The sequence below is a fragment of the Sander lucioperca genome, chromosome 18 (assembly GCF_008315115.2).
Source record: "Sander lucioperca isolate FBNREF2018 chromosome 18, SLUC_FBN_1.2, whole genome shotgun sequence".
NCBI lineage: Eukaryota > Metazoa > Chordata > Actinopteri > Perciformes > Percidae > Sander > Sander lucioperca.
The window spans coordinates 20,063,699-20,173,881 of record NC_050190.1 but is presented as its reverse complement, the minus strand read 5'-3'; the positions used below and the strand labels follow the sequence as shown (position 1 = coordinate 20,173,881).

Here is a 110,183-nt window from a genome sequence, read left to right as displayed (position 1 = left end):
ATTGACTTTCTTTCACTTAATGTTGGCTTGAAGCTCTGCGTATGCATTATGACTATATAATAATAAAAATATAAACCCGCTAGGAGATTAAAAAAAAAAAAAAAAAAATACTGAATTGTCTTTCATCGTGAATCTTTGGGGTCTGATGTAATTCCTCGTGCTGCAGCAGTCTTAGCTGTGTGCATTTAAAGCATTTCCCCACAGTTTCACATGAAGATTTTAAAATCTGGTTCTGGTTGGTTTGGGGGGCGGTCTATCATGGTGAGGCTGCTTAATGAAAAAAAAAAACAGAAATTGTTAATGGCCGAGTCTGTGTGTCAGCCCAAGTCCTTCCTCCGGATTATTTTCTACTTTGCGTGCTATCACACAGACGCTTCCCTCTTGTATCAATGCGTGATTGAAGGGAAACTTATTTTGGGAAGTGCGGGGACTACTTTAGGTCAACTTTGGAAAGAAACACTCCTAATTCACTGCATAAGGCTACACGGGGACGCTGTTTAGTACTATATACGTTAACCTTTAATGATATACGATAAATAGTGTGCTGTTTGGGCGTATTTTACCGCAAGAGTGTTATGGTTTTACTACGTCGCGGAAGGATCTAATTTTCTCAAGCGAGGGTCGACACATCCGCCCAGTTTTCCGATGTTTCATTCCCCCCGAGTTGAAAATGGAGTTCGATTAAAGCAGATGTCCACCAACTTCTCAAGGAAATTCCAAATCTAAATGATTTTACTTTACGCATCAGTATTCATATTGAAAACAGCTGAACCTTTTTTTTTGGGCTTTGGATGCCTTTACTGCAAATTACTCGGACACGTTGACGGAGCAACGCTCCACAACGCTTTTTCAAGTGTTGTCCTGGACCTGAAGTTGGCGAATGGATGCTCGACAGTCAGCCATAAATAACCTGCCAAACGTTACAGACTACAACATTTTATACATTTTTTGAGGATCTATTGTCATTTTTGCAAAGCGGGGATCTGTGGTTGTTGAAGAGGATGATGCCGATGGCCCATTTGTTGTGGTCGGATTTTACTTCCAGGGAGGATAAAATGAATCAACGATTGTCATTCCTCCTCGCGATTTAACGTTAGTTCCAGGCAGCAAAGCTAACGTTAAACTATCTCCGCTTGGTTTTCACAGGGACGCTTAGTTAGGCATGCCCCGGTGTACATCATTTACTTACTATCCAAAATAGGGGTAATTTCTATATGTGAAGAAAAATGGTGATATTTGTGGTATTTTATCCCGCCGTCACTGCGTCGTCGATGCTATTGCTAGGATTTGGATCCCCGTGAGGAAAAAATGAGTGAAGATTCAACAAATCCAAACAACGAGTGAGTACTGTTTATACATATTCTCCATTTACATACAGCATACAGCTGGAATAATAAGTACTGGCATATCTTTAGATATTAACACACGCTTTACTCGATGAGCTGATCACTAACGTTACCTTTTCCCAATGACATTTCAAGCCAAGCGACGCTGGAATGTCATCACCTTAACGTTACTTTACTAATATCAACAACAAAGAAGCACAATCTTTTTGTTTGGATAGTTTTGCAGGCTAATAGAAAACTACACTATGTATTAGCTACATTATGAGTTTAACAAAAACAGTGTATGACAAGCAGTGGCATAGGCCCATAGTAAAATAAAATCCATATCATTCTTAATAATTTTGGTCTATTATATATATATATATATATATATATTAAGGTATAATAATGGTTGCCTGCACATAATTTATTTAACAGAAGAATGTTATGCCCAGGATATGTATTACTGCTTTATAGATCGGCAGTTATAAGATGAGTTAAGGGATCGCTCGTTATAGATGTAACGTTACACAGCAATAATTCGGTCTAAATATGATTTTATATACATGTCTAACCAGTACATTATGAGATCAGAAAGCGTTATATTGACAATAGGTCTGTATAACTGTTGTCCGCCATGATTACGGAACATAATCATCGATTACAATCCTGCAGATCATGTTTTGTATTTCAGTCCAGCCTTTCTTCAATGAAAACCCTTCGAGTCGATTGCGGCAATGTCAACGTTGAAGAGCTGAAGATGCCATTTTTTTTTTCTCAATCACACTCATTTACATATCACAATCTCCATTCATAAAAAAACGGTTAAAAAAGGCGTCACATTCACATCCAAACCCCCACAACAATGTAATCTTGTAACATGATGTGTTTTTGTACACGTCGCGCCCATTTCAAGTCGCATTTCGGTATTGTTTTAATGGGCTGATCCCTTGTGTGCGCTTGTTGACAGTCAGTGAGAATCTGCTCCGGGAGGTGCTGCGGTCACATGATCCCCTCCATTCATAAAGTACCTGCCTGCCCATTCACAGCACTGTACACTGTTTCGCATTGCACCGACGATCACACAATGATCACATTTCCTGCATTTACTGTACAATGCATAACAAATAAACACCCGTGCTTGTCTACTAGCCGTTTATTTTACATACGTGTTTTATTTAACCTTTTTTTTCTTCACTAACTCAGAGGATTATCTTTGATAATGTATTTTGTCACAGAGGAAGTCATATGCCCCTTTCCAGCCATTCACAGTGCCATGGTTTAATGTTCGAAACACACCCATGTTTTTCCCCATTCCATCTATCTGGCCTAAATGAGTTTGATTGATTTCATGCGTGGACGCTGTGTCCTTGAACTACACTTCTGTCTTTTATGTAACATATGTCATGGAGTTCTTTTTCCTCATATCAAGCCACACACATATCGATTACAATTAAACCACCCACTCTCAGTTAACTAGGCTACATATTGTTTTAGGGCAATGTATCAGATTTGTGCAATTAGTCATGATTAAGCCTAAATTGTGTAATAACCTAGCATGTTTCATGCTAGTGTGAAGGGTGAAAGCTCTGATTTGAGTAGTCATCTGAATGCATTTTTTTCTCATGGTGTTAACCTCCAGTGAGAGAAATTACAGTAAAATTAAACCAATCCTGAATTTGCTGGGACTCCCTGCAATAACCTCAGGGACTCCTCGGGGCCCCAGGAGCTACTGCCATTGGCTACAGATCCTCAGTGGTGTGCTAGATACAGTATATGCTGGGTTTGTTCCACACTGCATGATGACCGCAGCTAAGATGGCGAAGTGATCCAAACATTGTTGCTATGATTCCACCACCTTTCAGGCTGTTGTATGATGCATAGTATTGGAGTAAACAGAATACAGCGTTGACTGAGCCGTTTATTTTTGCTGAAGAGAGTCTCCTTAATATGCTCTTTCTAATGACAAAACAATTTACAAACAAAATCTGATATTTTTTGTTTACATTTTTTTTAGCATCAAGGTTAATAGTCTCTTGTGTTGCGCGTCCCTTTTTACATTGTGACATTGTGTTCTCTTCCATTGATAAGATAAATTCAAGATCTTTGATGAGTCACTTGCTAAACCCTAAAAGAAATCTGCCTTTTGTTTGTATGGTTATATTTTAGACCTCATGCTGCCGTGTACAACCGTAATAAAGGAACTATGTGTTTGTTCTCCTCTAGCTTGCATTGTGAACATCTAATTAATAACTAAATGTGTGACTAGACAGTCCTGAAGTGGTTTTGTCTGAATGATGGGTGGTAAGCCGAGCTGGTGTACACACAGCACACCCTTTGCTGAGAACATGTTACTTGGCCTTGGTGCAACTATGTTCACAAGGCTGAAATGACAAGAAGGCACATAACAGCCTCGTCAGATTTTGGTTTGGTCAGGACTATCATGTTCATGCTGGGAGAAGTGGGAGCTTTATGAAAGTATTTGCAAGCAGCCTCTCTGCTGAATGTCACGCTTATCTAAAATATTTATCTCAACCGAGGCAGTAGTCTGTTGAGGTTCACTGGGCTGGTACCTTTTATCTGTGTACTGTAGATATTTTTTTTACATAGTCATTGTATACATGTGAATAGCTTGTTTTTACACATTGCATCCAATGCCCTGCTAAGCTAAAATTCCACATTTCTGGCTTCTAAGCTAGAGTTTTTTTTTAAATATTTTTTTTTAAACATGAAATAGGTTACAGTTACATTAATCCGTACCATAAGAAAATAAAAAATCACGCAGGTGATCATTTTAGTTCGTTTGGGCCTACAGACTCCTTTTGCCAAAATTAATCAAATGAAGCCCTCATCCATTTTCATCAGTGAAGTTGCCTCCATATTCCACTGAACATCTATAGGGTATGGCCTCATTGTTTTAGATTCCTGCAGTTCTCTTGTCTGTTGGCAGTCAGGTGATTCCTCTCTCTGTGTCCTCTTCCTATCTGTGTGATTGATTTGACAGCTCAGCATTTATCTGCCAATGTGGGTGTCGTGATCTTATCACCTGAGGGCTGTTTTGCACTCCCATTCCTGTTGCAGAGCTTTCTAAACACATTCCTCCTAAACAACCCCCATCATGTCCTGAAACGACAAAGGGAGACAGCTACTTCAGCTGTTAGGGCTAGTGCTTTATGGCCTGGGTAATTGCCTATATCCTGTGGCCCTTATGTTAAGCTAAATAATTTCCTGGAGCTTTTTTATAGATAGTGTTATTTGGGGTTATTGCCAGCAAGGGTTTTTCCTGGCTCAGAATGGGCCTTTGGGGGGACACCTTAAGCAGGGTTCTAGGTGTCCTCCCCCAGGAAAATTTGAGCGTCAAAGACTTAATTTCCTGCATTCTGATACATTTTTAGGCACCAATTTATGGTGAAAACGTCTTAATTTATCTCAAGGAAAACACAGAATTCTGGTGACAGGTAACAATTAAAAAAAAAAAAATATATGGAATATAAGGCAGAAAGGGGGCTTTCACATCTGGGACCTCATGGGCCCAGATCTGACCACACTTGACCCAAAAGTCCAGTTTGTTTCATTAATATGAATAGCTGGCTTTATGGTAACTTTTTCCTAAGGAGCACATTTTGCTCCTAAATTGAAAAATGTAGGAGTGACTTACATAAGGTAAGTGCTATTACTGTTGTAGCTATTTTGTACAATAATACAATCGTGTTATGAATACAAAACGTTAAGTGTATGTTTTCTATTTTGAAATACTACAAATGCTACATTCTGATGTTGAATATACAGTGTAACGGGCCACCACGGTTCGGCATGCATCTGAACTGCAGAATAATTGCAGAGTTTAACCTTCAGAGTGTCAAATGTGACACTACGTGAATGGGGCGCAGCAGAAAGACTGAGCGGGACGAAGCCGCTTGTTGAGGGCAATGGTTTTCATGCGTAGGCCCTACTCATCGTATGGTTCGCATCAGGCGTTAAAACCAACGGTACCAAAACACGGAATTGGACTGCTATTTAATGCGACTATGATACAGTTTCAACCGGTTATGAAAATGGCTTAATTTAATACTGATGCCATGATCAGACGGCAGCGAAGCGGCGCTGCATTTGAAAAAATGCTGCACGTCCAAAAAGCTGGCCGATGCCCATCTTTATGCAAATATATCCGTTGAACGCGACGCAACTATCCAATAGAAATAGAAAAAAAAAAAAAACGTACAGATCCATTTTGGCGACACGACTGAAGCGTGGTGTCGCGACGTCATACATCTATGGTTGATGCTCCACGCTCGATCCATCGTTCAAAACGACCATCATTGCTGCTTATTGAGAATACGATCTCGTATTTTACGGAAAAAGTTCACCGAAACGTGTTTTTGAAAACATTTTAAGCGAGAAATAGGCCATACAAAGGTCACTTTGAAAGATTTTCGTCTACTTCTATTGGATAGTCGCGTCGCGTTCAACGGATTCATTTGCACATAGATGGGCATCGGCCAGCTTTTTGGACGCGCAGGATTTTTTCAAATGCAGCTCTGCCTTCCCGGGATGCTTTGCGGGCGCGTTAAAGTCGTTTGACGTCACCCGTAGGAATAAAGTGGAGCGCAGCGCGACAGAAGCGTCTGGATCCACACCGCCAGCCAGAGCCAAAGGAAAATCACGAGCGCCAAAGCATCTGATTTTCAGCAGCCAGCCTCCCTCTCATCCACAGCCGCTATATAGCTAAGCTGCATTGTTTTGACTAGACCTGAACGCTCCCCTGTGAAACTAGGGCTACGGGATCTCGTGTTATTTGTGTTATTTGACAAATATACATTAGCGCACTAGTAACAGCATTTTACTTAACTGGTTGCTTGGCATGTTCTCATATTTTATAAGATTTAAGTGTAGGCTATGTCTAAGACACTTTCATTTCATTGTAGAAATGAAATCTCTCTGTTTTTATTATTTACTTAAGCTGAAAAGTTGCACGATCCTAAAAGTTATTAGTATTGCTTGTTCTAGTAGAAGCCGTCGTATTGTTTGTGTGATTATTAATGACAATATTCCTCTGTATAACCAGAATGCTTGGACTGTCTAAAACTGAGACAAGCCAGCAAACTGAACAGGCCTTGTATAGTGGTGGACTGTTCCATTCCCATGGCCAGATTTAGGCCTGGATTCTGTGTATTTTAAACCTGAGCCACTTCCCTCTTATAATTTTCATTTCCTCTTCAAGTATTTTAGGAGCATGCATAATCTGGCGTAAATGTCAGCAGTGTATTTAGAGCATATTTCAAACCAAATTTCTTTATTTTTAAGACAAAGACCTGGTGTGGACATATGCTGTCTTTGTAGGCCTACACTAAAAAACTTGCTGATTGGTTTGTGTCTCCATCACAGCATCCTGATAGCAGGGCTTGTCTTTATTCCTTTGTCAAGCAGGGCCTCTGATGTTCACAGACCATATCTCAATGCCTCTAAGAAGTGCTTTTAGCACTAAGTGTCTGAATTGTGGATATTGTTTTCAGTTGTGCTGCATGCGGGAGCATGAAGGCTGGGCCTTGTTGTGAGCTCTTTGCTGCAGCTGGGCTGAGATGGTTCTTTCCTGCGAGGCCACAGACATAAAAGGGCACAGATGTAAATCCTAAACCTTGTGTCTTTGATTGAGTTTCCAAACACTTTGAAAACAGGAAGGGGTTTCTGTGTGTGCGTCTGTGCACACACACACTTGTGTGTTCATTTCTCTGGGAACATTTGGCATGTGTATGCGTTTCTGGGAGAGATAGGCCTGGATCCTAGAAGAGTAAATGTAAGCAATCGTAGCTTTATTTGATCAAATAAATCAATTATTGAGTGAAGTTTTCAAATACAATTTAAAATTGGAGGAACGTAAGAACATATATTTTTATCTGCTCAGTAACATTTGATCAGATTTTGTCCTGTCTAGTGGCTATATTTAGAATTTGGAACAGACTGTAATTGCTTGGTAAAAGTGTTTCTTGATTCCTCCAAATCTTAGAGGCAGAGGTTGTATGGAAAGCCGATTGAATGGGAATCTAATTGATTTTCAAGATGAACTAATAAGTTGGTTTCTGATATGATGATAATGTTATGTTAGTCCCAACAACAGAGCATGCTGTGATGGTCATAGCAGTTTCTCTTTACATCCATAGCATGGGCCATCATCAAGGTTTGGTGGTTTATGCTCCCAAGTTGTGCCTCAGATGTATTGATGGTTCCCCCCCCACCCCCCAGTTTCAGAGTAACTATGACGAGAAGACGCACGGGTCCCTGGGGACTACTCTTACATCAAAGAAGACCAGAGACGCAGCAGTCGAAATTTGCGGTTCCTCTTTTTTCTTTTTGGTAATGGCAAGCGCAAGGTTTTAATTTTCCAAATGCTTGCGGTTCAAATTAAGATCATCTCAATATGTGGCTTTGATTGATGTTTGAGAATAGTTTTTTGGCATTTGATACACATATGGGATCGTTGTGATTTATAGTGCCACTGCGCAGCGGCACCTAGAACATTGTTGTTGGGGTTGCAGGCCCAATCCAGTAATAGAGGGGTTGGTTAGAAAATCAATGTTAGAAACGCTGTCTGAGTGAGCGGTTTTGACATTCATTTGCTGTTTTAGGTTTGGGCTACAGGCTCATTTGACCCACTAACTGCTGTCTGTGACGAATCCTACCAGAAGCGACTATGATCCGTTCATTTGCCGTCATATTAGGTGGTATTTCTGTAAAGGGTTGGTGGTAAATTTGAAGTGTAGATTCGCTGTGTGGTGCAGCAGCAGAGTAGGCTTGTTCTGTTTTTTTTTTTTCTTTCCTGAGTCAGTTGGTAGCTGGGCTGAATGTTCTTGTGAGGGAGATGACTCACCAGCAGCCTGAGGTGTTGAGAAGAGATAGGGCAAATTTCTCTTTCACTTCTCTTTCTATAGCCAACGTATTAGTTTTCACTGCAGCTAATATAGCAGGCTTGTGATGCTGGCTGCCTGTTGGTGCTTCTGTAGGCATTGTCCCATTATTTGTTCTGTTTTATTAATGGCTAACAGACAGCCCCTTCAAAAGTGTCTTGTTCTGGCCTTATGTCATAATTTGCACAGCATCCATGTTGGGTCATGTTGGTGTTTGTTTTGAGTATGTCCGTGCCCTTGAGTTTGCCACTGGTTATTTAGGGGTATTGAACCGTGGCTAATTGGCCAGCAAGTTTGCACCGTTCAGATTAGATGCACTGCTGGAATCGACGGTCGAGTCCCAGATTGCATGTTATTTATTTCTTCAATGAGGCGTGATCACAGTGAAGGAAACTGCACCACTTTATCCTCCTACAACTTAAGCTTCAAGTTGCCATTTGTTACTCTAGATTTTTGTTTGTGATGGATTACATTTTTATAAATTCTTGACTGCATTCAAATATTACATATTTTTCTGCTACATTATATCTGCAAGCGTTGGACATGTGTAGATCTTTGGGGAAGTTGATCTACACTGAATACATAAAGACTTCCTGTATTTTAGGCTAAAGCTGTTAAGTAAAAGTAAAAGTAGCATCTTTTCTCGAAGATAACAGCTATTGAAGATAGCCACACAGTCAAGTAAATATAGATAATGAGTCACACCCAGAGTAGCTTTTTACGCCATCTTTCGTTCCTGCCTCTACTTTCCTAGTGATTGCTTTCCTTTTGGAGGATAATCTATAGAATCGGATTGGGATAAGAAGCTTGTGTTTATTTTCCCAATGATATTTTAATGACCCCCCCCCCTCAAAAGTCCTACAAACCAAAGTGGTCTAGTGGAGCTTGACCGAACTTGACAGTGTTCCTCCGGTTTTGATACAGGGGAGAGATGGGGAGGAAAAGGGGCAATGGAAAAAAAGAGGTGGAGGGGGCTTTTCTCCTCTTTTCTGATGCTAATGAAAGGAGGAATGGTTTTCCAGCTTTTAGCTTGCAGAGTGTGTCTCCCCTGCAGCATGCTCCGCTGCCTGGACATTGTGGGAGGACAAAACTCCAGGCCCGGGATCCAATAACGTGAAATTTCAGCAGAGAAGCGGCCATTGTGTAGAGAGAGGCAGCCGGGGAGGGGTTGGGTAGAAGGGGGAGACGGAGCGGAGGAAAGGGAGGGTGACTTGGCGAGCACCCAGGGCTCAGGCCACATCCTTTCTCTCTCTCCTCTCCTCCTCTACTCCTCCTCTTCCTTCTCCTCCTTTGCTTCTTCTCCCCCTCCTGTCTTTCTTTCAATACCCCCCTCATCCCCCTGCCCTCCCCCTCCCCTCCACCACTCCCCTCTGGGGTGGGAAGCCCAAGGCTGAGACAGGAGCAAAGCATGATGGCATGCTGGAGCCCAGTGAGCCTGGGCCGGAGCAGCAGACAAACGGCCACTTTGTCAACTTAGGAAATGGTTGTCCCAGGATCCCCCTTCTCCAACACACACTGGAGCAGCCGGCCGCGAGGCCCAGGCCTGCCTGGTCTGCACGTGCTCCACCATCACGCCTTCTCTTCTCTTCTCTTTTCTTCTCTTCTCTTCTCACATTGAATGTCAAGTGGAAGCTGAATTCTAATTTACCGGTCATGGTGTTTTGTTTGCTCTTTGCTCCCCCTTTAAATTACTTTTGAAACAGTAAGATACAGTTAATTGTCTTACTGCATATATATTATATTATTTAGATGCCATAAAAGTCTATGCACATCCTATTTGTGAATAGAAATAGTCGATTCAAATGCGGGTGGGAGCTGTTGACTGTCACCTTGGTCTCCACCCTGTTCCCATCCACAGCCACCTCCTCCTCCTCCTCCTCTTCCTACAGTCCTCTGTTACCCTCTCACCCCTCCCTCTGTTTTTCTCTCCTGCTTTTGGTCGGAAATGAAGTCAGTCATCCAGCAGAATAACTTGGAATAATTTGGAATGGGGGGCTCCTTTCTCTCTATCCCCCCCTCTCCCCAGGCCAGCTGATCTGCTTCCGCTCTCAATTGTGTGTCCAGTCGACTGTGTGCTCCCAGCAAGGGGCGTGGAGGCCAGCCTTTGTGTCCCCCATCCCACTCTGAACTGTGTGTGTGTGTGTGTGTGTGTGTGTGTGTGTGTTGCAGCAGGTTGCACTCAAATATACTTTTGGACCACTTACTGTTTTTACCATAAGAAAGAAAAGATTTTTTTATATGAGGGAGAAAAAAAGGAAGCGGATGGAACCTTTTCATTTCCCTGTTTTAAAGATTTTGTTAAATGGATCTAGCTGGTTTGTTGTCGGTTGAGTTGAGTTGGTGGTCTGCATGTTTCAGAAGTCTACTTTAGAGATTCCATTTGAAGTATTGACCATTTAACTTCAGTATTAGTTAGTTTTAGGTATTTCTCTTATTCCTAAAATGAGGTTGACACTGGGTTTTTTTTTTTTGAAGCTAGATGCAAAAATGTGCGTATACACAGTCCACTCCACTTCCTCTCTGGGCCCAGCCCCCCTCCCTGTGAGTGTCATGGTTGCTGGCATGTGTGTGATGGTAGGTCTGAAGGGTCAGGCCCTGGTCATTGTGCCCTGGTCATGGCTGAGCGACACCACCGCCTGCCTTCTGTTCACCCCAGGGACCCCCTGCCTGACTGACTGCCCCTCCTGCACCCATCATCCTTTATTGGGGGCCATAGAGGGGTGTAACAGCGGCAGTATTTCCCTCATTTACTGCCTGTTATACTGCTCAAAAATGCATTTTTCCCGTCTCGTGTAAGGTTAAGCACTACTTCTGTGGTGCTGTTATGAGGTGTAACCAGAAAGGCTGTTGCTGGAAGGTTGCAAGAGGAAGTTAGTCGTGTTTGTGTTTTTCTGTCAGTCTCCCACGACCAGTTACTGTTTAAGCTTGAGGGCAGCATGTGAGAGAGAAAACAGACAGTTGTGATATGAGTGCATTTAGGTTGATAAGCGATTCATAATGTTGGTTATTCGAAACATTCTGTCTGTCTGTTGTTGTCCAGCCCTACTCTGCGTTATTATTTGCTCATGTTTGATTGGCAGAATAGTTTGAATTATGAAGATTATAATAACAAGTAAAAGACTTCCAGTGTTGTCCCCTGCGGTTTACACCATGACTGACGAAGCTTGGATTTGGCAAGGCATCAACTTAGTAGTAGTATGCACAGCTCTACCAAATTTAATATAATTGAAGGATTTGATAGCCATTCAGTCCGAAGAATTGTTTGGATGTATTGATTTGTGAGGACTTATGGGAAGGTCAAAATGAGGAAATATAATCAAGGATAATATAAAGAGTATTAATAAATTAGAAGTATACCATGATATATACAGTCAGCTGCTTGCGATTAGATATATTTGTCATTTTACAAACGTGTATTTCTCTAACGACAGATGCATGCCAAGCCACCTTGCTTGGATTTGAAGCAGTACTTAGCATTAGCAGAAGCACTCCTTACCTCTTTTCTATCTTTTTAAAATAAATCAATGTGCTTGCAGCTTGGTACATAAAAATGTACCAGCAAGTCAGCTAAGCTTTGGTCACTACTTACCAACAAACTAAAATGTCATTCTTCTTGACCCATGTTCCAAATATTTAATATCAAATTTGATAGATTCAGTTCCCAAAAGAAGTGATTGAAAATGAAGGTTCGACTAAACTTTAAACCTGAAATAACAATTGTTTTTGGCCATGGTGGGACAGCGGAAACAAGCTTTTAACACAACATTGACATATCGTCACCTTTTAATTTGGTATGGCGAACTTGTTAGCAGACAGCTGCTTATTTACACATCCAGCAGTTACGGAGCAACACTATCATTCATTTGGAGTCATGTTTCTGGCCACCTGATGAATGTAAGTCCAATATTCACTCTCTTTTAGCTCTATTTCCTGGTCTCTCCTGAGGGAAATATCTGCCTCTTCAGCTGCTAAATGCTTCACTACGTTCACCGGCTAGCCACTAACTGTATCTGTCTGGCGTTTGGTGCTGAGCAAGTAGTATATAGTGGGTTTATCAGAGCTTTTTTGCTAAAAAAAACAAAAAAAAAAAAAAACAGCTACGTGCTGTGGCTAAACAGGACACCATGAGAGCTAAAGAATGAGCTGAAACTCACTATAAAGCCGAGGGTGGCTGCAGTTTGGGTGATAATTCTGTCTAGGTTTATCACTACCAGGGACCTTTTCACATTGTCATGATATACATTGCTAATAGTTATTAGTCTAGAAAAGACTAAGAGATTTGAACAGTGTGTTTGTGTTGTGACTATTGTGTCTGAGTAGACCAGAATTGGCCAGAATGAAGTGTGTGGTTTTTCTGTTTTGTCGGTTGGTTTATTTTTGAGTTATCCATAGTTATCATACTCATCAATCCTTTGAAAGAACTTTGGTCAACTATTACCAGGTGCCAGGATATCAACGCTTTCACATGAAGAAAAAAAAAATAGCTTCAGATTTAATGCTCACTGGCTCTTGCATTAATTACTAACCAATAACCTGGGCACTGAGGTTTTCCAAGGGTGTGGAAGGCAGGAGGGCAAAGGTTAGCACTATGGAGTAGGCCATGATTTAGAGAGAAGAGGCAGTAAGGGGGAGGACACAGCCGTTCTTCTTTTAGAGCAGTAGCTACTAGGTAACTGTGTTGTCAGTTAGTGACATTTCTCTCCCTTAATCACTGTTTCATATTTGGCCACTATCAGAAGAAATTCTTCAGGAAATGTTTCAGACCCCATGACGACATCTTCATTGGTCAACCCGGACGTCGGCCAGAGAGCAATGTGTCACAGGAAGACATCCGGCAGTCACATTCTTCCCTCTCTTAGCAGGTTTCTGTCAGCTCTTAGATCTTCCCCAGCCTTTAATATGTTACCAGGAGTTTCTGCAAAATGCTGCCCTCAGCACACCCTGACCTTTGTCATTTCCGGTGGCCCAATGCAGTCCGTGTTATCTAATCATGGAAACATCTGACTCTAAGTGAAGGGACAGAGAGGCAAAGGAGGTTGGGAGGGAGAGAAAATGGAATTAGGGAAAAATAGATGTAGAATTGATAAATTAATTGGCAGAATTAAAGTATGGCGTGACACATTCTGCTGATATGTTGGGACCAATATGGCGATACATTCGGTTGTGATATTTTGGCAGAGGTCCTTTCTTTACTGCATACTTTTTATATTAGGATTATTATACTAGATGGCAGTTCAGCCTTTTTTCCAGTTTGTGGCTGTTTGATAATGCATGGGTTTATGTTGCTGTATGTCTGAAAAAACCTGAAACTTTATGCATTTCTGTACACCCCACCTCATGTTACCTGTGTACTAACCTCTGAAACTAAAAGCCTTTTATAATACAGTGAATAACCTCCCCTCATGTTTCATTCCTGCATCTAAAAAAACACATTTGGGCTTTTTATTAGTATGTCTTCCTTCAGTTACGTAGTTATTTATTATACATGACTAACGTGATTCAAAGCCTTTGTAGGTGACATGAGAAAGTTAAGTGAGACAACAGCAGCATCATCGGAAATATGAAAGGAAAGAGGTTCATGTGAGTTGGAGCCCCTGTCATGTGTTGTCTAGTTTGATACCACCTGCTTTTGGGGGAAAGGTTGGAAATCAGCTGCAGCCAAAGCCTGAACTTGGCCACATGGTCAGTCACCCTCCTGCCAGGGTTAAACATACACTGACAGCTTCAGACTTTAGAAATCTAAGCCTTTAGTCGGTTATGTAATGCACTAAACCTAAAATATACATTTAATCCAAAAGTTGAATCCTTGCCTTTGCGCCTTCTCATTCTATTTTTAGTTTTGTTGCAGATTTTAGGCTAGCTTGTTGCTAGTAAAAGCCTCTGACACCACCAAGATTTCCCCGTAATTTCATTTTGTTTTATGTAATCTCAGTATCAGAGTAGTCGTGTGTGATGTGGCATGTGGGGAACTCTTTAAACCCTCAAATTGTTGGACAAATGTGATGTAGACATGTTATGCTCATCTCCTCGCTTTATCTTATCTGTGTGTTTATGGTGTGTTCCTCGCTACACGTTCACTCACCATTTTGTGTAGGCTATGTGTACTGTAATACGACTTGTTTATGCAGCGGTTGAACTGAATTATGTGGGCTGATATTTCATGCTGTGTACTTTTGATGATGTTTTGAAATAAAATGGTCACCAAAAGAAGGCCCTCAAGGAAAAAGCCCCCGGAAATGTTTGAATGCTGATTAGTACTGATGATGTTCACTAAAAGCATTGTTTTTCCTTCCGCTCTTGCCCTCTCTTCTTATTCCTTCCACCCTCCTCGTCATCCTCCCTTTCCTCTCCTTCACAGTGACAGTTATGCGCGTGTGAGAGCAGTGGTCATGACTCGGGATGACTCCAGTGGTGGGTGGCTTCCCCTGGGGGGCGGAGGCCTTAGCTGTGTCACCGTCTATAAGGTCAGCCGGGCGGAGGACAGCGGCAGCACCCACAGCGGAGGCAGCGAAGGAAGCAGCAGCAACCTCAGCCCCTGTAGCTCCAGTCCTAGTCCTAGTCCCAGTCCCAGCCCCAGCCCCAGTCCCAGCCCCAGCCCCAGCCCCACCGCTGTGGAATTTCACATCAAGGGCGAGAGGCTCAAAGACAAATTGGTAAGGGAACCTCAAGCTCATAATGTGACAATGTATTAGGTTATGCTATGCTGCATACATTCATATTAATAGGATACGGGTAACTAGCTAGTTGATGTGTTCACATTTGGTTATTTAGTCATTTCCTCTCTTTCACGCACATTCAGGTGCACCAGCCAGAGACAGTGCATTCTCTTGGATGAGATCTCCCTGTGCCCCCCTTTCCCAGACTCCCCTCTCTCTGTCTAACTCATTCACACACTCACACACTCACACACAGGAAGTGGTTATTTGGCTGTCCTCCATGGCGCAGGTATCTGAAAATAGGAGCGAACTGCGTGATGCTGTGATGCATGATGATATCATCAGGGAGAAGGGCAGATTACTCAGGAGAAGAAAATGTGGGATGAGGGATGTGGGAACGCACAAAGAGCTTGGAAGGGACTTAAATGATGGAATAGGGGCTGGAAATTCACACTCACACCGGTTTTGCATGAGTACACAAGTATTTGCCTACCTTTTTATGAGCATTTCCTTTTTCCCTTATTTTTTATGTAAAGACTGTATGTGTCAGTAGATTAGGCCAGGAAAATATGTTCTGGTTATTCTCACAGTAAAAAAAACAAACCCCAAATGTCCAGGTGTGTAAAGCACTATAGATAATATTGTTAAACTATGAGGAAGGAAGGCTTTTAGACATGCCATGTGGCCTGACATACTGACTATGTTTTATAAACAGTCAAAAAAAATAAAGCCATTTCAAAATGTATGTAGAAAGATTCTGGTTACATTCAAAAAGCAGGGACTTTGTGGTATTGCTGCAATTAACAATTATTTTCATTTTCTAGTCAGAAAATGCTAAAGAAAAATGCCCCAACCCGTTGCTTGTTTGATATTGATATTTACTTAATTATCATATAAGACAAAAAAAAAAAAAAAAACACATCCTCACATCTGAGAAGCTGAAACCAGCAAACGTTTGGAATTTTGTCAAAGAGCGAACTATTAACCGACTACTCATTTCAGCTGGAAAGTCTTTAAAAGTCTACAAAGTAAGCATTACCAATGCAATGCATTGCAGGATTTCCTTCCAAACTCTTTGCAGTCACTGTATTTGTATATGGACGCAGCAGGGTCTGTAGCAACACAATATAATAGGCCGATTTTAATTCAACAAAATAACAAATAAAAATCAATATAAGATTATATTTCTGCCTCAACAACATTTACGGAATAAAACTAATAATTAACTTTTGCATGCACAATGTCAGTAGTTGCAGTTAAACCAGCAGTACAGGGCTTCATTCACAGAATGTGAAATGTCCTACAGCAGTGAAGCATGTGGAGCTTACTCATTACTAATGTCTACTCACTAACATCAGGGTTTTCCCTGCCATTATAAGGTTTAGGTGCAGCACCCGAGCCGTTTTGGGCAGCACCTAAGCCGAATGAATGTAACTAAGACTTTTTTTTCAGATTTAATGACTGTAGTTGGACTTCTTTAGCAAGTTTTGTCTTTAAGCATTTTGAATGTTATTTATATATGATCTGCCCTAGCTTTTCCAACATTTTAGACACAGATATGGTAATAATAATGGTCCAAAATGATGTGGAAAAAGAGACACAAAACTACCACAAAGGGAAGCAAACTGACTACAAAGAGACGCCAAATGACCAGAGACCCAAAACAACCCCGGAGAAAACAAAAATGACCAAAAAGAGACACAAAATGTATAGGAAAATTGCATTTTTTTTTTTTTATTATTGAAAAATGTAAAAGAAATTTGGAGGAAGGACGCCTAAACCCCTTGCCAAATACGGGCACCTAAGTCTTCCACAAACTGAAGGAAAACACTGAACATGTTAAATAATTTGATTTTTCAACACATCTTTTTGGCACCATGTATAACACGTGCACATACAAGCACATAACCTGCAAAGTGCATGGTCATTCTGGATCCTCACAAGTAACAATGAGGCTCGAAAAGATCAAGTTGTACGTTGTAGTTCTAATCCTTATGGCGTTTGCTGTAAAGCTCATGATCTTCTTGTCACTGACTCATTCTGTGTTGTAGATCTAAAACAGATCCAGTAGATCTGGGATAATCCTGGTCTGTGGTAATGAGAGTGTAAATTGATGTGTGTGTGTGTGTGAGTGTGAGTGTGAGTGTGAGAGAGAGAGAGAGAGAGAGAGAGAGAGAGAGAGAGAGAGAGAGAGAAAACAAACTGTCAGGAGCCTGACGAGGCCACCATGATGCTCAGAGTCTGGTGGCTCCTGGCGATCTGACATAAGAGGCTTGTTACAGCAGGGCATCTAAATCACCTTTTTTATCTTCTTTGACTGAACACATTTATGTGTGTTTTGTGTTTAGGGCATGCTTGTGTTTTGTGCGTTGCTATCCAAGTGTGTGGAAAGGAAAGGGTGTGACGGGAATGCTGTTGTTCAGACAGCGAATAGACATGGCTCAGAGACCCCGGCAACTGTTCTCTGATGTGGGAAAAACACCCCTATCACCGCCAGAGTCTACCTCCAGCCACCACAAGAAACACCCAGCCATATGTAGGTCTGTCGGGATGCCACCCAGTGATATGGTGTTGGCGTCAACCACAGCGCTACCGACAGTCTGAGGGCATCACAAGAGGAGAGGCAGAGTGATGAGTCCATGAAAAAAACAACAGCAACAGAAAAAACCACATAAGAATATGTTAGCCATTGTCGAAAAAAAATGCAGGGCAATATCAGTACTTGTTACCACAGTATTGTCTAAAACAGTAACGTCAGTGTTTTGATTTCAGAGGTAAATGAAAGACCGTAATTATATTGTATGAGTGATGTTGAAAACAGGAAAAAAAGGGGAAGGAACAGCCTCTGATGTTTGAAAGGCTGTTTGAGTTGTTATGTCTAAAACACAGAAAAGGAAATTGCTTCTTTTCAATGTATTTTTGTTGTTGTCTTAAGGGATATCATTTCAGTGTTTTAATTCAGCCAGAAATGGACAGAATCAAAAAAAAGCACACTGACATCTCCCATCCCTGATAGGAACTTGAGCTACAGTAGATAGAGGAATACACAGAATCTGAGATGCAGTTATTTTAAAATCACAAAGGCACGATTCTGGCTGGTTGAAATGAGGTGATTGGGCTGCATAAGATATGAGAGGAATCAGGGAAAGAGATGTGTGTAGTCAAAGAGCAGGAAACAGAGGTGGAGCCAGATAGACGGGAGACGGAGGAGGTAGAGGGGATCTGTCTATAAGCGCAGTGATGCGGCACAGAGTGTACTGGTGATGACTCAGCTGGCTCTCCATATAGCTACCAATCACTCTCCGCCCTGCCCCCCCCTCTCTCTCTCCCTCTCTCTCTCTCTCTCTCTCTCTCTCTCTCTCTCTCTCTCTCTCTCTCTCTCTCTCTCTCTCTCTCTCTCTCTCTCTCTCTCTCTCTCTCTCTCTCTCTCTCTCTCTCTCTCTCTCTCTCTCTCTCTCTCTCTCTCTCTCTCTCTCTCTCTCTCTCTCAAAAACTACAGATCTAATTGGTTGATGATTACTTACCATACTGGCTCTCGCATTATGACAAATCTCTGGCAAAGCTCTCACCTCGCTTCCAGCGTCTGACTCCCTCTGATTGATACAGCTGTGGATGTGGTGTAGTCCAGGCTTACTCTAAAAAGCTTTGCCTTCGGGCAAGGCCCCACTCCATACAGTTGTTAACCTTGCCATTTGATTGTTTTGACTTATCTTTGTTAGCAAAAGAGGCTTTTCTTTGGTCAATGGGAAAATGTGTATCAATTTCAACCAAAGGCTCTTACTAAGCATTCAAAACTTAGTTGCATGCCATCTTTCATACTTTTATATCAATATTTCTGATACACCACAGCAAATTGTTTTTATATGCTCAAAACATAACACTTTTATTCCAAGACAGTTACGATTCTTATTTTCAAGCATTGTTATTGAGACATCTTGAAATGATTATTACAATTCTGATGGTGGTATTCGTACATTGAAGCCTGATTTCTCCCACTTGGTTTCTTATATGCATGTAAACGTTAGTCTCTCTCCCCTATTTCCGCTCTCACGCTATCTCTTCACTACTCTCTGCACGTCTCACCTCCATCTGTCTCTGTCTCCGTCCCTCTCCTCCTCTGTTCCGTTTCTGTCCGGATGGCTCCTCCTCCTCTCTTTTCTCTGAGCACAGTGTGGAATGCGGTGTTAAGTATCCTGTCCTTCCATGCAACTGCGATACTTCCTCCTCTGTCGAACTTGCTGTGCGCTCACCTTACCCGCTCCGGCTCCATTCAGTCTCGCCTCCACAATCAGCCCCAGAGGCCAACCCCTACTGCCCCCCCACCCGATCCTCCTCACTTCCATCCCTCTCTTCTTTCTTCCCTTCATCCACTGGCTCTGGGTAAACACACAGGCTTAACCTTTGCCCCTGCTTTTTTTGGGGTAGGAATGTAGGCAACAGTGACATGAGGACAGATTTTGTGAGACGCATCTTCCACATGTAGAAAAATTACGTTGCGGTACACTTGCATCGAGTTTAAAAAGCATCTCTCGCTCAGACATTCACAATGAAATGTAGACTTGTGTGCACCCACTCACACACACATATCACTAACCTCTCGTACAGCTGCCACGTATATCAGCCTCTTAAAGCGTGCATGTTGACTGTTGTCCAGATCGACGGGGAACGGTGCCATCTGCTTTCACTAGACGACTATTGGTTTGTGACCGTTATCCTCTGACAAGGCATTTGCACTGCGAAGATGCACAGTGTAGCACTTGGGTCATTGAGCTTTTCATCACACCAGCTCCTGTGCTCACGCATTCTCTCACGCAGATCACCATGCGCACGCTTACACATTCACACCCCATTAAGCCATCTCTCGTGCACGTCGGTAAAAAACCTCAAAGACTGTAATGGCCGTCTCTCATTTCATTTAATCTGCCTAGAGGAAGGCCGGGAGGCAGCCCAGTAGCCCTGATTAATAATAGGCTTTGGAAACACAGTCTCTCTCTGCCACACATTTGGGCTGCCTGGCTCCAAAACATACTCCCACCCCACTGCCACCACCGCTGCTCTTCAACTTTATCATCATCTGTAATGAAAAACCCACCATTTAGTATGTGTTTTACAAATTATCCAAAGAGGTATTTGAAATTATTGGGTTTAGGATGATATATCTTTTTTTCGTTTTCTATTTTAAAAACTCTGGAGTAATGTGTAGTTCCAGATGCAGGCCTCTACTCTCAATCTCTTTCGCTCTATTCCCTTACTCAAGTTGCTGTGGAATGATTGAATGTGGCACATTTAAAAAACTTAGGGTGAGGAGTAAGATGAAGGACTTACATGTGTGTTCCCCAGTGAGTTTCATCATTTTTTTACTTTTTTAAATGATGCAGCTGCTAGTCTGCGTACTAACTTTAGCTTGACCAAATGTAGCTACAATGCCACTGAGCGCAAACTGTGTTTGTGTGTTTTCAGGTGGTGCTGGAGTGCGTCCTGCAGAAAGACGTAATATACAACAAGGTCAACCCCATCTTCCACCACTGGAGGATCAATGACAAGAAGTTCGGACTGACTTTCCAGAGCCCTGCTGACGCCCGTGCCTTTGACCGGGGCATACGTCGGGCCATTGAGGACATCAACCAAGGTGTGTGTGTGTGTGTGTGTGTGTGTGTGTGTGTGTGTGTGTGTGTGTGTGTGTTTTAGCGGGTTGTTAATGGTGCATGCATGTGTGTCTTTGGAGTTTAAAAACAAAATACCAGTTTGAATTAATTCCCTTTGTGAGGTTGCACTATACTATGCGTGTTGACAGCCATCCAATACGTGTAAAATGATACGGGTGTATGTGTATGAACATGGCATGCTTTCTGTTAGTGGGTGTCTACAGCCTGTAATCCTGCCTGTTTGTCATTGGCTTGTAATGGCTGACCTAGCATCTGTTCTAAGAGAGATGCATAGCGTTGATTAGCGTTGATGACTTCCTCCCCCCCCCCCCCCACTGCTACCTGCTCACTCACCCAAGCATGACCCCTCCTGCGTTATCTTATCAGTGCCAGCTGCCCAGATAAACTCCCCATTTCCTGTAGAGACTGGCAAGGCAACACAGTGGGTGATATGTGGGGCTGGTGGTGGGGGGTGGGGGGGTACATGGAAAGGAATGGGTGGCAACTTGAGATAGGGGCAGAGCTTTAGTCAGAAGAAATTTGACCAGGTTGGGCTTTTGTGCTGCTAAAGTTTGAGGACTGGCTAGTCTAGTCTAAAAAAGGTAGGGGTTGGTCTGTCTGTGTTCAGGATGGCATTTATACATCTTTTTCTTTCAAGCTAAGCTAGATATTACACTTGGGTGGAGCTGGGTCTCTGAGATTAGTTAGCAGCTTTGGGTCCTGATAAGCAATATTTTTCAGTACAGTGCCAGAGGTTGCAAAGTCATCCAATCAGCAGGAGAATCGCCAGCTCAGCAATCTGCCACCCAGCCCAATGTTACACAAGAGGCTGGCTGGCTGGCTGGCTGGCGAGCTATAATCTCCTTTACTCTCTAGACCTGGGAACCCTGGGGAGCATAGAGGAGGTACAGCAGAACATATCGTAAAGGCTTATCACTACGAGGCATCAGTCGCCTCTTGCCCACAAGCGCTTATCTGAGATTTGTACTTCCTGGGCACAAGTCCACACATAGTCTAGGTAAAAGGTAAGCATGGGCAACAACTGTAGGGCTTGCTTTGCAAATAGCTCTGCCTGGGAATTTTTAATTGAAGATGATGATCAATCCAAAGAATTGTGGATAGTTTTAAACATACCGCTATATTATTGAAAGAATGACAATGTTATATCGGAGGTCAGGGCTGCTTGGTTGGTGTGAGAGCTCAGTTAGCTGACTGTTTTTACTGAATTTAATAAATTACTAGTTGGACAACAAGCACCATGAATGTTTTTCATTATTTTATTTTCATACACCAAATGATTCATTGAGAAAATAATCTGAATGAAAATAGTTGAAACCCTAGTTCAGTTCACATAACAGGATGAGGGGAGGAAGGTTGAACATCGCTTACAACTGGTCAGTGTGCTTAAACACATTCCCCTCACCTCACCCAGAGGCTGTACAGTGTCTGTCTGCTAGTAAATGCTTCAGCTAGTTCCTGTGAATGTCAGCTACAGCAGGTGATGGTGAGTTTTGGCTCCCCAGTGCCTCTCTCTCTCTCTCTCTCTGCATCTTCTGTATTCTGCCAGTGTTGTGTAATGCCGCTCTTTAGCAGGCAGGTTCTTCTGTATTCCTGTTGCATCGTTCTGCTGCTGGACTGCTGCGTGAATGTGTGTGTGGGAGAGAGAGAGAGAGAGAGAGAATATGTTTTGCCTGTGTGCACCCCGTTCTCCCAATACATCCATGGTGTGCACACGTGTGTGTATCAGTCTTGCAGCCCTCTGTTGCCATGGCAACGCCGGGCACATGGCTCAGGCTGCTTCGCGGCCCAGCACTGCCAGAGTCGTGCTGCAGGAAGCCTCTTTCTCTGTGTAGTGAACACACACACACACACACACACACACACACACACACACACACACACACACACACACACACACACACACACACACACACACACACACACACACACACACACACACACACACACACACACACACACCCACACCATCTGTCCTCTGTATAGCTGTATTCCATCCCTAAATGCAGACAGACTGACTGATGCATCAGTGCTTTAAATGAGGCCTCAGTGATCCTAATTAAGTAAACCTAAGTTGAACAAAGAATCTCTTGATGCCCTAGGTACAAACTGTTTCCCCTTCATCCCAGTGGAAATGTTTTTTTAACAGTGTTCTCTTCCATCATGAAAATCAAGAGCTAGGTTTGCTTTTTTTTTAGACATGTAGTAGTGTTGTGTGTTTACTAAGGCTGGGAAAAATGACAATACTTGTCTGACTAGTAATAATTACAGTAAATGCTTACTTACTTACTTTCTTAACTTAACCATGCAACTGGAATGCATAACATCATACTGACCTAAACCAATATCATTCACACTACTAATCATGCTAAAATGCTATCTATTTTTCAGATTATTCACTTAAAATGTCATTTTACAGTTGAGTTGCTCTTAAACTTGCAACATATGTCGAAACAGATTTGGAGCCAGACCTGTGGCTAACATGTTGCATGTATACATTTTTGTTATTATATTATCATCTACATTTTTCTTCACTTTTGTTGGTGGAATTCATTCATTACATCTCCAGCCATGCATGGCAGAGAAAACCAGAAAACCTTTAACTAAGGATGCAGCATTGAGACAAATGACAGCAACTCCTAAGTTACACAAATAGATAGTTAGGCATCGTTGTTGTTGTCAACACGTATGAACACAAAGAAAATCAGTACTTTGTTAAAATCACTTCAAATTCATCATTTTTAAAATCTGATGCCGTATTTAATCAGTACTTCTAGGTAGTTTCATTAATGTGCCTTCGATGTGAAACATATCACCACGCTTTATTAGTAGAAAAAGGTTTTACAAAACAGCATTTTGTGTAAAAAATATCCTCAGGTTACACCATCCACACAGTTTTATTCTCTGTGGTAATGAAAAGCTGTAACATGGTCAGCCTGAAACACAAGCTCTGACTCCAGCATCGGCAGACGAGGTGTTTTGGATGCGGAAATGGCACTTGGCGTTTCAGCCGAGGTTGGGGTTACATTATTCTAGACATGCATATTTCATTAACTTCTGTGTGCCCCACTGACACAAAGCAGCTTTCATTTCTCCATAAGGCTACAGTCAGAGCAAAGCAGAAGTCTTCTGGCCTGACACGAAACAGCGATGTAAATCTGTTAGTTTAAATGTGCTTTGGAGAGGAAATGTCATCCATTGAGTGTGGAGTGGTTTCAATACATACAATATAAATTACACATATTCTTAGAACTGTAGCTGAGGTTTGAAAATAGTACAAGGAAGTGGAACACGATTTCACTGGTGTTCTGTGGGGTTTTGCCCCCTAGTGGTTAAGTTCCAAAAACAAGTCTTTCCTTGTATTTGTCAACGAAATGTAGGTACTGTATCTAAGACACTAAAAAGTGCTATATGTGTACGTGCTATTATGCAGGCTTTGTAATGTACAAAAACCTGATGCTAGTCAATAATTCCATTGGTGACTGTGTGAGGTTTTAATTATGGTATATACAGTATGCCACAGGCAATGCTGATAAATAGATAGTGTGCTGTTAGTACTGTTGTAAGCCTTTAGTTGCTTATTTAACTGTAACAGTGCCTGTAAGCCTGTGGTTTACGGGTATAACGTGATCAAGTCAGCCCTCTCATCTTTTTCCTCTGGGTTCTTTCTTCTCTCTTCTAGGTTGTCGGCCATTTGGGGAAGGGGATACTCCCGAGGATGGACTACCGGTGAGTGAGAGGTTCTGGCTTAGAGGTTTAGTTATGAAGAATATATAATAATATTTAATATACATTTTATCTTGCTGATTTTGAGGAGCCTAGGTACCTATCGCACATTCACAAACGAAAAAAGAAACATGATTCTTTTTTTTTTTTTTAAGTATCTTTGTGTTAGTTTTATTACTCAACCCTCCCTCACTATTAAATAGGAGGCAGGTCATAGCTTGAGCCTGAGCCATATGTTTGAGTCCTGACGCGTCCCACCCAGGCGCTGACACCTGCCTTTGTTTTCTAACAGTTGTTCTTGGAGATTTACAGGTGTTTAACCAGTGCCAGCCAGACCCTGAGGTGGAGCTGGGTGTTGGCCAACGAATGTGCTAGGGCAGGCTTAGCTGTCTCTATCAATCTAACTTGGTAGCTGTCACTCATGTTACAATTGATGCAGATAGAATAACTATTGCCTCAGGAGCTGGTTGTTCAAATGCAGCTCAGTGAAAATGCTCTGTGATTTCACTGTTCTTCAAACTGAATCTTCGTTGACAGGTTGAGAACTGTTAAGGGGCATTATGTTTAAGAGTTGTATACATTTGCCCTATTCCTGGCATGTGGCACTCTATTGACCGTCGACATGTGTGGTTAGGAATGCCGTGTTCTCGTTAGCAGGAGAAAGGCAGCAGGTATATAGTTCAAGTCTACACACCCATGTTCATTTGTTTAAGATACCGGGCCTGTTACAGGAATGTCAGTCACCTGTTCTACTGATTGCAAAGTAGGTGAAAAGACATATCCGTGGGAGACAGGGCAATTCTTGTAATGCACACTTACAGCGAGTGACAAGAAGCCATCCAATGCATACAACAGTCCTGCAATAGGTGCTGCTACCTTTGTGAAATATAAAATGAATTACTTTTGCCACTGTTTTAGAGAGGTGTTGATTCAGGTTTTTTTTTTTACACTGTAGTTTGTGGTGTACACAAAAGGTACAGCTTTCAAAACGTACTAAATAATTGAGTCAAAACACAAATAACCAGTAATAGTAGCCTCAACAAGTATTTATGCAGGGCTGTTGTATTGCATTGCATGGTGTTTCTAGTTTTTGCTGACTGTTTATTGAAAATGCCCCTCCAGTTCAACAAGCTTGAACTGGAGCTTTGACATCACACTGTACCTCCCATGACTTTTTTCATGACGTTTTTAGCACTTGTCAGAGGCTTGTTATCACCTTTGACCTGCCTAGTATCTTACATCCTGTATGATGTGGACTCAAGGGAGGAGGGAGAGCTGCGTTCCCATTCCTGTGGCGAAGTTCCTCTTTAAGGAATCAGCCTGAACATACAGGAAATCCAATGGCACCACTGTTGCTAGGCAGCAGGGGGGTGGGGTGCAGCGGAAGGGGGGTAGAAGGGGGTGTTCACAAGGTTCAGTGAGTGAGCCACCGAGGGTGTCACCATGGTGATTTGGCATCCGAATGTTGCGGTCGGAGACCTGGGCTACACAGAAAGAGAAGTGAACCAGTGGCAAGTGCCGCAGCCAGAGAACTAGCAAATACCAGCACACAAAAAAGGTGTGTTGCTTTATACTCCATCATAAAGTCAAATCACTGTTCGTACAGATAACCTGATAAAACATGGTCTCAGCTGACACAGGCTCTGAGAGGAATATGGTGTATGGTATAGAATATATATATATATATATATATATATATATATATAGATAGATAGATAGATAGATAGATAGATAGATAGATAGATAGATAGATAGATAGATAGATAGATAGAGAGAGAGAGAGAGAGAGAGAGAGAGAGAGAACATTCTAGGCCAGAACGCTTTTGCGGCCACTTCAGGCGTATTTGTTTCGCAACGTGCGCGTAAAAGCATGGCGAGGTATGTACAAACAGGCCGCACTGAGGTAAAAGCGCAGACTGCCTGTCGCGGGAACTGAAAATGGCAAATTGCGCTTTTCCGTGTCATGCATATGCATTTGTGGGTGAATGGGAAAGTGGGAGTTTCCCATAAAGAGATGGGAGGAGAAGCGTAAAATGCGCCTAATTATGTATTCCACGGTATGTACAAAAACCGCCCGTGAAAGCGCGCCTCTATTTTGCGGTGAAAATTGTCCGCCTCTTAAAAGCAGCTGTAAACCAGCCGCGAGCGGTTTTCCTTGCATATGCCTACTGGTGAAATGGCTGCAGTAATCCGAGCAAGACGAAGATAGGCCAAGGAGACGAGCTGAAAAGATTTTTGCCACAAGCATCACTCTTTTTCAGTTTAGTGAACACAAAATCATTAAGCGTTACAGATTAAGCAGCCATGCAATATTACAGTTGCTGGAAGAAATCAAAGATGACATTGAATCTCCGACTCAGCGTTCACATTCCATTCCAGCAGTTGTTAAACTCCTCGCTATATTACAAATATTGGCATCAGGATCATTTCAAACAGTCATAGCATCAGCAGTGGGAATATCGCAGTCTGCACTCAGCCATATCATAGCACGAGTACTTAACGCTTTGCTACAGCGCACTAGTCAATACACCACTAATGCCGAAATAACACGCATCAAGCAGGATTTCTTTGCCATCGCCCATTCAATTGCGCTTTTAAATGCGCGCAATTTACGGTATAGTGGGCTGATTACCCAATGAACTGCAGGTTTGGTAAATACGACGTAAGCTGATGTATCACAGCGTGCGCTTTCTGCTGGTTGGCCATGGTGCTGATAATGCTACTTTCACAAATGTACGTACATCTGGCCCTCTATGTTTTGGCCTGTGGTTTGTATTATTGACGGGCCCTCTTTAGATGGGTCCTGGGGTGACTTTAAGAAAACAGACACCAGTGTCTCATCAGCATGGGAGGTCACCATCAAGCCTTGTTAATTCCTTGATTAGATTCAGACATCTCTAAAAAAAAATCTTGTTAAAATTTACTGGAATTCATGATAGCCTTGCATTGTTAAAAGCGTTTGACTTGTGCATGTGTGAGGAGGCTTGTCCGTGTGTGTGTGTGTGTGTGTGTGTGTGTGTGTGTATGCGTTCAAGACAGTCTCCTCCACCCACATCCTGCCCACTGAGGCTCAGCGCCCACTTGTATGCCCTTCACAAGCTTACCACATTCTTCCTCTCACTCAGAAGCACACTCTATATGCACATGCAACTTATTTTACCCATAAAAAAAAAAAAGTGGTTGCACAACACCCTTCTCAGCTGTGATGACCCACTGCCAGGAATTATGCAGTACCACCACAGTCCTTCCGCTACTACAAAGAAAAATGTGGGGTTTTTTTGTATCCCGAATGCCACAGGAAAACATCCGCATCTAATTTAGCGCTGGCAGGAAGTTTTCTCTTATCAGTTTAGTACACAGAGGTTTTGTTGGCCAGTTGACTTTTATAACCTCACACAGACACTTTCAGATAGGTTTGGTGTGTTTCAATAGTGCTCCATAAAGTACCTTGGAGCCAGGAAGAAGAGTGTTAAAACAAATAGTTTGACAGTTTTGGAAGTATGCTCATTAGCTTTGTTGCTCAGAATTAGATGAGAAGATTGATATCAATCTCATATGGGTCTGTTAAATATGAAGCTCTACAGCCAGCAGCCTGTTAGCTTAGCTTAGCATAAAGGGCTTTGTTCTAAGGTAACAAAATTCACCTACCTATTCAAATATTAGATCACTTTGTTTTAATTAGTACAAAACCCAAAGCATAAAAAAACGACACATTGTGGTTTTATTTAGCGGGTTAGAGGCAAAGCAGCCACAACTAACAATTTGTTTTTTGTACAAATTAAGTAAACAAGATATAACATGTTTTAGTGAGCTTTAGAGGTGCTGGTGGGGAGGTTTTTTTTTGTACCTTTAGATAGAACAAGGCTAGCTGTTTCCCCTCGTTTCCGGTCTTTATGCTAAGCTAAGATAGCCAGCTGCTGGCTGTAGCTTCATATTTAGCCTACAGACATGAGAGTGGCATCGATCTTTCTCATCTAACCCTCTGCAACAAACCTAATGAGCATATAAATGTTGAACCATTTGTTAAAGAGATACATGGGGAGTAGCCCAGAACTTGGATGTATTTGTTTTTTTTTTTAAGTTAACAAGACACAGAGATGAGCACCACTCATGGCTTGCCTCATATATATATATATATATATATATATATATATATATATATATATATATATATATACATATAACCATTTAGTGTGATCAAACGTCCGAGCATGCACATCATGTTTTCTTCTCCATTCTTTTCTCAGTCTGATGCAGAGGTCTAGCATGTTCTGTAGGCCGACCCCAGCCTTCCCTGTCCTGAGCCCCTGGGATCACATCTCACCTCTCCTCTCCTCTCCTCTCCTATCCTCCAGATTGGCCCCCACGCATGCCTTTGAATGGTGGGGCTTAGGCAAGCGCTTAAAAAGGAAGCCCAAGTCTGTTCCCCCCAGCCCTCGCTCCTTTCTTTCTTTCTCTCACATACACACACAGCTGTCATCTGGCTTTTTAAGTTCTGTGCTGCATTTCTCCAGCTGGAGCTGGTTTATGACATTCCCTCGGCAGACTCTTTGGCCTCTCGCTCTCTTTCTCACACACAGTCATTTTTTCCTGTTCTGCTCTTTCTCTTCTCCCTCTCCCTCCACTGTCTCCTATTCCTCACATTCCCCTGCAGACGCTGTGGATGTGCGTTACACCACTTGGTATGTTTGGAGGCAAAGAGGGAGCAAAGTCACACACATACACACACCATGTGTTAGCAGTCTAGAGGGGAGGAGGGGGGCAAAGCAAGCAGAGGAGAGAGAGAGAGAGAGAGAGAGAGAGAGAGAGAGAGAGAGAGAGAGAGAGAGAGAGAGAGAGAGAGAGAGGAAAAAAAGAAGAGAAAGAGGGAAAAAAAAGAAGTCAAAGGAAGCATCTCTTAGCAACCACAGGACAGTAATTACTGTAGCAGCAACTGGGAGCAAACCAGATTTCCGCTGTGCGTTAAAGCACTGGCGTGGGCTCCTTTACACACAGCACTGACTAACCAGAGCCAGCAGCCTCCTCCACATGCAGAGTAGAGAGAGGGAGAGAGAGAGAGGGTGGGAGAAGGAGACGAGAGGAGGACTAACCCTGCCTTGATGAGGTCGGGGTGTGTGTGTGGGAAAAGAAGGACAGCTAGCCAGTGTGTACAGGGCCTGAATATGGTGCGATCGAACTCGTACGTGTGAAGATACCTCGGCGTGCGTCCATGTTTGTGTATCACTGTGTGTGGGACTTGAAGAGAGCTATAACTTTAAGACCGTTTATTTTGCAGTTGATTTGGATAATTTTCCGACAGTTTATCTATAAAGACTGTAATGAGAAAGTTTTTAATCATCCCCAATTCTGCCTTTTTTTCCATGTAATTTGCATATGTTAGCTGGGAGATATACAGATGGTTGTGCTGAAATAATGCTGGACATGAAATATCACACAGCTCTTGATGTAATAACTGACAATCCTCCCCCATCTCTCATCACCTCTGCAGGCATGAATTATGAATAGCCATCCCTTTTGATGTTGTTGCCATGAGTACTGAAGTATTGGGCCACTTCTGTTGGATCTATAACTATTTATTTTATTTCTAGAAATATGTTTTTGCTGTGTTTATATATTTTTTTAAATGTGTTTGATACAGACTGTGGCATTACAAGATGTTATTTATAAACATATCCTTCTGATTGTCAACAGTGAGCTTCCCTCTTGTAATTATGAGATTGTTTGGCGTGAGGTGGAAGGAATGTTCGCTCTGCCTCACACCGTTTCCAACATTTCTCTCTCTCTTTTTTTTTTTTTGTTCGCTACTTCAAGTGCCTCTTATTTAAAAGGCCCGTGTTTGGAGATTTTTCATCATCGTTTAAATGTTCGTAGGAGCACATGCAAGGCTGATGGGAACTCTGAGTTCTTAACAGAAGGGCCTTGAGTCATCACCACACAGCACACTCATTTGGCCGAGCGTGGGCACAGGCTGCCCCCTGGTGGTTACAAGTGGAACACACACAGCCTACACACCGCTCAAAACAGTTGTCAAGAAAACTGAATTGATCAACCATCAGTGCTTTTGACAGTTTGATTGTAACATAGAATGTGAGAACGACAAGATGTTAAGGGATTCAATCAATACTTATTTTGTCATTGTTCAGTTAAGTAACCTTAATTGATTGATTAATAATGTCAGATGTTTCTTTGATGTGCGTCCTTCTGAGGGGACACACAAGATGTATTGAGTTATTCTTCAAATTCATTTCTACAAACCATCTATCAAACTTAAATAGATTTGTTTCTGCATTTCCCCAGGTGTGTGACGAGCCTCCCTCCATCTGTACCCCAATGAAAGAGCCCTTCTCTCCCCTGAACAACGTCGTCTCCACCGAGCCATTCAGGGGCTGCTACGTCCGCGCCCAACCCTTCGACGAATTCCCTTCCAGAAACCGCCGCTACCTGCCTCCACAGGTCTGCCTCTCATCCACACAACCAATCACATCTCAACATCATTTCATTCACGTTGAGCAATCCAGCTAATTCTCAATTTCTCTGCTTGTCAAGGTCTCCTTCAAGTCAACTCGTCATGTCAGTTTTCACATGGACGAAGAGGAGATTGTTCGCATCAACCCACGCAAAGACGTGCTCATCCGCGGCTATGAGGACTACCGCCACCCTGTCATGTGGAAACAGGAGGCCGACCGCGAGGACCTGGACTTCCCCACCGCCTTCCACAAACTGGACAGCAAGAAGTGCGAGTACCTCTTCCCTGATGGCCCCTGTGGGGACTCCCACTCTGGCCCTGGTATGGGCATTGGAACAGGTATGGGGCTGGGGATGGGCAAGGACACAGCCATCAAGACTCAGCCCTCGCCCCTGCTCAAGTCCAAGAAGGGCCGGCGGCGGCGAGAGGATGGCGAGCGTTCGCGCTGCATCTACTGTCGGGAGATGTTCAACCACGAAGACAACTGGCGGGGGCAGTGCCAAGATGCCCCCGACCCGATCAAGCAGTGCATCTACAAAGTCAGCTGCATGCTGTGCGCCGAGAGCATGCTGTACCACTGCATGTCCGACTCCGAGGGCGACTTCTCAGACCCCTGCTCATGTGACACATCTGACGAGCAGTTCTGCCTGCGCTGGCTGGCCCTGGTGGCACTCTCCTTCATCGCGCCCTGCATGTGCTGCTACCTGCCTCTGCGCGCCTGCCACCACTGTGGCGAGGCCTGTCGCTGCTGCGGGGGCAAGCACAAGGCCGCGGGGTGACCTAACGGCGGACTCTGGGACACCCTCAAAGCTAGCTAACACAGGAAGTGGATAAAAGCGGAAAATTAAAAGCCGGCATCCTTTTTTCATTCCCCTCTCAGACGGGGTGATATGTTGTTGATCCCCAGCTCTGAGGGCTTTTGGAGATTTCAGTTTGTGTTTGTCGCCGACAAGCAGCAGTGGAGGACAAACCATATGCTTTGTGGGAGCTCTGAGCACCAAGCTAAGTTCAGGAGCTTAATCTAAGGAGAAGAGGTGTAGGCAGCGTCAAGCTTAATAGACTTGGAGAGGTTACTAAACACACCTGTACACACACACACACACACACACACACTCACACTCACACTCACACTCACACATTGACAAAAACCAGGCCATAAATGTCAGAACTCTACTGCAAGAAATGTGTAACTTTATGAAGGAAAATTGTCTTTTGTACAGAGAGCGACAACTTAATGACAAAAAAAGAAAACAAAACTATTCTGCGTTCAGAAAAAAATACTTGCTGTTTGAGTATGCTAAAAGGGATATGTTCTTGCTTTTTTGTGAATTTACAGTTGGGTAACAGTGGCCTTTCCTTCATGGCTTAAGCATTTGCTGACAATGTAATTACTAGACAGAGAAAAGTGCACTAGAAATGGTATATCTCCCCTCAAGAGTAAAGGTAACCCTCTCAAATTCTTGTGGTACATTAACCACCACATGTAGTGTAATTTTAACCTTTGAGAGATATTGATGTGGTGGTTGTATGGCCAATTCCTTGTTTTCCTTTCCATCGAATGTTGGAAAAAAAGGAAACTCAAAAGTTAGCTTGCTTTTAAAAAAGGTACAGCTTTTTTGACATTCAACAAGAAGATGTTGAAATGATTACTTTGCTTTCCCGAGGTGGTTTAGATCATTTGATTGCATTCCAAAATAAAGGGATTGACTCCATGATTAGAAGGGAAGAATGGTAATGACTTTACCATGCCGGGTTCCCCAAAATAGTTTTTTTCCACATCATGAAAATAGCATTAGAACCTCTTGAAACCATTTAAATTGAAACCAATGACATGTCAATTTCATTTACTCCAGTGAATTTCAGTTTTAGTCCAGTTATTTACTGCTGTAGTGAAATTGGTGTTTTTGTGTCTCATTTGTTATTTTCCTGCTCATTTTATAATTATTTGTGAAACAACAAAAGGCTGAAATGTTGCTCAACCAGCAAGTTTTGTTTCGGTGAGTAAAGGGGTGACGGTGCTCCTTGGTTAAATGATGAGGCACTTAAATTAGTTTTTTTTTTTTATTAGTTTTTATCTAGAATCCCTCAGATTTTATAATTACTCTGTACATACATTTGACTAATTTAACATTTGATTTAGCATGGGGGGGAAACCCCTCCTGAAAGCACTGCTCTCCAAGCTTTGGTTGCAGCACCCTCTCTAAATTTCCATGTTTGTCCCATGAATTTTTTTTTTTGTTTTCTTTTATTTCCCCCTCAGAAATGTAGTATTTCTTTGTTCCTTAAAAGTCCACTCCTTCCGTATGTCTTCATTTTAACAGGCCCTGGATGAATGAATGCTTTGTTTCAGGAATGTTGAGTATCTTAGCTATTTAAAAACATACAGGTTTTATGTATGTGTACGTGTGTGTGTGTGTGTACGTGTACGTGTGTGTGTGTGTGTGTGTGTGTGTGTAGGTCTTTATATGCACATGTTGATTTGGTGTCTTGTAACGTCACCACTGACTATGTGACTAGGGCTTTGACTTGTAACAGCGTCCTTTTTCCCGAAGCACCTTTGTCTATTGAACAAAGAGACGATCAAACTGTTAAAGGAATACTTCGACATTTTGGGGAAATTCACTTAATTGCTTTCTTTCTGAACGTTAGACGAGAAGATCGATTCCACTGTTGTATCTGTCTGTTGTTAAGCCAATTTGTGGTCTTATTGTGGGACTATTTCTTGGATGGGCACAGTGACTTCCTGGAGTCCTGTTGTCAACATGAGGTTGCCATGCAAAAACTCTAGCAAGTTACTGTGCCTGGCCAAGAAATAGTCCCACACATAACCCACCTGTAAAACCACAACTTGTCATGTTTACATTTTTTTTTCTTCTTTTTTCTCCAGATTAAATAAACACGGTATAAATATGTTAATTAGTGAGCTTTTGCGATGGCGGTAGAACGACTCGGTAACCTTTGAACAGGGCCAGGTTTCCCCATGTTTCCAGTCTTTATGCTAAGCTAAGCTAACGGGCTGCTGGCTCTAGCTTCATATGTAACTGCTCGATATGAGAGAGGTATCAATCTTCTCATCAACTCTCAGCAAGAAAGCAAATGAGCATCATTTCCAAAATGTCAAACTACTCCTTTAAGATCCTTCGGGAAACAGGGAGTCTAGTTGTGTTTGAATCCCATTTCCCACCCAAAAGTGTAGAACATTTTCACATCATGTCTTGCTCACAAAACCATTGGTGACTCAAACTAGTCTGAACAACAACAAACTCCCAACAGTAATAACAGTTCAGTTTGGACGTCTGGCTGCAATAACCAATGAAATTATCCCTAACTAAGGCATTGGCATATTTGAAATTAGTGCTAATTGGGATTTACCTCAGTATTTAACAGCAGATTTGGTACAGCATCAATGTGCTGTTGCTAACAGATATGCATCTCCTCGCACCTCCTGTCACTCCTGGTATTGGCACCTCGGTCTCGACATAACTGGATTACAGGAGGAACATTTATTTTCCTAATTCCACCCCGACCTTTACTTTCTATGCAAACTTTCTAACGTGGGAAACACACTGACCTCTCTGCAGACTGAGTAAGTGACGGGACAGGACACTTTAACGCTACATAGGCAGACGACCAACCCCTGGTACCAAACTCCAAACGACATGTAAATACTTAACACTATATTTAAGTTCTGATAATAATCCCAGCTTTTTTGTCTTTGAAATTTTAAAGATAGAGCTGTATTTATCGTTGCTGTCAGCATATATACTGTAGCTTCAATTGACAGCATTATGTACATAGGTCACCTTTTAGTATTATTTCACATTGAAAAGTAGAGGGCGTTTGTGATGGTAATGACTATTGAGCTTCTAATAGAGTTTCTCTCTAGTTTTGTACGGTAGAAGGAAGGATAGTGCTAACACGGTACAGCAGTGGCAGTCCACTTGTTTCAAAAGTTTGTTATATAAATATATATATACATACATATAAAGCTGCTAGATACAATCACTAATTTTATTATGTTGACAGAGAAAATCAGCTATGAACGACTGTTAAACCCTAAATCTCCAACAGCATATAACCATGACGGTGAGTTTTTAGATGTTTGATTGCTCTGTGTGATGAAGTGGACACTTGTGCATGTGTGTGGGTGCGCGACTGTTACTATACATGTGCGTTCTTGTGTGCCCACAAGTGTGTGTGTGTATGTGTGTTATTTTCTAGTTTGCTGGCTGTGTGCGTGCGGGGTTGGTGTGTAACCAAATGTTTGGTTGGTTGTCATATTCTCCCATTGTAATTGGATTGCCCTGCATTATTGCAAGCTGAACCAAGGTTTGATGAACCTGATTAAAACTTGCTGGCTGAGAAGCAAAATGTAGGACGTGCATTTATACAAAGTGTAGAGAATGCTGAAATAACACTTCTCATTCTGCATTAACCAGCACAGTGCAACTTCCTGTCATGTACTGTATTATATATGCAACATGTGTCTGTCTGCTTTAATATATATATATATATATATTTTTTTTTTTTTTACCTGCATTATACAAGACTTCAGTTTTAACCACTTTGCTGCTAGTCTTTTATCCTCTTTCAATCTTGGAAATTGTGCATATCTTTGGGAATGCATACAAGTGTACATTCTTGACATTGTGTAGATTAAAAAAGAAAAAGCTATATAAACCTGTTTCTCTTCAGTGTATTGTTTTTAAAAGTTACTTTTCACAGCAGTTGGGTGGTTATGTTTCAATTCTCCGATGCTTTGGTGCACTGATGATACTATATGTAAGCTTTTTTTCATCTTACAGCGCTTGATGTAACATTTATGTGATTAGTTCTAAATAGTGGAAGACATTTGTGTTTTGAAACTTGCAGTATAAATGGTACTACTCTTAACTATTCTGTAAACACTGCCTGTTTTCTTTCCCTTTTTTTTTCCTTTCTTTCACTCTCTGTGCATATTTCTTTCCTGTGCATCTATTTTTTTTTTTTTATCTTGAAGTTTCTTAGTGCCATCGGCTTTCACATCCTGACAACCTCAAAAAAGTGCCTCACGTCCATCCTAGTTTCCATTTTATAATTTAACATCTCTCGTTCTGGTTCTATTGGTTTCTACACGTCTAGGTATTTATCATGGTTCGAGAATACCAAGTATATGATGTAAAATTTATAGTCCCAATAACTCATGTCATAGTTGTATTTTCTTTATACAGATGTAGCTTGTTACTTTTCATAAATATATAATGTAAATATGCATACATATGTTTGTAACTGTTTTTATGTTACATCATACACTTGTAATTTGACATATCAAATAACATTATCATAATAAAATGGTGAGTTTTAATCCTTTGCTGTGTAAAATTCATTGTGTTTCTTTTGATCAAACAAACTTCCAAACTTGAAGTCTGACTGAAATCTCCAGGACATTCTACTTCTGCATTTCAAAGTCATACCAGTACTAATGTGTGTAAAATCCAGAGGGCTTTACCCAGAAATATCAAGGATTTGTTCTATCAACAGAAAATTGATCTGCAACAACTCTGATAATGAATTAATATGGGTTTAAGTCGATAGATTGACTAATAATGAAAATAATTGTAAGTGAGAGATCTACTCCAAAGGCTTCAAGGAGGTGACAAGACACTGTATTAAAATGGTGATTATGTTTAAGGAAAATGTGATTTATACTGGCATAAGATTCTTATTTGTATAATTTATCATGATTTATGCAGTATTATGTATTCTACATTTACATTTTTTCTGACCTTCTGCTTTTACGGCGCTACATTTAACAGGGCACATGAACATGTAGTTGCAAGCTGTACTAGTTACTTTGCAGATTTTATTAAAATGCAACATGAGATGGGATCATAAAATACTGCTTCTGTATTGTAAAAAAATCTCAAAAATGTCAATTTTTCAGGAAAGCTGAAAAAGCGCCTTGTTTTAGCTCGACGACAAAAGGCATTTAAGACAAAGTGTTAAAGATTTGAGAGAATCCTATTAATTTATGTTTAATCCTTTAACTGCTTTGAAAGCATACAATGCACACATTTTAAGATACACATAATTTTCCTGTTACCAATTTATGGAATATTTTTTATTATTCCATAAACAATTTAACACTGACAAAAGCCATTCTTCGCAGTAAATTATTTTGAAAATGTATCACGTTGTAGTGTTAAAATCTGGGTCAAATTCGGACTTTTAAATGGCAGTTTTCTATGATGTAGCTATTTCCCTAGTCCTGGAGCGGAAACATTGCAGCGGAACCAGAGATTGAAATTCGCACGTTTCACTCCGGCTCACTTACGTGACCGGAACTGCGAGAAGGCATGAGAGCGCAGCAGAAATGAATGGGTGCGAAAACCTGTTTATGTTGACACTGTTGTACCCGTAAGTAACGTCGTCATGGTTAGAGTAAACTAACACATGAACAAAAACCAACTCACGGATTCAGCGATGGAGTGCGACATTTTGGACTCGTTAGAGCAGCTTGGGTAAGCTAATTGCTGTTAGCATGGCGCGGTTACGTTACTTGTTAAGCTTTGCTTATAGCTTCACAGTCCCCGTTCGGTTCTCAGCCTGTGTGTTTATAAAAGACAGAGGGAATGCAATAGCTAGTCCTAAAGTAGCAGGTTGAAACAGTACCTCTTTTTAACATATGGACGTTTCGATGCTAATTTGTCTGTCCTCGCTTACCTTACGTAGCTATGACGGTCCTCTGCTGGAGGAGAAGGCGCTGCTTGGAGCCGCAGAGAGTGGCCTGTCCTCTCCCGAGTACGTGGACCTGTGCAGGTGGCTAACGTCCACGTTAAAGCCGCTGTGTGATCTGGAGGAGAGCATTACTTCCGGTCCAGGTGAGCCACATCCATTCACACCGGATGATGATGCAAAAAAAACCTGTCTATTTATCACATTCAACCTGTTTCCTCTCTGTCCTGCTTCCAGACGACATGGACAGCCTTCAGGTGGAGATGAGTGGCTTGCTTAAAGAGCTGCACTGTCCTTACGACGAACTGGTTTCAGGGGTCATCAAGGGCAGTGTGCGGAATACAAAAGATCACCTCAAGTTTGTCTGTATGTAATCAAATCGTGCTCCTTATTCCAATCATTGTGCTACAAGCTCTGTGTGGTCACTGAGTAATTCGAGAATATGATTTTGTGTTTCTTATTAAGTGTTTCTAAGCTCTGAGCTCCAGGCAGCACAGATTGTGAGGAGCAGAGGAGTTTCTAAAAAACACAAAAAGAATCCGGTGTGTCATGAGCTCCTGGCAATCTGTCAAACACTGAACCTACCAGAGCCCAGAGGACAGGACGCAGCAGCAGTTTTCTCTCAAGTACGAGACAAGGTGGGACTGTTTGATACCGGTTAAGTGCATTTATAACAGGGCCACTAAAATTACACTGCGAGAGTCTTTGTTGTCACCCTGCCAGGATGTGACTCAAGGCCAACAACAAGTGTGTGTTGTTGTTGTGCATACTTTGAACAAATTCATTTCAACATTGTAATATTGCAAAAACATATTCCAGACCATGGCTAGCCCCCTTGCATTGACTTCCTGTTACATTTCATATTGATTTTAAAATTTTTATTAGCAATGTTTAAGGCGTTACATTGCTTTTAAATGGCTCCATAATTAGCTGTTTCCTGGCCACGTTCCTATGTGTCCTGTCTGCTCTGCAATGATCTCTACCATTCAAATGAAAAGGATTTGTTTTTGGGGCAGGAACTGTTAAGCTATATTCCTTTAACTATGGGGACCTTCCTTTAATTCCGTCCCTACTTAAAAAATTGTCAATCAATTGGCCAATACACTTGACTTGTTAGGCATACATTGTGTTGCACCTGTTCATGTGTTGTATTGTGCTATCTCAGATATGACAGCTTCATTGTTTTTTCCTTCTTTTGTATTGTGCTAATGCATTAAACCCTGTGTGTCACTGTAGGTTGGTAACGTACTTAAAGATCTTCCAAATGAAGCCATTGAAAACCCAGTGCTGAAGAAATCTCTATGCAGTGAACAATGGGTGAGTAGATAAACTGAAATGAACCACGTCACATTAACTTTTGTGTCTAGATTAGTTTCTGGGTGTGGTTTGAATGAACTCATTGTGTTTTTTCTTTGCAGGAGAAGTTGCACAGCATAAACGCAGCTCTGTGTTCAGAGTATGAGTGTCGGCGCAGGATGCTGATCAAACGGCTGGATGTCACAGTTCAGTCATTTGGGTGGTCAGACAGAGCCAAGGCACGTTTATATAATAATCAGGTTTTTTTTTTTTTTGCCCTCTTTCTCCATCACAGGGGAGTCTAAACCGATGACCATTATGGGAGTAGAAGCTGATTTAATGTTATTTGTGCCTGTGGTTTGTTAGGTAAGGGTGGACAGCATGGCGAGGGCCTACCAGCCTCTGAGACACTCTCTGAGGCCACAGTCCACAGTGGACATGGCCAAGCTGCTGGCTGCCAGAGAAGACCTCTGCAACGTGGTGAAGACCAGCAGCGGCTCCAGCAGGGAGAATACAGCATGTGCTGTCAACAAGGTATAAAATAACTTTTTCTCTTTTCCCAATAAATGACTTAAATCTGATGTTTGGTTCTGACACATCTCTTGTCTTGTCTCTTATCTCCAGATCCTGATGGGGAGAGTCCCAGACAGAGGAGGACGTCCCTCCGAGATAGAAGCCCCACCTCCTGAGATGCCACCCTGGCAAAAAAGACAAGATGGAGGAGGAGGAGGTGGCTGGGGAGGCCGTGGTGGTGGTGGTGGAGGAGGAGGTTGGAGAGGAGGGGGATGGAACCAAGGAAGACATGGTGGACATGGAGGAAAAAGAGGGCGGTACCAGTATTAATTTTTAATGACATTCTCTTGTGTTGGTGTTTTTTTTTTTTAAGTGATCTGGATGTCATGTTTGACATGAACTTTGTTTTCTATGGAGGGAGGAAACACTTTTTATCTGATGGCAGTGAAAAATCTTCATTTAGATTATTTATAATGCCCCTATTTTTTACTTATCAGTGTTTCATTTTGCGTTTTTAATATTCTCATCAGTGTTAAGTGAAAATACCATTAAAGGTCCTATGACATGCTGCTTTTTGGATGCTTTCATATAGGCCTTAGTGGTCCCCTAATACTGTATCTGAAATTCAGCCTTGGTGCAGAATTACAGCCACTAGAGCCAGTCCCACAATGAGCTTTCCTTAGGATGTGCCATTTCTGTGTCTGTAGCTTTAAATGCTATTGAAGAGGAGAGGGGGGGCAAGGTGGAGGGTGGGGCTGTGGCCTTGACCAGCTTGCCATGGGCAAAGCAGAGAAAGGGGAGGTAACCTTTCCCCTTATGACGACATATAGGGAAGATTCCAGATTGGCCCATCTGACTCCGGATTTCCACTGAATGCAGAACGTCTGCGGACCAGCTCCGCTGCGTGCTCCGCCGTCCGTCAATACCCACCAGGTCCGGATTTGTTGCGGCGCGGCTGCGGCCATGACTGACAGCTGTAGTCACAAGGACCCGCAAGATCTCGCGAATTCAGGTAGAATAGAACCACAAAACCAGCAACAGTTTGTTTCCATCCAGAGGAGTAGAGGGGAAACAACTCTGTGCTGTGTTGTAGTGTAGGGAAATGTGATCCACCGTGAGCACGGTGTGTTTCATTTTGAAAATTAACCGGATGTTTATTTTGTTTCTGTGCTCGACTTCCTGTCCTGCACTATCTGCCCTGTGCTGAATTGCTGCGGCGCTCTCCGGCATCCGGCAAAAAGAGAAGCTCTGCGTATCTGCTCCGGAGGGCTGCGGATTGCCGGAGCTGTGCCGGAGTCGGAACGCAGCCGTTCTGCAGTCAGTGGTAATACGCACATTGACTTTAATGGAAACCTATTGACTCCGCCGCCGTTCCGGAGCGGATACGCAGCCGGTGGAAATTGGGGGTGAGCTTACTTTTTCTCAAAGGCAGAGCAGGATACCCAGGGCTCGGTTTACACCTATCACCATTTTTAGCCACTGGGGGACCATAGGCAGGCTGGGGGAACTCATATTAATGTTAAAAAAAAACCTCAAAGTGAAATTTTCATGCCATGGGACCTTTTAATACTAGAACATCATTACATGAAATTTTTTTGCACAAGTGATCTAACGTCTGCATTAGGCCATAATACTGTACCTGTGTCCATACTGATTCTAAAGAGGTTTTGAGTATGTGTTGTGTTCACACGGTAAAAGTGACTAAATTAAGCATACTTAAAACTGTCAGTATGGCTACTAAAAAACCCTTGATTTGAGTGTGTTTTTGAAAGACCTTATTCTCCCACAATGCAATGCACAATAGAAATGGAGGGGGCTGAGTACAACTAGAAAACAATACAACAAAATAAAAAACTAAAAACAAAATCACCAATAACATTTTGGAAAATGTGTAGATTTCCTTTATATTAACTGCAAAAAACTGGAGACTATACAGATAAGCATACTGTATACAATTGGTAAAATGGAATTGAGACAGCTTGCATTTGAGGGAGACGGGGAAAAAAACACTACGTTTTCAGCATAAAATATTTTGGTTTTTAGGATGATGTAATATAAGTGTTAGATGGAGTGAGGTATGTTGCCAAGCGATCTTTCCCTGACTGAAGAGGTGTCTGTGTGCACCTTGACGACTGAAACCACTGCTATCTTTTAGCGAGCAAGCTGAGGACACTAAGAAGATCAGACTAAGGATCCGAGACTCACCCTTTAAATCCGTACTTTACATTTCAGACTAAAAAATATCCGCTATCTTGCCTCATTTCCTTGAAGATTCTGTACCAGCTGTGATCCTTTTCACCTCTGAATTTATTTAATAAAGAGCTCTTCCAATAATGTAAATGCCGTATGTTGATTCAACAGATACAGAACAAGTGCAACCAGAGAGATGGAGAGCCACTGGCTAAGTCCTACCACAAGGTGGCACCATAGATTGATGTAAACTGAGAAACACAGTAGGTGATCTACGACTGAATAGAGACGATACAATTTATTTCCAAATATTTATTCTTGGCTGAAAAGATTTTCTACACTTTCTTTTACCAATGGCATATCATTTGTGTTCAATAGATACAGTTTATACATAGTTTGTACAATAACCAATATTCATAAAAGCAGAATTTTAAATTGTGTACATTATGAACATACCTGTACATGGACAACATCGTTACGCATTGGCCACAAAAATAATTCTGTTCAGTCTCCACACAGACTTAATCAGTATCTTAAAACAAAAAACTGAACCAAATTGATCCGGGCCTTTAAAAAGATCCAGTTAAAATCTCAACATCAGTTAAGATGTATTTTTCTCCAGTTAAGTTAGATCATTGCCCACTTGTCTGCCACCAACACCAAAAACATCAGGGTAAGACAAAAGAGAGATTAACAATCACTTCAGCCAAATTAAACAAAATTAAGTTGGTGCCTTGAATTGATCGTGTAGTCAAAATATTTCAAATTAACATTGTTAAAAAGATATTTGACTTCATGTTAACTTTGCCATGCCTGTAAGCATCATTTCTGTACAGGTGAACTACATAACTGGACTCTGAATACTCCTATACTATAGCTGCAGCAGGAAATATAAAAGTGTTCATAATTATTAATTAGTCAAAGGCCATTTGTAACAGTAGGATGTCTGCACACTGTGCACAGGGACATTTGTCAATGCAGTGAAAACGGGCGGGATGGGCACAATACTGAGATAGAGATGGCCTGGCCCTCAGACCTTCACTGAGCACCACAGCCAACACGCTGCACAGCACCGTTACTGACATCTCAATACTGTCAAATGGCCTCACTTCCCAATTTGTATTCAATTAACAATGAATCCCAGGCCCAACAGTCACAACTTAAAGGATTTTTGCCAAATTCAAAAATTATGATCAATAGTTTGCAATACTTGTGCTTCATGCAGGCATGTTTCTCAAATGTATTGATTGGCATTAATAAACACATACATATCGCTGCATTAAATAACACTGAATGAAAACGTCTATTATGCAAAAATACAGTCCTTTCAACTTTTACAAGGCAGCTATTTAGGCACTTTGTCTTGACAAAATATGTTAAAGTATATTGACCTTGCTTAAATACAGCACTCAAGAGTTCTCGTTATAAAAAAGGATGAAAAATTTGTATAAAATACATTTTCCAGTTTTACTCGACTCAAAAACCTGCTCGGTCATTCTTTTTCTTTGCTCATTAACTATACATTTCTGGAATCTGTGCAATGCATTTCTACTTTGCATCAATCCAGTGTTTAACAAAGACCAATCCATCTCCCACCCCTCTTTGTGCACAGAGAATATACATTTGTTTTTAGCAGGTGCTTTGTTGTAGATAGATGTTCGGTGGGTTCTAGGGCTTTTTTTAAACATGAAAACTGCTCATACCAAGTAACGCAGCCAAATCACGAGGTATACGGTATACATTAGCATCATTCTGTTGAATGTAAATCTATATTCTTAAGTTAAATGCAGGGACAAACCCCTGTCTGTACCACCACAGGCCACATGATAAAATAATGAAACTTCACATTAGACAATCTGCTATTTTCAGAGCCTTATCCTTAGTCTTCATCACTACAGAAATGTCCTTCATTATCAGAACCAATAGTTACCAAACAGCAATCCAAAACGTGACCTTTGTCAAATGAAAATACAGTTTTTGATACATATCTATAATAAAAGTTTTTTTTTTTTTTTTTTTTTTAATGCAGCTTAACATTGGTTCATTATGTACAGCAAAGTACTGTAAAAGTGCTGGGCTTCATTAAGCAATAATGTATGTAAAAAATAATATATAATACTGTTTAGAGGCAAGTCATAAGTCTTTATGCTCCATTTGGTATCACTTCATTCTTGTATATCCACACATCATTCCTTCAGCTTTGCCCGATTTAATACTTGACCAAACGGGCTCCACCAAATACTGACCGCTACAGTGAACAGATTCATACCGCTGCGTCCTCACAGTGCAGTTTGGCATAAACCTGGAGCAGACTCCATGCTACAATCACCTGTGATGGTCGTGTGTGCTGGGGGGGGTTGAAGTTGGGCCGGACAGACACGTGCTCATATGAGCCTGGAGTTGCGGAGGTGCTGGATGATGACCTTGTAGATGAAGGTGTACTGAGACAAGGTCTGAACCATCATCATTCTCTGACTACGCAGCTTAGACAGGAACTTTGGGACATCCAGCATCTGAAACAAGTCCGACTTTTAGTATGAGAGAGACAGCAGTGTTTCATCTAGAAACGCAAACGGCAAAGCAACCAAGAAAGAGAAAACACCAGCTGAGGTCATAACTTGGGGAAAAAAAACCCACAAGTACGCAGGTTTTATTTTAAGTGAGGAAGTTACCTCATTGTGCTCCAGACAGGCTATCATGATCTCAGACAGGATGACCACACCAGTCCGTCCCACTCCAGCACTGCAGTGGACCAGCACAGGTAGGTTGGTGTTCTTTGGGTCACTGATGCTGTTTGTGTGTCTCCTCACAGACTGGATCTCCTCCAGGTAGGCTGGACAAAGACGAGAACACTCACTTGAGACTGAATTAGGTACACAATAAATGAATACAGCAGTTTTGATACAGAGCTTTGGAACATTTACATTCTCTTTTCAAGACTTTGAGATCATCTTCACTAGTTATCTTAATTTCCTTCAAAAACGGATCTAGTATCGTGGAACTAATGTTGCTATCAATGTAACACACGACAGTCACATTTTCAGTCTTCCAGGTAGACATCTAATCATAAAAGCATGATGACCGTAAAAGGACAAACTGATACAGCTCCCACTCACTGAGGAAGCCTTTGAATTCCTCAGGACACCCGTGGTCAGGCCAGTCTGTGTACTGCAGGTGCCAGACAGTCCTCTCTTGGCCCGTCAGCAGGTGTTTGATCTTTAGCCCCGTGGTGGCGTAGCAGCCGGACTCTGTGCGGAACCGCGTTGTGATCTTGAAGCGACCGTACGTCACCGTGTTGTGCCGTGAGCCGAGTCTGGGCCAATACCGGAAGCTCTTTTCTCGGCCGCTCTCCTGAAGGAATCAGATGACGTACAAAAAGGTAAGTCCAGGGAATGAGGAATTAAAAAAAAAAAAAAAAAAAATGTGGAGCTGTAAATATGAAATCAACGCACCTCTTCAGCAGTGACCATGGCGATGATGGAGACGCCCTGTTCCCACACCATCTGCCAGAAGTCCAGGCATGTGTTCGACAGGGGACCCTGCGTGGCAATGTAGCTCCACTCCTGTCCACCTACTGTTATCTAATGAGACAGGAGACGAGGAGATTATTTTTTTTTAAAGTCACCAGTCACAGGAGCTAATCAGTGATTCTTCTAAAATCTGAGCTAGAGAAGCAGAAATAGTAGCAGTAGAGTATTTATATTGTGGCAGAGATGTGATAATGAAGGAGTGAATGTGATTAAGTAGCAGTCATTGAAACACCCCTGCATGAGTAACATGCCCTTTACTGCTGTAATATGTTGTAAACTGTGGCTGTAATCCACAGAAGAGTTTCTGGTTATCCGGGCTGGGCGATAGGCTCGGTGCAGTAGATGGGTGGAATCATTTGCTAATGTTTTATTGAATGTGTTTCATTCTGGTTATTCAGAATTCAGTTTACTCATCATGAGGAGCAATACTTTGCCTGTGTAAACAGTTGTATGATGTCTTCTGAGGAGTTTGTCAAGTCTGAGAAAATAGTCTAAGTGATGTCATCTAAGCTATCTCAGCTTGTGCTTGGATGGAGACTACACATTTATAACAGATCCCTGCCTTTCAAACTGAGGGTTTGTAACCCAGACATGGGAATTTACTAGGCAGTGAGAGTCAAGTGTAAACAAAAAACACTACTACCCGTAATGCACAACTTTAGTTGCATTGCATAGTTAGTTACGTCCTTGGAACTCCTGACTAATTTGTCCAGACCATTTTGCTTTGATCTGTCGCTCACAAGTCTGCCATCTTAATAAAAGTGCAAGACTAAATCACAAGAGTACCCCTTCAAAAAAGTACTACAATTTTAAGCAGGCCATTCTTATTTCCAAGTGCTTCCATTGTTTTGATATGTCAGTCATGCACTAACTGTCAAACTCGGTGTTAACGCAAAAATATTTAGATTTTCTGAAGTGTTCGAGAAGCAGCCAGACATGGAACAGCTGTTCCATCCAAACAAATTCAACCAGACTTGATCTCAAATCCAGAAGACCATTGAGAAGCAGTTCTGTATATACATTTTCCTTCCTCTAGGATAAAAAAAATAAATAAATTCCCTGAGTCTAAATGAAAAGTACAGTATATGGTGATAAAAAGAAAAGCCATAACACCTGGTTTTTCACTAAGGGAACTTTTCCATTAGTGCATTCAGTAGGCTGTAACATGGTTTTAAAATGTAGGCCTTTACTTAGTGGTGCATATTGGATTTTGCCATTATTACTCTAAATTCACAGAAACAACATGAGAGAGAGAGAGAAAAAAAACTGAGCCCTGGCTTAATTGATGACTACTTCTGGGTGTGTAAGTGCTTTGTTATCTTGATTATGTAACAAAATCATGTACAAGTGATTTACAAAGAGTTAATTATGATACATCGCTGCACAACTTACTCTAATATGTGATGCATTGATGTATCCTGTGTTGTTCTCTTTAGTGGGAACCAGCTCCACTCGGGTGTCATCATAAGGCAGGACGTCCTGGAAGCGGTTTTTGTCTCCGCTTTCTGGCAGCTGGGCGATGGTGCATTCCCCTGCTGGACGACGCTTTGGGATACTCTCATACTCTTTCAACAGCTCTCCCCTCTCCATATGCTGCTCCAGCACTTTACACTAACACAAACAAGGAGACAGTAAATAGATCAATGCCATTGTTAATGCAGCCCTGACACACAAACAAAGTGTAACTCATTTTGGCTTCCTTTGCCCAAATAAATTACATTTTTTTTTATAGATACTTAAAATAATGTGGTGAGATGTACACTATAATTTCACAATCTGGTCAAAATTGAATCAGCAGTGATACTTTGCATGAGAAATTAAATTATGTGAAAATCCCTGTAAATAGTGGACAACAATACATTTGCAGCATAGAAGCACTTTTATGAGGGACTCTGATTCACAATCTCCAGCTCATTTAAGCTTTACTTTCTATTACAGTAGTTTTACTTTCTATTACTGTAGACATACTCTGAGATGTGCTTGCCCTAAGAGGACAGTTTTCAGTGGTGGATGGTGGATACACCAAATTTGGATGATGAGGACTTAAAATATGTGTGAAAATCTGTTTAAATTGATCCGCTCCTTTTAAAAAAGAATCAGTTTTTTTAACAAATCTGTAAAAGTTGCAAATATGTAGCAGCACTCAGTTATTTTTGAAACATGCATTATTATCTTTAAGACCAAATTTTGTCTACAGTATTTTACACAGTACATTTTGTGCATGATGAATAGGCGGATGACATAGGGAGATGGAGTTATACGATAAATAAAGAAGCAAACTACTATGTGTAGAAGTAAGCACTCAATGAACTACAAGTTTGTAATATGTACTGTAATAACCTACGTCTTTTCTTGTGTCTGAGACATTTGGGAATGTACAGTATGCTTACAGATGACAACTTGATTATCTGAAGTGCTAATTATTTTCCATTGTGTCTGGAATTTACCTCCAATGTCAAAGCAAAAAGCATCAAGATTAACAAGAACAATAACACTGACTAAGACTTTCTCCTTTGTGTATTCTACATAACAAGGCCTCACCTACAAGGAGGTTATTACTACCAACACAGCCAGCAGCTGCTGATTATGAGATTTTTTTGGCCATAGACAAGTCATTAAGAACATAAGCAATATGTAACAAATCTCACATATCTCTTAAGTTCAACTGCATAAACTACACATTTACATTGGTTTCTCGATCTGTCAGGGAGCAAATCACTGACAAAATCAAAGAGTGTCCTACCCTTTCGTCATTAGAGGCTCTTTCAGGCTCATCCTTGACCTCTTCGTACATTGGCTGCCTGGACACTGACAGGCCATTTAGATGGGCTACCTTCAGAGGGCCCATCTTCTTCACATCTGACCTAGCTCCTTTCTTCATGCCCTGGTGTGACATCCGAGTAGAGACAAAGAAAAGTGTGAGCCTCGCAGTGAGGAAGTAAGTAACAAGAGGGGACAGAGAGCACAGCCTCGCTGGGTGTTTACTGAGTGAATGTCACCTGTCCGGTTTTACGAGGTTAGTCCAACAACATTCTTTCAATATGTGTTGTCTGCCTCATTCAAAGCTGGCCACTGAAACTACCTCTGTTGCTGTGTATGCATACTCTTGATCTTTATATGAGGCATAGACATGTGTTACTAAGAACAAAACAAGTGCCAAGTGGAAAGCTGAAGTGCGATTGAATGATGTGATATGTTAGCAATAAATTTGAGTAAAACTGCTCAACATGCTGAAAACATTACCAAGCTGCTAAATCATCAATATTGTTTTCATGCATATTTAAAGCTATGGTGCGTAGTTTCTGTCTCCCCCATGAGGAATTCTAAGTAATGACAACAAAACTGTCGGCGCATCCAGCAGATACAAGCCTTCTGTGATGGCGCACCACCCCCACCCCTCCTCTACGCAGTTGCTTGTAACCAAGGAGGATTAAAACAACATGATGGACTCTTCAGAAGAGGTAACAACACCGGTTTCTAAACACAGCCATACTGAGAAATACAGAGAGAGTTGTGTGGAGCTGATAGTCTTAATTAGCTTTGTAGCAACTCATTTGGCAATGGCTTGAATGTAACGGACGTTCATTAATATCAAAAAGTTAAGCACTAAAATGGAGAAATATCTTTATTTCTCAATTTCAAAATGTTTATTAACTATTGCACTATTCAAATAATGTAATGTAATTGGGAACAGGACTCACCGGAGGGGGCAAACCTTCTACTGTTTTCTTCCCAGGAGGCACATCAGACACAGGCCTCTTCTTGAAGTCTTTCTTAGTCTTCTGCTTGGCCTGGCCACTCAGGTCTCCCTCAGAGACTGAGGGCATAATCCTGGGCTGTCGTAAATCTGACAGCAAGTACAAAGGCTCACCCTCCTGGATCAGGGGGTGAACCTTGTAAGCCAAGGAGCTGGTTATAGAGGGGTCAAGAGAAGAGCCTATGGGATATGCGGGAGGCGGCTCTATGGGAGTCTGTTGCTGAGGCGTCAGAGAGGAGAGAGATGTCAAGCTGTGGTGCTTTTGTGACGGATGGTCAGGAACAGTCGCTACTATTGCATCCTGAGAAAGTGGAGTGTGGCGTCCGCTATCGTCCTCAAACTCCTCTTCTTCACCACTACTGTGAACTAGCATGGTGGCATCTGAAAGGGACTTTTTGTGTCCATACTGCGCGTCCTCACCCCTGTCCTCTGTCTTTGTACGTTCCAAAAACACGTTGAGCTGAGAGCCCTGAGAGCGGCCGCCACGCAGGGCCGGAGGGGGCGTGGCAGTTTCAGCTGCTGAAGAAGACACAGTCCGCTCTTTGACCCGCATCCCCTCGAGACTATGTGCTAATCCAGCAACCTCAATAGAGTTCCGCTTCTGAGCATGGTATGGGTGTCTCTGTGGGGGTCCGCTGAAAAGAGGCTCCGACACCTCTTGTAAAGAGTGGGCAACTGGCAGGCTATCCTCTTGGAAAGTCTGGACTGAGTGATGCACACGCCTCGTGATGATCAGGTCTGGGTTGCTACTGCTGACATACAGGTGACGCGACAGGTCAGGTGTGCTGTTAGCAGGCCGAGGGTGGGCGTATGGGTATGGTGGAGGTGGTCGGTACACATGTGTTCTCATGATGTTAGGGGCTGGATACTCCTGTGCCTGTTGTAATTGGACATTAGTGAGCTCCGGGACACTAACCGCCCCCACTACGGGCCTCCTCTCTGTAGGGTAGGGGTATGGAGAGGGGCTGTGGAAGCTGGAGCCCAGATGGAAGGGATAGTGATAATGTTGGGCTGCTCCGCCATGCTCCCCTCTGATCTCTGGCTGGCTGTAAACTAGAGGGTCTGGTCTGCTGTAGGCGTACGAGTTTCCAATGTTCAGGTTCCTCATGGAGTGGCTCTGCCGATGCTCTTGAGACAAAAGCATCCCTCCTCCTGCTCCCCGGTTCTTCTGACGCATCACTGACTCATAATCAGGAGTTGCACGGTAGGAAGGTGGGATGAGAGCGCTGTGGCGATGCGAGGGAACATAGTCCGGCCTTGTGATATCGCTAGTGATAGAGGGGTTGGAGGACATGGGTGAGGGCTGATGATAGTGCTGGGGATTGGTTAGAGAGCTGGTACTGTGGGCGCTGTACACACTGCCGTTACGTAAACGCCCTCCGCTGCTGTATTCCAGAGGAGAGCAGTCCAGGCTGGTCTGGGAGTGGTAGTAATAACCGTTCTGACTGTTCATGTACAAGTTGTCTGTGAGAGAGCAAATTAACAAGACATCCAACAATGGGCAATGGATTATAATTACAAAACAATGCTATATTAAAATTTAGCTGAAGACAGTGCAGGCAATCAAAGTGCCAAAAAAAACTATTTGCATAGTTTAGTAACTTGAAATGTTATCCATGCACTCATTTTTAGGTTCCCAGTTGCAAGCCACCCTCTATACAGTAGTTTACCTTGTGATGATGTGTAAGGCTCTGTGAAATGACCATTGTAGTGCATTTGTGGAGGGGGCATCATGTAGGCCTGAGGCTTTGGCTGTAAATCAACAAGAGAGGGATTCAGTTACGGCTCATATGATCGGAATACTGCCCAAGAGCAAAGAATGAAATATAACTTTGTGGTGACACACCCTTAGAAAATGATTTAAATGTACATCATGTGCTGCAATGCAAGCCAGACAATCATCAGGGAACTATGCAAGCACGCGACATGTGAAAAGTGAGCATGAACATTACCAGAGATATTCTAGTAGAGGATCTCCGTCTGACTGGGTTGACAACTGTAGGCTGGGTTTGTCTGGTGGGAAAACAAATGTCGGTCAAAAAAGATGACCTGACCCAATAGCACTACTGCTTCCAATACCTTACTTTGTCCTTTTGTCATTTAACTTTGAAAACGCAAACACAGCAAGGTACAGAACAGGTCCATCAAACTTAAAAATGACGCTTAAATCTTCTCCAGTACACCAGCAAGCATGGCGTAATGGAGAAGAGTTGTGCGATGTATTTTAATTTTGACTGACTTGCATCTAACAAAACACGGCAAACTTCTGTGTTTAATGTCGTCTTAACACATGAAGCCAAACAAAAACTAAATGAAATACAGTCTAAGCATAGAACATTTTGATTTGGAAATATCTGATCAATGCAGATACTGAACAACAGATTGTAGTTCTAAGATTTAAAATGACCTTAAATTAAAAAAAATTTAAAAACAGTTCTGTTCATCTTCATTGAGAGCCGGTTTGCTGTGGCATGATTGGCTAGGTAATCAGAAAGGAATGGGTGTTGGCACCTGCTGGATAGCCATACTGTAGGTGGTGGCTGATAGTGTTGCTCACCCCTTATTAAAAGGCAGAGAGGGACGAGAGAGCATTGGAAAGCGAGGAAAGGATAGAGTGAGAAGGGACTTCTGGGAGCCCTCAGAAGGCAGGGGGTCACACTCCTCTCTGAAGAGAGGAGGATAGAGTGAGGCTACACCAAAGAGAAGATACATGCACGAGACGACAGGGAACACGCACACACACGCGCGCACACACACTTACTTACAGGCTACTCTTGTTAATCTTATAAAACTTGAGTCTGGCCAGACACATCCGGCACACATATTTGGAGGTTTCCATGTCTTCCTACACAAAAAACGAGAAGGAAAATCATTACATTGTGAAACAATTAGTAGAGGTGATGTTTTCAAAGCAAAGCGGTTCATGTGAATGCCCTCAAATACTTTTTTTTGACACACATATGCGTAATGTACCCCAGCTACAGCCACACCCACACACAAACATAGGTGCATTGTTCAAACTAGCTGATGGTAAGCTCCACGACGACAGCAACTAAATCCAATAAGAGACTGAAATGTCCCAGGGGATGGGTAGAGAAGAGAAGGTGCAAGGGCAGCAGAGACTTACGGTCTGGAACTGGACACTCTCCTCTCTGTTGGCCAGCTCCAGGACAAAGAAGGACCTGTTGTGACTCATGTTGTTAATTTCATTCCACCTACACAGCCAAATAAAGCATGGTGGCAGAGAGAAAGGGGAAAAAAAACACATGATGTCATGGCAGTTATGAAACCTTGCATTTTTAAAAAGACTGTGGCACTGATTTAACAATGCAAAATAAAAACCATACATATGTGGGAGTCGATCAAAAAGGTATCTAGTACTCATTATGGTATGTAGATAGATAGTTTAGCCAAGGTCAAGAATGTACATTTACTCACTTGACTGACAATAATGATAATGCTCCCACAATCCTTATCAGTTTAAATCACAGTCTACCTGACCTCATTTCCTCTTGGGCCACACTCAGGTCTAGAGAGCATTAAGGAACATTACAGGAGACAACCTCACTTAAGAATAAATGTGAGCTGTGCCAGAAAACTCAATCTAAACTGACAGAATCGTCTGATTCAATACAATTACTGCTACAAGTCACAATTTACCAGACAAAGCTTTTATTCTTCATATTTAGAAGTAGATCATATTTCCGGACTTTTAGGAATTACTGTAATAGTCAAACAAACATAAACATTAATTTGTTTCCCGATAGGGATGTAACGATTACCGGTGTAACGGTAAACCACGGTAAAAATGTTGACGATAACAATTACCGTTTTCATTTAAAATATCATTATTATCGCGGTGGATTACCACGGTGTGGAAACCCTGTGTTTAATCCTTCCCAGCTTCATCCAAGTCTCCTGAAGTTTCTGCGCAGGCGCACTGTTAAAAGTTAAAACTATTCTGTAGCTTGCTAAACTGTCATGGGTTTTACTGCCTCATTATCTGTGTAAACGTTAAAGCTACGTTTATTCATATTTCAGTAAGTTTACTGCTACGATGTGGATAAGTTTAACCCGTGTTACGACGTGACATTAATTTGGAGAGAGAGAGAGAGAGCGCGAGAGAGAGAGAGAGAGAGAGAGAGAGAGAGAGAGAGAGAGAGAGCGAGAGAGAGAGAGAGAGATATTATCGCCTTGATAATATTGCTGTTGCGGTGTTTCTTATTGCATAGCTGATAGATGTGCAGATTGTTTAATATTACTTGTGCAGCCACGTGTTGATATTTAGGTTGTGTTAGGGCAATTTGCTAGCAACATGCAACAGCAACAACAGACTAGCGCTGTGGAGCCACGTGCTTAGCTATTAAAGGTGTATTACACTGTTTGCTCCATTATGGATATGTGTGCTGTAATAATAATGTGGCTTATTCTCAGTTTGTGTTACTGAGCAATATGTTACATTTATGTTAATTATTACAGAGAAATGAATGTAATTCTTAGTATTGTTTCTTGTTATATGCTGGTGGCTATAACATTTAGTTTTGTTAAATAATGTTCATAGGAAGTCAGATGCTTATTAATGTGCATTATTATTTGCTTATATTTCAGAACCACATCCAACTTCACATGTTACGTCAAATACAACTTCATAGTTAACTTCATGTTCGAGTTGTAAATAAATCTTCCTGGATCTCAAAGTCAGACATCTCTGGTTCAAGTTCTTTACCGGACACCCTACAGCGGGCCAGTGTTTCAGTAGCCAGTTTTCAATAGTTTTTACAAGCCTATTGCCTATGTTTTTTGTAATATAATAAACACTGTTACACTTTTTGAAACTATTTCAGCTTGCGTAGGCCCATCAGTGCTTTCTGAACATATTGAACACACTTTTAAAAACACCGCGATAATACTGAAAACCGTGATAATTTTGGTCACTATAACTGTGAGGTTAAATTTTCATACCGTTACATCCCTATTTCCCGACTTACCTAAATAAAAGAAGCGGCCTGCCATTTTTGTGCTTGACAAAGATGCCATCGAGACAGGATCCCATGGAAACATCTGTGCCTGTATTATCCTGTTTAGATGAAAGGAGAGGATAAAGACATTCAGAACAGTCTTTCAGGTGAAAGAATCCAGACAGACAATATGAGTTCAGATTCTAGTTAGCTAATGTCATACTTCGTCAACTTTTGGGCTGTTGGGGATTGCAGGCTGGACCTTGTAAACCTACCTTGGCTTGATGGCTTTCCTGGCCATAGCCTTCCATTTTCTCCACCTCTTGCATGTACAACATCTCTGCCTCTGGGGCTGATAAACCCCTGAACAAGACAAAAATATGACAAAAAAAACAAACAAAAACAAAAAAAAACATCAAAACCCACTGAACCTACATAAAACACCAAGGCTGGAACACTAACAAGCAAAGCAATGCATAAACTTATGTAATGTTGATTCATGTCTGTGCAGTATGCAAGGCTGTTTGTCTGTTGATCCACACAGAACAGGCAGGCTGATGCTGAGAACACCTGCTCACCTGAAGGACTGATAATGAAGAGCCACTTTCTGGGTGGCCTCTTCCAGGACTCGCTCATCCTGGATCCAGTCCTGCAAAGACAGAGTCAGGTTTGAAACAATGCTGGTATTTAAATACAAATAAGGATAGCTGCAACATTTTTCATGTAACATGTTGATAAAAAATAAAAATCCTTACAATAGGGAACAGTGCAAACTTCTGCAGGAACTCCTGGGAATCATATCGATTGAAGTCTCCAAAGTCAGCTGTGGACAAAAAAAAAGACACGTAATGATTAAATACAGCAAGTCATAGGCCTTCTCTGCATGATACTGCTCTCTGAATAAACTCTATTACATGTCCATTTCTGCATTTAGTACAAGGCCAAATAGACATTTAAGAATTGCAGAATGGTGTAATGCCTTTTGGAAAGCTGCAGTGCATGATGACAAGATTAACTAATTTTAGGAGAGGGGCCTGTTTGTTAAGAAAGGGAATTGCTTCAGCGTCTGACAACGTGGAGGTCCAAAACTGTTATCAGCCTCAGGCTGCCTGCTGGCAACATTCACAACTATGTTGGGTATCCAGGCATCAGCACTGCTCAAAAGCTACAACTGCCCTACATTCCAAAATACCCTAGCCAGGGGCAGAAAATAGAAACTAAACACATTTACAGCCCAAACACAAGTTTGCATGACAACTTAAGCAGTGACTAAATCTAAAGGGAACCTTCTTAGTTTTTTTTTTTCTTCTTCAAATGCACATATTGCATGCTGGTCAGTCATTTGAACATGGCTGCAGCAGTAAGTGATCTCAGCGGCTCTGCTATGCCAACACCCAGGCCAGTTAGTTGCAGAGCCTGATATAACTTTGCCAGCAGCATTTGAGATTCTTCTGGCTGGGGGACATGTAAGGGCTAAAGCTAATGCAAGCAGCAGACACAATTTATGAAATTCCAAATTAAAGTCCCATTTTTCTAGCTATCTTTTTTTTTTCTCCGACACTGACTGAGATTAAAATGCAACTGTTTGAGAATCAATAGGCTTATTGGAGTTACACCCTAACCCTAGTAAACCTGCAGTTCAGATAAACTCATAAACTCAATGGACTGACACAAGCCTCCTATCCAGAAGTCATTGGAAATAACTAGGGCCGGGACTTTAACGTGTTAATTAAGATTAATTAATTACGGGACTTTAATGCGTTAATTAAGATTAATTACGCAAAAAATAAATAACATAATTTTAACCACACTTATTTTTGCACCGCGGAACGTTTTTCAATGAATGAGTTTCGACGGACCGATTATACTGGAGCACCAACTAGCATTCTTGACTTCCGACAACAACAAACCACAGTGAACATGAACGAAGAAGCTGACGAGACCGCTTTGCTTGGCCCCGTGGATGGGAATTTTTTTTTAAAAAAACGAAAGGATGGAAGCGTCGACAAGAGCATGGTTGTGTGCAAGCTATGCAACAAGGAATTTGCATATCACCGCAGCACATCGAGCCTCAAATATCACCTCAACGCAAAACACATAGGAGTTAGCGTGGACGTTAGCCCGACTCACACGTTAACCCTAAGGACCCACACCCAACCCACACTCCACCAGATGACTGGTTTCAGGACCAGGGTAACTAAGTCCACGTCTGAAAAAATAACCAACGGCCTGGCTCACTGGATTGCACTCGACTGTAGACCACTTGGAGTGGTAGAAGATAAGGGCCTGCAAAATGTACTACAGATTGCGTCATCTGACCCAACATACGAGCTGCCATGCAGAAAGACAGTGACAAAAAGAGTACAGCAGCTTTATGACAATGAAAAGGAAGATAAAGAGAATTTATTGGAGAAAGCTGATTGTGTTGCCCTGACTGGGGATCATGGGACCTCGGTAAGCAATTCAAATTACTTCGGTGTGACGGCACACTTTATTGACGTCAAGTGGCGTCTTCACTCATTTGCCTTAACTATCCAGAAGACCACCACTAGGCACTTTGCTGAAAACGTGGCAGGAGATTTTGAGTCTGTGGCAGAGGCCTGGGAAATCACACAAAAAGTCACCACAATCGGAACAGACAGTGCCCGAACCATGATCGCTGCAATGAGACAGCTCACATTCCAGCACTTGCCGTGTGTTGCTCATGTGTTGCAGAGGACCATCACAGTTTGCCTTGCTGACAGCGGGTTCACAGCCACATTGGCAAGATGCCGTAAAATAGTGGGGCATTTTAAACATAGCCCCTCAAACACAGAGGAACTGCACAAGGAGCAAACACAACTAGAACAAGACCAAGAGCCACTGATACAGGATGTTTCCACAAGGTGGAATTCAACACTGTTCATGATCTCTCGTCTGCTGAAGAACCAAGAGGCTGTGAAGGTTACTCTAGCCAATCAGAAGCACAAGCTCACCATGTTAACTACAGCAGATTGGGACAGACTGCAGAGGCTCGAGACCCTCCTTAAACCATGCAGGTAAACACCCACCAACTGTTTTTAAATTTATTGTACTGAATATCAATATCACTATGACTATTATAAAGTTGCTAATGTTTTTAATCTACTATTAACTGGCACAATAATTAATCACTTTCCTAAACTATCCTCTGCAGATATGTGACTGAGCTCCTTGGGGGTGAGACTTATGTCTCGTGCTCTGTGGTGTTACCTGCTCTCCGCCACCTGACCCACACCATGGAGGTCTCAGATGACGACCCAGCCTATGTGGTGAGGTTCAAGGGTGACTTTATAAAGGACCTGTCTCAACGCCAAGATACACTCAACCATGGATGGCTCAGGGTGGCTACAGCACTCGACCCACGCTTTAAGGTAACGTGTAATGGTCTTCTTTGTTTTTCTTTTCTCTTTCTTTTTGACCCCCTTTCCCCTGCCCTCCCCCCTCTTTCTTTCTATGGAACCATGTATGAACATTAATTTCACCCATCTTTTTACTCTGTAAATCTGTGATGTGACAATAAACCTGATTCTGATTCTAAGGACCTAAAGTGTCTACCAAGAGGAGAGCGAGGAGGGGTGTGGACCAGCATTGAGGCACTGCTGCGAATAGAACCAAACAGAGCCACTCCAGAACCCACAGAGGAGCCAGCAAGGAAGAGGAGCCTCCTGCTGTTTAATTCAGACTCTGAATTAGAGGATGAAGAGGGGCCCAACGGGGCTCTGGCCCGCTACAGGGCAGAGCCCACCATCAGTGAAACAGACTGCCCACTGCAGTGGTGGTCCACTCATGAGGGAGCCCATCCACAGCTTTCTGTCCTGGCCCGCAAGTATCTGGGCACCCCTGCCACTTCTGTCCCTTGCGAGAGACTTTTCTCACTGGCAGGTAACATAGTTCAAAAGAAAAGGGCAGCCTTGAGCTCTGAAAATGTGAACAGGCTAGTTTGTCTCAGCAACTGGCTGAAAGAGAAGTATAAGAAATAGTCATAGAGGTATCCTGAGGCCAATGAGGTTGTTGTTACTGAAATGTTGATCAAACAGTGGCCTAAGCAACAGAGAGATTTATTTTTCATATTGGAAGAATAGGGACTGAGGTCAATCACTGGCACTTTCTTTTATTTTATATGGTACACTTTATGTTGAACTATGTATTATGTTGTTGATGCAACTGGCACTTTGTTGAATTTATTGTTTTGGCCAAGGTTATTGAGAGTTTGACTTAGTCTGTTATGGCCTCTGAAGCAACAGAGAGATGTTTTCTAATAGTCAGGGTTTCCAATGTTCTGAATGTACTTGAAAGTATTGTGTTTTACTTAGAAAAACATAGTTTACAGAAGGTCTACCTATCTATAGGCTACCTGAATTTCTGAAATGTACTGTATTTCTAAATATGCTATTGCTACACTTAATGGCAAACATTGCACTGGTCTGCTGGACTGAAACAAATAAACAATATTTTGTTGATTAAGCTTATGTATTCAGTCATTATTCAATGGTATACTAAAAATCCATGTGAAAAAAATTACTTCTCACTGTTCTCAGGTCAAATATTTATATGCAATTAAAATGCAATTAATTTCGATTAATTAATTATAAAGCCTCTAATTTATTAGATTAATTTTTTTAATCGAGTCCCGGCCCTAGAAATAACTATTGTTTCCAGTACAATTTTGAAGATGTGAGGAAAAGTTTGGTGTTTCAGCAGCCGGTATCATGATTTAAGAACAACTGATGTGTAATTGCACCAGTAATTACTATGCATGGGACTTAAAGCTGTCACTACCGAAGGATTTATGCCAAGAAACACCAAGCTTGTCAAACTGAACTTTCTGTTGCACGGCTAGTATCATACATTCATATTACCTTGAACTGCCAGGCTAGCTAAACGAATAGCTTGTTCTAGTGAGCATGAGATCCTGCCCTCCAGAACATCCTTCTTCAGTTGTAGGTAATACTGATATCTATGGAGACAGAGAGGGTTACTCATGAGTAAAGAATCGACAAGCAGCAACCAAATATGACAACTTCGTTCAGGTTTGCAGAAACAGCTGAAAAGTCATTATTTAGCAAACCTTGTCAAATGCACCAGTATTAAAATAGCTTCTGACATATTCATAATATTAATACTTGATACTTCTCTGATTGGATTTAAGTATTATAAGAGATGGATGGGGAGAGGTAAGAAGACATCAGTATAAAGTGGCATCTCATTCAGGGGGTACAACTGTGCATCTAAGCTGCTTCATCAACTTCCACTGTAGGCCACCTTAACCTGGCCAAAGCTTATTTACAGAAAAAAACTAAAATGTATAACTTTTTGACTGCTTATTGTGAAGATAAATTGTCCCTAAGCTAATAAGCTTATAAAAGTGATGGAACATCACCTTGTGATCTCCTGTTGCAGTTGGGTGACACTGGGTATGTAAAACACGACTCCAAAGTAAACGGTGGGCTCCAGCCCATACTTGTCCAGCTGCTTTTTCAGCGGCTTCTCCAAGTCAATCCATCTCTGCTGGTTCTGCTTGTTGAAGTACCACAGGCTGAAGTATGTTATCTAACAAGCAAAAAAAGCAAGCACAAGCATTACACCTGAACCACGCTGTGATCAAGGACATTTTTAGACAACTTGTATATATTGCACAATAATTTAGGTTCTACGGTCTGTAGTCAACTAAAAGGAACGCACACTTACTTAAAACATATATTACGCATTAATCTTTAGTACAATATTGTGTGATTGCTTGAGATTAATATCATACGTCTCCTGTTTGGTCACTTAGTGCACACTTCTCCTAATTATCTACATAACATTCAAAACATATGTAGACCTGAAAACTTCACTACAAACTTCTCTAGATGTATAGGCTGTTGTCAGTCCCCGTTCAGTCTTGGGGCCTAATGAACATCACACAATGAACTGTTAAGCAAAGTAACCCCAGTAAGCTTGCTGTTTACCAGAGACAATTCAGCTGAAAGAGACCTACTATGATTTGCAGCCACTCTTAAACCACAACTACAAAATAACATGCCAAAATAACTGATTTACACTAGATAGCATTTGTTAGCAACTATGAATACCCTTTCTACCAAAGACTGACTTGAGAACCGAAATGCACAAACAAACCCTGTGACAGCAAAAACAAACAGTACGGTTATTACTCTACAAGAATACCTCTAAATGAGGGTGGAGGCCTGTCAGTAGCAATGCAAATGAAGCCTTGCGACGTTATGCAGCAAAAATAAACAGAAACTGTCATATAGTGCAAGTTCCTAGGCCAGATCGCCTGCATATTCAGCAGTCTCTACTGTTGATTTGAGGTGCAACTGGAAATGACAGCATCTCTTTCAGCTCATGACTAACAGGTGGTTTTCACTGTGTGACCATAATGACCAAATGCAGACATGAAGCTTAGTACATTATTCAATACTGACTCAGAACTACTTTTCTTGACCATTATTGTCAATGCTCTGTGAGAGCTGCCACTTCTGTTAGAATGAAAATTTCAAAAACATGCATATGTTTGCTAATCTGTGTGATGAGTTGTTACATACATGTAATTACATATTAATGTAGTGTATGTAATTGAACAATTCCTAAATCATGTTATAAGCAGGACAAAGACTATGAGATTATATTATATGAATAAACAATGTCAAACAGGTTATCTCAGTTTCTGTGTCCTGCTTACCAGTTCCTAGTAAGAATGTGGCCAAAAGACAACCTTGTCCTTGTGGTGAGTCTCAAAAAAAGTATATAGAGAACAATCAGCAATTGTATTGCATGAAAACATACATACCTCTCTTAATTCAAGTCTCTGAGCAACTGCCTCCAAACATTCCTGTCCAGTGCTCTCCACTGAAAGTGTAAACTCAACAAACTCTCCATTGAGCAGCTGAATCCGAGTGACAAGACAGCTCTTGCTTGAAACTGTATACCTTCGAGTCCTTTTGAGTTTTAAGCCAAATGGCAAGGGCATGTTTCAAACTTCTTCAAGAGGGAGGTCTTCACTTAGTCCAGAGAAATTACTCCCCTTGCTGTCCCCTCGAAAAATGTTTGAATGTTACAAGTCATGAGGTTCATCATCAGACAGACAGATCTGAAAAGTGAGACAAGAAACATCTCAATACATCCCCAAAACACACGATTCACAAGAAAAAAGAAGACAAGGGGAAATTACATTTTTTTAACTCTGTTTTCCCCCCCCCACAAATTACACACAGGTCCGGAATACACACATATGCACAAATATGACCTTTACATGTATTTATGGAGAGATATCAGAGCGAGGGGGTCTGCCAATAAACAGGCTCCAAAACACTACAATTCACAAGAAAGGCTAGCGTCAAGTCGCAAACTTGGAAAGGGGGGATGCATCATACACACGCACCATACTTTAGTGGCCATAATCATCACTAATGAATAATGTTACGATAAATAAACTTCACACCTGGTCAGTCACACTGAAACACACGCTGGACCAGACAAACCCAGACTTATCGTAAAGTAATCCTCTTAAATGCGGCATTTTGTTTTAAATACCCTGACTTGGCTATCTCGGATTTGCTACCAAAGCGTTAACGTTACCGTTTCTCCAAAAGTCTTTTAAGTTAAGCAACACTCTGGGAAAAAAAACAACTAAAAGCAAATCTATGGACAGCAATTTGTAGTAGGCTACCTGACCTGTGTAACGTTAACTGACGTTGTTTATAATACGGGTTGCAAGCCATTTTCCAAGATTGTGGTTAACGTTAGATTAATCCCCTTTCAGTTAATAGTCTGATCCAAACACTGACAAGAACGACCTGATTTAATACGCAGCAAGCTAACGTTATTGCAAAATCCCTGCTGCTATCCACCTCAAACATGCATCCATTTTATTACAATTTATCGACATTATAACTTAATGTTTACTAACTTGGTATTACTTAAATTCAAATAACTGACATTGTGCGGACTAACTAACGTTAGCTACTTTCATTGGTAACATAGCTAGCTAGTTTAAATATCTTTAACCGTTAACTACTGTCGTTAAATTAGCTTTAACGCTAGCATGCTAACTTATGTTCCAGCAAATAGACGACACCCTTGGGAAGCTGACGTTGCCGGTAGATATTTTGGGCAAAAACGTTTACATTACCGTTAGCCACTGGATGCAATTTAGAAGTCCAACTAGAATTAGGTCCTGAAAAATTCCGCCATCAAGGTCGATGGATTACGCTACTTTTTAAATATTTATCGGAATTAGAGACAGCCAATTAGTCCGTAGTTTGTTTGTGGATCAAAATTAACGTAGCACCCATGCCTCTTGGTCCAACAGTTCACTCAAGTTCCAAGCGTGTTTCGCTTCCTGGGATTGGAAGAGCAACAAGCGTTTTCAGTCTACATCCGCGGCTCTAGCTCTAACAACTGTGCTTCAGCAATTGATAAATCAACAAATTACATTGGAATATACTCTGACTTTTCAATAACTCCATACACAATATATGGTTTAGCGTACTTCTTTGGTCAGACGCTTATAAATGCATTGTAGTGCCTCTGTGGCGGAGCAATACAGGGAGGTTTTCAGAGCCATGACATCAGACAGCTGGAATGCAGAGCGGTGAGAATGCCAGAAACTGGACAGCTGCCTGGAACTGCTGGTCGCTGACCTGTCTGTTTACCTTTTTACATCGACTGGCAGCTGTAATCGCAAACACAGAATATTGTGCAGTGATTATAGAGTTCCCCTCTATAAATGTTTGCAAAAAGTCACTATCATCAAATTTGGTAATAATGGCGCACTTGTTTTGATGATGGAATAATTACCAGTTTGTAATAATAGTCTTAATAATCAGAAGAATAGAAAATGTATTGCAATTGTAAAGACACTTTCTGGTGACAGTCAACTCCTAGTAGCTACATCTCAGAGGCATATGTCAAGTCAAACACACTGGAAAATGTACAAGTTTCTTTACAACAAAAGTATGTAAACTACAGCTTCACCATAGTTAAGACTGCCTGGGCACACTGCAATCCACTCAAACTAAAAGGATACCACTTATTCCACACATCTGACATCGGTGTAGTGCTATGGACTATCCTATAAAAATGTGCTAATCATACTAGTTACCATGGGCAATAATTTAGAAAAGAAATTTGAGCATTATTCTGGAGCTGTGTGTGCCAACTTTACAATATCCCAAATGAGACATCGCAAAACCCTGTTTGCTTGTGTGAAAATGTCATTGTGCTTTTGTAAAAAGATAAACTGAATAGAACTACAACACCATATTGGTGGGGCTGTTAAAAACATGGAAAACATAACCAGTGTAAAATCACATTTACAAAACTATACCTTCAGAAATTTTAAATGTTCTGTTTCTCTCTGGAAAAACACTCACTTGGTAACAAAGGACATTCAATCCCTGAATACAAGAAAAACTCAGAACTCATCATCACTGACAGAGGCGACGATATTTGTATGTTGCTCAGTGGCAGTCACCACATTGTTGTAGCGTATATTGCTGGATACATGAAGCGACTCTGACAATCTTCTCCCCAGATCCTCAACCTCTTTAGATTGTCCATCATAACTGACTGCAGCTTGGTCTTGATGAACTCCTTCATCACTGGTTATAGTGGTGTATTCATGGGTTTCATGGCTGACTTCTTTGTTTATCTCAGTTGTGCCTATTTGATTTTGATTTTGATCGTCCTCTTCAGTGATTCCTGTATTATCAAAAACATGCTCACTGTGCCAAGGAGAGCTAATGGCCGTTTCCTCATTGTCATCTTCTCCATTCTTTTCATTTGTTTTGGTTTGTGAGGCAGCATTCGTTTCAGGAGAGCATAAGGGTGTAGACCCCAATAGGGGATCAGAATAATCTGGCGTATCACAGTATTTAATTAGTGATGCATAAGATAACAGGTTATTGTCCTTTTTGGTCTTTGCTTGTTTCCCCCCTGATTCCAGATGTGGTAGGAATGAATCAAGCAGAGCATTCTCATTTTTTTCAAGCTTTGTACTGGAGGTAGATGTAACGATTGGCTCTTCAAAATCTTTACGCAGCACTTCCAGAAGGTGGCGCATTTTACCCTAAAAACAAACAATGCACAATCAGATGCATGAAGGAAACTGAAGAGTCCTTTGTGACAACCTTTTAAGTTAAGTTTTCTAATATTTATTTAAAACTGTGATCCTAACACTGAAACATGACTTGCTTAACATATTTGGTGTTCTACACAAAGTTATATACTCACCACATCAAGCTGATGCCGATTCATGTCAATATGGCGCTTTATCACCCGGTCTAGGAACCTTGCAGAGGACACAGACAATGACTCTGGAGGTAGTAACAGACACTAGCCACTGTTTAACTCTATATATATACTCAATTATGAGACACATGCTATAGCTATTAAGGAAGTGCTATCCAGGCTACACATGTGCTGTAAATATCTTCAAGCTAACAAAGCATAGGCCGTAGTCTTGTAGTTCATAGAAATAGAAAAAATGACAAACCTGTCAGAGATGTGCCCCCTGGACAATATATCCTCTGTTACAGCAGAAATGAATTCAAGGTACATTAATTCTTCTTCCCTGTTGAACAGATGATAATTATTCACTTCACAGAGACATTATTTTAGATGGTTCTTAAGATTCACAGAAGCATCACACTGTCAAATCCTTATACATCTGACAATAGTTGTCTACTATATAAATTAAAAGCTGTATAAGGATTAGACATTATCAAAGAGAACTTACTCTGCAGATACACTCTTCATAATGGGAGATGTCCCACCTTCTGATGAGACCCTAAAAGATGATGATGAAATGATTTCATTTTACACAGAAAATACACAAGGTGTAACATTCTGCTGAACATGCAACATAGTATTTCCACTTCATGATTTCACCTGGATGAGGAGTCAAAGAAATCATGGTCTCTGCTCTTGTTTGCTCGACTCTGTTGTCTAGATGCTGAGAAATATGTGCCATTGAACTCATCTTCTGACCAATCATGCTCTGTATTAAATCCCTGTACAACAAAAAGGAGAGTAAAATGAGAAGGGATGTTTAATATTGTCAAGGCTGTCTCATGATCAAATGTTTCATGTGGCTGTAAACACTCCAGCTCTTTATGGTTTAAAAGGGACGATGAACCACACACGGATTACTGACATTGAGCAACAAATAATTATAACCCACTATTTTTCATAGTCTTTATTTGGATACTGTACCACAGTATGTCATCCAGTTCAGTCAGTGTGGGTAATACTAAACTTGTTGCATTCAACTTTACTGAACTAATTATGGGACACCAATTAAAGGCATGGATATGTTTTTAGGCCTGGCATTAGATCAAATCATATACACTATAAATTAAGTGATTTCTTACATCACCAATGATGTAAGAAAAAACTGTTGAAAAAGAATCCAACCACATATGATTTAAAAAAAGGTCAGTCAATAAATTGATTAATTGATTAACAAGAAAAGTGTTGACACTGTATTGTTAGACACATTAGAAAATATATCTGAATAATCAAATTAAATCCTCAAAATTACCTGAGATGGCTCATTACATTCCTGTGTGTATTCCTTGTTTTTTGTGCTGCATAAAAAAAAAAAAAAAAATTATTTTTAACACATTAGAATACATGTAGCACATTAAGATAATGGTTTTAAAGACACATATCTATTGCTTTCCTTTGAGACTCACTGAGATGTTTGGTAAGTACCTTCCATGATATGTCTCATGTCGCATCAATCTTGAGTCGGTGCAATCTTGAGTAGGTTTCCTCCATGGTGCTCTGTAGTAGCGATACTGTGACAGGTATGAACTCTTTTCTGATTTCAGGGTCTTAGGTGTGAAAGGTTTATCTTGTGTAAAGTGCTGTGAATGTTTCTGGAGCAAGTCTCCGCTGTACGTCTTCTGAACAGGGTCCTGGAAAGTCTTGTAGCAACTCTGATCTCCTGAAGCTCCCAGTGAATACGCTGACTGTTTTCTGTGTGAAGTTGCCTCTAGGCTAGGGTATTTTATTTCTGATGCTGGGCGAATGTGATGAGAATGGTTCTGAGAACCGACTTTATACGATGGATAAACTATCTCCTTGGCATGGAAGGAGGAGCTGAACCTTGGGCTGGAGACTGTGGAACTCCTTGAGCAGAGGTAGGGGCTGTCATCATACTGCACAGATAATCTACTCTGAAAAGCAAACATGTTGTATTGAAACAATGAAGACTTTGCATTTATTAAAGCCTTTGAACGCTCGTGATCACCAAGTTTTCTAGTCAGGCAAAGCCATGGCTTCTGCATAAGATACGTTAGCATCATATGAAGCAATGGGAATCACATCAGTAACATTATTTCTTACCTGGGTCGAGGAGCAGGAGGCTCTGCTAAGAGAGTGGGCTGACTGAGGACGACCCCCTTTCCTCAGCCGCTCCTTTCTGATCTGGTCATTGTCTGTAAATAGGCAATGAAAAAAACTGTATACAGGAAATAGTCTATAAAAGGCAAAGACTGACTACAATTAATTGTGAGTTATGGGAGGGTCAAGAGAGCAATTGTGATAGCAACGACATACGAAGAGAGCATTACTTTTACCATTAAAGATGAGGATGAGTTGCACCCTGTCCTCAAACGTGATGAGTCGCTATATTGTATTATTGGTTATTGAGGCTACTGTCAGTGCAGCTATTGGACTCTGCCTGTGCTATGATTCATGTCTTCCTGAACTACTGAACGATGGTGCAAAGTGGTGATTTCAAAGAGAAAGGTCTTTGATTTGGATTACCACTGAGACACCAACACCAGACTGTTAGGGGTTACATTTAAACATCATTTAAACTAATTATTATGCTATTAAAATCATTGTGACTGCGTTAATATGAGAAATATATCAGAAAATGTGCCCAGAAATGTAAGGTACATCCTCATCTCAACAGTGAAATAGTTTTTTGAGTTGAATTAATCATTTAATATCTGATACTTGTGAACTTACATTTTACACTATGTATCAAGCTTTTGGGTACTGATGCATCAATGGCAGCTGTGGAACAGATGATCAATTATCAATCTAAATATTATGCAAGAGAGATACATGTTTTAACCACTTCAACATATAAGCACTTGTCAATGTAAGGATCACAATGTACTCCTGCCATGTAGCTCACCTTTAGCTGAGTAAACCTTTTTGTAATGAGACACCATGTGGTCTTTAACAATGGACTGTGTTAACTTGCTGGAGGAGCGAGGGCAGAAAGCTAAAAACACAAGACGGAGAACAACATACAGTAAACTGTAAAATTAAGCTTTTATCTTACAAATGGCCAATACTCAGTTGACTTATTTGTCATTTTATTAGCACATATTTATACTCACGGCTACTTTTTAAAGTCTGTCCTCTCACACCAGGGCTGCTGCACCCCACTCCAGATGAAGAATTCCCTAAAATGATCATAGAAGGATATGGACAGGTTGACTCCCATAGTCAACTAATAGGAACAACAAGTATGTGATGCAAACAATATATAAATCACTTTCAAAAGTGTATGCTTTTAATCAGCAAAAATAAATATATACAATTGGTCCATTTGACTTAGATCTGAGTCTATTCGTTTTTTTTGTTGTTGTTGGTTTTTACCGTTAATATAGCTAGCTAGTTCTCGTAAACTAGCTAGCTAGTACCTTTGTGAAAATAGTAACGTACGAACACGGCAAAATGTCGTCTTTATCTTAATCTACCAAAATAAAGTAAGCTAACAATTTAACCTTAAAACGTCGTGTTACAAGCTACAGTATGTTACTAACGTTACTTATGGATTTTAAGTTCAAGTCTTGAGAACAAGCAATCAATGTAAGTAAAAGGCTGACCATTCTCTACATAAACTTGAAGCCACATTAGTGATACACACTCAGGATGAGTTTATCTTTAGATAGCTGCCTAAGCACAATTTGCTTCCTGCTGCTGATTAACTAGCAGCTAACTTACAGCTAGCTAATGCTAATAGTATTTGCATACCTATTCTCGAGTCCATGGTAATGTAATACTTAGCGTATCCCATTTTCCTCAGAAATATTATGGTGTAGCGACGGCAGAGGTTGGATACATCCAACAACAACTACAAGGTACTTAACTGTAAACATTTTACCGCTGAAAGATAATCAACTAACGTAAAGGTAGCAGCCTAATATGAGCTTATAAGCAGATGAGCGGCGAAGCAAAGCTTCCCCGTCGCCATGCTGGTTGCTATGATTGCCTTCGTCATCACGCTCATGCGTAAGGAAAGTCACCCGGTCACCCCTCATACATACCACCCACATGCGTATGTATGTCTATGCGCTAATACATCTATGGTCTATGCATGCAAGCCCATACGCATAGACAGACCATGAGACAAATCCACACCTAGGAAAAGTGAACTGAAATAACAGCATGGCAAAAAATTTTGTCTCAGAATTCAATAAAATCCAACACATGAAAAACGATTTGTCAAGCTTTATTTTAATATTACAGCACATATGCCAAAGACAGCAGAAAAAAAAGTAAACTAAATGACTAACATCCCCCATAAGCATTTGTTTCAACACATGACATTTCTGGGTGTGGATGTGATATTTTTGGAGCCACTGTTTAAACATTCGACAAACAGATGGAGCAAGTGGAGCCAGTACGAAGCCCATAAACTGCAGGAAAAGCCAGCCTATATTATCCTCGCTGGTCATAAAACCAGTGGTGGAATGTAACAAGGTACATTTACTCAAGTAGTGATACCTGTATACTTTACTTGAGTATTTCCATTTTATGATACTTTATACTTTACTATACTTTATACTACTCTACTGCATCTCAGAGGCAAATATACGTTCTACCCCACTACATTTATTTGATAGCTTTAGTTATTGGTTACTTTGCAGATTTAGATTATTGATACAAAATATTAAACTCATGTTTACATAAATCAATAATTATAATCCAGTAATATAATATAGGCTATGATTCTGAAATGGGCCATTCTGCATAATGAGTAGCTTACTTCTACCTTTGGTGCTTTAAGTATATTTTGATGCTGATACTTTTGCATTTTTATTAAAGTTCAAATGCAGGACTTTTTCCTTGTAACAGAGTATTTCTACACTGTGGTATTACTACTTTTACTTTAAAAAGTCTACTGACTGGTAGACTATCTTTATTACTTGTGTGCTGCTTTTAAGGACAGTTTGAGGTTAACATTATCTGGCCAGCTGAATTCCAAAATCAGCAAAGTGGCCTCAAAAGATAAAGATTTTTTTTAACACATTAGAACACATAGCACATTAAGATAATTGTTTTAAAGACACATCTTTATTGCTTTCCTTTGAGACTCATTGAGATGTTTTGTATACCTTCCATGATATGTCTACTGTCCTTTCTCCTGTCCTGGTAACAGAGTATTTCTACACTGTAGTACTACTTTTACTTATATAAAAGTCTACTGACTGGTAGCCTATCTTAATACTGGTGTGCTGTTTTTAAGGACAGTTTGAGGTTAACATCATCTGGCCAGCTGAAAACCAAAATCAGCATAGTGGCCTCATTTATGTGGCAGTGTGAGAATCTGACCAATGTGGGAAAACAATTGGAGAGTGCAACCAATATAAATTCTGATTCAGTTGGGTGCATGCCGATAATGGGATAATTCTGTCAGCAGCATATTGTTAATTCTGCCATGTTCCTTGTATTGTTTAATAGACCTTTTAACCCCTCACGTCATTTACCAACAAAGGATTGTGAATTACTTAGTGTGAAACAGACTCCTTGAACAACGTAGTTGTTACTTACTTACTTACTTTTTTTTCAGTGTTTAACAGTTTGATTATATTGCAACATTAAAGGGCACACATACATGTAAAATAATCTTTTAATACCCCATGATGCATTCTCAAATTGAATGACATCACTACAACAACTTAATTCCTAACGTTTTCTCATACTGTTAAAGACATTATCCTTTTATACACAGGAGTAAAACAGGACTATATTTTCAATTATGAGCTGAGAAAATCTTTATTTGACACATAATTACAGTTTGAGCGGCTCCTAAACCTTTTCTGCTCCAAAACAATTGTCATGTCATTTTGCTGTCTACATGTTGCTACCCTGAATTTTGATCTTGTTTCTTTATCGTATATGAATCAGATTCAAAGAGCATGCTCACAGCTTGTCCTAGCAGAAAAAGAACAGGTGGAACTATTAATGATGGCTCCATTGCAGCAATTATTGCAATGCAATGCTGTAAATAATGTTATCAGTATGTATTTGAAAGTGTCTGTTATGAAAAAGGCCTATTCAAGTTTAGTTTTAAAAGTTCAGTTTTCTGCACAGGAACAGTTCTTGTCTTCCATTTTTTTTTGTAGGAAACGTGGAAGCAACCCTTCTCTCTGTTTTGGATTATGGAAAAAAATATTTATAGGCATGCCCCCATCTATAACCTTAAATTTCTAGATTTTGTTTACCATTCAGCTCTTAGATTTAAAACTGGGGACCCATATGGCACTCATCACTGTGTTTTATATCAGAAGGTAGGATGGCCCTCCCTCTCCGTCAGACGAGATCAGCACTTTCACATATGTATCTATAAGGGAGTGTTAGAAAAATTGCCCCCCCTACCTGTCTTCACTCCTGAGCCAAAGACACCATACTCAAAACACTCGTTCTCAGGATTGGTTTACACTTTCTGTCCCTGCAGTAAAAAGTAATCTTGGAAGGACAGCCTTTAGATATTTTGCCCCATTTCTCTAGAATAATTTACAGAGTAATCTAAAATTGACTGCACTAATACCAATGGGCTGATTTGCCGATACTGCTGTCTACTGGTCTTGATTTTTAAATCTTTCTTATTTTCATTTGATTGTATTTTTGTTTGATATTTCACTTTGTACTCAGGTCTCACTTGTAAATGAGATCTTGATCTCAATGTAATTTCCTGATTAAATAAAGTATATTTATTGTAATTTTACTCCACATTCTTTCCCTTGGATACATGTGTCCTCCATGGTTCTGTATACTGAGTGTCACATACAGTATGTTACATTACTGCTAACCCTTATTCAAAAAATTCCTAATCGTTATGGATTTCTTAAAGTGGTTTTACTCTCTAGGCAGTAATGGGTTTCATTGCTGGCCCAGAATCATCTGACATATCCCTTCTAAAAAACTTTTTATCATTTATTTTATTTAATCAATTTTAAGTTACTTGAGTTTTTTTTATTTTGCTTGTTTTTCTCCGTTTGAGTATGTTGTAGGAAAATGCTGTATTACAGTTACATAATAACTGACAAAAATAAAAGACGGTTCTTAGGCATGTTTCAGTCCAATGCAGGCATACTTTCACACAGTCAATGGGATGTGAGTACAAAATATTAAATACTGCTTGAATTAGTGGACAAAACATACAAAAATAATGTGGTCCTTTAAATAAAAACTTACAACACCTGTAGGACGTTTTGGCAACAAAATCAAAAGAAAAAGTGCAATGTTTTTGGTTACACGTAGGCCAAAGCCGACAGACTTCTTGTGAACTCTACCTGATATTTCCTGAAAACAAGTCAGCCTAAATTGCTCACTAAAATGGCGAGCCTCATCATCTTAGGCTACACAGTTAGGGGGTCTGACGGGATAGAAGAGGTAACTTGTCTTTTGCTATCGAATTTCATACATAATGCACTGTTTCCCATAGGCCACATGTGAATGATGTAATGGTTTAAGTCTGCTGCTGATTTGGCGTACATCTCTGACTTGCCGCCCTGCGCCATGTGCTCCGTCACCACCATTGCCAAACCATGAGAGGATAATCGTGTTTTGGGGGATAAAGAAAAGAGTGAGTATTCAAAAACGGATTACGCCTATAAAAAGGAATGAATATGGAGCTGATGCAAACCTGGAGGCACATCTCCTCCAGCTAGTTACAGTAGCCTAAAATGCAGGTGGAGTAGAGCGCTTTGGGAATGAAAGGGAGGAGAGCATCCTTGCCCGTTGTTCTTGATGCCGGCGTAACGCGTGTGCAAAGTTGCTGTTTTTTGGACACACTGGCTGTGTTTGTGGACCGGACCACTGATGTGTGTGTGTGTGTTTGAGTGTGAGACGTGATGTGGTTCATTGAAAGGTCTAAGTACCTATCTCTCTTGTCAGACAAACACCGCGCGTCCAAGCGAGGTGGAGAAAAAAGGAGGGGGGACAGCAGGGGCAGACAATGCGGTTTTGCGATGCGTTTATTCCTCCGTACAATTTACACCCAGATACACGAAAACACGATGTCCTAAAGATGTGGGAAAATTCCTCGTTATTTCTTTTTCTGTATTTTTTAATCGAATTGAACAAAATTCCCTTACGTTTCGATTGAGAACAAAAATAGAGATGAAATTTCCAATAGAAACCCCGAGGAAACAAGTTAACTGGGACCCCGAACAACAAGGTTGGTGTACTGCTTTCTTATGGTCTGATAACTTTAGATATGTTAATTAATATTTGGCTACTCCTAATCTCAACAACATCTCATAGCGATATAGCCTACCTGAGACGCAACACATTACACCAGGCTGCATTTTTCACAGGCTTGAACAATTTAGCACAATTTCTTATTAATTTCTTTTATTTTACTTTGTGTTTTCTCTAAGGCTATTTGTAGTCTATGTTTCTATCCTGCAAAAAGGACCCTTAACACGAGAAAAAGCGGTTGGGCGTATTTCTTTATTCTCCATCATCCGTGTGCTCTGTTGTGCAAGGAAACGCTGCTGGGAGCAGAGATTCAACTGCTTCAAGCAGGCAGGAATAACCAGCGTGAAACCGGAAAAAGATGTCAAAATAAAAGCATGTATAGATGTTGCCTAAAAAATAGTCTATCTATATCCTTGACGTTCCACTTCCGGAATTGCTCCGGTGCCGCAGGAAATTCCCCCGGATGTATGTCTTTTCCGTTTCCGTCCGCTTTCTTCTTGTTGGAATTTTAAATTCGGTGGATTTATGAGGGCTATTGTTGACTGCTCCTCCAATCTCTGCAGGGTAAACTGAGACAGCTAGCTAGACTATCTGTCCAATCTGAGCTTTCTCTCTCACGACTATTTTGCGGCGGCTCCGTCCAGCACTTAGCGCTGCCCATGGCGATCATGATTGGTTTAAAGAAATGCCAATAAACCAGAGCATGTTTTCCTCCCGTCCCCAAACAAACAAATCACTTACTGATTCTACCAAATAATTAATCTCATGAGATTAATTATTTGGTAGAATCAGTAAGTGATTTGTTCATTTTTAATAGGGGGATAGACCTAGTTCGTTTCGTATAGATGATTACTCCTCATCTGTGCCCCCTAATGTGAATAAAATTTTACATATGGTTACTTAAATATGGGGATTTATGGGTTAGGGTTAGGGGATTATTTTGCTTGGTCTTACATTGGTAGTGGGCCTGGACCTTGGACTACTTGTAACGTCCTCAGTAAAGGTTTTATTTCGTTTTTGTCAGAAGTCCTTAAGTTCCTTAACAATTCAGGCTGACTTGACGCTTGATTGTGAGTCTCAGCTGGTGAGTTTAACGCCTAAAACCTGTCTAGTACCATAGGGAATAATAGGGCCAAGAGCCGACCTGAGCCAGCCCAAAATGTGCCCTCATGTTTACTATCACTACTAGTTTTGTATTTTGTTCATCAGTTCATGCAGCTGACATGCTGAAATGTTGACGAACTGAATGTATTCAGTGTCCCAAAACAACTGTGCCCACAATGTGGTAAATGGTTGATGCAACATTTCATTGCCATCATCAAAATCCTCATCAGCATCCATGTATTTTTTCCATTCTTTTATGGACCTGAGTCTCCAGTGAACATTTCCTCTGTTTTGGCTCTGCTCTGGAAACAGATAGTGAGGACTGAGAGAGAGAGAGAGAGAGAGAGAGAGAGAGTGTATCAGATACTATCAGATAAAAACCTGCTTTCCACTCAGGCATTATCTAATTTGCAAAAATCAATATGAAGCAATTTAAGTGGTTTGAAAGGTTTTTAGATGAATGCCACACAGCCTCAAGTTTGGGTTTTGGCTTTATGGTTTTAAAACTTAGATATAGACATATATTTGTTTACATATGATTTTATATTATATGTAGTATTTTTTTTATCACTAAACTAATAAAGTTAATGAGATCCAGTTTTCTTTCAAAGAGCTGATTTATTTAATTTCACTCACTCATAAGATGAGATCAAAAGCAATTAATGTCTCAGTAAGACTAGTTATGGATTTGGTCCAATTTGCAATTCATTTGCCAGTGTTCAACTGCATCCATCATCATGACTGCACCAAATACAGCAGAACATATTAATGTAGAGTTACATTCTTTCTGCTGCTTTACCTCTCAGTCCTAATTTTCTAATTCATCTCATGTTCTAAAAATAGCCAGCCACCGCCCTTAAAGTACTATGAATTGAAAGTGGCAGTGTTGCACCTTCCTAAGCTTTTGACATCACTTTGCGGTTATTGATTCACTCATGATACAGGCTCCTGGATTAGAGAATAAATCACTTCCTGGATGCCCTTGACTCATCATGGGATGTGTGCCTGAGTGCATACATTGTACTTAGCATATCCCATAAGTGATCCTATCCCATGAAAGAGTGCCTCTCTCAACAAATCCATCTCGTATTCCAACCTACGAGAGTTGCATCATTGTAGACAACAGGCGCCACCATGGCTCTTTGGGACGCCATGCTCTCCAATCTGAGAGAGATGGGGGCGTCAGGGGTGAAGGCCTGAGCTCTAAATAGCTTATCCAATGCTTTATACACATTATAGAAATCTAAATTTGGCTACCTCCAGGTGCTGCTTGCCACTTGGTTGACCTGCTCCAGCACCCATGCATTTAATTTAAACCCATCCAGAAGCCAATGACTCAAAGTGGCACTTATCCCTCCCTCTCTTACAGTCTATTAGAAAAATTGAATCCTGCTTCTCAGCAAAGAGGGTAATTCCATTTTCACCTCCGCCTATACTGTAGGGGTTTACTTGCAAAGGGTGTGTGTTTTATTATTTGTTTGTAAATGTTTGTTCTTATTTTTCCTTATCATTTATGTACATGAATGTAATATCCATACAATCATTTGATTGTTGCCCCTAATTCACGTTCCTACAGGTGTTCCATTCATTACAACTTGATGATAAGGTTTTCCGCATTAGTGATTGAGGCGGAGGCAGCTGTGGACTTCTGAGGCTCTATTTCACAGGATCGATGGCTTAACAAGTTCTCAGAATGTTATGATGTTGTCATGACCGCTTTGATGCAGCTGTAGACTGGAAACAGGCCTTTTTTGCTGAAAGCTTTGAGTGTTGGCTTTGTAAAGATAAAGAGCCCTTAATTAGCTCAGAGTAATAGAAGGAAATCACTTTGTAATGCTTCATGCAGAAGGCTATATAGATTTCCAATGGCTGTAATGAGCTTGTGTCCACATAAAGTAGAGTTCAGTGTGCAAAACAGACGCATGTCTTTCTTGTCCAGGTGCTGAGTCCAAACCTGTGCAGTGATTTCTGATTTCTCAACGCTCAATCTTTCTTTACATTTTTTTTCATAATTGTAACAGATTCAGGGCCTTTAGCCAAGAACAGTCTGTTCATTTTCATTTCCCTAAAACAATCATCAGAATTACTTTCAGAAGATACAGAATTGTTTCTGTCTTGGTATGCTCCAACACAACGCTAAACAAAACATGAATTAATCTAGCCTTCTCTTCCCTCTCACTCTTTCCTAGTGGCGGTCCAGACCAACTTGGTCCCTCCCAAAAAGGTCCAGCCTGGCATGGCTAAGTCGAGTCTAGTCCAGGCCAGTGTGGCCACCATGCAGAACCCCATGGGCTGTGACCCTAGGACCAATGGTCACTGTCCACTGCCACGTCTGTCCATCTCCTCCCGCTCTGCCAGCGTGGTGGCCAGCATGGATGCCAGCTATGACGGCACGGTCGCAGCGCTCCACTCAGTGATGAAGTGGAAGACGGTGGTGGCGGTGTTCATTGTGGTCGTTCTCTACCTGGTTTGTGGAGGTCTGGCATTCAGGGCACTGGAGCAGCCGTTTGAGAGCAACCAGAAAACCAGTATCACGCTGGAGAAAGCTTCGTTCCTGGAGAGACACCCCTGTGTGACTTCAGAGGAGCTGGAGGCGCTCATCAAGGTGAGGTATTGAAACTGGAGATGAGCTTTTGGAGTTTTACATTAAGTGAGACATGGTATTCATCATTTGTTGAATCTTTTCCTCACCGAACAGATTAGCTTGTAAGAGGATAAGAAGGTAAGCTATTTAATAAAAATTATCTGCTTAATAATTCTGAGTGTCATTCAATTTGATTGATAAGAGGAAGAAAGTCAGAGGACTGTCCTTTATAGCAGCAGTTTTATAGATGGTTATTTCCATCAGGGGTAATTAGAGGATCTTGGGTTATTTAATTAATCTTGAAAAGCTTGGATGCTACTTCCTGTGATCCAGATTGCCCTTTAGCAAATCAAGCCTTCAATTTCGCTGTCCATGGACTGCTGCAGAATTTGACAGAATAGCTCACGTCCACATACAACTTTTAATTTCTTTTTATGGCAAACTAGCCTTAATTTAAAACTGCGTTAATCAATATTTTCATAATAACAATGTGTGAAAATAATTCATTGAGTCCAAATGAATGATAACATTGCTGCTATACTGCTATACTGACAAGAAGCGGTCATTGTATGGATATTTATATGACACCTGTTCCTGTTCCATTCATTAATGAAGATGACATGTAGTTAAAAGCTCAGAAAAAGCTTGTAAGTGGACGTTTGAGTTGAGACCAATGTCCCAAGGTGAAGAATGGACTTCCATGTTCAATCTTTTGCTGGTTACTATATTATATTATTAGAGATTGTGAAAATAATCACTAGGAGCAGTTAAGTCCACTACTCAGCCACTCTACACTCCACAGAGGAGTGGCTGTACCTTTTGCTTTAATTTTTCCAGTCTAGTATCTGTTGCAAATTTTTGAAATGATTGTCAGCCCCCAGTACAAGGGATTGTTGTTATTGTACTTCTCTATTTAGGTGCACTTAGCCCCTAAGTATGTATATGCAAGTAGTTGGTTTGGATTCGTCCACTTATTAAATAAAAGTTGGGATTTACGAGGTTTTAAAGATTACATTGAATTTAGCCCCAACATTTTACACATTACACATATAACATTATATATATATACTGACTAAAGCACCATCATAAAGATACGCCCTCTATTCGCTTCCTTCTGGTTGATGACAGTAAATGAGTAAATGTCATGAGCACACTTAGAGGCAGGTCCATCCTTCAGCAGGAAGCACATTAATATCTTCAGGGTAAACACAGAGATGCCCATGATGCTCAGCTCATCTGTTGGCAAACACACTGTAGCTATACAGTACATGCTAGCATGCGCAGTTCAAGGTTACATAATAGTACATAAAAGTAAACTTAGAGAAACAACCACCTAGATGTTTAAAATTAGGTCAGTCAGAGTGACCTTTATGATGTTTCACAGCTGCAATTGAGAATTGTAATTGCAGGTATTGCACTCTAATCATTTTGTTGTGTCTTCAATTCATGTGCAAACAAATATACTAGTTAGCCTGACATCGCGAGACCAAATCCCTAATGCAAGTTAGTTTGGAGCATCTCAGTTCATTTTTGATTCCCAGTCGGCGTTATCAACGATTACGACACAATTGGGTAGACCTACAACCAATCAGAGCAACAAAACATGTGACGTAGCGCTGAGCGATGGACAAATGTAAACAGACTACAGCGTGCAGAGGTGAGCTGTGGTTGTGTAGCATCAATATGTCTGTGAACGAGTGTTGCCGTTTTTGCCATTAGAATTTGAAAATAGTACTTTAACAGAAAGTTCCACATCAGTTGCAGACATCTTGGTTGTTTTGGAAAAATGTCCAAGCTAGGTTCATGCTCACTGTAGTGCCCCTGGCACGAGAGTGCACAAGCCAAAAATGATATCATCACATACTTTGTGTAAAGCCAAAGGCTTCGCAAATGGTCAGTCATCGTATCAAACTGATCATGCCATATGAGATACATTGTTGTGATTGGCCCAGCCAGCAATCTGTCTGAATGGGTGGATCAGACATCAGCAGACGCATCTGCCAGAGCAAATAAAAAACTCAGATTCATCTGGTTCCGAGGGCTAAGTAGTAAACAGCCTACATTTTTATTACAATAGAATAGTGGTATGTTTTGAGACATGTATCTGAATGCCTTGTACCTTTAATAATAATTGTATTGGTACAGTATGAAATCCCAGTGAGGCTTTAACAACACCCACATGTTTTAAATAAGGAAACTAGCTCACGGCCACAAGAGCAGTGCTGTCTTGTAAGAAATGTTCCAAGACAAATGGTATATGATATATAATATATCTTTTAACAAGGACTTTAGTAACATGTTTGGAGTTTGTAAGATGTAAGGAGCTGAGTGACCCTCTGATAGTTAACACTCACACTACACACTACATTAAAGTCTGTCTGATCATAGAATGAAATGTGGCATCTATAAGAATTATTCATTTTGTGGCAGATCACTCACATGTGAACCTGGATAAAACAGCTGGTTGTTAAAAATATGACTGCCACCCCTTAAACTGTGACGCAGTAAATTGATTCAAGCTGACCTGAAGCATGCTGTTTCGGCAATGTTCCACATGTTGCCAGCATGGCATGTAATGCTTTTATTCTCAACCAATATCTGTGTGAACTGGACCAAATAAAAAGAAGATTGAAAAAAAAAATTCCCATCACATCCTGACTTAACAGTGCGTGTCTTCCTATGGTGTCACCACTCACACCCAGAATTATAGTTTGAGGTTTAAGGTCAATACATCAAGCTGACGTGCAACTGGAAGCGGACTTCGACAATAATGTGATATGTGTCGGCGTGCAGTTTGCCGAGTGGAAGGTTTGATGTGTGAGGGAGTGCCATGATAGAAAAATGCAGGACTGAGAACACACACTCAAACACTCCTTTGCAGAGAATGTTCTTAAAAAAAAGGGATATTTTCTTTAGAGAGAACTGTTTGTGACACAAACACAAGGACCAAATGGCAAATGCCCTTTGACCAACAGGAGTACCTTATTAGCAGTATTCTGCAGAACACGTACAGAAATACAGTATATCTTGCAGAAGAGAAGAGATTAAAAAAAACCTTTTTGAATACTGTATATGCTTTCCATGTTTTTCTTAAGTAGTCTGAGAAAAAATACAAGATTCACATTGGCACCACATTGGACCCCTCTGATTCTCATAAGCTTGAAATAACCCCAAAGAGACAACCCTCCACATGGCATTTGGTGTGCTCCACTTTCCGCTAGAATGGCTCCATTTGATGGTAGCTTCTTCAACACTGCTCCAGTGAATATTGGACTGCCTAACTGTCTCTCTCTCTTCCTTCTTCACACCCACATATTTTCTGTTATTCTTTCTCAGCGAAGCATCCTTTCTTCTTCTTCCCTTGCAGCGCACAACCTTTAAGCCACAAAAGTGCAGTCATAATTTCAATGACAAAAATGAAAAAAATCAATGACAGTATTTCCTAAGGATACCATGGAAATAAAAAACCTTTAGCATGGTGTGCCTGTAGTCTGGAGGGAATCAATTATTTATTACACAGGCCAGCAGTCACCAACCTCCTGCTGCATGAAGCAGCAGCAGTAGTAATGGCAGCTGAATCATAAAGACTGTCTCCTGGACAAATGCTCAGATTCAGACACATGACATAATGTATGATAGCATGTCTCACCAGTTATTTGCCACCATGAACTTTCCCAGAACTCATTTACAATATTAGCTACATCTGACAAATTTTATGTATGAAAAGAATAGTTTGACATTTTTGTTTGAGATATTTGCTTTTCTTCAGAGTCAGATGAGAAGGTCAATACCATGTCTCATGTCTATAGGGTATACAATGCTACCACCAACAGCCAGTTAGCTTAACTTAGCATAAAGACTGGAAACATGGGAAATAGCTAGCCTAGCTCTGTCCAAACGTCAATGAATCTTCAATTGTCAATTATAAAACTCCCAAATTAACATAAGCCTATGTATATCTTAATTGTTTAATTCATACAAAAACCATTGTGTAAAATGACAAGGTATGGTTTATGTGCCAGGCTATTTTTAGGTGGGAGCAGTGACTTAACCCCCTGGTACCACAACTTGTTTTTATTTTGTGTATTTTTGTGTGCAGATGAGAATTTAATTCACAGTTTAATTAGCTTTATGTACCAGCTTGAGAGTGGTATCAGTCTTCTCAACTGTCTGCAAGAATGTGAACATGTCAAACCTTTTCTTTAAATCAGAAGAAATAATATTGATCGATCACTCAGCTATGATGGTACTTCAACTCAAAAAGTTGAAAAAGTAATGAATATCATGCCATGTAAAAAACTCAAACTGACAAATAACACATTTTATTTCTTTGCTGTCTCAAGAAAAGGCCTTAGGGACATGCTTCTTCACACTCCATCAAAGAGGCTGTCTGGTCCTCTAACAGGTTCTGTTATCGGTCTGTTCGTGTTGTGTCAAGCCTGTCACTCAGACAAAGATCCTCTGTGGCGACACAGCTGTGGTGACTCACTGTGGTCGAACTGTTTGGCGGAGAAGTTGACAGAAAAATGGCGACCTTGGGAGGCATGTGTGTGTATTTTCACAGCGTGTGTGTGCGAGAGACGACAGAAGGGGATGCACTTGCAAAGCTTTGCTCCACAGCATGTGTGTGTCCATGCATGTCTTTTGACCTTCTCATGTCTGCCTTAGTATTCGTGCTGTCTACCTTCCCAGTGTGCGCCCACAAAGGCAGCAGACCTAATTGGCTTTTTCAGTGCCGTCGGGATGACTCACTTTGGCACACTGTGAAGCCATGCTGTTATTGACACCAGTCAAGCCTCATTTATTGATGAGTCACTTATCTACAAATACACTTTCATAAACACTGAGCTATACTTGCAGTGAATCTACAACAGGACACGCAACCAACAGTCACAATGTGATTTTTGAAATTTTCAGTTGATGATATGGCTTTATGGTGGTTTATGGCGACTATCACAGTTAGATGCTTTATTATTTTATATCTAATATGCCACAGTAATGAGGAAATTGGCTCCTCAGGGTCATCACAATGTGCATAAAAAAACAAGATGTGTACATGACATCAAATGTCTCAACACAAGATGCTGTGTTTACAGTGGAATGTAACTTAGTGCATTTACTCAATTAAGAACAAATTCAAATTAGCCCGCTTGATTTCCATTTTATGCTAATTTACACTCCTTCACTACACAGGGAAATATTGAACTTTTTTCACAATTTTTTGGCCATTTTAGGCCTTTATTTTGACAGGACAGCTGAAGACATGAAAGGGAAGAGAGAGGGGAGAGACATGCAGCAAAGGGCCACAGGTCAGAGTCGAACCCTGGCCCGCTGCGTCGAGGAGTAAACCTCTCTCTTCGCTCTCTCTCTCTCTCTCTCTCTCTCTCTCTCTCTCTCTCTATATATATATATATATATATATATATATATATATATATATTGGCGCCTGCTCTACCAACTGATGTAGCTGGTGTACCTAATGAATTGGCCAATGGAGTGTAATATGTCTGTGTATCAAAGTCTGATTTTGTTTTTTTTCCACTCACTTCACAAACAGTTCTGATAAATCACTATTATCTGTGATGGACCAGAGTCTTCCTGTTTGGCAGTCATGTGTGCAGCTTAAATGCTTCAAGGTGTTAGATATAGTAAGCTATAGATATTTGTGAAGCTGAGAGTGCTGCAGAGGAGAGTGCTTGGCACCGCTTCACAGAGAGTGAGGCACCATGTTGGCTGGATCACTGCCATCACCTGCTGTGTGCCCCCACAAATCTTATATAGTGGTGGCCAGATGGAGCCACTGGAAATCTTGGGGTGACAAACCAAAACCAAAAGCCATAACTGAATTTCAGGAATTTTATTATGCTGTTGTAGTAAGCTAGTTGAAAACTATGTCAATATGAGATTTAAGGAATCACATACTGATATACTTTGGTTTCTTATTTTACAGTTATTGTTTTACCTGACATACATGGACTAATACCCGTACAGTTACCATTTTGAGTTTCACAAGAATCCTGTTTTAATGCGTTACGTATCATATACACAAGTTTGGCGATTCATTGTTCTTCAGGCTAGTTATTTCCTTAACCACCCTGTTGTCCTCGGGTCAAATGTGACCCATTTCCAAAGTTTCTATATCAGAAATCTGGGTTTCTTTCAACCAAATTTCCCAAAAATAACTGAATGAAGTTGGCAAGAAGCCTAGATGTAACACAGAATTGGGTAATAATTTATACTTTATGCTTTACAAACAGACAAACCAACTTTAATTTGCACAATGTCATAAAAAGTGGAGCACTTAAACCTAACACAGGAGATTGCAGGCAGCAGTAAGTTGAAAAAAATAACTCAATAGTTCATGCAGCCAAGGCTAAACTGATCACAAGAGCAGAAAGCCAAGGCTCAATCAAAGGCTAAATTGAAAACCAGAGGACTTAAATACAAACTACTCTGACGAGGGGATGACGTGCAGGTGGAGAGATGAGGCGAGAAGCTCAGGTGAGAGGAATGAGGTAATTAGGCAGGAAAACAGGCAGGGAGCTGATTGGCTGGAAACAACTCTGGGAGCATGAGGGCTAACGAGGCTGATTGAGAGCAGGTGTGTAGATGGGCAAAGGAGGGAAACGCAGGACAGAAACACAGGAGGAAAAACACAGCAAACAGAAAACCCAGCACTCAGTCCAGTCTTCATAAGAAGTCTGAGGGCATCTGGACACAGATATGCTTATGCAACTCGCAAGGGGGTCCCAGTGATTGTATAAGGTTGGCTGCCCACCCCACCTGGCCACCTCCTGGAGGTGCTACTGGTGGGGTAGAAAGACACACTGAGAAGATGAAGATCTGCAGTGAATTCACTTGCTTTCAGTGTAGAATATGAAAACATTAGCGAAGAGCCTATTATAAACATTTGGTGGCGACTGTGTGTCTGCGAGAATGTCTGTGTGCAGATTCTTCTGTGCAATCAAAATGGAGGAGAACCCGTGTTGTCCTAATTAACACTCTGCAACACAAATCAGCATCTGCGTGCCTCAAAACTGCCTGTGGAGAAGGACGATTTTCCACATTTCTAATGCAGTGTGAACTTGGCGTGAAAAGGGCGAAAGACAAAAATAGACCTACTCATAAAGTATTCAGATCTATGAGGCTTTTTTTAGATGTCCCTTGACTCCAGAATTAGGCTTTTTGGGGTTTATTATATAATTACCACTTTGATATTGTCTTGGATAAGTAGCTGTGTCTGCTAAAACCCATGAAATAGCATTACTGTAATTGGCTAATTGTAGATACCTTAATCTGTCTCATAAGGGGAGCTGCACTGATGGAGCTGATTTAATCACATGCAAGATTATTTAAAGGCATGTGCAGTGATGTGTGTGAAAGTGGTCCTCCGCTCTGTCTGGTTTGAAATGTATGTCACGAGAGTTGATATATATTTTATTAGATGGACGTGCATCTCACTAACAGCTTGCATGGATACATTGGGGGTTGCTGTAAATGAAGAAGCTGTATTTTATATCTACCCAGGAATGTTGGTAAATACAGCTATTTCTTACCAAAGGCATTTCCCACAATGACTTTCATGTCAGCAGAAGTGATGTTTATTTGGAGCCAAGAGGCAACATTCAAACTATTATTTTCCATGGAGATAAGAAAATAAATGCTTTCTAATAAACTGCCAATAAACAGGGAATTCATAAAGAACGCAAGATAGTAGATTAACTTTTCATGGCTACATAATGGAACCCAGAAGGAAATCAATGAGTATAATGATGCTTTTCCTAAGCCAAGCTGGGGATAAAGAAAAGCTGAGGGACTAAAGAAAAAGGCTGACACAGAAGAAAAGAGAGATAAAGTCTGTGTAGATTTATTTAGCATAAAATGTAAAAGTGTAAAGCATGCCGAGTGGGTAAGAATGCAGAGTGGAGAAACAGCTCCAGGTGAAGAGCCAGACTCTGAATAATGTGAACAGATCTCGTGCTAGATGTTTGTGCATATACTGTAACAACTGTAAGTCCACAGGCAGAGTGTTTTCATATATTGACATTATAACAGTTGATTTTTTCATGCGCATAATACAATTGTGACAGTGTGTTGCATAATACTAAAATTACCTGCATAGACTTTTTATCAGATGGAGGGTATTTTTTTATATAAAAAAAGACCATGCTTGAGGACAGTGCTTGCGAATTGTTGGATTCTTTTTCCTGTTTAAGACTTAAATAAAGCAAGGAAAACCACTTTATAGTTCAACTGGTCACAACCAGCAGACATATGTATCTACGAACTGTATGCAAAATGTTAAAATTATGAAATAATCAGAGGTATGTTTAATGCAAGGTATGTTTAATGCAGTGCTTATTGTGTCTGCTTAGTGTGTTTTTAATTAAATGCATTTTGTAACACAATAACATGATCATATTATCATGATGTGATTCCACTGCAAATAAAATAATATTGAACACATTCAATTAATTGTAACTGCATCCACTTAGCTCTTCTTGTTATCATAGCTTTTATGGATCTAGGATTAATTCCTCTCCCCTGGTCACAAAATCATTCATATTCACATCATTCTCTTTCCAGCATTCCATAGATGCTGTAAGTGCGGGAGTGAGTCCTATTGGAGACACATACAATTCCAGTTACTGGGACCTGGGTAGTGCCTTCTTCTTTGCTGGAACTGTCATCACAACCATAGGTAAGGTTTTAACCAATTCACTCTTTAATAATAATAATAATAATAATTTTATTTGATTTAACACCTTTTACAGACAGAGTCACAAAGTGCTTCACACAAAAGACATTTGTTAAAATACAGTAGGATCCAAAACCAAAAATAAACAAGCAAAAACAAATACAATACCAATGAAGGTAAAAGACTAAAAACCCCAAATTACAAACATGAGACAAAAGTGAGTTGAAACTAGTGTCTCTTCAGCTGCTTTCTAAAAGCGTCAACTGAGACTGCAGAACGTAAGGTAATAGGAAGGGCGTTCCACAGAGTCGGAGCTACCACTTCAAAGGAACGGTCACCTCTAGTTTTCAAACGAGTGCGTGGGACCACCAGTAATCCCTGGTTAGAAGACCTGAGGGACCTGTTAGTAGTGTACGGATGGAGCAGGTCAGAGATATAAACAGGCGCCTGACCATGCAATGCTTTATATGTAAGAACAAGAACTTTAAATTTGATCCTGAACTTGATCGGAAGCCAATGTAACAAGGATAAAACAGGAATGATGTGCAACATCCTGCTTGACCTGGTCAACAGCCTTGCAGCATAGTTCTGGACCAGTTGTAGACGGGCCTGGGAAGATTTGCTGAGACAGGTGAAAACGGAGTTGCAGTAATCAAGCCGGGATGATATAAAACCATGAATGATCATCTCAAGTTCATATTGCGAAACCACGGCTCTAAGTTTAGCAGTGTTTCTCAGTTGAAAGAAACGTGCAGGTTAGTGATTTGATATGTTGGTCAAGAAACATATTATGATCAAATATAACACCAAGATTAATATAATAATCTTATAATAATGCTCTAATACCAGTTAAATCCGCTATTGTTATGAAACACTTTTTACCTAATTAAATAAAAAGTTACCCAGAGTATGGTCAGAAACTACGGAAGGCCAAAGTGTTAAATATTAAATAAATAAAGAAGACATTATGATTAAAAACAAACCAACTGGCATTTGCTAATATACTGCTAAACATTGGCTTTCAGTGGATTCATTTATCTCTCTGTCTATATATATTAATTTTGAAATATCAGCAGTTAGAATAGAACTAATACCTCCAGCTTCAATTTACATAAATTACAATTACATAATTACTCTGCTCAAGTTGGTTTAATCCAGACTCTGGTTTAAATAAAATTGTATTTAAAATATTCATGATAAAACTGTCCTTGATGTGTCTCATTGTCTTCTTCGGTGTATCTTTGTCACTGTAGGGCCATAATGCAATTTTCTCTGAGAAGAACCTAATTATTGTCTCTCTAGAAGCTTATTTACCACGGACCCCTGCAGCAAGTATTACATATGGGCTTCAATTGATTATGTTGCATAAGAAAATCTTGATTGTATTATTCTGCTTCCCATCTTACTCTTAACACTCCACCTCCTCCGCCTCCCCCTGACAACGTCTTCTCGGCCATGTATGATCACCATTTATTTTCCTTCTTTCCTCTTCCTCCTGTTTTCATTGTTTGTGACAGGTTATGGAAACATAGCTCCAAGCACGGAGGGCGGGAAAATCTTTTGCATTCTTTATGCCATATTTGGCATACCTCTCTTTGGCTTCTTGTTGGCGGGGATTGGAGACCAGCTGGGGACCATCTTTGTGAAAAGCATCTTGAGAGTTGAGAAGATATTCAGGGTGAGTTGCAAGTTTGTTAGTTTTAGTTATTTTTATTTCATATTTGTTCCTTTGGGCCTTTGTTGATCATCATTAGATCTTTTTAAATTGGTGTATTGTTCTCATAGCATCTCTCCTGTTTGGTTTTCTCAGCAAAAACACAAACAGATCAGCCAGACTAAGATCAGAGTGATGTCCACCATCCTGTTCATCCTGGCTGGCTGCATTGTTTTCGTCACCATCCCTGCTCTCATCTTTAAACGCATCGAGGACTGGACCACACTAGAAGCTATCTACTTTGTTGTGATCACACTCACTACAGTGGGAATAGGAGACTATGTGGCAGGTAGATCTATGCGGCGGATGGTTGTTTCTGTCATGATGTAGATTACAGTCTTGTCAAACTATCATGACTTATTTTTGGTACCCCCCCCCTCCAGGTGGTAACCGTAACATTGACTATGTGAAGTGGTATAAGCCTTTGGTGTGGTTCTGGATCTTGGTTGGTTTGGCGTACTTTGCGGCTGTCCTCAGCATGATCGGAGACTGGCTCAGAGTACTGTCTAAAAAGACCAAAGAGGAGGTGAGGTTCATTCCAATTGTGATACAACAACTAGTTTGGCATTGTTTCTTAATTAGAAGAAACATGTACGGGTCAATGATTTGATATGTTGATGAAACTACATAGCATAATCAAATGTAACAGCAAGATTTCTGAGATTAGACTATACAGCTGAAGAAAGAGACCCAGAACACCACTTTGGAAGCTGTGTTATCTGAAGAAACGATAAGGACCTCAGTCTTATCTGTATTGACCTGTAAAAGTTGTTTGTGCAATTGTGCAAAATGCCAATTTGTCAGTATCATCAGGTTTAAAAGAAACATACAACATTGAAATGAGATACCTTTTAAATTGGTTAATAATAAGACCGAGGGGAAGCATATACAATGCAAACAATATAGGACCCAACACAGAACCCTGAGGCACACCGCAGGGAAGGGCAGAAGTTTCAGACATGTAGGACCATGTGAGACAGAAAAACTTTTATCTGAGAGATGGGAGGAGAACCAGTCCAGATACCCAAAAAATAACCAAAACTTTTCCATCTTTGTCAGAAGAGTTTGTTATCATTCAAGACCCCATCACTCACACTGACTGAGAAATTTGTTTTCAGGGCCTTTAGAAAGAATAATGTACCACAATGATAATGTCTTGCTGCTGCAGATTATACCCCATGTGTTTTCCAAATATTTTCTGGATCCTTTCCTTACTGCACTGTCGTCACAGGTTGGGGAGATTAAAGCTCATGCAGCTGAATGGAAGGCAAATGTTCGAGCAGAGTTCCGTGAAACGCGGCGCCGCCTGAGTGTTGAGATCCATGACAAGCTCCAGCGGGCCGCCACCATCCGCAGCATGGAGCGCCGTCAACTTGGCCTGGAGCAGCGAGCTCACTCCCTGGACATGCTGTCTCCAGAGAAGCGAGCCTTGTTCGCCAGCCTGGATGCCGGTCGCTTCAAGACTTCCTCTCAGGAGAGCATCGACACCAAGCTCAACAATCTGAGGCTGAAGGGGGCCTGTGGGCCGTACGACCATCAGGAGAGTGAGCAAACGCAACAGACGGCGTCTTCCTCGGAGGAGAATCTCTTCAACCTGCGCTTTGGATCCCTCACCAAGCTGGCCAGACGTAACAAGAACCGCGAGCTGCGGAGGAATATTGATGAAGTTGAGCGACGGGCAAGTGTAGGCATAAGCAATGGCAGTGCCATGCTGGGTGAGGAGAAGACGGAAGTAGAAGAAGACGGGGAGCTAGATGAGGAAAACGAAGAAAGAAAAGAAGGAAACACCAGTCTGACAAACCTGGCACAGTGCGCAATTGAGCGCAGCAGGTTGAATGGGTTCACACCAGGGGATGCCAAAGACAGAGGGAACGACTAGGCATTGAATGGAAGAGTGCTTCAGAGACAGAGAGAGAAACAGAGTGAAAGATACAGAGACAGAGACAGAGAACAAGAGTGCATGATCCTTTGAGATGTCAATAAATGTGCCTTTCTGTTTCCTATGCTTATATTTGAACTGCTCCCAGGAAATGTAGTCATCGTGCCATAGCCATGGGAGGAAAATATGTTGCCAAAAAATTGAAAAGACAGAAGAGGCTGTACTTAAAATACCTCATATCGGATGTTACTGTAGAATGGGCTTCTTAAGAACTTTTATTTCCATAGGAGCTATGTTTCCAGCTTTGTTGTCTTTCAGCCTTGACGACTCTTAAGAGACACTTGGGCAACAGCGGTCTGTTAATGTTGAATCGTATTTTTTAATAATGTGGGCAGGACATCCAGAAAGCTAGATTCATGGTATCCATCTTCAGAAACATTATCGATTTCAACTTTGTCATCATACTGTGGAGGCTATTTTTAGCTCAGCTACTAAAGGACTACAACGTTAAATGAATGGAGGTTGGGAGGTTGTATTTACGCTGGATCAATAGACAATATTAGCTGATCTGCCTAGCTGACATGTACAATTATTCCTACATGGTATGTGACTTTGAAAATGCAACAGTAAAACTACTACATACTAAAAGCTCATATCTATTCACCTTGATTGTGCATGGATATTAAAACACAATCATTGCAGTTGATGGACTAACTTTAAAGCTTGAAATGACAGCTATAATAATGTTTCTTTTTGTTTTAGTTAGATGAAATGTAGTGCTTTCTTTCATATTTTGTGAAAAAAACGTATTTCAGTAATGATTGCCACCATTGTGGATCAACACTGAGCTGGAATTCAACTGACAGACACATTTAATCACCTTTGGCCATGGGATTGTCAGCCATGTTGAAAACTTTTTTGTATATGACATTCACTTTTATCACAAATGTCTTCAGACTTCAGTCTTCTTTCTTAAATTACTTTTTAATGAATGAATGTGATGCTGTTGATTTTGTATTCATCAAGCATGTTAGAATCTGTGTTTACTCCTTTTTATATCAGTCAAGCACTTGAGTTGAATTTTCCATTGAACTGTAAAATATGAACCTTATATATCATGTTTCTTTTTTTGTATTTCTTTTCTGAAACGGTCAAACATTGTGGCTTCAATCATCTTCACACTGAAATGTGTTTTCCTGTAGTTCCTAGAGGTGTACTCACTAAAATGTTTGACACATGAGCTTTAACTTTATTCACATTTTACAAACAGGCACTGACACTACTACCCAACGCCTTCTTTACATTTTACAGAATTATTAAATGTATCACTAGCGTGCATTGCATACATTTCTAAAGGCGAAATACACACACACACACACACACACACTGGTTGTACTTGTAACCTGTTTATCTGATATCATTAACATTTTCATGACCATGACCTGTGACAAGTTTGTTGTAAACAGTTTATTTTATGAACAGATCACATTAAATGTAGTGAGTGCCTTTTTCCAGATAATAAACATGAGAATAAATTTGAAAGCTGATAACTGTTATAACAGTATAAACATATGGGACAGCATGCACAATACCAGGACCCTGGAAACTGGAACAGCTAAATTGGATTTGGCCATTATTCATTTGATTAATCACGCATGTGCTTTTGTGACATGTCAAAATGTCTCTCCTGAAAAAGGCTTATTGTTGGTTAAACATATACATACATGTCTAATCATTAAAGCTAGCCCCAGATGCTCTTGGCTACACAATACAGGGAAAGAATCTTGTAATTTTGCCTAGCTACGCACCTAGAACAACAAATGTATTTTGCTGGCTTGGTGGAACAAATGACACTGGCATGAATGTTGCCAGCATGCAACCTGCTCTTATTGGGTACGGGTTACAGACTGTTTACTTTTACTGGTGTTTTGGCCATCATCCTCACAAAATATTTTGGCACACAGTTTTGAGATGAATGTGTATTTAGAAGATTGTTGTTCAACTTTCTTGGCCTAATACATCTTCCCTGGTCCATTTAACAGCACTGAATAGAAAATGGTTGCTGGTTAATGGTACCTCTAGCATAATTTATTGCATTTATTTCTAGTGACATACTTTACTGTAAAACAATGTAGACAAATTTGAAAATATTCTTTAGCACTTTATGTAGGCTAGTTTAATTTCATTATTCAAACATCTCTACAGTTATTTAAAAAAATGCTGCTATGTACTCTCCTAGTACTATTACTATATTATGAACTATTTAATAATCTCAAATTGAGCATCTATTTAGTGTATTATTCACCTTTTTATCCTTAACAAATCAAGGTAATGAAGACAAAGACACACTGCAAATGCTCTCAATTTACGGAGTTTATTCAAAGCATCGCTTCTCTGCACACTTAAATTCATTTTTATCCTTTTCCTTTTTTCAATTAGCTCCAAATTTTAGCCTAACCATTTTTTGTTTAACTATAGCCTACATTATATGAATTTCCTTGTTGCAGCTTTTGTGTGACTCCATGGGTGTTGCAGGGTGCTGGAGCCCAAGGTCTTCACATGTTTATGTTTATAGCTGGGAGCCACTGTCACGTGTGTCAAAGTGTGCATGGCACCCAGGAAAAAAGACCCAGCTGACAGCGCCACAAAAGAAATTAATCAGGGAGACAGGTCAGTAAAGGCAGAGCTATAAATTGCATGTAATAGAAAGGGTGTGAGTGTATGTGTGTGCGTGTGTGTGTGTATGTGTGTGTGGAGTTTTTCCTTCAAGGTGGAAGTGACATCCTCCTCTCTCTCTCTCTCTTGTGTGTCTCTCATTATCTTTCTGTCCCTGTTCCTCCCGCACACATAATGAATCAAACACGTTTTTTATTAATTATCATTTTTTTTTCTATTTGTGAGTTGTTGTTCATTAGTCTATTTACTCATGTCCTTAGATAGTCAATCAGAGTCATCGATATGGAAGAGGATGGTAGAGTAGGTTTTACTACAGGAAACAGAAAAACATCTCTTGACAAACATGTCTATCAAGCATCAAGCGGAGAATCAAAATGCCATGAAAAGTATTTTTCACCACATAAATTACAGTAACAACATTCACAACTGAATAATTATACCTAGATGAAAATTAAGATCTTTTTTTTTCAAAAACAATTTGTCATTTAAAGTATCTGCCCCCATGTGCAGTGTTTATAGTAAATGTGATGTAATGAATAAAATTACCTATTTAATCCCATACAACACTCCACTAAATACAGATTCAGATATACCAACACCTTACAGTGTCAATGAAAAAAAGGCTGTCGCATTGCTCACAGAACTAATTAACTAGTACAGCATATCATTGCTCTGAGGCAACAAAACGCCTTTTTTGACCCTCACACCCTCCTAGTTAAAAATATCGAATTTTTTTTACACATTGTATCATATGATGGCATGTTTTTGATGAATCAAATGAGAAGCTGAAGTCGGTACTTTAAACCCAGATTTAGTTGTAATTAAACTTCAACTTATTCTTTCATGTTTTGTTAAAAACCATAGTCATTACTAAATCACATGAGTTGTTTCTAATAATCATCTTAAGGATGCAGTGCACAGATCATATTAAGTAGAGATAACTAAGAATGTTAAGTTTCTGTATGGCAGGGGCGGGGTCATTTGACTGCAAAGCCTCATGGGAAAAAATATATGTTCTGAACGGTTTCTGTCCTAGTTAAAGTGTGTTCTAATAATGTTCTGTTAATGTTTTGCGTGTGCATTTATGTTACCTTGATTTTAGTTTAGTATGGTTGATTTAGTGTTCATGTTTATCTACATTTATTGTTGAACCATGACCGAGACCCGGGGGAGAGACTGATGGGGTCTGGGCAGTAAGAAAGTATTTTGGCTAACAGAATTGTGCAGAGTACGTTACAAATTACAATCTATGCACTGTCATTCTTTATGTTTTACTAGAACAAATGTGTTGAATATGTTGTTCTTAAAACTGTACTGTTACAAAAAAAAAAAACATATTTATAAGTTTGATATCTTTCTATAGTAAGTAAATAAGTAGAGCCTGTTTTGTATTTATTATATTTAAAAAAAAAAAAAAGTCTAACTAATGATTTTTAGCAATGACTACTTATATGAACTTAATTTGTCTACTGCATCAAACTATCAGTCTGTGCTAATACAACTTGACCTGTTAAGTTTCACCTTGTCTAAAAACTTAAACGGTTTAAGGCAATGGGTTTCCACGCAAATTTCTAGTAAAGTCAACTAATTTGGGATAACAGTGTGACGCTGCATTTTGGGGTAGGAGTACACTTTCAGAACCTCATGCGGCACAGTGCCAGAAAAGGGATTTGATTATTTAACACCATCGACTTAAATACATAACTTAGACAGATACAAGAATGTGCATGAATATCTAAAGATGGTTAAAGACATATTTTTAATATATTCATAAACTCTGATTTTACATTTGCAACCTCAAGTGAGTGGGTGGGTTGACTCATTATCATTATTGCAGTACATATTGGGACGCACACAGCAATGTACTAAGGGACATGTAAACAGTTAAAAAATATACATCTGTTGCTCTCTGCTTAATTATCTCCTGCTCGACGGACACGACTGCAGTGTTTAACTGTCTTAGTGCCTTACTTCTTGTGTACTTTCATGTCTTCTTACTTCCTTCGCTTCCTTGCCCCCTTTTAAACAAATCAAAACTATTTAATAATCTGCATGAAACGTTCATCTTCCTTTACAGCTCTTTGCTCCGTTCCTTTATGCAACAGAAACATGTATTCATGTGATACTTGGCAAAGTATTTTCATCCATCTGGCCTTCGTAAATCATGACACTTAGCTAGAGCGAGAAAAACACTGAACATTCCTGGTCTTACAACTTCTCTGATGCCAAAAAGCATCTTTTATGGCTTCTGATTTCTTCTGGCATACTGACAGTTAAAGAAACATTAACTGATGTCAACTATCAGAGTGTTGTAGCTTTACAGCTCTTAGAGATCCATTAGATAGCTGTGCAATTTACCCAGAGGGCTGCTGCAGAATTACAATTTCATCTATCAGGAAATATATGTGTATGAATGACAGAAAAAGCTTTTGTGTCTCACCCACAGAGGTTGGCACTGCATCCTAAGCTTACCAAGTCTAACAAGTGCAATTTCAGTGAGGGCAGCCACAGCTACAACAGAAAAAATCACTCCTATTTATATTTAATCTGAGTGATGAAAGACACAAAACAAATTCACTTCCTGTTGCAAATAGATCAAGTACAGCGATTGTAATCGTGAATCCTGCCTACTTTTACTTGTTGTTTTAAACACGTTCAAAATGGCCATGAATCACCCACAAGGAAGGTCTCTGCAGGGGCCAAATCATTTCCTATGTTTGTGCATCTTTAGTCATGCATTAACCTTTCAAGTAACAGGCAATTATGCACTCAAAACTACAGCTTTTTTTCAGACAGAAATTGGACTTGGCTCCCTCTTATAACTAGGATTCTAAAGCATTCTTGTTATACAGAGTTCTACTGTGCTGAACCTGCAAAGTAGTGTGACTCACCAAGGCTGTGGGTGGGATTCAACTTGTGTTTTCTCCAAAATTTTAAATGGAGGAAGTATTGTTGCTGTTTTAGGTAATCACTGAAATGCATGATAGAAATATGTTAACACATTTTTCAGTTTACTGGGGCTAATTTTAACTAGCTAGACTAAGCACACCACAGCAACCCTATAATTTCAGCAACGCTATCAGTCCCACCACGATTTTACTCTGTTATTCGAGATCTGAATAAGATGTAGGAGAACAAACCCCCGATCCTGCCATGTGAAATTATTGTAAAAAGCAGAATTAGCAAGTCATAAAAAGGTTCTTGATTTAAATTTAAAAAAAGCCATATATTCATTACAATGGGAGACACATGAGCATCAAATGTGCATGTTCAGTTACCTGCACTTTTGTCATGGCTCATGGAGCATTAACAAAACTACATTGGAAAAAAGGCAGTTACAATTTCATTCATTCAGATTTCTATTGGAGAAGTGGGTTTGTAAACTGACTTTTAAATATAGAAGGCATTCAAAAAGGCAACAAAATGTCCTTTTCCTATTTTCAACACCAGCTGCCAGGTTAATTGGATACATAATCAGTCAAATTGATTACCCCGGATCTGCACTACTGCAGTCTTTTAAAGCCTGCCTCTTCCTAACATTTCTGGTTTGTCTTTGTTGGTTGCTTCAGCTGTGCCCCTGTTTGATTTCTTACTTTTTTATACATTTTGCAACTTTATTAACACACTACAACTTTCAAATGCATTTTTTAGTCTGTATTTTGTTTAAATGAATTAAGATAGAGCCAGTTTGTAAGAATGATTTCAGCTAAATAAAATTGCAAAGAAAGAATAAGAAACATTATAAACCATGATTTTCAAGTTACCTATAGAAAATAGAGACAGAATTGCATTTTATGCCATCCAATTTCCCTTTAGGGTAATAACAATGATTAAAAAAAAAAAAACTCTTTAGAATTACTCTGAGATAAAACTGCTTCAAGGAACGGAATTGTTGATGACTTTAACTTTTGTTCCCTGAACAAGAGGAACGAGATACAGCACATATAGTTTGGGGATATCACGCCCCGCATGACCTAACTGAAGACACCTCTATTCACTCCTTTTAAGGCAGATGACCTGTAGTGACCTACGTGGGGCCCCGCCTGCACATAAATACATCCATCACCATGGTCCTCCCTCAGTCAATAAAAATGGCATACAGACTCCCACAGTACATCAGCACCCATTACATCCACAGATTGTCCGGGCTCAAACCCATCCAAGAAAGGAACATCGCCCTCACAAAAAACTACATTCAGAGAGCCATCCACAACTCAGCAATGACGCAGCTAATCCAGGAAGCACGATGGGCCACCGGAACCCCCCTGTCCTTAATCCTGCAAAACAAACCACCATAATCCCAATTCATAACCCACGATTACATTTTCACATTTAACATCATTCCCTTGACCCCATTTACACTCTACATACCTCATATATCGCTCTTTTTCACTGTTCCCTTCTATTTATCAAGTTCATTTAAAACTTTTTAACCTTCCTTTTTCTTTTTGTAGTAAGCTACTTTAATTTCCACGACTGACAGGCAACCCCCCCCCCACCAATACATGAACAAATGTAGGTTTCTGTTTGCTCAGTTCTGTTGGCTTTATCTTTTATTTGATCCTTCATTCTATTTGTGCCCATTTGTGTTTTGTTTTTTCAATATTTATGTATTTATCTATTTCTTTGATTTATTCTTAAAAGAATATGTATATGTATGTGTATGTGTGTATATATATATATATATATATATATATATATATATATGTATATGTGTGTGTATATATATATGTGTATGTATCTATATATATATAATAATAATTTTGGTCACATGCTGCCTTCATTCCTCCCGAGTGGGCTCCTCCTCTAGCTCCTCCCCTCACATCATGTCTTCATGGATAGAAAAGGGCACAAGCCCTGAACTATCCCCCATGCACAAGACAAACTAACTAACTCCTCCCTCAGTTCGATAGCCCCTGGTCCAACTGGTCACACAAACACATACTCTTGAGTGTGGTCTGTGCAGGTGCGTGGCACATACACAAGACACAGGAGATGCAACCTTGTCTGCTCCTCAGAAGCAAAAGCAGGGAGACAAAAGCTCACAAGCTCAAAAGCCATAGAGCTAAAGGCTGCAGGGATAGTCTTAGGCAAATATGCCCCATCCGTAATGTAACCTTGGAGTCATCTGAGGTGAACTGGGTACAAGAGGGATGCACAGACAAAGCATAAAGCTTTGCGGACGTCAAAGCTGAGTGCAGTCTTGTATGAAAGAAATGTCATATCTGCAGACTCAATGGGCTGAAATGGGGGACTACAAAGTACCAAGTAAAAATCCCATGAGGGGATGCTGGATTCAACCGGCATCCGCTTTTGTTTAGCGCATGGGGGGATAACCACTATCTCACCATGTTGCCATGTTCGAATCCGACCAGTGGCCAATTGCTGTGTCATCCCCTCTCTCTTCCCCATTTCCTGTCACTCTTCAGCTGCTAAAAAAAGGTAAGATGGAATCACTACATTTAAGACAACATGACAGCCAGATATACCCGCCAAATTGACCTTAATCATGGAAAAGGAGAGACCCTTGTCTAGCAGCTGCTGAAGGCATGTCAAAACATCCACAAGAGCCATTTATAGCCATATACAGTAGGCTTATAGTGGATGATGCCCTAGCACCTTGAATCGTTGCCACCACACTTGGGGGCAGGGGCTTTAGCTTATAAATTGGACCTCTCTCACCAGGTAGGCATTTAGCACACCCAAACTGGGTTGTGCTTGGGAGACTGTTATGGGAGTGCAATGACTTCTGGGACTGGACCCCTTCTTCACTCAGTCCCAGAGCTAAGAGGAGTTTAGTTTCTTCCTCCTAGGTGCTGAATCCCTCTGGTGGCCTGGTGTCAGGCTCTTGCTCCAAGCCGAGTGGAGTGAAGGCTTTACTTTATTTACATTGTTACCTATAGTAGATTTACATATATGAATAATCATGGCAAGTTTGAGTCAAGTTTTTACTTCATGGCTTAGACTTGAATATCATGCCCTTGTAGAAAAATAAAATACTCACAATTGCAGCATTTTTTCACACTGATAATCCATTACACATTCAGATGCTTGGAAAAGAGTCACAGTGATACAAAGAGCTCTCCCTACTCTGCGCCCTAACGACTAAGGGACTGTTTGTCATTTATATAAAGTGCCACAAGAGGACTTTTGGGATGTTTAGTAACATTAGACTTGACCCTCCCTTTGCCAGTTAAAATATCTCTATGATCCTCCAACATGATTGTGAAAAGATGAATGAACCTCCCCATCAATTATTTATAATACTGTACTGGTTAGCACTTGGCAAAGCTGTACAAATGCCTTTTATTTTTTACAACCATGACTTACGTGATTTAACCTCTGCCTTCTCATCTTATACATCACACTCCTCTGTTATAGTGTGGTGGCCATTTCAGTAGATTTACTCACTAACATTGTTGTGGAAACACAATAAGCATGGAAACTAAATGCACACTTCCTGCATTACTTCGAATACTAAGTTACTCCTCTAATTAACTAGTATTCACCTGAAATAAAACAATAAAACATTGAGACCATTCAGCAAAGCACACTGGGTAATTAATTCAACACACAAACTGGTTGCTATGGACTCGTCATAGGCTTCCGCAGTCATTGTATTTAGCTATAAAGGTAAAGCTGCCGAAGCTGAACATTATCCAAAACATTATCCAAAACATATATGTTTATTTTTAAAGCAGATTTTAAATTACATTGTAACAATTTAACAATTCGCCCTTATGAAATCCAATCGCGGCACGGCTGTCTTGGAACGCAATAGACAGATGGTGGCGGAATGCCCCGACACTTAAATTCAACTAAAATGTAACAGTGAACAATCAGTGTTCGATAGGGATGGGCGATACCACACTTTTAGGATTCGATACGATACTGATACTTTTTCTTGCATTTTCATCGATATCGATACCGTTAATTTCTTATTGGCAATTTTTGTCAGTAAAAATATTATTACATTCAAGACAAATCACAAGACAAATACAGACCATTTATACAAAATATATTATGGTCAAAAATAATAATAAATAATAAAATAAATAACATAAATATGAATGAAATAAATTAAATATGAACAAAAACATACACATTTTCCGGCCCTTGGCTGTGTCGCTGTCGGCTGTCCTGTCACGTGACATGGGCCAGCTTAATACGCCGCCAGGTACAGGGGTGTCCCGGTACATAGTAATTTAAGTAAGTAATCTAAAACAGCTGAAAGTGATGCATACACCCGCAATTATTATTGTTTAGTTTATATTGATTTTTTTTAAGGAAATCAATGCCAAATGAGTAGCGTGAGTATATCGATCTATCGATACCACAGGATCGATAACCCCATCCCTAGTGTTCGACCTACAGTCTGTTGAGATGTCTATCCAAACGCAGAAACGAAGCGCAGTCACACCATAAAACGTTAAGACACGTTAAGAAAAAAGATCCGTATTTTGCCGTAATCTAATGACATGAAAAAAAAGTAATCCACAGCGATCAGTACATCCACAAAAAGGGTAACGGTGTATCCAGCAAGGCCTATACGAGCGTCACATTCACCAGCCAGCTCCAAACAGGTGAACAAGGCGAACTTCGCCGTTTAAACAAAGTGGAATAAACGTATAAAAGTCCAAATCTACACAAAACCCGCAATCATTTAGTAAGCTGACATCAAATGTATATACATGGAATTTAGGAAACCTTTATTGCAAAGTTGGCACGGCAAGATGTCCAGACTAGTGCAACAGTAACTTTCGTTTTTTGCGTCCTGCTGCTCCCATCGTCAGCCAGGTAATATTTTTTTTTACTAAAGCAGTAGCCTATATGAAATCAGATGTACCTCCCACCATTTAGTTGTTTTGTGTTATTTAAAATATTTATAAAATGTCTGGTCATGCCAAATATAATTATTCCACTCATTTTTAAACAATGCAATTACCCCTTTCAGCCACCAGGGGAGCAGTGCTCCCTCTGCCCCCCAGCAAACTCATGGGTCAGACCCATCTGGTAGCGGGCGAGACTGAGAGCTACGTGGAAAAATATGCACCAAACAAGCCACTTTGAAATTTTGCTGTTTCATGAATACAAAAGTTGTGTAACCCCCCCCCTCCTAGACTAAAAAATGTTGGGTGACCCTCCCCTCAACAAAGAATAAAAAGACATGACCCTCCCCTATTTTCCTCCGGTGGTCCATTCCATAAATACCGAACGGTCCCTAAGATAACAGTTGTTATGACTGAGTTTGACTGTGCATGTCTGGCAAGTAGGAAAGAAACAAGCGAGGGACGGTGAGAAAGTTTGGATTATAGATAGGGAGATAGCTGGGAAGAGATGTGCCAGTCTATCAGTCATGGTGTTAGATTGGAATAATAAATCATAAATGGACATGAAATTTCAAACAGCATGAACATTTTTGGCAACATTAATGAAAGGAAAATATTTAAGGATAAGAGTCAATGATGAAAGAAATGTTACGGTTATATTTTTACTGCAGCAAATCCAGTTTATAGTTGCATAAACTACAGTAAAACATCTGTCGTAAATACAGTAAAACCTATTAATCTCTTAGTTTACATTACAAATGGCTTATGTAATTGTGTTACCACACAACTCTACACTGCTATATTTGTCCATCTGTTTCCTTCATTAGCACATCTGCGGTTCAGATTTTCTCTGCGGCATGTATATCATACACGTGTATATGTACGTTGCCCTGACTTTTCCCATAGCTTGCCTGCCAACAACCAGTGCGGGTCACATCTGCCAGGGCATGGGATTCGACAAAATGTGTCTGATAATCCTGATTCAAGATCTGTTTTATTCTTTCAACCAACTTTCCAACACCAACACTTTTACTATGATACAAAATCAACTACAGCACTGCAGCTGACTTTGCACTCTACCCTTTTATTCCAACGAGGATCATGTTTTTATGACATGTGTGCACATACAATCAGATCACTAGTGTAGATTACTATTCATTGATCATGCCTGAGATGGAGCAGGCTGTCACATGTGCCGCCGCTGAAACTTTGCCAACATCCAGATGAGGCTAGGATTCACTGACAAAACCCATTGATCCTTAGTTATCTCCATCTCTACATACACCTGAATATTACATATAAAGAAGGCTGTTGCAGAGTCAAGGACAGTGGGAGATGAGAGGTGAGAAGATGGGTGTTCAGATGGGCTAGCTTCTGCTGATGCAGGTTATTTAGTGTTAGGTGAAGCATATTATCTGGCATTGATGAGTGGATGGAAGAGGCAGGACAAGGACTCACATGGAAGAGCAGGTGTCCTTGCCAGCCTTTGTTGTTATGAAGGCAGGATGACAAAATGTTACTTTTGAAACACCTGAGAATAAAACGTTGCAAACTCTTGCAATTTGTTACAATATATATTAAAATATATAAATAAAAAGAATGCATTTTTAGAGTGCATTATGTGGGTTCACCTCACATCTGGGGACATAAAGCTGCTCCCTGGTTGTTTTTTAATGGTCAAAGCCTGTGTGTGCATGTGTGTGTTTCTATGTTCGTACATGTATTTGTGTATGAGCTGCAGGATTGATACAAGAGGACAATGCTTATGGCATACATCTATTTCTGTGTTAGGTTTAATTGCTGTAATAAAACACTACAGGTTATGTAATAAAACATGTAAAACGTTGTGCAAGGGCACCACAGAAGATATATATCTGAAATGATCAACTATACAAGTGTAAACTGTGTAGAGACAGTTTGCTGCACTTCTTTAACTGTCCACTAGAGAGCTTCAGATATCCACTTTTACTCTGCCACACCTCAGACCAGCACTTGTACAATTCACTGTCATTACTGAAAAGGTTCTTGAGCCATTTATTTCCAAAATCACAGCATACTGTGTTGGTATTGAGTGATGAACTTTTCTATGAATCTGTCCTTCCAATGTAGAGTTGTTAGAGTTGGTAGAGTTTTTAATGGGATGATGGCACTCAAGGAAAGGAGGGAATGGGAATGGTGGGTGGTTATGGCGCAGTGGATGTAACACATGCCTTTGGTGTGGGAGACCCAGGTTCAATTCCCACTGTGATACATCAACCAATGTGTCCCTGAGCAAGATACTTAACCCCTAGTTGCTCCATCTGACATATATAGCAATTGTAGGTTGCTTTGGATAAAAGCGTCAGGTAAATGACATGTGATGTAAAAGGGAATAATGTTTGGCTGTTAAATTCAAATACACCCTTCCCATGACCTCTGGGTCCTGTTTCACAAAACCAGGATAAGGGATTAAGCTGGGATATTCAAGTTATACTGGATGAAGTTAGCTTTGATTTGCACAAAAGCAGGTTGAATTAAACCCAGCCAAGTAACCATGGAGATTTATTCTTTGCAGCTAGCCTGCTCCAGAGCAGGCTAACAGCCAGGCTAAGATTAATCCTGGAGTCTTATGTGTTAAATCTACGACGGAGCATTAGGGCCACATCAAGGGAAAAAAATGAAGGAGGAAGATGTGTTATTTATTTTGCATTTTGAGAATAAAGTCGAAATGTCGAGAATAAAGTCAACATGACGAGAATAAAGTTGAAATACTTTTTCGAGAATAAAGTCAACATAACGAGAATAAAGTTGAAATACTTTTTCGAGAATAAAGTCGAAATGTCGAGAATAAAGTCGACATGTCGAGAAAAAACTTGATATTTCAAGAATCAAGTCGGACTTTTGAGAATAAACCAAACTACTAGCTCTATTACCTATCACGGACCCTATAGTATTCTACAAAATGCATGAACTCTTTCTCTTTTAGCACATAAACACAGTATGATGATAAGTATTAGGAATTTGAAGAGATTGTGCCGAAAATTGCGTCTGTTCAGAAGGAGAAACCACACAAACTTGGAAGAGGTGGCCAACTGAAATAGCTTGTAATGGACAGATGCGAGGGTATCGATGGTTACACCTACGCATATGTTGTATCACAAGACACAATAAGACAATTGATTTGTCTGATCCTGATGGAGTGGAGCTCAGGCGAGCGCGGCACTCCAAGGACGTAACCCATAATTATGATGTTTCCTACATGGCAGCTGGCATGGCGGACAGTCGCTCTATTAAGTGATAAAGGAGTTGAATTTATTCTCGACATTTCAACATTATTCTCGAAATGGTATAGTTCAACTTCATTCTCGTCATGTTGACTTTATTCTCGACATTTCGACTTTATTCTCGAAAAAGTATTTCAACTTTATTATCGTCATGTTGACTTCATTCTCGACATTTCGACTTTATTCTCGAAATGCAAAATAAATAAAAAAAATATCTTCCTCCTTATTTTTTTTTCTTTGATGTGGCCCTAATGCTCCGTCGTATAAATCAGCTGCCGCTCTGATCCGAAATAAACGTGTTTAACAGTTATTCCGTTGTCTTCTGAATGTGTTCGGCTTTATTTTTTATTAACATGCATTACTTGTCACTACTGCTGTCACAAGTTTGATTTAAATCCTACTATTGCAGTTGTTTGGATGGTAAGAAATGGTTGCACTGGCACCGGAGATAAAGTGGGACAATGCGGAGGAAATGGGCTTTTCCTCCGCTGCTCTCCCCGTGAATTTGCCCCGTGCAACGTGGAGAGGCGGGGGGAGGCAGGGTGATCCTCCCACACTGTGCAGCAGACTCTAAAGGAGACTTTTAGCGTCAATAACGACGACAATGGCACCTGACCAAACGTCCGTATTTTACGAGATGGGAGTGAGAATGTGTTGGAATGCCACAAAGCTTCTTAATCTTTTTATTTTGGTGCTGTCACGCATCTTGGAGCTTGGGAGTGAGAAAAAAACATGAATAATAATAGGCTATATTGTTTTACAGATATGCTTACAGTGTGTATTGTGTATTGTATTGAAGTCACTTAACTTATTTTTCTAGTTTTTGTCCAGTCATGTTTGTTCTGTATGAACATTAATTGTACAAAGATATTTAGAATTAGACATAGCTTATAGAGATTTGTGCATATGGTTGTAAAACATATTCTCACATGAATAAGGGTTTGAAATTAAGCCTAGTCCTTAGGGTAAATTGCCTGAGGAACATGAATTCCCTCTGCTCACTTTTGAGGCAAAGTAGGCTAAATAATAAACCATTTTATTGATATAGTGCTTTACAGGCTACTCAAATACACTTTACAGTAAAACCAGCACATTTAGCACAGAAAAACAGATACAGCAATAAAACCAACACATAAAACAAGCATATTAAAAGCAATTAAAACAGAGTGTACAACTTAGTAAAAATGTGGAGTGACTAGTAGGCCCTAAGTAGATCTTTTTAAATCCTTACGCATTCAGTCAGTCCAATTGTCTGTTGGGCTTTTTTTCTCTGTCTGATAACAGCCGTATTTCCCTTTTTGCATATTATATGTTTCACCTCCTCGTAATTTTCCATTAAAAGCTGCTGCTCAAAGGGTTAAAGATATGCCACACGTGTCTTCTCCATTTCTGCATCAGTAAATCTGTGATTGATACCGTGGTCTATTTAAAAAAGCCGTGAACGTGCACTTATCCCAGCTATCTACACCTGGCGTGACATAGCTTCACCTACACTGAAAAAAATGGTACTTTGGATCAACTTAAAAAAATTACTCTAATTTGTTACAGCTAATTTTTTTAGTTTTGCTCAAATTATATTTCTGATTTAGTCTAAATATTAATTTTGATTTATTATAAATTAAAATATTTATTTATCCGAATTTAAAGATTTACATTCACAAAGTAAAAATATGATTTGTTATAAAGTCCATAAACTATTATTTTACATTGTTCCAAATTAAGTTTTCAATTTGGAGAAACCTAATATTACTATTACATCCAAGTATAATTTTTAGTTTAGAATAAACTAATTAAAACACTAATTTTGTTACAGGTAATTTTTTTAGTTTTGCTCAAATTATATTTCTGATTTAGTCTAAATATACATTTTTATTTATTATGAATTAAAATATTTATTTATCCGAAGTTAAAGCTTTACATTCACACAATGTAAAAATATTATTTGTTATAAAGACCATAAACCATTATTTTACATTGTTCAAAATTAACTTTTCAATTTAGAAAAACCTAATATTACTATTACATCCAAGTATAATTTTTAGTTTAGAATAAACTAATTAAAACACTAATTTTGTTACAGGTAATTTTTTTAGCTCTTCTCAAGTTAAAGGTTTGATTCAGTTCAAACTATAACTTTTACATATACCTTAATATCATTTCTTTAGTCACAAGCAAAAACATTACTTAATGTAGATCAATATAGTAACATCTTATGCATTGTTACAACTTCAATTTTACCATGAACAAAACTAACTGCTATAATATAAAACTAGAACTTTGACTTCAGCTAAAACATGTTACACTCAATGCTTAAATGACTTTAAATAAAGACAAGAATATTCTCATGAAAAGACCTTTGTTTAATGGGATGTCTTTTAAATGTGCATCACCTTTTGTAAAATAAAAAATAAACCTGCAATGCATTTTTCAGCATGTTAAGCTAGCTGTTTCACACAATCACTTTAGGGAAAAAAAACCTGTATAGAATTAACCCTTGTGTTGTCTTCCGGTCGACCATGCACTTGTTGTCCTTCTGGGTCAAAGTTAACGTTAACGTCTTTGTCCCTTTTGTAAAGCACTTTTTTTCTATGTTTTTCTCACTTTTTGACATTTTCGATGCTATTTTTCACTAACTTATTGCCACTAGTTTTACACTTATTTTTGGAATACATGGTCAATACATGTCATTTACAGGAAATTATACCTAACTTTGAAATGATGAATTATTTTGACTAATATTAGAGGAACCTATGTTGATGGATAATCACAGATGTGGATCTTAAAGTTTAGTCAACTTTTAAATCCATTTAAATTTTTTTTCAAAATGCTATAAAATTGTTTTGGGTAATTTGGTTAAAAAAGAAACCCATATTTCTGATAAAGTTTTGAGAATGGGTCAAATTTGACCCGAGGACAACACAAGGGTTAAGTGAAATATGGTCTTTGAGAGTTTTTTTTTACAACCATATGCAACCTTAATCACCTTTACAAAATCATGTAATGTAAACATGTAAAACTGGTTTGTTTATCTCATTTTAAACTTGAGATGTATTGTGTAACAATACTTTCTAACCGTGCTAAAACGTGGCAATCCATCGAGAAAAGGACTATAATGTATGAATGTCACATTATTTTGAACTATTACAAATAACAGGAGTTTTATAAGTAACAAGAGACCAAAACAAATTGAGAAAATACAGTTCAACTGCTGGTGGTGCAAACTATGAACAGCAGCAGTCATGTTCTCATAATTGCTGTGTAGTACCACGGTCCACATTAGCTTTTACTATTCTCTAAAACCCCACTAGGCTTCTGACACTTGAAAACAGATTGCAATCCTTTTGTCTTTTGTACCAGAAGACATTTTAGAAATTAACATTCACCACACAAAGTGATGTTTTCCATGCAAGTCTACTTTTTCCTTCACCGTTTACAGAACAAATTCTTAATTTCTCAATTTGTTGAACTTCTATTCTTTTTTTTTTTAACTTGACAACTCCACCAGAACCACACTGACAGCGTTATGTTACCAGACATAGGTAACATAAATTCTGTAAATGAAGTATGTGTCTCTTATTTACATTTAACAATGACCCCTTTTATTCTCCTGCAAGGTTTGTGAATACAAGCTAGAACACAGAACAAAAACATGCTGTATCCAAATGTCTGTTTCTTTGAATAATCCATTCTTTAGAGCTTGACACTCAGACTGCACACTCTGCGTCTCATTGTCTTTGGTTCAATCTCCATGAAGATTTTCTGCAGCGCATCAAAAGTGTATTTGAGCTCACCTGGATAGCTCAAGTTTAGAGTGTAGATGAGGCCAAATAGCATGGCACATGCATGCGTAACTGATGGCAGCTTGTTAAGGACTTCCACACCTTCTATTACAACCCCAACATCCTGTGGTGGCTGGAGAGGATCCTCCTCCTCCCTTATAACAAACACTGCCATTGTACACCTCTCGAGCTCCGTTTCAGCTTGGTCCTTCTGAGCAACCTTATATAAAGACAAGAGATTTATTTTAAAAGTTATTCTGATTAAACCTTTGTGTGGTGCAACAATATAAAGAAATACCCATGCAAACGTTTTTTTTTTTTTTTTAAATCAAATTTGTAAATACAAATTAATTAAATTAATTGGGGGTCTTTTGAAAATGTAATGACTTGCAAATTCCAGCAGATAGTAAATGGCAACTCCAAGTATTTTTCTCATAGCAAACATTTGACTTCATCACAAGTAAAGCATTAGTAGAAGTATTACTATTGTCTTCCAAAACATAACAAAAACATTAACAGTACATACTTCTAGGGTTGCACTATAATGACACAACTGCCTTGTGCTTTCATATTTTCAATAGTTTCAGAATCTGTCCACAGCTTGATACCTTACACAATGCAATATTTGGAATGTCCAGGCTTCCATTGCTCTGTCTGCACTACTGCTCTGAAGAGAAATATTTTATGTAATATATTTTGGTTTTTTTGACCAGATTCTCTTCTATGTAGCTTGATGCGGCAAGGTTTTTTTTTTTTTTTTTTTTTTTTTATCTCTTACACTCATCTATGCTGAGAAAACAGGGATTCAATCAGTTCTGCTGAATTCATTCTTCCCTTAACACTCAGTAAGGGCACTTCAAATCAAACTGTAATAGGAATAAAATTAGAGGAATAAAAGTTACCAGCACATGCTTTATTTTAACAAGTTTAGAATTTTTTGGGATTTAAAAATACCCAAAAAGTTTGCACTCATAAATATCGAAAGACATTTCAAAATAAAAAAATTAAAAAATGCTGCTACTAACATCTAACGTTCAAAAACTATACGTTGGATAATTTCTCATTGATAAACACCCTCAAAAGTAGTTATAATTTTTAAACAGTACATTACCATTGAAATCTTTACAATGTCAGCTCTACCTCCCACCAAATTTAAATTGACTCATAGCGCCACCGTTTGTTGTGGGGGAGGCTAGCTACGCTAAACTGGATAGCCACCTAGCAGACAGGGGTTGATTTTTGTTTTGGAAAGGGGAATAAATGTATTATGTCCTTCAAACCTCGCCAGGTAACGAGTATCAATATCACACATGATCTAGGTACAACATTTAACCATTACTAGCCCAAAATCCACAGAACCAGCCTGAAAATGAATTAAATCTGAAATGATTGTATGCAACTCTACGAAGCATAGCTGTGTAGTTGTCGCACCTGTTCGACTTTTAATATTTGTTTCTTGTCCAAAGTGATTATTGCATATGACTACTTACCAGATACTCCTTGATAAGTTTGTCCACATCCTCCCCAAGGTACACAATAAGAGACTTCAGCAGGCACTCTCTCTTTACATTTACCTCAAGACTCTAGATGAGAGCACAAACAGTAAAAAATCATGCCGTTCAGTTTTACAACTTGATTGAAGATGCAACTGCCACACAATGCACATGGGTTCTTTGGTTAACAGTAATTGTTATTTACAAATGCTTTGAGTAAACCAGTTAAAAAGTCAGTCAAACTCAGAAGAGAAGCATGGCACATCTTCCAAAGTGTATTCTAACTCTACAAATTTGATTTGATGTACTGAGCGAGTACATACATACATACCTGATCCAAAACTCTCAGTATGTTCCGGGTCTTCTCTCTGACAGCTCCTCCCTTGTTTCTGATGATATCAATCATCTTGCTGTGGTGCTTGTCCAAGGAAGCCAGGAACCGCGGTTGAAGGGGAACAGTTGTAATCCTCATGAATTCAGCATTGATCTTAAAAAAAAAAATAGCACATTACAAGATGTGGTGTGTAAGATCTTATTTTGACATCTAGGGCCTAAACATGCATTATGGCTCATTAGCAGATTTCTAATGGTAGGGGAGAATATTATAGAACAGAACTATTGCAATGGATTTACAAAAAAGTTACTTACCTCATCCATTGAGAACAATGCGGGCCATCTGACTTTTAAGTCCTCCACTCCTAATTCCTTCTCCACAATTTCATGTCTCCGCAGTGAAAAAGTCTTGGCCATTTTGTCCTTTATCAGTGCACGGTTGTTTCGTTTCATCACCTCACTTAGAAGTAACAGTCTCTCGTTTTCCAACTTGTCTGGGGTCTCTCCAGTTGGAATGTCAGGTATGTGGTTGGCTTCTCCTCGCTTAGGTCTCTTTACTTTTTTTGCTGGCAATGCATCCTCTGGAGCTTTGGACTTAAGTGAATTTGCAAGTAATTCAGAACACCCAATGCCCTTTAGCTGAGTTCGGTAGTTGCCCATTTTGGTCTTCAACCGCTGCTTCCACCCGTAACAACCGTTGTATGAACCAGGTTCAGAGAGGCATGGATGCTTCTTGATTAGTGCTTCGGCAACGTCACTGAAGTCAGAATCTGTTGGGTAGGCCTTGTACTTGAATATCTCTTCAGCTACCTTTTCCAGAATATCAGATTTTGTTTTTGAACTATGTGTCAACCTTGTCATGTTTGACCTATACACCAAATTCCCCTTCTCTAACTGCAGTTCAGTGTCATAGGAGAACGTTGGTATCGGAAACTCTCTTGGCCACATCTGAGTTCTTATAGAGACAGAGCTAGAGGGTGTGGAAAGGAGCTCTGTGTCATCTGATTGAGTTGACAAATCATCACAGACAGTAAGATTAAGTCCTTGGCTGCAATCATCAGTTATTGGGATGACCTTGACAGTTGCCAAATCCTCAAGTTCAGCAGTAGATGTCAAGTTCACTAACGCATCTCCAAAGTCTCTGTCTTGGTACTGCAGTCTGAAATTCCCATTTAACCCACACACTTTCCGGACTTCATCCATAAGCTGCTCCATTGTCTCTGGAATTCCATCAGGCAGAATTAGCTTCCTGGTGTCATCAGGATTCAAAACAACTCGCAACTTGGCTGGCCTTTTCACTGTCATGTCTGCCCATCAAAAAGAATCTAGTAAAAACAAGAATAAAAAAAACATTAGTATTGGTTGTATGGTCCATAACTTTCATCTAATTACTCAACAATTTTATGATTAACAATCCCCCTTATCAATATTATAGTGATAGAAGTTTTACACTTTCTGAAATTCCCATAAATTTGTGTCAAAAGTTAAACTGCTATGGCCTTTAAGCAGTGTCTTTTTTACATTATGAGAGGACAGCAAAAGAAAGAAGCAAGGCATTCTCAAACATTTCCAATCCTACATTCATTCATATTCAACCTTATGCATGTATGTATCTCTTCAGAGAGATGAGGCGCCGTCCATCAACCATGTAGTGAGCCAGAGGGTAGGGATCTGTCAGTTCATGCACCCCAACAAGCCTTAGTTCCCTAGCAGTAGATGTGACCAAGTCATAAGCTCTGTAATGTTCCAGGTACCAGGCATCCCATTTTTTGACAATGAAAATTAGTCTCTCCTGTAGAACAATCATATGAACTATTTCCCAGAACTCTGGAAGTCCAGCCAGCGACCCATGGGATACCACCATTCCAATCTTGTAGTTGAAGCCATCATAGGATGCACTTTTTGCAAGGTTCACAGTGTCCACATGTTGATGTCTTTGCTTTACTGCCAATGCAATGTCCTCATTAATAACATCAAGGGGAAGTGTTGAAACATCAGTCACCTCCAAAGATGGCTTAAAAAATCTACACATGTGCAGATTATATGCAGTCTGAAATTGGTGCCTTTGAGCTAATGAATACAGTACATTTTTGTAACAATTTGTATGACGAATTACTCTTTTAAAGAAGCTATGTTTTGCTTCAAATCTCATAGTCCATAGTGCTACAAGGGGTCCGAAATGGCGTATTAACCCTGGATAATGCTCCAAGTAATGATGTTTGGGCCGAATTCTTTGATCAGGGAAAACTTCTTGGAATACCGTCCTGTGTTCAGATATCTTGAAGTCAAGATAACAAATAGAGTCCTCCGTGTGAAAAGGTGCAACAACCAGTTCCACAATGTCCTTTAATTCACAGAGGACTTGCCAGGCTGGTTCGTTTGAAGGAACTCTGGTCCCGATGAAGAAAGGAAGAAACCTCAACAGGCTCCAATTCTCGTGTGCATTTCCTCCAATTGTTGTCTTTGCCGCGTAGGTGAGGGGCACAAAATGGGGACGGTTTGTCTTATCAGTCCACTTAAATGGAAATGTTGTTATTGCTTCATTTAAATTGGCTAATGTGAAATATTTTTTTGAAATTAACACAGTAAGACAAAGAGCAATCTCAACAGGGATAATTCCTTCAAACAGATCATGAGCTATATCTGGGGGGAAAC

At 40.2% G+C, this 110,183-nt stretch overlaps 6 protein-coding genes and 1 long non-coding RNA gene across 9 annotated transcripts; 4 read left to right on the top strand and 3 right to left on the bottom strand.

The window, feature by feature from the left end:
- Positions 1–404: 404 nt before the first annotated feature.
- On the top strand, positions 405–32,302 carry spred1 (sprouty related EVH1 domain containing 1). Its single transcript, XM_031310149.2, has 6 exons — positions 405–1,340; positions 14,586–14,880; positions 20,344–20,512; positions 24,229–24,275; positions 30,570–30,725; positions 30,819–32,302. The coding sequence occupies exons 1-6, from the start codon at positions 1,309–1,311 to the stop codon at positions 31,515–31,517; spliced, it is 1,398 nt and encodes a 465-aa protein (XP_031166009.1). The 5' UTR covers positions 405–1,308; the 3' UTR covers positions 31,518–32,302.
- Positions 32,303–37,017: 4,715 nt separating this feature from the next.
- fam98b (family with sequence similarity 98 member B) lies at positions 37,018–39,831 on the top strand. Its single transcript, XM_031310150.2, has 8 exons — positions 37,018–37,238; positions 37,450–37,598; positions 37,690–37,818; positions 37,918–38,090; positions 38,689–38,769; positions 38,871–38,987; positions 39,115–39,282; positions 39,373–39,831. The coding sequence occupies exons 1-8, from the start codon at positions 37,171–37,173 to the stop codon at positions 39,589–39,591; spliced, it is 1,104 nt and encodes a 367-aa protein (XP_031166010.1). The 5' UTR covers positions 37,018–37,170; the 3' UTR covers positions 39,592–39,831.
- Positions 39,832–41,724: 1,893 nt separating this feature from the next.
- Positions 41,725–62,230, bottom strand: ptpn21 (protein tyrosine phosphatase non-receptor type 21). Of its 2 annotated transcripts, none has more exons than XM_031310148.2 (19): positions 62,212–62,230; positions 60,511–60,810; positions 59,098–59,267; positions 58,577–58,674; positions 54,452–54,519; positions 54,275–54,345; positions 53,972–54,059; positions 53,727–53,815; positions 51,866–51,953; positions 51,504–51,583; positions 50,691–50,751; positions 50,409–50,490; positions 48,683–50,202; positions 47,725–47,865; positions 46,374–46,592; positions 44,904–45,032; positions 44,568–44,802; positions 44,124–44,284; positions 41,725–43,964 (listed from the first exon to the last, which is right to left on the bottom strand). In XM_031310148.2, the coding sequence occupies exons 2-19, from the start codon at positions 60,688–60,690 to the stop codon at positions 43,836–43,838; spliced, it is 3,609 nt and encodes a 1,202-aa protein (XP_031166008.1). In that variant the 5' UTR covers positions 60,691–60,810; positions 62,212–62,230; the 3' UTR covers positions 41,725–43,835. The 2 variants fall into 2 exon arrangements, with proteins under 2 accessions (XP_031166008.1, XP_031166007.1); XM_031310147.2 differs by lacking the exon at positions 62,212–62,230 and adding an exon at positions 61,852–62,190.
- LOC118493768 lies at positions 44,099–58,435 on the top strand. The gene is made up of 3 exons (XR_004895775.1): positions 44,099–44,110; positions 47,894–47,897; positions 58,031–58,435. It is a non-coding gene; the product is annotated as an uncharacterized LOC118493768 (long non-coding RNA).
- A 314-nt stretch (positions 62,231–62,544) lies between the features above and the next one.
- Positions 62,545–67,972, bottom strand: spata7 (spermatogenesis associated 7). Its single transcript, XM_031310286.2, has 12 exons — positions 67,722–67,972; positions 67,082–67,147; positions 66,874–66,963; positions 66,702–66,749; positions 66,072–66,163; positions 65,436–65,902; positions 65,263–65,308; positions 64,611–64,732; positions 64,459–64,509; positions 64,216–64,293; positions 63,954–64,011; positions 62,545–63,789 (listed from the first exon to the last, which is right to left on the bottom strand). Exons 1-12 carry the CDS (start codon positions 67,762–67,764, stop codon positions 63,136–63,138), a joined length of 1,815 nt encoding a protein of 604 aa, XP_031166146.1. The 5' UTR covers positions 67,765–67,972; the 3' UTR covers positions 62,545–63,135.
- A 3,389-nt stretch (positions 67,973–71,361) lies between these two features.
- kcnk10b (potassium channel, subfamily K, member 10b) lies at positions 71,362–89,697 on the top strand. Of its 2 annotated transcripts, none has more exons than XM_031310258.2 (7): positions 71,362–71,559; positions 75,470–75,885; positions 84,451–84,565; positions 86,080–86,240; positions 86,373–86,565; positions 86,660–86,802; positions 87,508–89,697. In XM_031310258.2, coding segments are annotated over exons 1-7 (1,677 nt in total). In that variant the 5' UTR covers positions 71,362–71,558; the 3' UTR covers positions 88,156–89,697. The 2 variants fall into 2 exon arrangements, with proteins under 2 accessions (XP_031166118.1, XP_031166117.1); XM_031310257.2 differs by lacking the exon at positions 71,362–71,559 and adding an exon at positions 71,626–72,153.
- Positions 89,698–105,496: 15,799 nt separating this feature from the next.
- LOC116057597 lies at positions 105,497–108,366 on the bottom strand. The gene is made up of 4 exons (XM_031310136.2): positions 107,844–108,366; positions 107,527–107,682; positions 107,193–107,285; positions 105,497–105,922 (listed from the first exon to the last, which is right to left on the bottom strand). Exons 1-4 carry the CDS (start codon positions 108,186–108,188, stop codon positions 105,614–105,616), a joined length of 903 nt encoding a protein of 300 aa, XP_031165996.1. The 5' UTR covers positions 108,189–108,366; the 3' UTR covers positions 105,497–105,613.
- Positions 108,367–110,183: the final 1,817 nt, after the last annotated feature.

What these genes read in the sequence shown, in the direction of transcription:
- spred1 (XM_031310149.2), top strand. Translation starts at nt 1,309, where the DNA reads ATGAGTGAAGATTCAACAAATCCAAACAACGA. An exon ending in AGAGGCTCAAAGACAAATTG is followed by an intron (nt 14,881 to 20,343) that starts GTAAGGGAACCT and finishes GTGTGTTTTCAG; the next exon opens with GTGGTGCTGGAGTGCGTCCT. An exon ending in GCCGCTACCTGCCTCCACAG is followed by an intron (nt 30,726 to 30,818) that starts GTCTGCCTCTCA and finishes CTGCTTGTCAAG; the next exon opens with GTCTCCTTCAAGTCAACTCG.
- fam98b (XM_031310150.2), top strand. Translation starts at nt 37,171, where the DNA reads ATGAACAAAAACCAACTCACGGATTCAGCGATGGAGTGCGACATTTTG. An exon ending in GGTGGTCAGACAGAGCCAAG is followed by an intron (nt 38,988 to 39,114) that starts GCACGTTTATAT and finishes GTGGTTTGTTAG; the next exon opens with GTAAGGGTGGACAGCATGGC. An exon ending in CAGCATGTGCTGTCAACAAG is followed by an intron (nt 39,283 to 39,372) that starts GTATAAAATAAC and finishes TCTTATCTCCAG; the next exon opens with ATCCTGATGGGGAGAGTCCC.
- ptpn21 (XM_031310148.2), bottom strand. Translation starts at nt 60,690, where the DNA reads ATGCCCTTGCCATTTGGCTTAAAACTCAAAAGGACTCGAAGGTATACA. An exon ending in AAGATTAACAAGAGTAGCCT is followed by an intron (nt 50,752 to 51,503) that starts GTAAGTAAGTGT and finishes TTTTCCCACCAG; the next exon opens with ACAAACCCAGCCTACAGTTG. An exon ending in TAGAAGGTTTGCCCCCTCCG is followed by an intron (nt 47,866 to 48,682) that starts GTGAGTCCTGTT and finishes ATGTCACACCAG; the next exon opens with GGCATGAAGAAAGGAGCTAG.
- spata7 (XM_031310286.2), bottom strand. Translation starts at nt 67,764, where the DNA reads ATGGGATACGCTAAGTATTACATTACCATGGACTCGAGAATAG. An exon ending in CTTGATACATAGTGTAAAAT is followed by an intron (nt 66,164 to 66,701) that starts GTAAGTTCACAA and finishes GCCTATTTACAG; the next exon opens with ACAATGACCAGATCAGAAAG. An exon ending in TTCTTTGACTCCTCATCCAG is followed by an intron (nt 64,510 to 64,610) that starts GTGAAATCATGA and finishes ATCATCTTTTAG; the next exon opens with GGTCTCATCAGAAGGTGGGA.
- kcnk10b (XM_031310257.2), top strand. Translation starts at nt 72,096, where the DNA reads ATGAAATTTCCAATAGAAACCCCGAGGAAACAAGTTAACTGGGACCCC. An exon ending in AGCTGGAGGCGCTCATCAAG is followed by an intron (nt 75,886 to 84,450) that starts GTGAGGTATTGA and finishes TTCTCTTTCCAG; the next exon opens with CATTCCATAGATGCTGTAAG. An exon ending in GAGTTGAGAAGATATTCAGG is followed by an intron (nt 86,241 to 86,372) that starts GTGAGTTGCAAG and finishes TGGTTTTCTCAG; the next exon opens with CAAAAACACAAACAGATCAG.
- LOC116057597 (XM_031310136.2), bottom strand. Translation starts at nt 108,188, where the DNA reads ATGGGCAACTACCGAACTCAGCTAAAGGGCATTGGGTGTTCTGAATTA. An exon ending in CATTGTTCTCAATGGATGAG is followed by an intron (nt 107,683 to 107,843) that starts GTAAGTAACTTT and finishes TTTTTTTTTAAG; the next exon opens with ATCAATGCTGAATTCATGAG. An exon ending in AACTTATCAAGGAGTATCTG is followed by an intron (nt 105,923 to 107,192) that starts GTAAGTAGTCAT and finishes TCTTTATATAAG; the next exon opens with GTTGCTCAGAAGGACCAAGC.